Here is a 144,179-nt window from a genome sequence, read left to right as displayed (position 1 = left end):
TTGAGGATAGTCCGTTAAAGAGTTTAATGGGACTTGACTTCAACTTATTTAATTTCAAAGACAATAGTTGTTTTTTAGCAAATTAAATCGACTTCGATAAAATCAATAGTCGGATGGTTTAAGTTAATGAACCCCTAGATAGAACATTCAGTGGGAGATACTTGGGGTATATGATGCTTCATTTAAACCTCTTCACGTTTCTCCCTTTATGTTCACACCGTGAGATCTATCCTCGACCTCGAGGCACTTTGGGAGTATCCCCTAAAGGATGGTATTCTATGTTTTTAGATATAATTGATTTCTATAAATTTAAGTTTACTTTGGATTTCATTATTTGGATTACGCTCGTTTAGATGTAACTGTTGAGTAGAATTAATTTTGGCCTTAATTAGATTGATTTCTTTTAATTTTAGATTTTTGGAGTCAAGATTGAGATAATTGGGGAAGATAATTGATTTTAAATTTTTGGATTTTATTTTGATAAAAGATTTGTAATACTTGGAAAAAGTTTAAAAAGCTTTACTTCGGTTATATATAGGGGCCAAATAGATTATATATAGCGTCAAATATTTTTGAGATTTTTCTATTTATAATATTTTCTTTTATATGTATACATATTCCTACTTTTGTTGTCAAATTACACAAATTCTTTCTTATTGATTATTTTTTTAACCATATATGGGTTGGGGACCATTCTCAACCTTCAAGATTAGTAGTATAAGCACGATGCTAATTGGCTTATTTTGACTACATAAATTAATTTTACTTAAATTTATCTACATGTCTGAAATTTCAAATTTTCTTTTATACATATATCTCTAAGGGGGCGTTTGGGGCAAGTGTTATCATCAAAATATAATAAAAACTAACCTCCAATTAACTATAGTCAACACTATTTCAAAACCCATAATAAAACTAACCTCCAATTAGTTACAATCAACACTATTTCAAAACCCCAATTTGCTACAATATTTATTATTTATTGCCGTTTTTACTATTTTACATTCATCATTTTTTTAATTATTTGCTACAATGTTTACTATTTCTTTCTCAAACAAAAATGGTTTACATCTCAAACACATACTATTATAACCTAAACTAAAATAATCTATACCCCAAACAAAAACTATCATAATCCAACTATAATAATCTAAGACTATAATAACTAACTCATTGTCCAAACGCCTCCTAAATTGTTTGCATTCGTTTAGAATTTGGGGTAGGGTTTCACAATCTTTCACTGATATACAAATTAGCAAAATAATATCTTAGAATAAATTTGTATGTAGATTAGATAGAAAGTCAAAATGGCAAAGGGAGAAAAGGAAAACAAAGGAGAAATCCCATTCAGAATAAGAAATAAAGGGGTTAAAAAAGGCGAAAAATTAGGAAAATATACTATCATTCTTAAATTAGTTATGTGAATTGATGAAAATATATTAGAATTGATGAAATAAAATGAAAACGTAAATAATCTTTTTAAAATATGGATTCTGTAATTAATTACACAGTTTACAGTTTATTTCCATAAATGAAACCAATAAGTAAGTTTAATAATTAACGGCTGATTTGTTGTGTAAAGAATTTGATTATTAGACAGTACGGACGGCGCTAGTTTGCGTTGGTTGAGCTTGAGGTTGAGGTAATGGCGGATTTGGTAAAGCTTTCGAACGAAGTAATGGTGGAGATCATGTCACGGGTGCCGCCGGAGTCTTTGGCTCGATTCAAATGCGTCTCGAAATCCTGGTACGCTCTAATAAACGACCCTCAATTTTGCGGTTTTCTTCGAAACGAAAACGTTTTAGTGAAGCGTGTTGTGAAGAACAATGAGACTGGGAAGATGGAAACTAGATTCTCCTTCTTGAAATATCCTCTCAGAGGCGATGAAGATTCATCCATTGAGTTTGAGGATGTCCAACTTCCATGTTTTGTTGAGGACGAATATCCATATCTCTGCATCCATGGCCATTCTCAAGGCTTAGTTTGCCTCGTCTCCCATGGCAACAACCATATATTTCTCTATAACCCCACCACCGGAGAGATCCGCAAGCTCCCTGCCTCCATTCTTCACATTGAAACCGATTATTCCACCGAACAAGCTGTCTATTCCATCACCAATGCCGTCGGATTCGGGTAGGATCCCAAATCCAGGGATTTCAAGGTGGTTAGGGTTGTCGATTTCCTTTTCATACGACGACATGTTGGTTTTGCATAAATCCAAGTGGTTTAATTGTTATCTCAATACTTTTCTCCCTTCTAGAGTTGAAGTGTAGGATTTGAAGAAAGATAAATGGAGAAAAATTGAAACGTGTTTTTAAGATGCCTTCGTTTATGATGTATTATCAAGGATTCTATTATTGGTTGGCCTTATCTAAAGATGCAGTAAGAGCCGAAGTTATTCTATGTTTTGACATGAGCCAAGAGCCTTTCGGCCAAATTCCAGTGCCCGAAAGTTTCAGGAAGGAGGAAGGTTACGAAAGAAGTTTAGGGGTTTTGAATGAATCCATCGTTCTTTTTCATTGGTCTCTCTGTTTTATTCTTCATTTCATTCTTTCAATCAATATTTCAGCATGCACTAGAATGAATAACTCATGAAGTTCAAGAAGTATATAGAAAAATACTCTTAAGCTAAAAAAGAAATACACAAAAAATATGTTTTGCTTCTCTATTTTCCCTCTTTTTTCTCCATCTTTTCTTCAATACCCTTTAACTCCTTTTTTTTTTTTTTTTAATTATTATTATTATTAAATGTTTGGCATTTGTTTGTCTCAAATAAATCAATCGATCAAACTGCGCACTTTAGTTAAGGTATCTTAGAAGAAAAAGAATAATGAAATTATCAATGGATCTAAGGACTTAAATGTTTTAATAAGGTTGTACATTAATAGTTGATTACGTGTTAATAGCCAAATATGTATTTTTATTTGTTTGTTTATCATTTTGGTATGTTTTAGGGAGATATTTTGATTATGAGGTTTTGTGAGATTTTATGTTTTAACTTAATCCTTGTTTGGTAACTATTAGACCTCGTTTCGGAACTATTTTGTTTTTTGTTTTTGTTTTTTAAAATTAAGTCTATGAATACTATTTCCACCTCCAAATTTCTTCCTAATTTGTTATTTATTTTTTCCTAATAATTTAAAAAATCAAGCCATATTTTGAGAAAAAAAAGTAGTATTCAAAAAGTTGTTTTTATTCTTGGAATATGGATAAGAATTCAATTGTAGTACTTAAGAGAGATGCAAATTATTGTAAGGAAAACCAAACACAAAAAACGAAATAATAGTTACCAAATAGGGTCTTAGTTTTTAGTTTTTTGAAAATTACATTTATAGTCGTGCATTCTACCTCTAAATTTCTTGCATTGTTATATACTTTTATCAATATTTTAAAAAACCTAGCCAAAGTTTGAAAACTAAAAAATAGTTTTTAAAAACTTGTTTTTGTTTTTCAAATTTGGCAAAGAAATCAAGTCTTGCACTTAAGAAAATACAAACCATTGTAAGAAATTGAGAGAAAATAGACTGTAAAAACCAAGAACAAAAAATGAAATGGTTACCAAACATGACTTTAAAGTTTTATAGTTGTTATTTTTATTTCTAAGAAAGTTAGTGTAAGAATTGGAAAAATGATAAAAATGAGAGCATCTACGTGAAAAGAATGAAGATACCTATATAATTTATTTTAACATTGATTATTTTCAAACTCAAGAAAACTTCAAACAAATTGATTAAGATACTAATAGTATGCGCATTTTTAATTTTTTTTTTAAATTTTAGATTTATTTTTGCAATGAGGTATTATCAATTTTTGTTTACCTAATATATTTGATAGTACTGGAGTCCCTTGATTTATGCCCCTCAAGATGGTGTCTCTTTTGGATTCACCATTCTTGATTGGATCTCAATGTCTTTTTATTGGACCAAATACCCGTTTAGGCTTTATGGGATTTGATAGCATGTGGTTCCATCTCAAAACAATTAAAAATGAGAGGAGTAGCCTATTTATCTTTCAAAGAGTGTGAGGTCTCTTGACTTTTTCAATGTGTGATTTTCAACATACTAACACTAAGAATATTTTTATTTTTATATTTTCTATTTTATTTCTTAAGTTTAAGAGTATTTTTAAAACAAAATACTAACAGTTTTCACTCAAAATTGAGTTCTTTTTTTTTTAAAAAAAAAAAAATCTCTTTTTAAAAAGTCTATGAATTTAAACTTTTGAAAGTTGAATGTACTTTTGACCAAAAGTACAATATTGTTTAATGACATTTTGCCCAGGTACAATTTGTGAAAATCTTTCCAAATCTATTTGCAAAATTTAGGAAAAGGGTTCATATGTATAATTTTTGCTTTGGCTAAATTATAGAAAATAATATCCTTAAACTTTATGCTTTGTGTAGAAAACCCCTAAACTTTCAACAAAAAAAAATCAATAATACCCACTGTTAATTTTTTAATGGAATCATTAGTATTTGTTTAAAAGATACCCTTAAACTTCCAAAAGTTTCAATAGTACTTCTAAATTTTAGAAAAGTAAAAAATATTGTTGTCGTTGATATATGGACGAAAATAGTTAATACCTCATTTCAAAATTATTTGAACTTTCAAAATTATTTGAACTTTCAAAAGTTACACTAATATTCTTAACCCTAAAAAAAAGTTTAGAAATGCTCCTTTCGATAGTATAGTGGTAAATTTATTTGAAGTTATCTTGAGTTGAAAAATGGCTAATTAAAAAAAATACTCTCATTTTTTTTCCTATATTGATACTCCCATTCTCATTTAACCAATAATCACGGCAGGAAAAAAGATATATGATAATTTCGAAAAAAACGATATAATAGGTCTATTATAGAGTTTTATTCAAAAAAAAAAAAAAAGTCAAACTTATTATAGCATATTGTTACATGCTATTAAAAGTTTCCTTTGATAGCATTTTGTAAATGCTATAAATAATAGCTTCGAATATCACATGAACTTTGTTAAATGAATAATATATTTTTTAAAAAGCTATAAAAATACTTTTATAACAAAAATATATGGTTGTCATTTGTCTATAATAGTTTTTTTTTTAATTTTATTTTAAAGAATTTATTATAAATTTATTTGCAACTAGGATCATTTATATTTAATGAAAGCAATGATAAGCCTTGCAAACTTTTTATAGCTTTAATGAATGTTATTATTGCATATTTTAAATAACTTCTCAAATATGTTCATAATGCTATTATTGTATTTCATACATTGCACACATTATTAGTCAAATAAATAAATATACATAACCCACAAAATAAATATAATCAAAATGTATATATATAAATAAGCATTCATACAATACTCATATATCCTAACAAAAAAGAGATATAATAATAAGTACTATTGACTTGGAGATGAAACAAAACAAGAATTTTATAAATTACAAAATATGTCGATATAAAAAATCTAAAATAATTCCAACTTAGTTGTGCTTTGATCCAAACATCGCACACATTGATAGTCCTTCATCAACCTACAAAATATATTAAGTAATAAAAAGTTCAAGTAAAATTATATTAAAATAAAAAATAAAATAACCACTAGATATACGTACAAATTAAAACTTTGTTAGAAGGTCATAAAAGTGGATTACTCTTCTCTGTAGTTAGCCATTGTTCATAAGAACTCCACAATTGTGACAACGGTTGTGATTTCTATAATGATGTAAAGGAGGATTTGAGCCAAGAAAATTAATAATTCATTATGCTGTTGAATGTGCCTCAAAACACAACAGCTCAGCAGAAACAATAAACAAATCCATCAATCTAATCAAGTCAACTTATCAAAACTAAGAGAAAAAACTAATAACAACTAAATTCATTTGATAATATGCATAAACATAAACAAGAAACTTAGTCTAAATAGAGCACTTCAATTCATGCATATTCCTAATTTATAGAAAAATAAAAGCTACACATAAATTAAATCTATCGGTTTCAACCATTTGTGAAATAGAAAAGGCCTAATTAGAACCCTTGAACTCAAAACACATTTAAAATTTACATATCTCATAGTGATAAACAACCAAGACCTTGACTATGAGAAAGAAGATGAGATTTATGGTCTAGTTTGTGATTGTATTGCAAACCGGTGGAAAAGGAGACAATAGAGAGACAGAGAGAGGGAAATCGAGTCTGTGTCATGACTCTGAAACTGAAAGAGATAAAGGAAGTGACAAAAGATCATATACATAAATCTCGAAATGAGTTGACAACTCCACTTTTCACTTGAAAATCAATCACAATTAAACTGGCAGAAACATAAATGCAACTGTTTAATTGAAACAAAACCTATCATATAGAATGTCCGATAACTCAAAAAAAAAAAAAAAAATTGCTCAGAAATCTAATACGAGATTAATCTAGAAAAAACCCATAAATGATGGTAGAAGTAGAAAAAATAGCAATGAATGATAGTAGAATTAGAAGAATAGCAATGTCTGAAAATATGAAGTTCTTTTCATTTCTCTTTGTCAGCTTTTTGTAGTAGCTGCAGAGTATCTTTAAACTCCCGTTCAAATTTTTGGCAGCGAAAAACATATAAATTGATATGGTAGCAAGTAAACTAAAGGAAATTTATGTTCTAATGACAATAGGAAAGACACCAACAAGTCAAATAATGAAAAAGGAATCATGGAAACTATAGTTACATCATTATACATTTAATCTAAATTAAATAAAACTTTCAAACAGTGTATAAACAATTTAATCAAAATACCAAAGAATTGCAAAAAAAGAAAAGTAAAGTCCACAAACAAAACATTTTCTAACAACAATAAACATCACAAGGAAGAGAAGCATACCATGAATAATGGGAACAACGAACAAACCCACAAAAAAACTAATGAAATTGAACTAGAAACAGAAGATAATTATGGCACCCAAAGAGAGAAACACAAAGAAGACAAAGAAACTAGCCAAAAGACCATCGACCAAAATTCTTCATTATTGTGTAGCATCGATAAGTTTATTCAGTTTGTTGCTACTTGAATTGCACAAAGATTTCTAAGTCCTAGTTTCGTCAATTTATAGAAAAGTTAGTACCATTGAAGAAGTCAGAACCCAATATAAGCAGAATAGAAATTATTTTGGGACTTCATTAGACAAGATTTTCTCTTCTCTACCAACCCTGGAATAGAAATTATTTTGAAATATGTGAATTTTTAAAATAATTTGGATGGTATATTATTCATTTAAATTAATTCATTGATTGTTTTTTAATAATATTTTTAACAATAGCACACTTGGTTATCACATCCAATATTTATTCTAAATAAAAGTTTGAATATAAAATAAAATTTTTTAATAAGATTTTTTTAAAAGAAAAAACTATAACTAATTTTTTTACTACAACGTTAAGCAAAACAACTAATTTGATTTGTTCAATTTATTATATAGTACAACTTAAAACTATCTTTAAAATGTTTTTCAACTTAAATTGATCAACATAACTATACATACTCCATCATATAAATTTAATCTCTAGACTTTGTTCAGTCTGATACAATTGATACTATTAGATTTTGGGTTCTTTCTAAGAAATTCAATGTAAAAATCTAGAGAAAAACTTTAAAAGAGGTAATCACTCAAAGTCTATTAGAAAATAATAATAATGAAATACAATATTCTAAGTACAATAAGAGAGGCCGTTATATATTTTTACCAGAAAAAGAGACTTTTATAAATTGTATGAGATGAATAAGTTAAAAAAAGTTTCAAAAGTGAATTGTAATTTTTTATTGTAAAGTATAGATATTTTGGGATTTTTCTATTTATAAGAATTTTTCTTTCATGAAATTTTAATTGAAGGTAAAATCATAAATTTTGATTATAAATCTGTAATTTAATCTCTTCATCTTCTTAACTTTTTAATTTAAAAAAAAAAAAAAAAAACTTAAACCAACTTTCATTAAGAAATCATCATTCGTTATCGGGATTTAAATTAAGTTATTCGAAGGATAAAGTTCCATCATTTTTAAATTTAGAAATAAGAGAAGTAATTTCCACTCTTTAGTCCAATATTGTTAATATGTAGTTGTTAAGATGGTTTTTTTATTTAAAAAAAAACAAAACAAAACAAAAAAACAAAGTGCAACGATATATAGTTGTTGGAATTTTAGAAAGATTTGAAAATATTATTTAGTATGAGATTTGGAAAATATTACGAATTAATTAAACAAAATCAAAACGTGAGTAATCCTTTTTTAAAAAAATGGATTCTAGAATTAATTATATAATTTATTACCTTAAATGAAATCAACGAATAAGTTAAATTAACAACAAACGTTTGTTGCTGAGAGAATTTTGGGGAAAGGGAAAATAATTTGGGTTCTTGATTCATTTTTTTTTTTTTTTTTTTTTTTTTTTCAATAAAATGTTATAAAAAAACAATTAAAATATGTCTGTTATATTTATTTTCAAAAACTTGTCCATCAAACAAACCATAAAATAGCCTATTTTCAATAATAATAAATCGTAATTTTCTCTGTTTTCAAGTTTTGTTTTTATAAATTATGAAGACAGAATACACTTTTCAAAAAACACATTTATTAACTACAAAAATTACAAATTGAATATTAGAAATTTTGTCTTCAAAGTCGAGCTCTTTTATCAATTTTTAATAAGAAATTTTTCTTTTTATTGTAAGATATAAGGAAGATGAATATACTTTGTTGTTATCAACAATAATCCTACAAATTTGTAGGATATTCCTTTTGATAAAGGATTTCTTTTAATTTAACTTGATGAAAACCATTTACATTATTTTCTAGGAAAAAGTTATTTATTCTGTTATACATTTCTTCACTTGTATTTTAATGAATCAAAAAACTTTTCTGCCTCATGGATCGGTTTCTTCAGCAGTAAGTTATTGTTTTCTCGTTCAACCCTAGCCGGCAGCAGGGACAGCGTTTCTTTGCTGGTTTAACCTCAACCAACACAACATCGTCTTCCAAATGATGTAATGGTAAAGATTCTGTGGCGGATGCCGCCGGAGTCTGTCGCTCGATTCAAGTCTGTTTCAAAATCTTGGTACGTCCTAACTAACAATCCTAAATTTTGTGGTTTTCTTTAAAACCAAAACGTTTTACTAAAGCGTGTTGTGAAGAATTATGAGACTGAGAAGACTGGGAATTATGAGACGGTTCATCGATTGATGTTCAGAATATCCATTGTCCATGTTTTATTCCGGACGAATTTTCATATCTCCACATTCATGGCCATTCTCAAGGCTTAGTCTTCCTCTACTCTCAGGACCATATTTTTCTCTATAATCCCACCATCGGAGAGCTCCGCAAGCTCCTCTCCACTATTCTTACCATTCATTTCAATGATTCCACCGTACAAGGTGTCTATCCGATCATCAACTCCATCGGATTCGGGTATGATTCAAAATCCAGGGATTTCAAGGTGGTTAGGGTCATGGATGTACCCCTTTCGTTTGAGGATTTTTTGGATTTCTTGGATTTTGATCACCCTCGTTGTCCGATGTTCAATAATTTTCTCCCTTCCATAGTCAGTGTGTGATTTGAAGAAAGATAAAGGGAGAGAAGTCGAAACTCTTGTTCCTAGACGTGTTTTCCTAATGTGTTCGTTTCATTTGTTAATGTATACTTAGTCTATGTAGTTAGAGAGTCTTTAGGTTGGTTGAATCCTTTTCAGATCTATTTTTACTCCCTTTATACAGTATAAAAATATATTAATATTTTCAAATTGGTATCAGAGGCTAGGCTTAGCCTATGTTATCATACCATCAATAACCCCATGGTTCGTGCTTCATTCCGTCATCATGGTTTTCGTTTCCACCTACAGTTTTCGTCTGTGCTTCCGTTTGCGATTCAGCCATCCATTTTCATTCGCGCTTTCGTTCGCCATCGCATAGTCAGTCGCACTTCCGTCTGCCGCCACATCATTAGTCACTCTTCTGCGATTTTTAGTTTTAAGGAAGTAAAGCCAACTTTTTCTTGAGAGATCATATCTAAAAGATAGAGATACTTAGAGCCACTTAGGCTTGGAGTTGGGACGAGCCCCCCAAAGGTTATGTAGTCTAGGATTGCCTTTGTTCTATGTTGTGCTTTAGTGAAACTATGTCTTATAGCTTTGCCCATCACACAATACTGAACAAAATGTAAGCTGGTCATAAATACCCTTAGGTAAAATTCATGTTTAGATAGAACTTTCAGCCCCTTTGCACGGTTGTGAGATAGTTTTTTGTGCCAAATATCAGCCACTGTCGACTCATTAGTAGTTACTATATAGGTCCCTGTTTCCATTTCAACTCCTCTAACCACAAATAGGTCATTGACCTTTTCTCCAACAAGAACCACTTTAGAGTCTTTAATGACTTCAAAAGTACCCCTTTTCCTTTGTACTCACACCCAACTGAATCTAGTATTCCCAAAAATATCAAATTTCTCTTGAGAAGTGGCACATGTCTAACATTTCTTAGGAGTTTTACAGTCTCATCTTTCAATTTCAATGACACTGATCCAATCACTTCAATCTTGCAAGCTTGGTTGTTACTCATGTCTATCATTTCTCCATTAATCTCCTTGTAGGTGTTGAACCAAGGTCGCGTAGGAGTCATATGATAGTGCATCCGGAGTCCAAGATCCAATCATTTTTCCAAGGGGATTAATATGACTGGCCTTATCTTATGTTGAGGCAATTGCTTCAGAATATTCATAGGATCCTTCTACAATTAAAGCTTCAGGTTGTTTGTCCTTAGCTTCTTTCTCTTTCTCTTGATTTTTCCTCTTAAGAATGAAATAATTTTTTATTGGATGGCCTTTCTTCTTGCAATACTTGCATTTCAACTTCTGTTTAGGTTTGTTCTGATGAGAAATGTCCACGGGGTAGGGCGGGGACAGGGAAGGCTTCCTCGTCCTATCCCCACCCCCTATTTCATTCCCTATCCCACCAAATTTCTTGCATAAAATTTTATATATTAAATTGGTCATTTCCAATATATTTTTTATTTAAACACTCTAAAATTTTCTAATAAAAACAATAATATTTTATATGCAAAGATATAATTTAAATATTCAATCTCATAATTTTTGCAAATGAAAATTTAAATATTACAAGTCTAACCCTTCAATTTAAATATTATACCACTCATGAATTTGAGTTTGAGTTTATATAAACTCACAGTAATTCACATTTTATATATATATATATATATATATATATATATATATATATATATATATATAAGTGAATATAGATACATATCTTTCATTACTAAGAGGTAAACCCTATGATAAAGAAGATAAAAAATAATTGATATACGGAAGTATACGCTTTAGGTCAACATATATGTATGTCTTCTCACAAAGCACGAAGAGTAATTGATCAAATTCGTGGACGTTCCTACGAAGAAACAATGATGATACTCGAACTCATGCCTTATCAAGTATTTTATCCAATTTTAAAATTAGCTTATTCGGCAACAGCAAATGCTAGTCACAATATGGGTTTCAATGAAAGAGATTTAGTCATTAGTAAAGCAAAAGTAAATCAAGGTACCCTTCTTCCTTACCATGGCAAGTCTTTGTGAAAAAACTCTGATGAGAAGAAAAAAGAAGCCATTAAGAAACCCTCTTAACCCAACCCTAGACACTCTAAGATCCTTTTTCAAATCTCCTAGTCCTTATGGAAGAAAGGAAAAAGAATTTCACATTCTTCCTTTTGCTTTCGGGAAGGGAGGATTTAAAAAATCCTAGCATGAAAAAAAAAAGGCTAGAATGATACAATCCCTCCATCACCTCGAAATGAAAGAGGCGATCTCCTGGAAAAATCCATTAGATAATGAACTATTGGTTCTAAGCCATCTCTAGCGATAAATCAACAATCCAAAGTGTTTTTCTTGCATATTCTTGATAAATCAGAGTTTACATATAGATGTAGGAAGATCTGTTTGGGAAGTAAATAGCCTCTTTGACATCTTTCATTTGCAAATTCTCTATGTGAAAACACAGAGACAAAAGGCTGATCTTTGAATAGGAAAAAGAGTAGATCTGCAGGATCCCAAATGAATTGGCTTATTTGAAAAATCCTTATTCTTTAGAAGATCTATCCCGTGTCTAATACTGCACGGTTCCATTCTGCAAGAACTTCGAATCATTCTATTAAAGCTCATCTTCTTCATTATAAATGATCCACAAAAATAATATATATGCATATATTTATTTTCCATCGGGCCGTGGTAGGGAATCAGGGATAAGGAATGTAATCCCCTTCCCCATCCCCTTTTAGTCAAGAGGAGAAACTTCTCCTCGCTCCCTCCCTCATTCCCCGTCTAATTGGGGATTCCTTGCCTTTTTCGAGGCAAGTTCCCCTAGGGTTCTAGTCCCATGGGGTAAATGGACACCTCTAGTTCTAATTAGTATGTTTTGTTTTCCACCTTTAGAGTGGTTAGGCTTAGAATTACCTTTCATAAACAACCCTTCACCACTTGGCTGACCATTTTTCATAGATTGTAGCACAAGTTCCCTTGTTCTCAAGGCTGTGATGATGGCATCTGTGGTCATAGAATCTCTTCCATATTTCAAAGAATTCTTTACTTCATTGTAAGAATCTAGTAGGGAGTTAAAAAGTACATAGGTTTCATTATCATCACTCAATTTCTCCCCTGGGGCTTTGAATTCTAAAACAATCTTCTTGAATTCATCTAGATTGTCTGTGAGTGATTTAATTGAGACCATATTGAACGTGAAGAACTTTTTCCTTATGTACATCTTGTTTGGAAGATCCTTAGTGGCAAATAGACCTTTTAATTTAGTTTAAATCATGTAGGTTGTCTCTTGATCTACGACTTGCTTCAAACCGTTGTCACTAAGATTTATGACTAATGTACCATAAGTTACAAGCTCCTAATCTTCTCTTTTCTGTGTTTGGTAGAGTTAATAGATCTAAAAGAGTCTTGTGAGCCTTTGGCTGTCCCAAAATGGCTTTGATTTTGACCTTCCATAGGCCAAAATCATAATTTCCATCAAATTCTTCAACTTCAAACCTTGCTAATGCCGTGAATGATCTGATTTTGCTTTCTTGATAGTCTTTATGCTATGATACCAATTTTGCTTGGGTTAGGTTTCGTATGTGGAGATAAAACAACCACATGGCAACTGAGGAAAAAAACACGTGAAGGAGATTTCTTTTGAGTTTTCCAAATGAATTTCTTCTAATGTTAAGTCAGAATGAAAAACTCTTCCTCTCTCTACACTTTGGTTTTCTCTCTAACACTCTCAAAACTTCCAACTTTTGTCAATGGCGATTTTGCAAGAAAATTGAAGATTCACGCACATGCATTCAACGAAAGAAAAAAGAAGAAGAAGAGAAACACACCGATATACGTGCTTTGGCAAACAAAGGCCTACATCCATGAAGGCTTGTCCTTTCACTCTTGAAGACTACACAAGAAGATGAGTATTTTTCTCTATAGATTTCAAACCTTTCTCAGATTATGAACTCTCTATTTTGATTTAAAACTCAGATCTATTTATATATATTGATCGGTTACAAAAAAAAAAAAAAAAAATGTTTTAATAGACTATTGTAAAGAGAAAAAATAGGCAATGGAATCAATTTATTCTTCACTCCTTGTATACAAATTAAACCATTACTAGGTTTTATGGATGAAACATATATTTAGATATAGAAAATTAAAAAGTTGCACATTTAAATATGAGAATGGAAATATAGTAATATGAACATTTAAAATATAATTACACCATGTTAGTAAATTTGTATAAAATATAGTTATATTTCACCATGTGAAATATAGTTTACACCGTATTTGAAATATCTATTGCAGAACCGCCAAGGCCCACATGCATCAGCATGTTTGCCATGAAGAAACCTAGATTTTGCCATTTTCCAACGAGTAGTCTAAAAGTTGCTAGATACCATAATTTTTCCAAAAAATAGTGGGTTTTGATCTAACAATCGGCCAACCCAATCAAGGATTTTCTTAGAAAGTCGTCTCTTTTTTGTTGACATACTTTTTAAAACAACGATATTTCTCTAAATAGCTTAAAAATTATAATATTTGTTTATAATAAATTTAAAAAAAAAACTACGATATCGCAACAAAAAAAAAATCTAAAATTTCATCAGCGAACTTTAAAAATGTAGTCCTTAATTCTTTTAAAATAGATATATACGTTAAGGAGTGTACACTGGAGCCCACTAGAACAATTGAACAACAATAATGAATAACCCGCCAAAACTTAATTAATGAAAATAATTACTAAAATCTATTGTTGGACCGAAAGTACAAATAATAGAAGAAATTAGAGTTAATATTGAGAAACTATAACACCTAAATAATTAGGTTGGGAGGTATATGTCTCACAAGTCATTTGCGATATTTATATTGTACATATCTCTTTATATTAAACACCATTGTAGCGGATATTCTTTGATTATTTTCCCTCCAAGACACAACAATCTAATTGAAATGTTGTGTAGCTCAAATCACTACGTACTAAAAGGTTAAGCTCAAAGTTCTACAACTAAAAAGTAAAAACATCCGTCTTTTGACCAATTTCTCATAAAAAAGTGAATGAAGGATAATAAGAGATAAGGGTAAGAAAGGAATGATATTATGTATTATTCATATCATAATTTGAGAGAAAAGAAACACAAGGGTTTATAATAAAATTTAGATATATGTATTTAATATATAATAAATAACTTTTTTTTAATTAACAAATCTTCAACTACCTTTTTACATTTTAAAAAAACCTCCCTTTTATTTCAAATGAAACTCCAAATTTAAGCAAGGTTATTAAATATTTAAAAATATCACATCTATTAAACAATGAATGGTGTTAACAAGTGAGTAGTGAGATTAAAAACATCTTATCGATGAAAATAGATTGGTGCTAATATCATAGTGCTTTTTTTTTTTCTCAAGCTTCGTAATGCCCAACTAGGCTTAATCATAAAATTTACTTTTGAACTTTTTCTTTTTTTCTTTTAAACAAAAATCCTTCAATTGTTTTAAAGGTTTCAAAATTACCGTGGACTCTCCATAAATATTCTAAAAATATTATTATTTTTTTAATATCTTAGAGCTATCATTCGAGTAAAAACCTTTTAATATGTCACTACTACTAGAAATCTTTTGACATGTCACCACTAACCATTTCAAGTACAAGTTTCCATATAAAATTTTTATCGTGTGTTTGAGGCAAGAAGTAGAATTATGAACTTTGAAAAGTTATGCAATGAAGGGGTCACAATGTAAGAAGTTAATGAAAAAGTATTTAGTAATACAAATACTACCTCTATTGATTATTTGATACGTCAAAATGATTTATTATTTTTATTAAATATTTGTTGTGTGGACCTCACATAATTCTTAAAAGCTCCTTATGTGGCAAGTAATAAATGAAGGTAATATGGAAAATTTTTCATACTATATAGTACTAGAAATTTCCTCAAAGTTAATAGAACACATAATGATGTTTTTTAGTTGTGAGATTCCGAACTTCTTGAATAAATAATGACAAATAAGGAGTGGAGTTTCCTAACTCTTTAACTCCATAGATCAAAAGCCCCCTTCCCTCACAGATTTCTATTTCAAAGTAGTTTTTAATCTTACATGAAAGGTGAAAAATAATACTATTGTAACTTTTGAAAAACAAATATAGATACTTTGTTTAGGACAAGTATCAATTTATATCTATAAACTTTGAGCTTGTATCAATTAAAACTTTAAACTAATAATTTTATCAACTTAAACCTTGAACTTTCATAATTGTATCAATTTATACCCTACTTCAGATTTCATTAAACAAATATCATGTAAACTTATGATTGAGTAAGTTAAACTTCAAATTTCTTGCAAGCCAATCAATTTATACCTTTTATTATGATTACCTTTGAAAATCATCAGTGCATTGTGTCTCAAATGTATGTAGACTTCTTCAAATATAAATTTTATAAAATGGACGATTAAAGTAAATGAATGGAAGATTCTCAAAAGAAAAGTTGGCGAATATTTTAAATTGATTAAATTGATTCATTTATGAAAGTTTAGGAGTTTAATTGATATAATTATAAGTTTCACATGAGATTTTTCCAAACGAAACATCATGAAGAGTACAAATCAATATATTTACAAAAGTTTGGGGTTTAAATTGATATTTTTCCTATATTTTATAATTCGACCATTTGGGGTCACTTCCAAATCTATAATAAAAAAAGGCAAACTGATTAACAAGTGAAGGGTGATGCTTAATCCAAATGCATCTGGAAATTAAGTTTTTTATTGTTAACATTACCGTTATAGTTACCTTTATTGTTACTGTTCCAAAGAAAAAAGTATGAATTTTGGCACTTTTATTATTACTGTTACCATTACCATTTAATACTTTTGCTAGCACTTTACCTCTCAAATGGTTGGGGATGTACATGAGTTGGGTTGGGTTAGGTTAAAGGTGTTTTTGGGATCAACCCGAAGATTTGGGTTGGATGGGTTGGCAAACCAAATGGCCCAAATAAAGTCACCAACCCAACCTTTCAAAATTCGGGTTGGGTTGGGTTAGGTTGTTGGGTTATAACTTATTTTTCTTTTTAATTAAAATATGTAAATTTATATAACACATGACTAATAACTAAAATCTCAAAAAATTCAAATGCTAAACACCACTATGATATTTATTGTAAACTTTAAACAAAGAAAAATATCATAACAAAAAATCATAAATTAATTAAATTAACCCAACTCAATCCTTACATTTTAGGTTAGGTAGTATGGATTATTCGGATTGTCTGATTATTTGAACATCCCTACAAATGGTAATGGTAACAATAATGGAAACTAGTAAAAGTGACAAAAATTCAATTCTATGTAAATGTGATAGAAAAAAAAACAATCTAATTATGAAATTTAATAAGAATTACACCCATTTTTATTAGAAATTGGTAAACCTAGCCTAAGTTACCACTAATGTATCAAGTGAAGTGATTAGGCAAGTCTTAGCAATTTGAAATAGATAAAGGACTAAGGAGTAGAAAAGATATTTTCCCGAGGATAAACCAACAGCAATGGTCGTTATTAACGCTCGCGGCAACAAAATGGAAACCCACTTCATAATTTCTGCAACAATGGAGGGTTTGATTCTTAACAATCCAAAACCATCTTTATCCAAACCCTTTCTTCTCAAAACCCCTTTTCTGCACTATGTTTTCAGGCACCAAATCACTCCCCGGGCCGCCCAACTTCGCAGTTTCTGTGTCACTTGTAAGATTAAGGCATCGCAAGACAAGAAGCAGAAGAATGTCAGCAACAAGATTGTGCTCTCGGAAGCAGCGCCGCCGCTTGCGGAGGAGGAGAGTGATAACACTGGAAATGCTGAAGCCGAAGTCAAGGCTGGAAATGGGAGTGGGTTGGCGAAGCTGGTGAAGAGATTGCCCAAAAGGATTTTGGGGGCTTTGTCTAATTTGCCTTTGGCTATTGGTGAAATGTTCACCATCGCTGCCCTGATGGCTCTTGGTATCACCCATTTTTGTTGGTTTTCTTTTAAGTGCTTTCGAATTCGATTGGTGAATGGATGATGCCTTTGAAGAAATTTTGGATAAGATGAGAATTGAGATATTTTTTCTTTCTTATCCAGGCATTTTCAAAGCTCTTTCCCTTTGCTAGACCAAATGTTATTGTTATGCTTCTATGTATTCTGACTAGCATCTGGATTAAATGTGATTCTTAGGAGGAAAAAAGAATAGAAAAATACAAGACAATAACATTCCCGGTTAAAAATTACTTTCAGTCCCCTGAGGGTTTAATCTAAAAACTTTTTGGTTTTTGACAGTTTAGTCTTGTAGTTTCGAATATATAACAATTTAGTTCTTGAACTATAACATGTAGTAATTTAGTCTCTTTACTTTCGAATTTGTAACCATTTTATCCTACCCTGTAACAACTTAATCTTTGTAGTTTATTAATACATTTAATCTCTAATCAATGTATTGATCAACATGTGTAGAAATTAAATCATAGAGACTAAATTCTCGCCATAATTTTAGAACGAAAGTGTTCTTTTAACCCATTTTATAATGATAGACAGTCACCGTTTGAACGCTATTGGGTATATCAGGCTTCACCTGTTGGACATGTACAAATGATACTTATTAACGAAATCAGTCTGAACTTATCATGTTTGGCATTCTTTTCCAGGTACTGTCATTGATCAAGGCGAAGCCCCTGATTTCTATTTTCAGAAGTACCCTGAGGACAATCCTTTGTGGGGATTCTTCACTTGGAGATGGATTCTTACACTTGGGTTTGATCACATGTACTCATCTACCATTTTTCTAGGGATGTTAGCTCTCCTTGGGATCTCACTCATGGCATGCACTTACACAACCCAGATTCCTCTTGTCAAGGTTGCTAGAAGGTTGCAAAACACTTTCTTTCTTTCTCTGTCTCTAAAACACACATTCATACTCCTAGCTTTTTTGATATGACCATTCAACTTTTGTGTGCAGATGGAACTTTTTGCAATCTGGTGAAACTATTCGCAAGCTGGAATGTTCTGACATTTTACCCAGAGCATCAGTCCAAGATTTGGGGGTTATTCTAATGGGAGCAGGATATGAGGTTATAACTCAATATTTTTTCTTGTTTCTTATAGAATTGTTCAAGTCAAGTGCAAGAGGCATTTGCTTAAACAACAGAGATAGGGAGTTCTTCAAAACTCCTCCCTAGGAAATGCCTCAGTCAAGAACTGTGGTGTTTTTCTTTACTTGAAATCATGGAAAACAACTCACTAAGAATAAAACTCAGATCCTCCTCATGATAATTTGAGTGTTATTAAATGAGAAATACCTGATGCTATAGAAGCTAAATGGGGTCTCAAGATGCCACTTCTTATAGCAAGTTTCTTGTCTTCCTGTTGGTAGCTCCCTATGTGTGTAGCTGAAAGTGTAATACACTAAATAGTGCTAGAAACTGAGATTGAAGTTCTCTAAATGATATAACTCATCAATTCTGCAGGTGTTTATTAAAGGACCAACTTTATATGCCTTTAAGGGATTAGCTGGACGATTTGCACCAATTGGTGTACATTTGGCCATGCTTTTGATAATGGCTGGTGCAACCCTCAGTGCAACTGGGAGCTTCAGAGGTTCAGTTACAGTTCCACAGGGACTGAATTTCGTAGTTGGAGATGTTCTGAACCCGAGCGGATTTCTCTCCAAGCCAACTGAAGCTTTCAATACTGAAGTTCACGTCAACAAGTTCTACATGGACTACTACGACAGTGGAGAGGTAAGTCTGGATGAAGAAATCAATAATAATAAGAAAAGTGATATATATATAGTTACATTTCTGAAGAAAAAGAACTGGAGGAGGATTAAATGAAGACTTAATTTATCTGTTTGTTAATGAAAGCTTTAACATTGAGCGAGCGCACATTCACAGTTAGTCACCTCTATTAATGTTCAGAGTTTTCAACATCTAATTTTGCAGGTGAAACAGTTCCATAGTGATCTTTCTTTATTTGATCTTAATGGGAAAGAGGTGATGAGGAAGACAATTAGCGTGAATAATCCTTTACGGTATGGAGGCTTTACAATTTACCAAACCGATTGGGGATTTTCAGCTCTACAAATACTTAAGAATGATGAAGGACCTTTTAACTTGGCTGTGGCACCTCTAAAGATCAATGGAGACAAGAAGCTTTATGGGACTTTCTTACCAGTTGGCGATGTTGATTCACCAGATGTGAAGGGAATGTATGTCATTTCTTTTTGTACTCTTCTGGACTTGTGATGTTTCTACTTTCTTATACCACATGCCAAGCGAAAATACTGGAAACAAATGTACCAGTTCTGAGTTTTGGTACCTTTGTACAACTTGGCATGAAGTTTTTTGTGGCTATCCTTGTTATCTGTGCATGGTATTTTCATATTTCATATTCACTAGCACTCGTTTCTTCTCTCCATGATGTACTTTCAGATCAATGCTTGCTCGTGATCTTCAATCCATTGTCTTGTATGATCAGGAAGGAAAGTTTGTTGGGGTGCGACGTCCGAGCTCCAAGCTTCCTATTGACATCAACGGTATAAAAATCGAAATAGTTGATGCTATTGGCAGCACTGGACTGGAATTGAAGGTAACAACTCGGAAATGTTCAGTAGTTTTTAATCCAATGTCTCGAATCTGGAAAACTGGGAAATGTTCCATATGTCAATGATATTTCCATATTTCTGAGTAATTCAAGCCTTCTGTTTTTCCTTTTTCTCCAGACTGACCCAGGAGTACCCATTGTTTATGCTGGATTTGGTGCTCTAATGCTCACAACATGTGTCAGTTATCTATCTCATTCTCAGGTAAATGAGCTTTTCTTCAAACTGTCATGATGATAACTCATGCTGAAATGGTTTATTGAATATCAATGTTGTAAAAGGTAATTGAAGCTTATGCCTCCAATCCGAGTCACGTTGAGGCAAGGATCTAACTTTTAGCATTAATGCTTGCATCTTCTTTGAACCATGAGAGGCTTACGCCTCTAGAAGACTCACTAAGGCTTAAAGTCACTATGCCTCATGTAATGATTAGATAGTTTTAATTTGTCTCATTCTTCAAAAAAGTATAAAAGTTCGAGTTGTGACGATTTGAACTATCACTACTTTTACTACTATTGACTTTGAGAACATTGGAGACAAAGATTTATAGCACAAGTTAATTCTATGAATGATAATAATAGACATAAGACATGGGAACTCATTTCTCTTTATTATTTTCTCTACTGAAAGATATGGGCCATACAAGATGGAACGATAGTGATCATCGGAGGGAAAACGAACCGTGCAAAGGTCGAATTTCCAGAGGAGATGGATCGTTTACTTGATCGAGTTCCAGAAATCATTGAACCATCTCACTATGAGTTGAATAACAATGATGCCTAGTTCCTAAGACACAAGAATGGAACAAGCCAGCACTCAAGGGCAACAATCAATCAGTGTCCAACTTAACAACCAAGCACAGAATGGAGAGCCCCCCATAACTTCAAAATTTTGGCCTCAGAAGATCATTGTTGGTTTTCTTCTTTTTTATGTGTAAATATTTATAAATAGAGGATGGTTTTACCAATTTGTAATTCTTTCATCACCAGGACAACCATGTTCCAAGCCTTAAATAAATCATTGTTGTATATATCATAACACAGGATACTTGATTTATTCTTTTTTCAGGTAAAAAAAAAATGAAAGCATTGTTCTTATTTTAGAAAAGAATAAATTACAAGGTTAGTACTTTGAACTTTTATGTTTTGGTCTATTTTAATAGTTGAACTTAAAAAAAAATTTGAAGGTTAAAATGTCCAATTGATCTCTCAACTTTTAGTTTTGTGTCTGTTAGGTCTTTAACACAGTCTATTAGGTCTTTTAACTCATTTAAAATTTCTAAAAATTAATTGAATATAAATTTAAATTTTATGTTTAATGAGACAGTAATATTCCAATTTTGTGTCGTGTATCTCTATCAATTTTAAAAGGGGTTGAATAGAGCAATGAAATCTAAGATAAAAAATTGAAAAATAAATATTTATTGGACACAAAATATAAAGGCACTTTTTTTATGTTCATGAATCAAATATACATGTAGTTTAAGAATTAAATTTGTAAATTAACCTTTAAAAAAAGTAAAGTAGATGGTATGACTCTTTAGATCAAAACGACCTTCGTTTCTTGAATGGTAGTGAAGTATTAATGTGAGCTCAACCAAACAATTTTCAACTATATAGTGATGAGGTTCTTTCTTTTTTCTTTTTTTTTTTTAAAGTGAAAATTTGAACCTCCTCCATATCCTGAAACTGGTTTGGATAACTAATTAAACTATCCTCATATTTTAATTGTGAAAAAAAAAAAATATTCTAATATCTTTAAAACGACCCTTAAATAAGGACCACCCGTACAAATTTCCCTTTTATAATGTTCACTATTAAATGATAAGACTTTCTTTTATTACAATCTAAAGTAAATCTAAACCAACCTCAATAGATCAACTTTCGACATTGAATGGACATTATAATCATTCATATGAATGAAGTTTCTCTCAAATACGTTCGAATGTTAAAACCTGTTAAGCCTCTTTTATAGAAAAGGCATTTGAATAAGTAAGAAATTTTATTTTTAAAAAGAGTATAATTCGTTGGAAAACCATTTCTTTCTGCAAACAATTTCATGATGAAGAAATTCGGCACAAAATGAACGTAACATAATTTCATTTGGATTCCACAAAATTATCTTTTCCTTATATGGATCCCATTCTTGAAGCCACACAATAAATAACAGATCACCAACTCTCTCTGTTTCAATCAACATTTCCTCTGTAATTTGGGTGTGAATATGTGCTCTTCAGAGTCCAAACGATAAAATTACAGATACAATTCAACAGCGTTGAAGGTCGACATACTCGTTGAACTAATTGAACTATGCGATACATTTCTGTGTAGGACTAGGATCTTTACTACTGCACAACATTACTATTTTGATACAAGAGACTATATGATTTGAAGGGATGGTACCACATTTCAGTTACACATTTACAATCATACAACTCTTGTCTCTAATAAGTCAATTTGAACTACTAACCTATAAATTTATGCAAACTGCAAAGCTTCTTCGCGCTTAATGTCAAAGACTTTGATAAGAGCATCTTCGACGACCTGTTTGAAAGCAGACATGGTATGGTTTTGAAATTTGTTGCAGACAACAATTTGAACTAACAAGCATATAAGTCGAAGAGAAAGGCTAACCTTATCAGGGGTTGAGGCCCCGGATGTGACACCAATTGTGATTGGACCCTTGGGTAGCCAGTTCTCCTTTTCAACTAACTCCCCATGCTAAACATGAATTTGCAAGGATGGTGAAATTGTAAGTAATCAAGGAAAGAAAAGGTAGGGTTTATATTGCAATGGAATATTGAGAAGTGAACAAAGAAAGAGTCTGAATTTGAGACTAAAGGGGATTAGAGCTGAAATCTGTATGGTAACTTACATTCAGTTTGTAAGCTATTCTGTTTCCTGGACCTATTCTCTGCTCACTATCGATCCAGTAAGATGGAATTCCTCGCTCCTCCGCTATCTCTTGAAGATGAGAAGTATTACTGGAATTCCATCCACCAACAACTAACATGAGATCCAGTTTTCCCTCTACTAGCTTGTACATTGCATCTTGACGCTCCTGATAGAATATAACAGGTTAGAGCACATCAGTGACAACTAAAAGTTTATAAGATAAGCACACATTGGTTTGCAAAGTTAATAGAAACGTGACAGGAGCTGATAAAGATGGTTCCAAAGGATCAGAGTTTAATTGATAGTACCCCATGTGAGGACACATCTTTTTTTAAAAACCATTTTGAAATATGTTTATAAATTCCTTAATGCACGCACAAACTTGACAATGAAGAGTGGAAAGTAGAATACTAAACCACACTTTACTCCCTAAAATTCACATGCTAGACACCACAGCAAATCCGATGAGACTTACTTGAGTAGCATCGCATATTGTATTGAAACTGAGGAAGTGCTCGTTGACATTTTCCACTCCGTGCTTGCGCATCATAGTTCTTTCAACTAATTTACCTGATAAAGGTAAAATTTAAATAAACATGCTTGAAATTTCTAGGAAAAGCAACGAATGGTTTTTCAGCAGATTATTTACCAATCTCTTCTGTTTCTCCCTTGAGCATTGTGGTTTGATTTGCAATTCCGACCTTCAATAGGTCAATATCTGGGTCAAAACCTTCCGAGACTGCATTTTTGAATTTCTGCAGACCAGAAATTATTATCATTATAGCTGTGAAATGTGAATGATGTCAATATATAATGGTTAAGTAATGACAAAACCATACCTTCATAAACTCTTCTTTAGTTGAACTGGATCCATCAAGTTCACCTCCGAGAATATAGTCACACACATACATTGCCTGTATAAAGGCAAAAGTTTATTCGACAAATTAACATTATTCCTCACCCAGCAAAGGGTAGAATTACTGTAGTCAACAAAAAAGAAAAATGAAATGAAAGTACCTCTGCCATGTTCTTCACAATTATATATTTTCCTGCAAAGGATGCTGTTGCTACAGTTTCTTCATGAGCATATTTACCATGAATGATTGAAGTATAATCGCCTTTCTTGTGCTTGTCCACAACATTCCAAACCTTCAAATGTTATACAGACAACAACAGTAAATTGAGAGAATTTTTGTCAGAAGCAACATACATACTATTTATTGCAGTGTAGCATTATTGTCAGTATATCAGAACATACCTTTGAAACCCATGGGCAAGTTGTATCAACGATTTGCACCTTTTTTTCACTCAATGTCAACATCTCCTCCACTGCAGCCCCGAAGGCAGGCAAAATCACAACATCACCCTTGTCGACCACTTCAAACTGTTTCCTTCCTTCCTCGAGTGGAATGTTTTGGACTTCCATCTCCTCTAAGCGCTACATATAGAATTCAAAAATATTTATGTTATTTCATTCCTTCTTGTAATGAGGAATTAAGAACTGTGCGAAACGATGGCATGAAATTCAACAAACAAATAAGTTTATAAACTTTTGAACAGCCGTCATAATTTAGGATGTTCTCTTGTTTCAAAAAGATGGCAAGGCAAGGAAATCCAAAGTATAAGTGTGTTAAGGTTTCTAGGAAAAGAACTGCAAGCAGTAAAGATAAAATTGAAGACATATTGGTGCAAGACTTTTACTGCTTCCAAAAACTAGAAGATGATCAACAAGTCTATTCTACCCCATACACTATATGGAAACATTATTAGAATTTAGAAAAAAAACAAAAGATAAAAAGATAAAATATAGAATTCACAAAAATGAACTAAATTGTTCCCAAAGACTGGAAGGTCAAAAGTCTTCCTTCTTCGTAGTCAATTCACCAGACTGAAAACCACACACATGGGACCAGGACAGCAACTGGAATACTATCTTGCAAAATTTTCAAATCACAGTTCAGACGGATCTAAATGCATAGTTGGGAATGGAAATAAAATTCAAAACTAAAAACAGATTGCCTTTTTTGGCGATTAAGCTGGAGCATGTCATCATTAGATGAATGAAAGAGAGACATCAAAGCACAATAGTCAGGAATAAACTAGTAATGGAAAATTTGAACTTCCTCCACAAAATAAGATGCATGAATCAGTCAGAGAGAAAGGGGGAGATCCCAGAATGGGATAAAACAATCACATCTGATTGAAAGTAGAACAGATGCTAACAACTCGTTATTGGACGATAAAATATTACACAAAGCTTTAGATTTTTTTTTTTTTTTTTTTTAAAGACTCTCTGTTAAACAGAACACCAAAAGCATCATCAAGTTTACCAGAGTAAGCTTCATTTCTAGATTTAAAACAGAAAGAATCAGGCACTACATTAATCAATACCTTGTTAACAGTTGGATTGTGAATAATTTCATTGGTTAACCATATTTTCTCATCAGGGAATTGTTTTCTCGCTTCATAAGCAATCTGGACTGCTCGCTCAACTCCCCAACAAAATCCATATGCTTCCGCCAGTTTTACAGTAACATTTCCCCACGTATACTCAAATCCATTTTCTTTCAGAGTCTTTATGACATCACCTGAAATTCCAACATAGAATTAGAACACACAAGCATAGAATTAGAACACACAAGCTTCTTAACAAACTTCTTTTTCAGAAAAATAAGTTGAAAATTCAAGTGATAAGGCTTTTTCTCCTTCTTTTTATAACTTTTAATTTGGTTTATAGTCTTGAGAAGCCAAATCGGAAGACTGAAATTTTTCAGGAGTAGGTAATAGAATAATAGAATATTCTCTAGCTTTCCTCCACAAAATCGGTCATGCAAAAGAAAGAAAACAAAGAATTCAAAATCATTTTTCTAATTCCATCAGAAACCTAACAAATTCAAGACGATCGAGACTTACTCGTATACTCGCGATTCATGAGCGCCAGAGTCTCGTCCTTGTAACCAAACCCTCTGCGGTTGTAATTCTCGCTTTTCGTTAAGTTCCTCCGGAACACCTTGGCGTCAAAATCGGAGTCCACAGCCGCTGAAGAAGAAGAATCGCCGTCGCATCTCACGGACAAAGGCTTCCTGTACCGGACTGACCGAAGGGTGGCGAAATTCTCCGGCAAGAGCGCATCTGTACGAGTAGGAAGACGATAAAGTTGCATGGAGAACGCCATGGAAGAGAATAATCCGAGAGCTCAATTTCCACTCGCAAGCTCAGACAAATGGCCCCTTCTTCTTCCTGCTCCATTTATCTCCATTCAACCATGTCCTCACTCTGTCTTCTTCTTCTTTTTTCCTTTTTCTTTTTTCTTTTTTTTTTTCCCCTTAATTAATAAATTTACATTGGAAATTATTATTACAATATATATCTGTGCTGTCTTTTTTTTTTCTTTTGCATTTTTGGTTTAAAAAGAAAAATCCTAGTAATATTTAAATTGGTAAGAACTTAATTTTTAAACTTTATTTAAACATTTCTAATAGTTTAAAATTGAAAATAATTTAATGTGTACTTAAAGAACATTGGATAAAAATAATTAATTAATTAAAAAAAACTTCGTAAAGCTTTACAATATTTTTTTATAATGAAACTAAGTTCTCACACATATTAATCCTATGTTGATACTATTTAATATTGTTGGATGATAATTTCAAAAATTCTACTTATTTTATCACCATTTGAAATCTTAATCAAATTATAAAAGTTGAAATAATTTTTCTTTATTAGAAGAAAAATTGGAACAAATTTTCAAAACTTAGCATGAATTTTTTAAAAAACGCCCTTATAAAGTAAATAATTTTTTTTTTTAAATAGGGTTGGTAAGCTTTATTTTCCATAAAAAAAAAAAGATATTTGATACTTTACTTTTTTTTCTTTTTTTAATTTATATTGTTTTCTTACCATCTATCTATCTTTTAAGTTTTTAAATCTTTTTTTAATATATATATATTTGAATTCTAAGAAAAAAGTGAATGAACTATTTGTTTGTTCTTCTAAAATTTGGAAAAAACTATAAATGGAAGTAATGTTTACGAGGTTAATTTCATAAGAGTAGAGAAATAAAAATAATATAGTTATCAAATATGTCTTAAATCGATATTCATTTTAAAAATATATAAATTAAATTAAGAGAAGGAAAAAAATGATTAAAATGTTGTTTTGATATTTATACTTTATTTTTTTTTTTTATTTAATTTTTGCACTATCTCAAATGTTGAAATGAATCCATGTATTTTCAATAAATATTAATCAAAGTTGATATGGATAATTTATTATTAATTGTTTAGAAGAAAAGAAAATCTAATTTGTATTAACATTCTATTAAAATTTAAAAGTACTAAACCATCCAACCATTGATTTTTAATAATTTCATTCCATTGAAAATCTATTAATATTATTTGTAAAAATAGTTTTGGCTCTTAGTCAAGTAGAATAATTGGAACCTAATTCGAGGATCATAGGTGAAATTACGAAAAAGTTCATGCTTTTGTTCGGTTGGCTATTGCTTTTGTAACGCCATTTCTTACCTTACATACCATTTTTACCTCCATGGTCTTGAGTTTTGCACGCGCTTCTTTTAAACATGTTTGTTTATCAAGTTTTATCGTGAATTTTTAGAAAAATAATTTTATAATTATATATATATATATACACATGTAATTAAATTTTGGTTTAAATCCTATTTTGTTCCTTGAACTTTAAATCTTATTCTATTTTAGTCTACAAATTTTAAAAAACGTATGATTTAGTCCTTAAACTTTGAAATTTTGGTTATTTTAGTCCCTGCTGTTAAGATTCTATTAACTGTTTAACAAAATGAGGTGGGTATACTTTTATATGATTAGGCATTAGATGGTTTGATTAAGATCCCAAATAAGTTGATCAATTTTAGATTAAAAATTCTAAGGTTCTAATTTATTTTCTTGTAAATATCAATGCCCAACTCCTTCTCACTCATCTCTTCTCCTTCTTTTGGAGCTACTTTACCCTGGAGGTTGATTTTGAGGTGTACAAAGCGATGATGACAATAATAACGGAAAGAGATGGAACATTGCAATCAAGTCATGCAGAATTAGAGTTTGAGATGAAGACGACGATGAAATTACAACCGATTCACTAAAACAAAAATTTAATTAACTCAAACAAAATGTAAATTAGAATCTCTGTCACAATTCTAGTCGAAAGCTCACCCACCTCAATAGAAAATCAAGAAACTTATTGTACAAACATCATTGATTTTCCATTTTTTTTTCTTCAAAACTCAACTCTCTTGTGCCCCCAGTTTCGCATATTTTTCCTTTTTAAGAATACTATCTTTCTTTTTATTTCTTAAAATATATATATATATATATATATATATATATATATATATATATATATATTACCTCAATGAATCATAGACCAACATCCCAGGGGCTAAAAAGGTGAATAACCAAAATCAAACTAACTTTTGATTTACACTCTGATTGAAATTGAAACTCCACGTTCTATAGGGATAACTTATTTGGTAGTCTAAACATCTACATATATAATCTAGTTCACCATTCTATTAAAAAGTTCACAGAACCTTAACACTAGGGACCAAAATAGGCATTTTTTGAAAGATTATGGACTAAGATAGAATAAGATTCAAAATTCAAATACCAAAATAGGATTTAAACTTTAAATTTTATATCTGATGTGACTCTAAACTTTTAATTTTATGTCGTTTTAAGTCCGTGAATGTTGAAAAATAACATTAATCCTAGGACTTATAAGACATAAAATTGAAAATTTTGAAATTCCATTAGATATAAATTTGAAATTTGAGATTTTGTTATATATATATATATAATTTATTTTTAAGTTTGCGACCAAATGGAGACAAACCATAAAGTTTAGGGACTAAATTTTAATTTAAATTTAATCGATATTTCTTAATTTGAATATTTGTATCAACCCATCTAAAATTATACACATATATGTAAACTTGTACTCTCCTCAAATAAAATTCTGGATTCATATGTTAAATTATTAATGTATCCAAAAGTTTAACCTTATGTGCTACGATGAATTTAAATGCATCGATGCTTTTAACAATATTTAATTTTCTATCTTTTTCCTATTGAACTCTTTAATTTTCTATATTTTTCTTTTACATTTATTTTTATCTGTTTGATGTGTTGCACTAAATTACAATTCATATTTCTCTCTCTGCAATATATATTTTGAAAAGGATATGTATGTATGTATATAAAAGAACTAAAATGTTATCTAGAACATTTTATTTCTTTTTTGTTTTTTTTTTCCCTCTTTTGCAAAGGAACATTTTAATTTCTTCTATTTTCATGTATCGTTATAAAACGTTTATATTGTATCCAAGAAAATTAAAACATACAAAAAGCTAACACAATTATTTAAATAAATTTTGAACATCTTTTTAATTCTAGTTTAACCATCTATTTTGTAGAATACCAAATAATACTTACGCTTGCCAAGGTAAGCATAAGTAATTTAGTAGTTGTTGATTTTAAATTTTGGCTAAGGAAAAATGCACCTAACCTTCACGTGACATCAACGGTAAATTTGTAATTTAGGGAAGAGATAACTTGCAAAACAATGCCTAAGTCAATAAGAAAATTGTAGAATAAAGAAGTCAAAAGTTCTTGGTTACCTCATATAGAGCCATAAGGGTATATTTATAGGGGGAATGAGATAGAGTTTATCTTTCTTCTTTATGATAAAATCATATAGATTTTTCCTAATCCTAACAAGTTAGGATTAAATATGATTAAACAAATCTATTTTATATACTATTTCTCTTTCCTTATCTTATTAGAGATCTATATCGAGCAGAACGCATACAAGCCTACCAAGCCGACTGGCCTAACATTCTTGTCAGGTGCACTAGGGTTAAATCCCTCTAAGGCCTTGCTTATACGGGGTCTTTTGGCATTTTAAGCTCTCATTAAGGGCTCAATCTCGACCCAAACCGAGGTAAAACTGACCTAAATCTTTCTTGGACTTGCTCTTTTCATCCCTCTCTTACTCTCCTTTGATACTTTTGCCTTATAGGAATAAAGCATGCTCATACAATAATAAGAGGGTTTCAAGACATACCTTTGTAGAATCTCTTGAAACTCGAATTTAGCTGCAAATTTTCTCCAAATCTTCTTGTGAACCACCTCAAGGTCTTCCCTTCTATTCTCTTGGAACCTTAGATTGAGTTGTAGGACTCAAAATAAGCTTGAATAAAGGGAATTTGGAGAAGAAGCTCACTGCTGCACTTTTTTAAGAACACCTTCTTCAACTCAAGTTTTTCAACAAAAACTCAACTAATGCATGCCCAATTCTCAGCTCAATCTTCTTCATTTATTGCAAGACCATCATGCAAGGAAGAAAGCTATATGAAGAGCACCTCATGCTTGGAAGATTGAATCAAAAAATGGTGGAAAATGAGTGAGCTAGCTCAAGGTGATAGTGGAGTTCTCCCACTTTTCCATTTTGTGTTTTCCAATCTTTTCCAATTTTAAACTGATTTTCAAAATCAATTTTGATTTCAAAATTGAAAATTTTATTAATTTTATGAAATTAATTAATTAATTAATTTTTCAATAAAATTAATAATAAATAATTAATTAAATAATTTAATTAATTCTAATTAATTTAATATTAAATGTTAAATTAATTTTACACAAATTTCACCACATAAATCCCCATTCATGAATTTAATATTTAAATCATATTTAAATATTAATTGATTCTCCAATTTTGTTTAATTCTAAAATTAAACGTGTAATTATATCACATATAATTACTAATTCCCTTAATTTTAATTTGAACATTTCAAATTAACTTATCACGCTACTCTAAGGCTAATCTATTTATGAGCTAGTAGGTGGACCTCGTGGACCTACAGATCATGGGCTCTAACGACCCGAGATTAATTGGCTATACTCTTTACACTAAATTAACCCTCATTCATTAACTAATGGGTCACTCCACTAAAGCCCATAGTTGCACTCCCCTCACTGTAGATATATTATGTCTACTTGATATAACCATGATTAGTAAGTTAACCCTTCACAGGTTGTTCGTAATAACGGCTAGGTCAAATGTCTGTTTACCCCCGAGATTACCTCTTGTTCCTTAAGTCCCATTGATCCTCTAATGAACAATTAGTTTGTGATCCGATCAAGAAACCGAGTCCATCTCAGGCCAATGAGAGGGTGGGGCCCCTTGTTCAAGACCTGGAGTCAGCACTTAAGGGAACAACCTCGCTACTATCCCTGAAAGCGGATAGGAGTGAATTCCATCTTGCACCCTATGTCCCCAGCTTTCTACTTGTTTTTACCCCTGAAATGGAGGTTTATTGAGCCAGCACTGTTGAGTCAACCTCACCTAAGCAAATCTAAGGATAATCCCGAATAAACAGGAGTTTGTAGTTAGCTCAAGATTAAGTTCAAGTTATCTAGGTCATCACTTTGAAATAATCAATCTTAAACTGTAAACAATGTTATAAAGAAATAGTGACTTATAACTTGGTATGATCTTGTACAAACCCATTACACAGGACGCCCCTCACTCCTCATATCATAAATGTATGAATTAAGATCACATCATCTGTAGCACTTTACAATTCCTTGTAACAACTACAGAGTGGGCTGCATCCAATAGTGTTTCTAGAATAAAGCACTCAACCTTATTCATATACTATAGATCATTTTGACTATTTACTCGAACCTGATCACTTTTATATCTCCACATAAAGTTCAAGTACTCATGTAATAATCATGGATCTTTTAGTTTATTGGATTTATTTCTAAAACGAAATAAGCAATTCATATATTCAATAACAACTTATTGAATTTTCAGAATAAGTTTTATTGTTTACAAACCACGAGTTTTAGGACATAAAACACAATATGTCTTTGGTTCTCGAATCCACTCATAACATAGCCCCCACTCTCAAGTTAGGGTTCGTGGTTTTTCTAGCTATTCGTCATGGGTTTCAATTCTAAAATTTTATCTTGGGAGAACAATCTCCCCTTTAACTTCCATGCTACCCTGTCACGAAACTTAAATTCAAACTTTTTAGAGGTTGTTGGGCCTATCGAGCCATACCCTTTTAAGGTCCAACTGATTTTCCAACTCGGTTCTTCATCTTATGACGAAGTTATGTGCCAAATCGTGCTAGACCTACCCCAATATAGGCCTGACAACTGGTCATTGCTCTCCTTACCCAAGGTAGTGAAAGAACTGTGAGGTCTGTTACGGAAGCTAGATCGTCCCAATTCTCAATTTTACAAAAAAACTAAAAAAATATATAAAATCTAAATCATGCATTCTAAGAGGAATTTTACAATATGCTTTAAAACATTACAAATAAGAGAAAAAGAAATTTGGAGACTTACCTCTTGAAGACACAATTTTCACAAAAATTTCTCTTCTCCACTAACAATCTTCTAGCTCAAACTCTCAAACTAAGAACCGAAGAACAAGCAAGAAGAACATCACCATAAGTTGAACCTTCTGTATTCTCCTTTGGGTAGAGAATCAAACAAGAGGTGTGGGCTCTATTGGTTTTTGGGTGAGAGATAGTTTTCTTGAGAGGAAATCTGAGAGAGGAAGTTTTTCTGGAATATTGTTCTGTCATCTACCACTAGAATCCACAGAACGAAGAAGATGATATCTCTATCTTCAATTTTCACGTCCTTAGAGAGAAAATAGGGGGAAGAAGTTAGAAAATAACTCCCTCCATTTAAATTTCAAAAATTTTAAAAATAAATTAAAACCAATTTTGATTATATATATATATATAGACACATACATTAACCACCTTAATATATAACATATATATTATACTATATGTTATATCTAATATAACATATAATCTGTAGTTTATACTATATTAAATACAATATAACCTATAGTTTGAATTTTCTCAATAATTCATGGTATTTAATATAAATCAAATTTATATTAAATTTAATTATATGAATCCAATTCACATAATTAATATTTGAATCATATTCAAATATTTATTTCCTCTCAAATCAACTTTATATTATAATGTATCAAATACATTATATTAATTATATCACATGTAATTAATTTAAATCAATTATATCATATATAATTAATTCTCTCAATTAATTTGAACAATTCAAATTAATTCAAAATTAATTCTCAATAATCCCAGTTGAGCTGCAGATGGGACCTTATGAAACTGTAGATTGAAGCTTCAATGGTACTTGAATAATTAATTAAACTTCTTTAATTCAATTACTCAACATCCATTAATTGTCGGTCAGTCCACTAAAGACCGACAGTTGTACTCTTCACACTACAGATATATTTCTATGTCCATTGGATATAACCTGTTGATAGTGCGGTAACTCTTCACAAATTGCTCGTAAGTACAACTAGGCAAAAAATTGTCGTTTTGCCCCTATAGTTACATCTAACTCCTTAAGTACCACTGCTCCCTTTAATGAATAATAAGTTATAGTCCAACTATGACCGAACCCATCTCGGGCCAGAAGAGGGTTGAATGGATTGAAATTCCCCGCAAGGGAAGAAATCATATCTCAATTTTAATTTTATAGAACAATAATTAGAGGATGGAAACGCAGGATAAACAAAACTAATTAAACATGCTTTCTACTGTACAAGAAGAAGAAAAAGGGTTAGGATATCACATACCCGTTGAAGATCTATTCTTCACATTCCTTTCCACAACGCATCGTCTTCTCCCGATCTTAAGAACTAGACGTCCACGAACACAGGAACGGACACCACCAAGGAATCTTTCCCGTTATTCTCAGAGACGGGAACCGTGCAGAGTTCTAAGGTTGCACTCAACTTTGATAAGGGAGGAGGAGAGAGCTTGAGAGCTATTTCTAAGAAAACTATTTTCTGCAAAATCTCATTTTTCGCAGAGAGGATGAGAGGAAAAGAGAAGATTGAGAAAGTACACCTCACATCCTCTCTCTTTTTTTTTTAGTTTGTTGGGAGTTTGAGAACATAATGAGCCTTTAATTTTATTAAATTCAAATTAAAAATTTTGAATTTTAATAAACTAATATATATATATATATGTTGGGATTGATGCCCTAAAGTCTCGTGTCCTGTAGTTTGTAAATAGTTTGTACGAACGCTTGTGTTGTATAATATATGATATTTACTTCATATCTTATTTTATGCTCAGTTGCATGTTTTATTTGCTTTACCATAAACCAATAAACATAAAATCCTTGGTTATCAGTATGTAACTTAAGCATATATTTGGTGACATACAAGTGGATCATGTCTTGAGTCATAACTAAAATGGTCTGTAGTATATGGATATAGAAGGAAAACCTTATCCTAGTAACGTACAGATGCGACCCGCTTTGTGAAAGGTCACTAGTGTTGTGATTTTTCACAGATGATCTGATCCTGATCATTCGTGTAGGGGACATGCGAGTGGGGGCGTCCAATATAAAGAGTTTGTATAAGACCTGACCACGAAGTGTTAATATCTCGTCATATAATACCATTCATGACAGAGACTTCACTTCACTAGGATGACCATAGGTAACATGACCTCAATCCTGAGTAAGTTGGGAACTCCTACCATTGAGGGCGGTCCTTTGATTTATATGGGTACGGGTGGCTAGGTCGTCGATTCAAACCTACCATTTTGGGGATTCGTCTGATTTAGAAGCTGGGAACTCAGCTACACAAGATGGAATTCACTCCTTCCTCGAAGTAGGGGTAAGTAGATAGATAGCTACCTTAAGGGCTGATTTCAGGACTTGAACGATATAGCGCCACACACCTTCTTTTGGCCCGAGAGGTGTTCACACATAGTTGGACTATGTTATATTGTTCATTAGAGGAATCAGTGGTACTTAAGGAGTGAGATGCAACTACATGGGCAAAACGGTAAAATTGCCCAATTGTACTTACGAGCATCTGTAAAGGGTCATCGTACTCATGATTGGTTATATCCAATGGACACAGAAATATATCTGTGGTAAGAAGAGTTCAGCTGTTGGTCTTTAGTGGAATGTCTGACAGTTAACGAATGGTGGATCTCGTGGCTAAAGAGTTTAGTCAGTCATTCATGTATCTTGGAGCTTCGAGCCACTAGTCCATTAGGTCCCCTGGATAGCTTGGATAAAGTCGAGAATCGGTGTTTGGATCAGTTTGAAATGTTCAAATTGACAAGAGGGAGTTCGATTATATATGATATGATTGGATTGGTTAATTATATATGATATAATTGACTAAATGTATGAGATACATTATTTTGGAGGAATTTAGATATAAATATGATTTATATCAAGTAGAGGAGAAATTACTATAGTAGATATGTGATATCAAACTATAGGGTAAGAATATAATATGATTATATTCATTAATTATTAAATTGGTTAATTATATGATAATTGGCCTAAAACTTCTCTCGGACGTGCGTTAGTGGGAGCAGCCGAAGTTGGTTATTGTAACCGAAGAATAAAATGAAAATTTGTTTCATTTTGCAAAAGTTCGAAAAAGATCGCATCGGTGTGAAAACGTAACGATCGCGTAGCTTGAGAGCCTATACGATAGTCACTCATCGCCTAAACGATCGCATGCCAACGCCTAAACGATCACATGCTAGTTCCTAAACGATCGCTTAGCTTTCCTAAGTGATCACATAGTGTTTCGTATTTTCTAAACGATCATCTACCATTTACTAAACGATCGGTTAGTAAAACCTACACGATTGTGTAGCTTCTTCTAAATGATAAACACTTAGCTATACGGTAGCTCCTTTTCTCTCCCACTTGTTTTTCGTCTATACGATTTGTTCTTTCTCCAACCTCTACCAAATTCACCAAAGATCACTCTTTGGATTCTCACTCCGAGAATACCAAGGGCTCCATTTTGGTGGTATCGTCCCCGCTGATGTTCACTTGTTCGTGACTGTTCGTGCAGACGACCGTGCTGTTGCAGCCGTCTTGTTTGCTGGGCGATGGAGTACAGGTGGAGGTTCCTCTACTGCGTAAGGGTTCCAAACTTGAAGAGGGTCTTCAATTGGTATGAGAACTCTTTCCCTTGTATTTTAGTGTTCAAAGCATGTCTTTAATTAGTGTGAGTTTGCATAACTGTATGTTAGAATGTATATGTTGTATTTCGGTCACGATGAAATCGAAAAGATCCGAATGCACTCATGGATGCTCTTCGTTAAGAGTTCCTTCAATATATATATAACCTATAGTTTATATTATATCACATATAATATAATATATAGTTTTTATATAAATCACATTCATATAATTTAATATTTGAATCAAATTCAAATAACAACTCTCACATAATGATTCTTTCTCATAAATTTAATATGAATCATATTCACATTCAATTTTAACATATAGTTTTTATATGAATCATATTCATATAATTAATATTTGAATCATATTCAAACATTTACTTCTTTCATAAAACTATATAAGTTTAATATGAATCATATTCACACTAAATTTTAACATATAGATTTTATATGAATCATATTTATATAATTAATATTTGAATCATATTCAAATATTTACTTCTCTCGTAAAAATATATCAACATATATTATATTATATAATGTATCAATATACATTACTTAACTGTATCTTATACAATTAATTTTCTTTAATTAATTTGAACAATTCAAATTATACCAAAATTAATTTGATTCACATCAGTCCTCATTGAGCTAAAGAGGGGACCTTATGGGCCTATAGATTGAAGATCCAATGATACAAGATTAATTGATTAAACTCTTTTAATCAAATTAATCAACATTCATTAACTGTCGGTCATTCCACTAAAGACTAACAACTGAACTTTTCGCACTATAGATATATTTACATGTCCTTTGGATATAACCAATCAACAGTGTGTTGACCCTTCACAAATTGCTCGTAAGTACAGCTGGGTCAAATTATCATTTTACTTTTGTAATTACATCTAACTCCTTAAGTATCACTGATCCCTCTAATGAAACAATTAGTCATAGTCCAACTATGATTGAAGCCTCTCGAGCCAGGAGAGGGTGAGGCGTCTCATTGTTCTAGCCTCAGAATACACCCTTAAAGGAGAAATTTATCTTCTTACTTTAACTATAGAGAATGAATGAATCCCTTCTTGTGTAGCTGTGTTCACAGCTCCCCAATTAGACAAATCCTCAAAATGGTAGACTTATTAAGTCAGCGAATCTGACCACTCTCACCCATACAAATCAAAGGATCGCCCTCATAAGCAAGAGTTCACAACTCACTCATAATTAAGTTCAAGTCACCTATGGTCATCTTGATGAAACGTAAGTCTCTTCTAGCAACGGCGTTATAAAGAGGGACTTAACATTTCGTTGTCCAGTCTTTATACAAACTCTTTTGTATAAAATATCCTTACTCACATGTCTCTACAAGAATGATTAGGATTAGATCATTTGTAGTACTTTACAACAATAGTAATAACTACAAGTAGGTCATATCAGTAGTGTTACTAGGATAAGACACCCAACCTAATCCATCTACTACAGACCATTTAAGTTATCATTTAAACACGATCCACTTGTATGTCTCCACATATATGTTTAAGTTACATCAAATAACCTTGGATCTTAGGTTAAATATAAAATTAATCAACCATTGATTCAATTAACATAAAACTACGAGGCTTCAGGGCATACACTCCAACAATCTTCCACTTGCACTAAAGTCGGGGAAATATGAGCCGATGAGACATGTATCCTAGGCCATAAACTATACCCTACATGCTCTCTCACTTGCCCTAGCATACTAGAGACATGTCTCATAGTTCTAGACAATCTAGGCGATCCTCTCACATTTTAGCCTAGAGAATCCTTTTATATATTACAAACAGTTATGTCAATAAGAACCATTTATTCACCAACAAGATGTACTCACATTCCGTGTTTCCTTCCACTAGGTGCTTACATATGGTCTCCAATTTAATCCTTGAATCATGTTGTCGTATAAAGTAAATAGATTAAGTTATACTGAAATAGTTTTCAAATATCTCAAGACATCTTGAACATAAGCAAATTATTGTTTTACAAGCAAAATACTGTCTCTCAATCCAATAGACACCATCTAAGATAAAACATGGATTTCTCTAAATCCAATATGAAATAGTGTAACTCGTAAAAAATCAAATCTTAAACTATATACACTGAAGTTTCATTATTTGTAAGTTTTATTTTCACTCAATATCAGCCATCAAATTCCTCGATTAAACCAAACAATTGTATATTAAATGTTAATGAAGTCTCATGTGAAATTGATATCCATTCAACATTTGAGGTGTCTTAGGAAACATTTTCCTTAGATATATCAATGTCATTGTAGATTGGTACATTACCATTCCATCTTTAGCAATCACATCGAACATTAAATAACTACTTTGTAAATGTAAGATGCATGAGACAAATTAAACAACATGTCCTAAACATCTATATGTGGACTTTTAATATACAAAATTACTTCAAATCAACTATTTGAAATTGGTTGAACAGTCAAAACTTGTATATTGATTTTTACTTCATTCATAATGAGGAAATATCAATATAGAACAGATAAATATCCACGTTTCATTTTCTTGTCTATACAAGAATATTGTCATCGCTTAAAGTAATTGATTATGATACTATATAAAAAAAATTATTGAAATTGTATTGACGTTTTGAACTCCTTTTCATAAAAGAATGTATTCATTTATACATATCTCATATGCAATAATGAATGCACTAAGACTCTACTGTAAAACTAGGTAGAAAATTTACTGATAGTCTATTTTCATCCAATAGTTCTAGTGTGAGTTTTCACCTGATGCCAAGAGTCTTATTTTGAAGATCTATATCTCCAAATACTACACGTTCAAGCTTTCTTTTCGTAGACCCCTGCATATCTTATGAGATAACCCCATCAATGAAAGTCTACAAAAAACTTATTGAAATTAAGTACAATACTTCATCTCATAATTATGACTTTATTAGCTCTTGCCAACTTCTTTCGATACTTTTAATCTAGTATGACAGCTTTGACTTCCAATAAGTCATAGCGTAAGTTGAGTCACCACATGGCTTTCCCACTGCTGAAAGATTCATAAATGCTCTCCCAATACTGAAAGATTCATAAGTTGTCATTTTGTCATCTTATATGATAATAAAGACTTCAAGTAAGTCTTATCATAAAGGTTGAGTTATCTCATAACTCTCTCATTATCATGAAAAGATATCTGTTTGATAGTTAAAAATTGATGTTCTAATGAAACAAAAGGTTAACAACACTTGTTAATTATTACATGGTGTTACTTGAAATAAATTCATCAACACAGTCTACACCCTTTAACTTTTCAAATAAATCAGTATTTGTCACACAAACACGTCATTTTACTTTGGAAAGTCCAAAAGAATACGTAGGTATCTTTTGAACATTACTTTCAATAAGGGTTTGTTTTGATACAATTGTCTCGACTTACCCAAAACTTGAAATGTCAAAACAAGTTTTATAACACTTCCATGATACAATAATGTTTCGCAAACATGTTGGCAAAAATAACGTTCAAAACAATGCAATCTATATAACATTACCTTAATGAAGTCAGATATCAGTGTAATTTAAAAACGTTAGGACTCAGTTCAACAGAAAATTTAAAATGTACTAAGTTGAACAATGCCATATTTCTCCTGCAGAAAAATGTCACACAAATTATATTGAATGCTCTACGTGAGATCTCATCTCATCTTTGTAAATAGGCTTAGTACATCAAATATCCGGTACTAATTATGATCAGATCATAATGTCACAATACGTTTGCCTAAATGATTTAAACTTTAGTCTAATTTTTTTTTTTTTTTGAACATTTCAAAGAAAATAAGACATGAGTTGAATTGGAACAAGATACATTTATTCATAAATACTCATCAATCATATTAATGGATTATCTATGAATTCAGACTTATGCTTTCTAACATAGGACCACTTGGGTTAAAGAATGAAAGTCAAATATTGGCTAGATAACTTTATCTAATGAGGTTTAATGACATACCTACATGAGAAGCAAGACTTTTGATAGGTAAAAATAATTTAACTCTAACTCTTAGAGAATTACCCGTCCTGTCATTTCTAAAAACCAAAGTCATGTATCCTTCAAGAGAATAAAATTTGTCTTTATTTCCGAATTCATTAATCTTTATACTCTCACAGTTGAGTAGTAAATGTGTTAACCTTTAACACACAAAAATGCATATATCTAATGTTGAACATATGTTCAAAACAACTTTTGAAAACATGTCTAATTACCAAAACTATTCATACGTCATGAAATATTTTAGTAATTTTTCTTGGAGAAATTGAATGTCTCTCATAGTGATAAAAGCACCATATTCAGGATAAATTTACATTTTAATGCATAAAAATGCATTTAATTAAAGCTGAACATGTTTTCAAAATCGACTTTTGAAAAAAACATACCTTATCACTAACTATTCATACACTATAAAATATTTAGTAGTAAAGCTTGGAGAAGTGGAATTTCTCTTATGGTGATAAAAGCACCATATTCAACAAAATTAAATAACATTTAATGTCTCACACAACTTTAACTGAAATCAGCATCTTGTTGCCAATTAGTAGAACTATTCCTCTTATAAATATTTTCCAAGATTTACAATCTAATTGTAATGAAGAAAAATTAAGATAATGAATCGGTATTCAACTATCAAGATATGAATTTGTATTATTCACCATGAACTTAGTATATTAGATTTACTTGTTCCCATTTTTCTTCTTTTTGAGACATTTCCAAAATCTCTCAACAACTGACATCCCAAACTAATTAGGAAACTTTTTCCTTATTAGCTCTAGTCATTATAATTTCTTTGGAACCCCAATGATACTTAACTTTGTAGATCATTTAGCTTCCCATGACTCCAACATACAATATGTTTTGTCATGTTTTTATCTAGACACATCATATGTTATGCAGATAATTACAATAAGCTACCGCTGCAAAGTTTTATTCATGAACTCTTCATGAAATGGCAACAATTCTTTTGAAAAAATTTCCTAAATTAAAAAACAAAATGTAACGACCCGAGTTCAGGAGGGGTACATGAATGAACCGGTATCACATCCGAATGAGAGGGATCCTAAGGACATAAAAGTATGGTTAAGAAAGGCTTAAAAGAATTGAAAGTTACTACCTATACCAACAAGGTGCACCTTCCTTTTCGGTGGCTCAATCATAAGAACTTCAAAGTTAAGCATGCTTAGCTTGGAGCAATCCAATGTTAGGTGACCTCCTGGGAGTGCTCGATTGTTAGTTTATATAGTCTTGATTGTTTTGTTGAATTGATTCTTCATCATCTTAAGAAAGTGGTTGAATGCATTCACAGCCTCACTTTTTAACTTAAGAGGATAGATCCACAGATACTTGCTGAAGTGATCAATGAATGATATATAATATCGATAACCATTAGAGGATGGAATTGGTGCTGGACTCCACACATCAGAGTGAATAATATCAAAGGCAGCAGAGGCATGAGAATCCGATTTTGGGTAGGGAAGAGAATGAGGCTTGCCTAGTTGACAGGATTCATAAAACAAGTTTTTTTCATTAGTTTTTGTATGAACATTACGTCTCTTGAGTAAATAATGTAAATTTTTAGCTGACAGATGTCCTAAGCGCCTATGCCAAACAGTACATGACTCAACAACATTTATTTGAACTTTTCCATTCGTGACAAAGGCTGCCATGTTCTTATTTTTGTGCAGGTACTGAGGCAATCGTGGACTGCTATTCCTTACTATTTTGACGTTGTCTAATCGGTATAAGCAATCACTAAGCTCCCCTCTCAGAATTGTGAGTCTCATAGCCTTGTCCTTAACCAAACAATGATCACCATAAAATTCAAGAAAGAGTGAGTTATCTTGGGCAAGCTTAGAGACACTTAGTAAGTTCTTAGCTATGGTAGGAACACACAACACATTTTGAAGATAAAACTCATTTTGTCCATTAGATAAGCAAGAATCACCAGTATAAGTAATTTATAACTTGTCTCCATTACAATTGTTACTAAATCAGTACCTCCATATTCGGTTGGGTTGGCAATGTTGTTAGGATCAGTTGTCACATGATTTGTAGCACCACTATCTGTATACCGGGAGGAGTATCCAATAGTTTCGGGTGTGGCAACAAAAGGATTGTGTGAAGACAGAAATGCATTTGGATTAGTGTTTGGTGCAAACATACCAGAGTTTCCCGTCCTTGAGTAGTATTGGGAGTAAAATCTTTCTCAAAATAATGATAACAAATCACGGCAGTGTGTCCATATTTTTCACATACCTGGTAGATTGGACGATTGTTGACACAACCTCTTCCTCGTCCTCTATTGTTCATACCATTGTACTGATGGTTCTGACCCTGATGTCCACCATGCAAGATCCTCTTGACTGTGGCCGATTGAAGAATGGAAGTCCTTGAGATTTCAAGCCATTTGGTGTTTTATTGAATATAGCATTGACAGTGACAGGGTTGTTAAAGGAGCTACTGGCCTTCACAGAGTTTTGTTGCTTGAGTCTCTTTTCATACAAGAAAAGCTCGGATTGCATATCTAACCACGATGTACCTGGTTTTCCCTGAATACCGACCACAACAGGGTTGTAATCTTCATCTAGTCCCCGACGTACTTGGGATATTAGGGCTCGAGTTGTAACCAGACTGCTGGCTTGAGCTAGATTGTTCGAATGTGTTTTCATTAGGCTTAGATACTCACTCACCTTGAGATTTCCTTTTCTTGTTTGTTGAAATATTTGATGGAGATAATCTTCCTCAACTCTTGATTGTATACCGAACAGCTCTTGAATGGCTTGCCACGGGTCCTTGGCGTTATCAAAACCCATTAATTGAACTGCTACCTCTAGGGACATGGAGTTGTAGAGCCATCCAAGTAAGAGCTAATAAACTTGAATCCAGGCTTCATATTGAATGTTGATGCTTCGCTCAACAGTGGTGCCGACAAAGTCTTCCAAAATCGTTTGTGTGCTGACTCCAGAGGACGATGAAGAAATTTCAAGGGAGGGAAGAAACAAGGGTGGGCAAGGATTTGTACCTGATAAATGGCCTTCGAGCTTGTAACTGCGCAAGATGGGAAAATAAAGCATTTTCCACAGGAGATAATTCCCTCATTCTAATCTAGTGCTAGTGATTTGATTAAGAAGTTGATTGAGTGGTGGATGATTGAATCGAGCAGACTCAGGTTCTAAGAAGACTGCAGTGGAAAAGGCGTTGGCGTTGAGGCTCTGATACCAAGTCAAGATATTGGAGTAGATAGAGGTTTGAGGGAATACCTTTTTTGTATTAATTTTCCACACTTTACAGAGGGCTACATCAGCCCTATTTATGAACTCGATTTGCCATCATTGAGGGCAAAAAAGGAATACAAGAATCTGTAACAAATTGGAGAGAGAGAGGGAAAGAAAATAGACAGCCAATCAGAAAGAGAGAAAAATAACAGCCTCAACTAATCACACAATTTTGAATATAATTGTTTATTGTGACTTGGCAGCCGAGTTAGCTATCTCTGTGAGTTGGCAGCCACTGTCTTTTTGGCTTCTTCTTCCAGCTTGGATTTCTCTCTAACGCTCTCAAATGTCTTGACATCATGACTAGGGAACCGATCAATTCTACCGTCATCTAGAGTCTCCGCTCGCCACTTCGCGCACTACTGCTGCCTTTTGAAATTGTTGTCAGCTGTTTGTCGTTGCTGTCATTTAAAGCCACAAGCTGCTGATCGAAGCTTGACGCCTTCAATTGATTCTACCGCTCAGATGCACTCGCCATCTCTATTCAGAACCACTTGCCATAGCCATTCGAGGCCAATCATCATTGTTTTTCATAATCGTTCATTGTTTTTGCTCGCTGTTGGAGAAGTTGTCACATGTTACTCGTCACTTACATGGTTCGAAGCTTGCCACTTGTAACTCGCCATTGCTGCCGTCTGAGAATTGTTCGTCATCGCTTTGCTTGGAATTTCCTGTCATTGCCCATGGTTCTCTTCTGACGTGAAAGAGAAAAAGAGAAAAAGAAAGATAAAGAAAATGATGGAATTTTTAGGGTTTTTTTTGTTATCTTTCTAATTTTACCTTTTTTTCCTTTCCTATCTTATCTCTCTTTTTTTTCTTCTTCTTCTTTTTAAATCAAGCACCCAATCTCTATAAACTCTTTTTTTTCCTGGTACTATCTGAATTTCCTTTCCTTGAACTAGAGATATAGGGATCTAATTAGCCCACGACATCTTTTGGTTTTAATTGTGGGATCTAATTCATCCATAGGTTCCTTTGATTTTATTCATGGAGATTTAATTCACCCATGACTTTCACCTTCAAAACTTCTTCTTTAACATGATTGTGGAACCAAGTGATAAAATCCTTCATTTAGAAAGAGAGAGTTCTCCTCATTGATAGATTGTGGGAATCAAGTGGTTTGAAACCATCCTAGCATTCCTTTTTCTTTATTTTGCAAATATTGTTAATTTTGTATTAATAAATCATTCTCGTTTCCCATAAACAGTGTCAACTGTTGTTGCAAACTTTTGGCCAAGGGAAAATGCACCTGACCTTCACATGACATCATTGATAAATTTGTAGTTTAGAGAAGAGAGGACCTGCAAAACAAAACAAAAAAAAAAAGAATGAGCTCTGATGCCTAAGTCAATAAGAGAATTATAAAATAAAAAAGAAGTTAGAAGTTCTTAGTTACCTCGTATGGAGTCACAAGGGTATATTTATAGGGAGAATGAGATAGAGCCTTATCTTTTCCCTTTATGACAAGGATCATATGATCTTTCCTAATCCTAATAAACTATGGTTAAATATGATGAGATAAACCTATTTTGTCTACTATTTCTCTTTCCTTATCTTATTAGAGATCTACATCGGGCAGAATACGTGCAGGCCTTACTTAGGCCGAGGTCGATCGACCCAACATTCTTATTAGACGTGCTAGGGTTAAATCCCTCTAAGCCCTTGCTTATGCTGGGCCTTTTGGCATTTTGGGCTCTCATTAGTGGCTTGGTCTCGGCCCAAGTCGAGGCTAATCGGGCCCAAATCTTTCATGGATCTGTTGTTTTCATCCTTCTATTACTCTCCTTTGATACTTTTGCGTTTGGTTCTAGAATCCACCCATAACAATAATGATAGACACTTACTTCTTCTTTTGATGTTGGTGTTTAAATTCTCACATACATACAGACAAAAAGAACAAAGCTAATATATAATTTTTTTTATTTGGAAAAGACACTTTTGGTTCAGTCCTAGAATTAAAGGTAGAATACAACTCATATGTGTAAAATGTTAGTGGAGATTCGTTATGTGTAACGATTAAAATTAATAATTTGGCATATGGGATCAATTAAGGAATTATTTGTATTTTTTTTCAAGATCAAATAAATGAATTATTTGTCAACATAAGGAAATCTCCAGCGATTTACATTAATTCCATTTTAGTAAAGCTAATTACTAATATAATTAATGGCATAATTCGAAGGAAAGTATGGACATTTGACATTTTATGAACAAGGCATCTTTGACTTTTCAACCAATATCATAACAAACTTTGGCCACGACTTCCTTTAAATTCTTTCTTATTTTGCTTCGCACGTTACCTTATTAGTCAAATCACTCCATTAAAAATCCTTTTAATTTTGAATTTTCAATCCATGTTTTTTCCGTTTCATGTCAAATTTCTATTTCTTTTGATTTTTCTTTTTTAAGATCAACCACGGAAAGGTAGGAGATTGAATGGTCGATTTTGAAATAATAATTGATGTTTTTTTGTTACTAAATTACTTTTAGATTCACGTTTGGTATCAATGCTTCGTATATGAAGTAATGACTCACTTATTCCTCAAGAATATATCCAAAAAAAGTATTTTGGTTTGTATGAAACTGCAAAAAAAAAAAAAAAAAACACAATTTCAATCCACGATGGTAAGGTTGATTTCACTAATTTAACTCTTAACATGATCTTTCATGATCAAGTTAACTTTTCAATTCAAGTCATCTTGATTAAATCACTTAACAGGGTTGAAGTGGGAGGAGTCCATTGCTGCTCTTGAGTTTGAAGCTCGTTGATGAGATATGCTTCTCTTCTTTGTGGGTGGAATTAGATGCTGAGATAGTTGTGATGAAGTTACATTCATAATGTGTTTTGCCCTTTCCCTTTATGTTGAAATCTAAAATTTGTTGCTTAAGATTAGAATTGTGTGCCTTAGATTTGTCCTTGGGAACTTGTAATAAACTGACCCATAATCTGACAACCCATGCTTTTAGTATTATGTCTTCTTGTAGATACACTCATTCCTTTCCCTCTTGGCTTGTCCAACTTGTTGGGGATGAGTTAATTAAATGGAAGCCTTATTCTATTTTTCTTTTTTAAAAAGTAAACATATGTTTGAACTAAGTCAAACGTGAAATATTTTACTCAAATATCACTACAAAAAAAAAAAGATGATATCCCAATGCTAAATACAATTGTCAGCAATTCAATCGTCGAGAGATATACTATCTCTAGATGTCGTACAACAACCGTCAGGAGTTACTTATAATTCTTGGCATTGGTCACGTTTTGTCAGGAGTTATGCATAATTTTCGACGACATTTCCACTTCGTCAGGGGATACGCTTGGGCTTGACTTTACATATGGCCTAACTTTCGAGGGTATTTTATCTCGTTCAAAGTTTGGGTACTAATTCCTGATGATATATAGTACGCATCGGGGGTTAGTAACCTTAATAAGCGATCTAAAATATTCGATTCTACCTCTCCCCCCTTTGCTTCACTCTTAATCTCTTCTACTCTCCTTTCGTCCATCACTTAGAAATCGATTTGTGTCGAACGCCGTCGTGGAACGTTCTTCCATTGTCGAACGCCATCTTCAGAGCAGGTCGAACACCTTCTTCCGCCATTGAAAAAGATGATTTCTCACTATTGAATGTCTCCCTTCCATCCTCTGCCATCAAAGACCCTTCCGCTATTGAATGCCTACTTCAAGTAATCTCTCTCTATTTGAATCGAATTTCTGAGTTGTATGAACTGTTTTTTAGGTAATATTATTATAGATTCATAAATCATCTAATTTGGGCTTTGAGTTGAGGGGACCTTGGGGCTAGCTGTGATAATGAATCTCTTTTGGTTTGTAAGAAGCTATAGTTGAGTTGTGGATTGTGATTATGCATGATAAAATGTTTGCTTCTTTTAGTAGGAGTCAGTGTTGGTTTGAAAGATGAGTTTGATGAGTCTAGGTGAAATGTGCAATGTTGAGCACAATTTGACTTATCGATAAATTTAGTTGAAAAGAGCATCTATAAGTCTCTTATAATTCTATTCTTATTCCTATGAGCATATATAAGCCTCTAAAAGTTAACCACCATTCATTATTGATAACACATATTATAATTTATTTTAGATTACAAGTTGGGTCAGAAAAGGTTTATTTTTAAGGATGAATAAAGAATGGATAAAATTTAGAAATAAGTTGTCAGTCAAGTATGGAGTATCCCAATTTTTAGAAGTGACAAAGTTTCATGTTAATAATTTCAGATGAACAAGATGTCCATGCAAGGAACTGTATGAACTCAATGTGGAAGTCATTAGAGGGTGTGGAGCGACATCTATTAAATATATAAAATATCCCTACATATCGTGAATGGGTATATCATGGAGAGCCAGTCAACTTATCTAGAGGTTTTGAATATCATACAACTTATTCGTTACATAATGATGAAGAAACTAACATAGAGTGTAATGTTGGGTTGAGATTAGTTATACTTGTTTTGGAGTTCAATTTGGAATTTTTGGTTTGTTTGTGGAAGTTTATGAATTTTGAATGTTGTGTGGGATGGGTTGAGATTAGTTATCTTTTTTTTTTTTTTTTTGAGTTCAACTCGTAGTTTTTGTGTGTTTGTGGATGTTTAAGGTTGAGAATATGCAGTCTTGGAAGTGTGTTGATTTTCTTTCTTTTGTAGGCTTGTAAGATTCATCTTATGGCTTTTGTTTGTTTATGGAAGTTAATGAATTTTGAACGTTGTGTGGGATGAGTTAAGATTAGTTAACTTTCTTTGGAGTTCAACTTTGTGGTTTTTTTGTGTTTGTGGAGGTTTAAGATTGAGAATATTTAGTCTTGGAAGTGTGTTGATTTTCTTTGTTTTATAGGATTGTAGTATTAATCTTATGGCTTTTGTTCGTTTATGGAAGTTTATGAATTTTGAATGTTGTGTAGGTTGGGTTGAGATTAGTTTTCAAATGAGAGGTTGAGATTTCTTCTTACATTTAATCTTCATATATATATAATAATGTTCTCTAATTAATGTAATTGTAGGTAAACTACTATTTTGAAGCTGTTGTTTGGAGATGCTATTTGGAGATGTTGTTGGAGATATCGTATGGAGATGTTATTACACTTTCTTCTATGTATTCGTCAATACATATTTGTTTTGTAGGTCATCTTTGCCAACTTTTCTCTCTTTTGTGTAATAAAGAATATTATCGATTTTTTTTTTTTGTTTTTATTTATTTGTATGTGAATACATTTTTTTCTTTATACATTTGATTTGCTTAATAATGTTCTAAATTTTTAGGTTATTCATATCAAAATAAATAGATAAAAAGAATCTTGGATAGTATACTATTTTCCGACGAGGGTGTCCGGAGTTCTATTGTCTCCTAACGGCTACTCAATCATCGAAAGTTTGATTTCAGAAACTGAGTTTTCGAATCAAACTCTTAAACTCCCGACGACACTAACATCGTCGAGAGATTAGAGAACTCTTGCGGATGTATACATCCGTCAGGAATAAATAAACTCCCGACGTTATACATGAGGTGTTGGGAGTTGTCTTAACACTTGACGGTGTGTATACGTGCGTCAAGAGATGGTTTTCTGACAGATATGTCCCGACGCCTATTTAGTCATCGAAAGTTGATCTTTCGACGCGTTTTTTTACCATTTTTTGATAATACAGAGTGTCAGAAAAGGGACATTTTCTTGTAGTGTAGATGACTCTTGATTATAAACCATAGGAACTATTTGAAAAAGTACGAAAAGTATCAAATATTGGGAACCATTCGGAGAAGAATTAAAAATAGGAATAAATAGAAGTGAGAACCACTTAAATAGATGTTTCTTGATTACATGGTATAACTATAATAACGTTATGCATATTTAACGTGGGATCAAGGATTTCAACTTCAACACATACATTACTTAATAGTTTTCGTCCATTTTAATTCATTGTCGATACTCATTTTTACCAAAAGTTCTGTCTAATCTGTATTATCTTTAATTTTACTTAAGACATATTTATTATTTAAAACAAGACATTGATTGAAAAAAATTGGAATAGATACTCTCTCGTGTTTTTACCAGAATCAAAATTATCACGTCATTTATTTATTTTTTTCATATTTCTTTCGAGGGAATGATTTATGACTCCTCTTACTATAAGATACTTATTTAGCCGATATTTGAATCATATTCTATCCGAACATTTATGATCTATCCCATCATGTTTACTCGTACAACCAACGTTCAGAACTTTTGAATATCCAACCCCTATAAGCACATTTTCTACATTTTTCTTACTAGAATTGTTTCGAGTAATTATCTATTACAAAAGAAACTTTTTTTTTTCCTATTGTAATAAACTAGGAGTGAAAGTAGTCTTTGGAAGTGTTTACGGTTGATATATATGTTGATGCCAAATTTTGACCATAAAAAAATGTACCTAACCTCCACGTGACAGCAACAGTAAACTTGTAATTTGGGGAAGAGAGAATCTACAAAACAAAGAAAAATGACTCTGATGTCTAAGTCAGTAAGAAAACTAAATGATAGAGAAAAAGTCAGATGTTCTTAGATACCTCATATGGAGCCTTAATGTTCTATTTATAAAGGATTTGACGTATGATTTATTTTAATCCTACTAGAATTAAGATATGGATTTAACCCTATTAGGATTAGGAATCTTTTCCTAATCCCAAGCCAGCTAGATTAAATGATATCTTATATCGATTCTACTTTATTCTCTTAGGCTAAAATTCACCCATGACAACATATATATACAATATGTGAGGTAAGGAGATCAAATTTTAAGATTTTGATAATGATAGTACAAATTCATGCCAATTAAATTATGCTTATGATGACGATAAATTTCTATTTGCTAATAAGATAGTTACAACAGGTAATACTTTTAAGGATAATTAAGTGTAGCAATATTTTTAAAGAATTGCAAACATAGCAAGATCTATCATTGATAGACGCATACTAGTAATATGATCTATTATTGATAGACTCCTAGTAGCGATATAGTCTATCACTGATAGACTGCAAGAGTCGATCTAAATTTTATTATATTTATAAAAATTCTTACATTATGTTATATTTATTAATATTTTGGACTAAATTGATATATTTGCCATTATCCCTTTCTAATATAAACGATATCGTGAAAAATGTGCATGACCATAAAACAACCCGACCCGGCCGGCCCACCCCAACAACCAGACGGCCAATTGAAATGAGAACAATCAACATTTCAAACGGTCTGTCCACACGTGTTTCATGTGCAAATATTGATGCCATGAATAAATATCTACAAATATTATTGATGAAAAATATTAGATATTAGATTCAGATAAGCTTGTTACAAATCTTTACCTTCCATTTAAATAAGTGTTAGCAATTTCTTTTTTTAGCTTTTTATATGTTTTAGATTAAAAATTTTTCAAAGAAGTATTTTTTTTTATATGGGTTTAATAAAAAAGGCAAAATATAGGAGTATATAGTTGATATTTTAAGAAAATATGACATTATTGCTGGACTTTGGTTGCAATGAATAAGTTCTTTGAAGTTGGAGACCCTCTTTTTTCTTGGTTGATTTTGTGTATAACCTAACATAATTTTGTGCCAAGATTTAAGTTTTGTCATTTATTGAAATTATTGAGTTTTAGGAGATTTTTATGTCTTTTTTTTTTTTTTTTTTTTGGTAAAAATTGGTGTGTAAAATATAATGAAAGTAAAAAATATTTTAAAAAATAGGTTAAAATATCCTTTTTGTTCTTTATACTTTGAAGTTTGTTAAATTTTAGTCTTTGTATTTTCGATTGTCCAATTTTACTTTCAATAGATTTTAAGTCTAGTCCCTCGAAGTTAACTTTTACCAAAATTGATTAAATAATAATCATCATTTTCATCCAAAAAATACACCACATGTGAATATGTTTTCAAAATTTATAGTAAAAATGTTTATAGATAACAAAAGTTTTCTTTTTAAAAAAAAAAATTAAAATTATGGTATAACTAAATTTCTTGAAAATACAAAAACTAAAATTGGACAAATAAAAATATACCCAGACAAACAAACTTCAAGGTATAAAAATTAAAATTATCTTTTAACGTAAATATTACAATCTCTCTTTAAATTGAGGGGATTTTGTGTATATCTAATATAAAATTATTTTTCTTATATATGTTTTTAATTACCTATACTTTTAGAATTTGATCTACTTGATTTGGTAAATGAGTATTCTAGTTAATTGTATTATCTCAATTATTTGGATCGTTGTTTGATGGATCATAGTTCAAAACCTCTCCAAGTGTTTTTCTTTTTTAATGTGAAAAGCCTTAAAGCTATTTCCTAAATCTTATAAGGAACTAAATTATTATTTAACTAAATTCTAAAAAATATATTAGTCACATAATCAGTTTAGATTAATGCGAGATTTTCAAAAATAGAAAAATAAAGAAAACTATTTACACAAGTAAAATTTAATCTTCTTTGATAAAGATTAATAAAAACTGATAGAAGTTTATCGGTGTTTATGAGTGATAGAAACTGATAGAAGTCTATTAGTATCTATAAGTGATTTTTTTACTACTTTTGTAAATAGTTTACATTTTTTTTTCTATATGAGAACATTTTCCTATTTAAAATGTATTATTCTAATCAAAAAAGAAAAAAAAAACAAATCAATGGATGCAAAACTTGTCATAGCAATTTCAAATGATTTAAATAAGTTAGGGTCATTTTGCTATATATGAAAATTTTTTATAATAAGTTCTAAGATGAAATAACTTGATATTAGGACTTTTGAGGCAGAATTTCATAAGTAACAATATCAATAGTATATTTAAGGTCATATCTACCCTCAGCTCATTGAGTATCTTTATATCCTTCTCTATAGGCTTCATAATAGTCTATTTCAGCCAAATGCTTCAAAGTTTCCATAAGGTTCTTTTCGAACTAAGCTTCCCCGTCTCGACTTCGACCCGAGTCTTAGCCATCGTCATAACCCTTCTTGGCTTCATACCATTCCAGCCATTTCGGAGTTATCACTTGGCAAATACCTTTCTCTACCTTTGGCTCCAAATTTATCTCGTCTATACTATATCGTTAAACAAAAGTTTAGTAGTCATATGAATATATTTCAAATGACATAAAACATATATTATCGACAAAAGAATTAGAGGTGAATCCTTCCTAATATATATTATTAAACTAACAACAATAATAGTAGTAATAATAATAAGAAAGATTAGTTTATTTGAAAAAAGTTTATAGAGGATCTTTAAAAAAAATTTGGAGTTTAAAATGTGAGTGATTTTGAAATCAATAAAATCAATTTTATCACTCTTTAAAATCACATGAAAACATGTTTTTAATCACTCAAAATTAGTTTAATATATTTAATTTTTTAAATTTTTAAATGCAATTCATTTAATCAAAATTGGTTTCAAATTAGAAAAAAAAAATATGTTTCCTAATGACTTTAAAAATGATAAAAAGGATTTTAATCGGTCTAAAATCACTCCAAACATGCTCTAATTATAGTAATTTTAAACATTTGACAATGTAACTTGTAAATGTTACCTACACCATTTAAATTTATCGATGATATGAATTTATTCAATACAAATTTGAAAATTTATAGATTTAGTTCATTTTTTTAGTTCAATATAGAGTGAGAGATTCACGGTTATTTTTTTAACCCTTTTAGTCGTGTTTAATATAAAAAAATATATATATAATTTTTTATTATTCACGGTTATTTTTTAAGTATTTTTTAAAACAAAATTAATTTTAAAATAGTTTAAAAGTATAATAACTCTGTTAGGTTAATCTAAAATTATCATAAAAAAGAGAGAACTTAGAAAAAGAAGAATGTACATCACATACTTTGGAGTGGAAACCAAGCATGCATCCACTCATAACCCTAGAAAATAATAAAAGGTAAATTTTAATATCAATATTTATATAGAGAAATTTGACATTAAATTTACTAAGAAAAACTTCCTCAAGAAAAATGGGAAATTTATAAAGGAAAAACAAGGATGTTAATATGGTACATGGGCAAACCAAACAGAACAGCACAGCAATTGTGCCTTCACACCCATTTCCTTTCTACTTTGTATTCTCCACTTTGATTATTTTCCCAATAATTACCTCTTATACAAACAAAAATCCTACCAAAATAGGCTTTATATTTGAAGTTTATGAGATTAAAAGTTAACTTGTGTATCAAATATCTTCTTTAACATCTGTCTAATACATGTCTAACTTTCATTTTTTTTTATACTCTAACTTTTAAAATTACAGTAAATTCTTAAACTTTCGTTTGATAATCATTTCGTTTATTATTTTTTGTTTTTGAAAATTAAGTCCATTTCCTGTTCATTTCTTACATTGAATTCTAGACAAATTCCAAAAACAAAAACTACTTTTTTTAGATTTCAAATTTTGGCTTAATTTTTTAAACTATTAGTATAAAATAGGTAACAAGGAAAAAATTTGATTATGGAAGTAGTGTCTTTAAACTTAATTTTTTAAAAAAAATAAATCAAATAGTTACCAAATAAAACTTAAGCTTTCCATTTTGAGTGATTGAATAAGTCTTTATGCCTTTAATTTTATCTCAAACAATGTATTTGGCTCATTCAAATATTTTTTATAATTCACAACTTTTGGGACACAAAATTGAAGATCTAGTAATATTCTTTTAGACATAGTACAATATTCAGTTTTATGTCTATAAGATTGGATAATTTCAAAAATAAAAAACTAAATGATTATCTGATGAGACCATTATTTTTAGTTTTTTTTAATTAACAAATAACTTTGATCTCATCCCAACAGTGGGATTTATAGATAAAAAGTCGAAAGTTTAATAACTTATTAAATAGTTTTTAGGTCTAGAGACCTTTAACACATGAAATTAAAAATTTAGAAACCTATTGAATATCTTATAAAATTGAAACACGTGTCAGTTTGGGATAATTTAACCTATTTTATAGTTAGATATTAATTTATTTCCGAAGCTTGAAGCGTGTAGAGCCGCAGCATAATGGGAGTATGGTGGAACCAATGAGAGTCACAAATACTTTGGTTCCACACTTCTGTTCCTGTCCTACGTGGCCTCACCTTCACTCCCACAATATTCAACTTTCATTTTCAACCATAAGCACCACATCAATAAAATTAATTAAATTAAACCTTAAAATATTATTTTATTCAAATTCAATTTTTAGCTAATGTCATTTTATTGTTGATTTCTTTTTTTTTAAAAAAAAAAGGGTTATCTATTAACATCTTCATTATAAATTTTGAAAATATATTTACTTATTTTTGTGTTTCTTTAGATCAAAATATGGATTTCTTCTTTTCTTTCTTTCTTTCTTTTTTTTTTTAAATATTATGGATGGTTTAAATCTCTCTCACCATTTTTCTCTAACTATTGTCTCTTTATATCATATTATTTTAGTTTTATTTTATTTGATTCATCTACTATTATTTGGTTATAATATTTTTTTCACTATGGATTGTTGATACACTCTGTTTTATATTTTGTTTTATCATTTTTTTTCTTTTACTAATTTATGATATTTTATTTCTTTTGAAATCAAATGTAGAATTTATTTTTCTTTGGCATGGTTTCATATACGTTATGGATGGTTCAAATAAAAATTTGACTTTTTTCGTGAGTCTTACTTCTATTTTTATATTTCATTTTGTTTACTTTTTTTCTTTTACTCATTTGGTCATGTTTAATAGTACATTCTTATATGTTAGACCAAACATATAGAATTTATATATCTTTTGGCATGGTTCGATTTGCACTTTGGATGAGGTTTATGTCTCTTTTACGTAGATATTCTTTCGTTTTACTTTATGTATTTCTCTATTTTATTGTTTTTGTACTTTTTGTTTTTACTCATTTGGTCATATTTTGTTTATTTGGGACCAAATGTGAAATTTATGGTTCAATGTTGTCACTTAGGATTGTTCAAATTTTCTCATCCTTTCTCTTTTTTTGTTGTTTCTTTTATGTGTATTCCTTAGTTTCCTTTTGGTATATTATTTTATTTGCTTCACTACTATTACTTAGTACATTGGTGTGTTGATTTTGTACACTTTTTTTTTATTCCTGCTTTTTTAATCTATTTTTATGACACTATTTTTGTTAATTTTTTTAATTTGAAAGCCTAATTTTTTCTCTAAACATATTGACTTTTTTTTTTTAGTACAAACTGGGGTAGGGGAATTTGAATCATGAACCTCTTGGTCATTGGCACAATGCCAGATGAGCTAAGCTTTAGTTGGCACAAACTTTGAATCCAGTTTACGTGCAGCTCAAGTAATCTTCACGGGATAACCCGTCTGAACAGCATTCAACTAATCTCATCGAACAACCCGCCTGACCTTACAACTCGTAGGAATTGTAGATAGGTTCTAGATAGGTAGCCACCATGGGTTGACCTCTTGACCTCTTAGCCATTTATTGAGACTGTCTCTTTTTTACCCCTAAGTCAATTGATGATGATTATTAAGCCCGTGTTTAGTAACCATTATTTTTTGTTTTTGTTTCTGAAAATTAAGCCTAATTTATTCATTTTTCTTATAATGATTTGCATATTTATATATTACAATGGTTGAATTCTTAGCCAAATTCAAAAGAACAAAACAACTTTTTGAAAGTTGTTTTTTTAGTTCTCAACATTTGGTTTGGTTTTTTAAACCATCGGTGAAAAGTAAATAACAAATAAAAAAATTAAAAGTAGAAGTAGTGTCCATAAACTTAATTTTAAAAAACAAAATGATTGTTAAACGAAATCTAAATAACTATGTTAATAAAGTAAACTTATTTCCAAATTGAAAGCGGGGGAATGTAAAAGATAATCAAATTAAATTCTCTATTATAAGTCGAACTCCCCAATATTGAGCTTATAGACAAAGGCTTTAAAAAAGATTTCGTCTTGAAATCCCAGAAATTTTAGACATTGTCAATGATCTACAAGTTTTCAATAAACACCTATAAAATCAATTCAATACAAACACCTTTCTATACAAAAAATCTAAATTTTAAAAATTAAAAAAAAAAATGGCCCATGCAGGTCTCGAACCTGCGACCTTCGCGTTATTAGCACGACGCTCTAACCAACTGAGCTAATAGGCCAACTGCTCATAATTGGATTTTTTATTATATATTCTTTATTACACTGGTTCCAAATATAAAAATCAACTGTACTTGCAATAGGTGACACTTTTAGACCTAACAATTAAGCATCAAATAATTGTAAATATAATAAAATTTATCAATGATAAACTCTATCGCTAATATTTGCAAGTTAATAATTAAACATTAGATAATCAATCATAGAGTCTACACCTGGATCTAAATTTTGCTAAATTTGCAATTTTTTTTACATTATGTAATATCTATTAATATTTTGGATCTAATTGAAATGTCTCAAAGTCAAGAAGTTAAAATATCTCTTTTTGTTTGGTGTGTTTATCTTGTTATAATTTGAATCGTATACTTTCAACAAATCTTATTTGGTGTTCAACTTTGAGATTGTTAGTACAAACAAGCTGTACTAATTTTGAAAAATAGAATGAATTTATGTATATTTAATCTAGTTTGAAGTGTATATATAAACATACGCATATATATAACCATTCTTTGCTTAAAAAAATAATCTACATCTTTCTTTCGATGGAGGTGACAGCAAAAAAAAAAAAAAAAAAAAAAAAAAACATACTTTTAAGGATATACTTTTTTTATTATTAAAAAAGAAAGAAAGAAAAGAAAAAGAAAAGAAAAGGAAGCCTTCTTTTGATGCATGACTAAAATGAATTAAATTTGTATCGCCAACAGTAAAGTATACTCGACCAATTTAGACATATATCTTCGATCAAGAAGTTATAGCTTGATTTCTCCAACCCCAACTAAGTAATTTCGTGTAACCAAGCAGAGTCAAATTGTCACCATTGAAGCACGAAACTGTTCAAATATGAATGGCAATGTATAAAGCTATAAACAATTTAATTAGCAGATGAAAAAAGTAACAGTTTAATGGAACTATGATTGATTTTAATGTACAAATTCATTAAACAAAAATGGATACAATAAAACTACTTTCTAGCAATTCAGCTCATCAACGTTGGTTCTGAACATGTAATCTTCACCCTCTAGCTCGTCTTGAAGTAAACAGATCGATGGCATATCAGACCTCTCACCTTCACCTTTGTCGCCAGACAACCGCCTTCCCTGGTAACATTGATTTCATTATTAATTTTCATTTAACAATTCAGAAACAAAAGATATACATGAACTTTTGTTGCCATTGATGAAAGATGCATAATCAAGTCAAAGAATGACTAAACGTACTCATAACGACAAACCATCTCCCAAGAGTTTACAGATGAATTCTATCTGGAAAAAGGAACACTTTTGATCCACATAAAAACCCAAACTCGTGTTGTCGAGTCCAAATCTATGGTTCACAGGAGGAATCAAATCCATCTTGTCTAAATTACCGACTAGGCGCTATAAAAGGGATACTTGCATCCTAAAGTAAGGTTCATAATTTATAAGTCTATCAAACTGATGGTTTCCAGATCTTTGATAAGGCAATAGGGTCACTTTGAAACTAGAGGAAAACATAAATGCAGGGTGTTCGGAACAAGAACACCAAACTGATGTGAATGCTAGACATCTGGTGCATTTTTTCTGTGAGGAGAAAAGGTTACAAACAGCAATCAAGTTAATGTGTGTAACAAGAGTGAGTTCGAGTGATCTCGAGAAGCTTGGCCAGCCACTGATCTTCTTGTATTTTGGCCTAGAATGTAATAGAGTGAGTTTGGGTGATCTCGAACAGCTTTGTGGCTATTGTGCTTCTTGCCTTTGTGCAATAAACCAAATAGGTCATCTAGGGCATATCCTAAATCTAACAACCAGACCCAACACAAGCAATTGAAGGAAAAACATCTGTGCTAACCTTACGCAAGGTATAGAAGAAGTAGTGAAATCCGTCGCCAAAAGTACTGAACTCAAATGACCACGTAAACTCTGGAGCATTAAATAAGGGACGCCTAAAATGCGGCTGAAGAGGAAACAAATCATATTAGGAACGAGCAGTGTAAAAGCCAAGGATAATGAGTTCCAAGAATTTCATTCTAAAACCTGGCCAAATGTAATTGAGACAAAAATGCCATCTTTCTTCAAAACCCTATGAACACCTTTAAGCATTGCCATGACCTTTGCTCGTGTGGATGGTTGAGGATTCCATGGGTCACCACCGTCCACGAACAGAACATCCTTCCAAGTTACAAAAAGCAGACGAAATGACAAATTAATACAACAAATGCAAATTCCAATATCTAGAGGTAAAACGAAACCACAAGTTGAGTAGTTACCATGGTTCCTTTCTCGACAACGACATCAAAACACTCGTCACCAAAAGGCATGTCTAGCATGTCAGCTTCTAGCACCTTTATTTCTGACAAGAGAGGTGATAAGCGAGAATGAATGATGTGAAAAGAGGCACACAGTTTCTAATGTAAAGATGAACCTTTCCTTCTAACTTTATCTCTTTATACATTTTAGTTATGCACCGTAACTACTTGACACTAAAACAATTGACATCCAAAGATTTGTAAATCATTGAATTAGTTGTCAATAAAAATCAACGATGAGATATAAGGATCAACCATTGCATTTTAACTATAAAAACCACAATTATTCATTTGAAATTGTTCTATGGCTAGTTAACATGAGCATAGCTCAACTGATCAAGAAGTGAGAGGTTCGAATTTCCCACCTACATATTGTTCAAAACTAAAAAAATTGTTCTATAGCTACAAAACTAAAGGGGTTGTAAAATATAATTTAATCCGTGCAACCATCTGTCCATGTCCAAGGCAATTCTACCACGTTACATAAGATTTAGTTACATATATGATGGTAGAAAAATGTTCTTCTAGACTTGCAGTTCATATTTGATGTCAACCCATAAAAAGCAACAGAAAGAAGTAAGAATCTCACTAGAAGAGAACACATTCCACAGGGACTGGCATTTATGCCAAACAGAAGAAAAAGCTCAGAGCCCCACTTACTCAGGAAAGTGAATTTTCATTACAAAGAATAAAAGAAGACAGATGAACTAAATGCATCTTTTGATGATGACTACGAGCTCACCTTTCATACGCTTCAAATGTAAACGTTTATGCATCTTCTCAACGGCAACGGCAGACAAATCAATGCATGTTATATCAGTGATTCCATCGTTGTACAATTCCTCAGAAAGTTTCGAATTTCCACTACCCAATTCCAATATCTACAACGATAAAAACTAAATCCCATCACCAAGAAAGCAAGATTATTACAATGAAAGTTCATTCAACCAATTCAAAAAAATCGCAAAAAGGTTCGAAAACCAATCCATGATGACGTTCCAAGCTACCTGATAATGGCAGCCTGGTTAGTAAACATATATAATAAAAATATGCAGCAGAGAGAGAAGAGAGTACAGATGAATCGGGTTTGAGAAGAGGAAGTATGAGATGACGAAAATGAGAATAATCCTTAAACCACTCATAATGCTCTTCCTTAGAAAAACGCTCGTCCCTGAAACACGCACACCCATCATCAGAAACTTATGAAAATGAAATCAGAAGCAGACACGAAAGAGAAGAACAATCAGAGAAAATTTGACCAGTATTTAGGATCAAGGTAAACCAAAGCAGTTGCAGGAGCAACGCTTTCATTCTGTGCGGATTTGGTATTTTGATCCGTACCCATATGAACTCTCTAAAATGAAAATTGAAATCTGATATCCACTCCCCTGTTCGATTGCAAACGCAAATCAAGTGGAAATGGGTATAGACAAACCCTAAACCACTAATCTTCAATTGGGCCTTTCGTTGTTGGATGGCATACCAGTTCAAAGGGGCGTCCAGTGAAGTTTAATGGGCTTGCAGTCCAGAGAGAGAGATGACCAATTTTGCTTCATAGTTCATACCATGTGGAAATCGTAAAAGAAAATCTCATTTCTGATGAACACGTGAACGAAGAAGTTGAATGCTAATAGAACTTCATCATTGGATTATAACAGTAAAAACCCAAATCCAAATTTTCAAATGACTTTACATTTTAAGAATTAGAATCGATCACAACCCAATGGATTTCTTAAGATTTTTATCGAACATCATTGATTGACTTCTCTTCAGAGAAAAAGTAACGATATTTTGGAAAAACCCGACCAAAATGAAGCTAATCTCATCAAAATTGTAACTTTGATAGAAACTACAGCCAAAATAAACAACTTTGAAGTTGCAAAAGCACATTCAATAGTGTCGTCGTCCATGAAATCTGGACAGGAAAAAGGAACAAATGTTCTTCAGACACAAGGTTGGTAATTGGTATTATTACATAGGAAGATATATACTCTGGTAATATCACCCCTCATCAACTGTTTGTCTCTGTCCAGATTGTAACTAGCAGAAAACTGAAAGCTCTTTCTTTAAGATTTTCAAAGAGAGGGCGTTGGAGATGCTGGAGGCTTCAAATCCTCGTACCTGGTTTGATCGAAAAGAAAAAAATAAGAAAATATATCTGTTTACCTTTTACCATTTTTTAATCATTAACACATAATTCGCCTAAAGTTTTGGTGTTCAACCTCAATCAATGTGCTAAACAAAAACTACTCCTATCAGCTGGTTGAAGTTTTGTATAATATAACATGCAACATTTTCAGGAAAATCAACTAAGACGGTGATGTAGGGGCCTTATAGGGTTTTCCTTATTGGAGTATGCCTTCTAGCTAATATTTTATTATCACACTTTGTTATTCAGCTGGTTTCTAATTATCCAGCTCTGTTCATTAGCAAGGCAGCCTATATAAAAGGCTCCTCTTTGTACTCCCGACTTAAATACATATCCATTTTTTCAAGAATTCTCCCAGACTCTGTCTCTCTATCAGGCAGAAAAAAGAACTAGGAAGAAGCTTACATGGTAAAAGGTGACAGTGGTTGTTGCTTCTTCGGCTTGGGAAGATGTGAATCACTCTTTGAGTCTTCTGCCTCTGGAATCTGCAATGTGCTATTTGCGGCGGAGGTAGCAGGTTGAGGTGGACCGTTTGAGGGAGATGTTGAAGAAAATGATAGGGAAGGTGCACTAGGAGATGGTGATGTAGGAGGCTTTAAATCTTCATATCTGGAAGAAGTGATATGTACATCAGGCAATCAGTGGAAGTGCAAGATCAGTAAGAAGAACGAAGATACAAACTAATGAAATCAGAATGATAAAAAATCTTGTCATCCAGAGAGCAAATATAAGAATGGAACTCTATATCCCCTCATGACTTTGCATGTGGTTGTTGATTCTAATGTGAGCAGTTTAAACTAACTTGCAATGAGGTTCTTTCTTTTTTGGACAATAGAATTCCACTATGAAGTTCGTGAATATAAGACCCTTACGCTACATAAGGGGAGAGAGGTTTCAATGTCACTGCTTTTTCTGGAGCAGGTGCAGGTGTGGCATTTGCCTCGGCAATTTCAGTTAACGCCTCTACTGAACTAATTTGAGCACTAGATGAGACTCCATCAACAACATTTAAATCTATTTTCCCAACAGGTGCATCTGGAGTCGGAGATGTTGGAGGTTTTAAATCCTCATACCTGGAAGAAGAGACAATGTAAGATAAACTATCGAGGATAATATATCATTTTCACAGAACCTAGGGTCTAGGAAAATTCATGGACAGAGATAACATTCTTGTTGAAAAAATCAAAGTAGCTCTGATACTACTGTTGAGAAAATGAAATTGATGGAAAAAATAAAGGTTGCGGAAGCAAATCAATATCTCAATGTTATCTCAATGTTTGTTAAACAAAGAGAAGAACAATGAAAATGAGAGTGAAATTCAAACTTCTTATTGAAGCAGAAAAAAAATGGTGATGCACAAAATTGTAATACTCAAAATGTGGTACACAAATTTGATACTCTTAATACATGGTAGTTCACCCTTATATAGGACAAGGATGAACCTAATTGATACTACTATCTTACAATTTAAAACAACATTAAAAATAGAAACTAACAAAACATAAAGAAAACTTAAAATTGACAAAAAACTTAAATCTTAGATCTAACGTTAGACATCAAACTGAAAGTTAAATATAACAATAAATTTTCAGAACTTAAAATTTGAAATTTAATGAAGAAAAACCTCAAATCACAACATAGAATTCCACTATGAAGATCGTGAATATAAGACGCTTACGCTAAATAAGGGGAGAGAGGTTTCAATGTCACTGCTTTTTCTGGAGCAGGTGCAGGTGCAACATTTGCCTCGGCAATTTCAGTTGACGCCTCTACTGGACTAGTTTGACCACTAGATGAGACTCCATCAACAACATTTAAATCTATTTTCCCAACAGGTGCAACTGGAGTAGGAGATGTTGGAGGTTTTAAATCCTCATACCTGGAAGAAGACACAATGTAAGATAACTACCAAGGACAAGATATCATTTTCACTGAACCTAGGGTCTAGGAGAATTCATGGACAGAAATAACACAAACTTTCTTCAATGACTTGACATCTTTGGTGTAAATGACAAATCAGTCATAATAGGACACTTTAATCATATACATACTGGAGAAATAACCTACCAATTCAGACTTCATTTATCTTTCTTACTATCTTATTAGCTGTTAACATAGGCATTTGAGCATGATGCTTGAACATTTGCTCTGCATATGGAGAAAAGAAAAGTTCAAGAAATATAGACCAGCCTCTTCCACTTCCATATTGTCTTACGCAATGTAGGGTGATGATGACTGTTTTGTAACACTTGCTACAGCTGATTCCTTCTCCTTTGCGATGCTCAACTGTTCTGATGAAACAATTTGAGAGGGTGGCTGTTCTGTCACGTTTGCTTCAGCTGATTCCTTTTCTTTGGCAATGCTCGGCTTTTTTGATGATGGATCGACAGTTCGTGCAGCACCATATTCCTAGCACAGATCCAGCAAGTATCTAATTCCATGAAGTATTTGGGAGATCATTTGTGAATAGTAACACATTTTGGATTTCCTATCTAGTTAATTATAAAATATGCAAACAAATAAGGGGGTAAGATCAATTTGAAAAAACTGACAAAATAAGAGCAGTCAATTAGACTAGGCTCAGTTAGTGTTGGCTTTTTTTTAAGGAAAATAAGGATTGGTTTTAGACTTTTAGTCAGCAAGGAATTTGATTGGTCTACTTTTGTCTTTTTAAAAATAAATAAATAAATTTACGTAAGCTTGTTGATTCAGGTTTCTGAATAATCAGTTTGATAGGAATGCTATTAGGATAAAATTAGTTAGAAAAGTTGTTACGGAGATTTGTTAAACATAGAGTGAGTAGGAAAGGATGGAAGTAGAGAATTGTGTAGTGGCTTTAAGCTTAAATAAGAATACTCAAGAGAGGGAGAGTCACTATTATTTTAGACTTTTGGTCATCTCGTGGTTCTTTTAACTTTCATATTTCAATATTATTTCAGTTCTCTGGTTTCTATCACAGTTTCCCAATCAGACTCTTGTGATAAACTAACTGCAGCAGGAGGAGAACATAGGCATAACCTCCAAGATATATGAAGTAATCAGAAGGATAACTTTTAATAACTAATGTGTTGAGTTCAGATGTACAAGCAAACCTAAATATTCTTATGTAGATATGAAGCTGTTCTGCCAAAACTATTCTCTGCAGGTTATCATGAACTGTTAAAACTAAGAATATAAAATGAGTCTGTTTTAGAACCATGAAACATTGTATGAATTCTTCTGAGGAATTTCTTCTTCTTTTACATACAAAAATAACTGACCTCTGGGAACGCATTTGCAACTTTAGATGGTATTTTTTTAAGAAGATCCTCCAGGGGAGTCAATGGTGCCGTTGTCTCAGCAACTACTTCTAGCACTTTATAGTATGAAAGACCAGGATTTTTTGCTATGCATGCCATTAGCTCTGCAACCTGAAATGAAGGTATAGAAATTATCTTCTCTCTTTTTTTTTTCTTTTTGCCTTCAAGATTAAGCACAAGGTTCTGAAACCTAAAGTAGTTTCATAAAGAAAAGGTGAAGTACAAGTACAAATGTGAGTGGCAAACCACATATAGCAATGTTGACATTACATATCGGTAAAAGTCATGTGACTTAGCTCAAAGAGCCCAAAGTAAATTAACGATCCACCAAAATTTTTTTCTTCATTGGTTAGTTTATAAGAAAAGGTCATAATGTTGAGATTTGAGTGAAAATTTTATGTACATCTATAATATGCTAACAGTCAAATTCTTGAATTAATCTCATAGAGATTGACAACTTGTAAAGTATTGATAAGTGGATTCGGATTTGTGGTTTTGGTTTATATGCTAATCATCAAATACATGAAGAGTCTGTATCGCTTTTACTGTATATGCAGGTGATTCAAAATTTTTTGTTTTTGATTTTAAACCCTTCTAATTACTTTCTATGCAGTACCATCTTGCACAATAGAAATTGCACTCAGCTCTTGTTCTAAATGCTCGTTAAGAGAACTCGAGAATGAAATTTTGTATCCTGCCAATTAAATTGAAAATGTCAAAGATGGTGAATAATGGAGTCACCAGTCTCAATAGTAAAACAAAATTAGTTCAGTGATTGAGATGAAAGGGTTTCAAGATGCAGAAGTTACTTTAAAAGTTCATTTGAGTTTTGTGAGAATACATATCTTCAGGCAATTAGTGGCATCTATCAAAAACCAGCTAATAAAGAGAACAAAAAGGCTTATATTCTCATATAAAATTGGTCTTTCATAATTCTGTATTATTTGTAGATTCACTGATGCTGATAAAAATGTTATAAGAATTACAGCCATACAGAATTGAGATCATCTGTCACATCAAAATTTATAAATATACCTGAAGGTTTGACACTAGACCACCAAATAAAGTATCTTCTGGTGAAAGAGTAGTATTATGAGTTTCCTTGAAAGTATCTGTTGGCCTCTCCATGCCTCCAGGTCTCACTATCTGAAAAATATATTTTAAATAAATCAAACTGCTTAAACCCTACATTTTCCTAGCTCCATTTATTACTTTCTAAAAACACTTTTGGAATCCTAGTCAATTTTTAAAATCAACAATTTTTTAGGCCCCGTTTGATAGTCATTTGAGTTTTGGTTTTTAGTTTTTTAAAATTAAGCCTATTAACTTGTTCCACTTCTAAATTTCTTACTTTATTTTTACTTTTTACCAGTGTTTTCAAAAACTAAGCCAAATTTTGAAAATTACAAAAAGGTAGTTTTTAAAAAACTTTTTTTGTTTTTGGAATTTGACTAAGACTTCAACTCCTTTACTTGAAAAAGATGCAAATCATTTTAAGAAATTGAGAGGAAATAAGCCTAATTTTCAAAAACCAAAAACGAAAAACAAAATGGTTTCCTAACAGGGTCCTAAAAACATGGTCGGATGAGACTAGGAATTCAAAAACGTTTTTTTTAATGTAAATATATAAGCATGGTTTTTTAAAGAAGGAAACAACAAACAAAAGCATTATCAAACTGTCTCTAAGTCTTCACAATTATATACTGGTACAGCTACTAGTATTGCTAATGCTTACTGTATAAGGAAGACCACTTGCAATCAATGCTTCTTCTGCTTTCCTTTTCCATAATAGGACTCCCCAAAACAAACTTTAGAAGCAAGTAACCACGATTAGTTATTTAACATTAAAATTATAGGAGGAAAAAAATTCATCATTTGTGAAAGTTGAACTGTAATAAACAAAACAACAAAGTACAAATTATCGATCATTTAAGAAAAACTAATCCATGAACACTTACTTAAGAATGGCAGCAGGAAATCCGATCTTGTTGGTTCCCAAGGATGTAAGCAGAACAAAATGCTTTACTTTTGCAACAGTTGCTACATGTAGAAATTTTATCAATCTTATTTCCTTTTTAACCTCAAGAACTTTAAGGAGGCTAAATACGAGAGTTTTACAGCTGATGCATTGGAAGCTAGGAGAGGTCCACCAACAGAACAATACATCTTTATTAAGAACAGTAATAAAATAGAATCGAACCCAAGAATCACATACTCTAGACCATTTACACCAACATATGTGATTGGCATAGAATAGCTAGAAATATTGTTGTTATTTATGACAATAATAGATATTTCATACTACTTTAATCTTTGGATATTTGTCTACTATATTTAGATTTACTTGATAGCATTTATTCATCTAGGTTTCTTACTTGGTAACATTTTGATTTGACCTCGAGAAAAATACCCTTCCCGTACTGATTATATTATGATACCCAAACTTAAATATTTAACTGATTACTGAATTGTTGTGTTTCTCCCTTCAGTTTCCCTAATTCCGCTCACATTCTCTTATTTCTATCTTTCCCTTTCTTCATTTCTATGATTCTGTTTTCTCCTCTCTCATACATCTCTTACAGGATTAAATTTTCTTGCATCTTGGAAGGTATAGTTCTGATGAAGAGAACCATAGTATTCCTATTTCCGTTATGAGATATGTTTTAAGATTAAAAATAAATTTAAAAAATCACCCAAAAAGCATCTTCTTACCTGCTTCAACCAAGTTTTTGGTAGCCAGATAGTCAATTCGATAAGGTCCAGTGATATCAAAAATCTCCTTCTCACTTGCACCAATGCAGCAAATAACTATTGATGCATTCCCTATTGCAGATCCAATCTGATTTGGTTTCTCCAAGTCACATACCACAGTTTCAAGCTTTTCTACAGCTGGGCTAAAGACCAAAAACTATCTGTTATTTTCTTGGAAATTTTTTTGTTCAAGAATATCAAGTGTTCCCTTGACATTTTTGTCAAGTAGATACAAGACTGCTATGGGTATCAGGATGGGGTTTGGGGGGACTTTTGGCACTTGCATTACCTTCATCAAGCTTAATCCTTTTAACATTCTGCATATATATGAAGTTTTTTTTAATCAAAAACAAGCAGTTACTCAATAATGGTAGTGAAATGTTTTTATAAATAGTCAAATACTTTTACCTCAACTAGAGTTTCTGCTTTCTGAGAATTCCTTACACCGGCTCTTACGCGGAATCCAAGTTTCAAAAGCTCCCTGGTTAAGATTTCAAAGCTCTTTAGCATATAGCATGCAGGGATCAGCTGGAAAGATGAATTGCTCCAATACGAAGCAAGAGACTAAACTTACCTCACTGTTCTTGAACCAACTCTTCCCGTAGCACCAGCAACAAATACAAGATCCTCATCTTTCGAATCTTCCTTCTTTGAAATTGCGGGACCTGCCTCTGAGCTAAAATTGCTTGTGCCTTGTCAAAATCAAGAAATGTGAGCTACAAACTGGAAGGAAGAAGTAATGACCATCTGCTTGGATGATAATTGCAACATACAACTTCTGTGATTTGCAGATCTAAACTTTGAGGAAAGCTTAAACACCTCCATGATAGGTGAAATCTACTAATCAATGTTACATTAAAAAGTTGTAAGTTTCAACGAAATTGATAAGTATGAAATATATAGAATAAGTCATGTTTGTCAATTCCATTAAACTAACTATAAAATTTAACTTAAAAAGCATTGTTTGCAATTTCCACAAAATCAGGAGAATGTTCAAAATCATTGTTTTAAGTATGGATACGATTTTCATAATATCACAAACCATACAAAATAGTTTACCATTATATTAAAAGAAAAACTATAACGAAACTGCCATCTTGAAAATTAACAATGAAACAGGGACCAATTTTTCTTCTATCATTTTCAATATTTCTATCCATCTCTCCCAGCTATCCATTGGTGTCTACCTAAGTAAGCAAAGAATTACACTTGCAAGGCCAGTGGAGGTTACAAGAATATTCTGCAGATTGTCAATTGTTCTGCTAATATCATATAGCAGTAAACAAAAACCAAGCAGCAAGCTCATTAAAGATTCATACACTCACTTCAAATGCCTCCGAGAAGAATTCAGAACTGGAGCAAATATGAGTCATTTGAAGAAAGCCATGCATAGTGCCATCCTTTCTCAGAAATGGGATATCCAAATCGTTTTTCTATCTCTTTTCTTTTCTTGAAAAGATAACATTCATATCTTCACATATATGAAACTTACTCTACCTTGATCCAAAACCCATTTCTACTTCTACCAAAGAACTTCAACAGCAAACGCTCAAAATCGAAACAAACAAATCAAGCTTACAATGAGTTCAAAACAACCAGTAAATCAAATGTACCAGTCAACCCAAACACAGAAGAATCAATAAACCAAAACCAATAAGAACATTGAACCATACTCGAAGAAGCTTGAGCTCTGATGTGAAGAAATTTGAGCCTTCCAGCAAGCGGGTATGACTTCTTATTCGATAATTTCAGATGTAACAATGGCTTCTCTGAGAACCCAGTTCTAGATAAAGAGGAAGGCACTGTGGTTAAAGCCGGTGACCGCAGAGAACTGCAAGTACACTCCATTGAAGAGAATTTTTGTCCTGTTCAGTGCAACCCCAGAAATTTTGAAATGCTCAAATCATAAACTAATTTGAAGAAGAACAGATTTAGTAAATTGAATATGGCGCTAAATTAAAATTATAAATTGTTCTAAGGATGAGAAGTTACTAGTTCCTCAGCTTGGCGGCAATGGCATCGTCCACAATTCACAGCATGTGGATATGATGGGTCCCAAAGAAGGTTCCATTTGTAGTCTGTGAAGAACTTCAAGCACCCATTTGGATTTTCATCTATCCCCAACTTCATAAAGCACACCCAGCTAATAATTTCATAGCTTATGAGTCTTTAATGACATAAAAATTATATAAGAATATGTATCCATTAAGATTCATTTGTACCCTTAAATTTATTGATTTAAATTATGCTTCCTTTTTTGTTTTTTCCAAGGGTATGAATTTACATCACCTAAAAAAATCCTACCTTTTCGCAAGTGTATTAATTTACATCATCTAATTTTGTTTGAATGATATCGGATAAGATTTATTATTTTTTTAATAAACTTCTCATACTATTGTTTGAAAATTAATATCAGACTATTTATTAATTGGTTATTAAATTTTAAAGAGTTGTAAAGAAAAATAAGTTAATTTATTTACAAGTATAGTAAAATGTTGCTATCAAAAATAGCTTGCGATAAACATCTATTAATGTCAATGATAGATATAGTCTATAACTGATAGAAGTAAAAATAACTACCTAATTTTAAAAGGTATTCGATAGATTTTCAATTATGAGTAGTTGGGTTGAATTTAACATTAGGAACTTTTTTTAAAGAAAGGAAAGAATTTGACATTAGGAGATAAGGAACTTAATTATATATTTGGCCTTAAAAAAAATAGTGGTTACCTTTCCAATTTAATTCTCGGAAATTGAGTCTCTACCCTTACAAAAAAAAAAAATAATAAAAATAATAATAATAATAATAATAATAATAATAATAATAGTAATATAAAAGAAACTAATTATACGGAGCCATATACCGAACCTTCTCACATAAAGTGGAGGAGAACCAAAATGGCAATCCAAAAGAATCCCTAAAACCTTCTTTAGAGCCAAAAGAAGACCGATTTACAAAACTAATACAAATGTTACCAAAACCCACCGTCATAGGAGTAAGACGATGGTGCTATTCACCCCTCTGAGGATACCAAACGAAGGGAACGACCCAAGCGGCCTTAGACAAGGAGACAATCTCCTCAATCAAATGACTCAACTCAATCAGATCACAGTCCACACGATTGGCAGCATTAATATGCTCAAGGTTCTCAGATTCCACAAGCAAATGAGAAGAGAGACCAACACCATCACATAAAGGATATGTAAAGAGGCCCATATGAGAAGACCAACACCACCATAATTGAAGTTTTCTATATTTTAGGAAAATAAGATCTAGAGTTCTTCGGCCGACTAAGGCACGAAATTTTAGAGCCATAAAGTGGGTTTTGATGTAGAAAAGAGTTGAGAGTGTGAGGAAAATTCATTAGCGGTCGTTTCATGTCTAACCGAATTTATAACTTTAAATTATTATTAATCTCTTATGAATAAATGTTGTTGTCGTATTCTTCAGCCAGAGAAGAATAAACAAGTTGAACTTCACATAGGATTTAAACACGTGACACAAGAGCACCGTTCAATATTCACTGCCTCACTAACCACTCAACCAAAGATTGATTGTGTTAGTAGAAGTGAATAACTTGGTAAATATAAATAATCTCATTCAATTGAGGGACCCTTGCCCCATGTGTGATAAAATTAAGGTTATATTATAGTTAGTAGTGGTTGGAATTAGAAGGAAAAATAAGAAAATTATCTTAGAAAAAGAAACTAGAGTTTAGGTTGATTCGTACATGCCTCCAAAATGTTGGTGGGACGGACTAAAGGTAAACATAAAGTTTAAATATGTTGTAGTGATCAAAATTTTGGATAAATTGTAATTCATCTTTGAAATTTAAAATTGATACTTATATGGTAATCCCACAAGTTTATAAATTGGTTATTAATCGTTATAGCTAGATTAATATGTGCTAATGTGAATTAGATGAGATGAAATGATAATTGTATTTGATTACTTGGTAACTAAATTGAATTTTATAACAAAAGCAGACTTATCAGTAATCAGTCATCAAACAGGTTTGGTTTTCTATTTTTTTTAAATTAAAAAAAAGGCAAAAAAAACTTATTTAATAAGATTTCTCGAAAATGTTGTTAATTCTGTTTTAATCATAAAAGTCAATAGGAAATTTTGAATAAATAATGTGTGAAGAAAATTTTAAATAAAAAATTAAAAAAAATGGAATATAAAGCTTACTTAGAAAAGAAAATAATAATTTTCTTGAAATTATTAACAAAGAAGTGTTGCTTTCACTTGTTTTAGGAGAAATTTTGAACCAATTATAAATTGTCACGTCATTTATCAAATTAATAACGAAATTACAAATAATTAAATTTGAGACTAATTAAAGATTCACATGTGTCCCAAATTAAAATTGAAAACATAAATTGACAAATACACGTGTTTGCATGATGACTATTGATTGAACAAAATTATTTCGGTCCATTTTGATATTATTATTTGGGTGCCTAAAAATAGGTTTAGTTTAGTCCACAAATAGGACCCAAATCCAATTAATTGGGCCCAAGAGTTAGGTCTATGGAACAATCAAGCTCAAAAAGTCCACCAGAAAGTTTTATAAATAAAGGAATTCATCTCATTTGTGGAAGTCAGCAATTCTACACATCAGATAGCCTAGTGAAATTCTTTACCATAAAAAAACTCTGAAGCTCAAGTTCCGAAAATCCAAAATTTTTTCCAAAACTTCAACTTCAAGAACATCCACATGTCCCACTTCAACCTAAAAAACATCACATTAGAGAAATACTAGAGATCGAATCACATCCACATCAAATCCATAAAACACATTTTTCCAGAAATTTCATGTGAACAAATACATATTTGTAAGTGATTTTGAAACGGTTAAATTTATTTCAAAACACATTTTAATCACTTAAAATTTATTATAATTTTCCATTCTTAAATGCAATTTTCATATCATCAAAATTAATTTGGAATAATTAAAAATATGTTTCAATATGACTTTAACCATTTCAAAATCACTCCCAACAGTCTTTAGATGTCGTCTACCGTTGTTTCTGTTCCGATAAAGGTTAATAAGCAAATTCTTTACCTCTTTCTGAAGATTGAAGAGTAAAGTTTTTGTATGTTTTTTAACTAACAATACTTTCTTCCAACTTTTTTCCATGAATGCAGATAATTAGAACATCTATTATTGTATGGCATATGACAAGGTGAACCAAAACTTTTCTTTGCAGAGCAACTAATTATTGAAGAAGGTAAAAATTAGAATAATTAAAGACCTTTCAGAAAACACAACCCTCACACACGAGTGTGGGATTGAAACCGTTACCCGCTTCCATAGTTTACATCTGGTTTAGCCACAACTGAAGAAAATGGAACTTCAATTCTCTCTTTCACTATGCATCGAGCTTCCTCACCTTCCATCACAAGGAATTTACCGGGAGGACATTCGTTGTGTGATCCATTATTTCCAGCTGCAGACTGTCGAAAAACGTCGAAAACCTTCAAAGCAGCAACCTTCCCTATAAACTTTGGTCTAAAACCAGTCAAATGGAGTATGGATACTATGCCAACAATGGTAACCACTGATTTTGCAGCTATACTAATGAAAGGTCCCAATCCATTCTTCGAGTTCCAGGAATCAGATTTTGATTGTTTCCTTTCTGATTCGTGAAGTTCGTCTGTAGCTTTATTTGTTGTGGCGTCGATTAGCCCATTACTCACAGACTTGTGTCCAGACGGGAAGGGATGTAAGTAGCCATTACCAAGATGGCTTGGATATGGAGGAAGCATGAGATCCTGGTTGTGCTGCACTGTCTCACCAACAAAAACTGAAGCCTCGTGTATAACTTCCAAATCTCCTCCTTTGTACTTCTTCAGTTTATCCAGTAAAATCTTGCGGCTTTGTTCGATCTCGGAAAGGGCTACTTCTTTCTCATACCTTTGCCGTTGTTGTAAAGCCTGCAAATTACAAGATAAATGGAAGTATTAGAAGGTTGCTCTACGAAATAATATTCCCCCCAAGTCCATGCTACAAACGTTGTTGCACCGATACGGTAACTAGTATTTCTCTCAATTTCAGATTCATGTTGAAAATGGCTTCTAAAACAACAACCTGAAAGTAGAGACAACATGGAGTGCCAAAATTAAGAAATAAATTAACAGCTTCTTTTGTAGGTGTTTTAATTGATGTAACAATTTTTAGCCACCAGATTGATGGATGAATAAGAAAAGAAGTAATTCCTATCATGAATGAAAGAATTTTTAAAATCAGCAGAAACTGATTTTAACATTCACGAGTACATATTTTTAGCTCATAAATGGAGTTCTCTAGTTAACTTTGTAAATTACTATTTTCCTCTTCTTTTTTTATCCCTTATGTGAAACCAATTAAAGATCTTTCTTATTGGTTCCCATCGGTGTTTTGGCGGAGGGAAACCTATCCTCACTCTCCTACCTTTTGGATATTAATGTATAGTATCTTTTCTATATCTATGCATGGACAAACTCACCTATAAGTTAACAATTTACACTAGATTCAACTGTCAATTTGTCAGTAAAGGACTAGAATTCTGATAATTGGAAACACTTATCTACTAAACTAACGCAATTCGAAGAGAAAAAGATGGAATCCACCATATTGGGTGGTTCATACCACAACAAGAAATGATGCCCAGGAGAAATCTACGTCGAACAAGCTCACAGAGTTACAGCCACAGGGATAAGTGAATAGTACATCAGAACGAATAAAGTTTGGTAAATAACTGATACATACTCATCGAAACTTGAAAAAGCAATATCAATAAACATGCCAGTGAAGCTGGGCGTTAAAGGTTTCAACGACCCCACAAGTTGCATATCCTGAAGTACTAAAACCATCAGCTACAAGCCTATAACTGCCTGATACTAGTATTAGCAAATATATGAAATAAGATGTTCAAATTGAGGGAGATCATGCACCCCGTTCATATTTTACTCAGAGGTAGTGAGCGTGATGAGGCACTGACATATAATGCAAGCTTTCAGACTACTAGCATACATTTAGGAACATTTCAAATAGAAAAAACAGTTCCATAACTAAGGGTGTGTTTTGAATATATTTTTAAGTGTTTAATTTAAAAAATAAGTCATTTTGAAAGAAATTTAAGTGTTCGATAACCGCTCAAAATAGTTTTTCATGTATATTTTAATCAGATTTTATCAAAAGTGTTTAAATAAAAATGAATTTGTTGAAAAACACTTTTTTTTAAGTCAATCCAAACATACCCTAAAAAGATGGTAAAATGATTTCTATTCTCAATTTTTATGGACCGCGTAGTTGGCGTAGGTTATGCACCTTCGATCGATATCTCACAACAACTATTAGACCAACTACATTCAGTTGTCAGAAAACCATAATATTTTAATATTCTAAATAGCTTGCTATCATAGACTTTGAACTAGTACGTCAGAGTACCTTTTCTTCACATGCTCCAATAATCACTAGGCTAACTACATCAATTCTATGGGAGAACAGAGAATCCAAACATATTTATTGATCAACAGACTCAACCAGGTTGTTAAAGTGTTGGTATAATTGAAGTTTCCATAATCCATTAGCTAAGCTTTTGGTCAACCGGTGACTTAACATGGTATATTCAAACCCTTGCAATGGTATTTCCTCTCCAATTTTTTACAATATTGTGGGATAAGGGGATTGAACCTCAGGCTTCAAGATTTTGAGGTGTGCTCATACTGGCTATTTCCTCCTTAATTAATATTGATTTCCACTAGTAGGTTCCTCTACAAATTTCTAAGAATATTGATTTTCACGTTTAGTTTCTTCTACAAATTTCTAAGCCCACAAGTGAAGGAAAGTGCTAAAGTGTTTATAATATTAAATTTACTTGCTTTTGGGTCAAGGTCTACATCAATCATACAAGGCACAGAAATTTTCAACATTATCGGGGCGAAAACAAAAATGGCAAAGAAAAGCAACTAAATCGAAACAGAATCTTCAATCTTCATCCATGAAACAAGAATAGCAAAATCAAACCTGCAACGAAGAAAGCTGATTCTCAAGAGATTCAAGTGCATCACAGATGTTCAAAAGCCTCACCGCTTCCTCATCTTCCTCCACCTCCCCAGCACTCGCATCGGCCTCACTCCGGCGGGAAACAACAACGCCATTATTTTCATCCACAGAAAACCGATCATCCCGGGAAGTGACCGCGGAACTGGTGGTGGTAGCGGTGTTAACAGAGCTTCTAATCTTTAGCCTCAGCTCCGTGGCTCTTGCTAAAATTATAGCGGTGCTTTGTTGTTCCATCTTCCCCCAAACGGAACCCCCCTTGGAAAAGGGTTTTTGAGGAACAAAAATGGGGGATTAGGGTTTGTTGTGAAAGTGAAGATGAGATATGAAAATCGATGACAATGGAGAAAAGGGTCACACAGAACCGCCAAGCTATGAGAACTCTGTGGCGGGTGCTTCTTTGTTGGGATTCGAGTTTCGAGGCCAATTTTTTTGCTTCTCTCTCTTCACTTTCTTCACATATATTTTATATTATAATCAGAATTTGTTAAAAAGCAGTTAGGGTAGTTTATACTTTATAAGCATATAACACTTCAAATTTAAAGACTTTTTTTTTGTCAGCTAAAAGTAAGATAAACTTTTGGATTTGAGCGTTCTTACCGATTAAAGATTTCTCTAGTATTAGAGAGTATTATAATTTTTTTTGTTCCCACTATAAACTTTTCTTCGTATTAGTAGACTCCACTTTAATGTCAGTGGAATCCACTTAATTTTTAGAAGCACATTGATGTGACATACTATAAATAGAAGGATTTTTCCATACTCCCGTAATATAGAAATTTTCTCAAATAGTCTCACTCAAGTATTTTTCTAAAGGAATAACTATAGTGTGAACATAAATGAGCATATAACAATATCTTCATGATTGTAAATTTTTTTTTTTAATAAAGTCTAAACACAAAAGCATGTGAGATTATATGATCTGAAACTCAAATGTGTGAAATATGTCGTCCAATTCATATACAAGGACTGACTATGGTAATTTCATTGCCCGTCACCTCAGTTCATTCCACCCAACTTAATTCAATAAATTATTGCTTACTAAGGTTAATATTTAAAATTATAGGTGAAAGAATTGAACATTTTGTCGGTCTTTTTTTTCTCTTTTTTTCTTTTTTTAAAGTTCAATAAGTAATTATGGGAGTGAGAAACCAATCAAAGTATCAATTTTCAATATGTTAATAGATTATATATCGCTATAATCATTATATATTGAGTTTGACATGTTATTTTAAATTCAAATAATTAATTATGGAAATTACCACTACAATTCCCTCACATGCAAATATTACCTCTGCCATCATAACTCCTCCATTAATTTAAAATTAAGAGAGAGAAAAATCCAACTCAAATGGGTAAAATGAAATTTCAAAGTAAAAGTTTAACAAAAAGATTTACATAATATTATTTGCTAATTCTAATAGTTCAAGTTTATGGGGGTAAAGGAAACAACCAAATGGGCAAAAATGTATCCTCAGATGTATCAAATGGGAAACAACCAATTGGCAAGCTTCCTTTGAGCAGATAATTGTCAAAATCAATGAATGTCTCCAAAACTTGCAGCATTTTAATACATTACATCAACAAAAATAGACATCAGACAGGACATCTTAGGATGACAGTTGAATCATAACCTGCTACTCCTATTTTTTACCAATCAAATAGCTCAACTTTTTTGTCCAAAAATCACCATTTCTTTTCCTTTTGGATTCAACAGCATGAGCCTCTTCTTGGTTGGCCCTTCCTTTTCTTTACCAAAACTCTCCTCAACCACAAAGGCTATGGCTGTGATTCATCTGTCATTCCAAGCTGCAACCATATCAAATTACATAAATGGATATAGCCCTCAACCTAGGCATCCTTGTACGCCAACCCGATGTGTTGATGTAGCTCCAAGATCGAATCTCCCCCAACAAAAATACTTCGGATTCGCACCATCCGATTAGAAATCATTGACCAACTTGCGTATGAAACTATCAAGACAAGGATTGGCATGCCAATTCTTTGGGCAGCAGAAAGCTGAAGCTGAAGTTGTGAGGTATCCATCCAATACTCTTCCAAAACTTCTTTCGTTGCCGCTGCTGAATGTCTTTTATCCGCCTGTCGGACCTTAGACGCTCCACAATGTTCTCCAAATCTTCCAGGCACAAACCAGAATCCTTGGCAAAAGACTCCACAATCTTTGGGAGTAGAATTCTCTGCCCTTTGTGTGCCCTCAAATTTGAAAGGATGTAGTCTTCTTTTGCAACCTCCAGCTCCTCATTCACCCTCTTGGCCGTATAGATACGGACCTGCATAAAACGACAAGCAGCGAGTTCAAAACTAGGTTTGTTTGTATTGACTTCAATACTAGAATGTTTTAACATAGTTTGTGCCATTATCAGATGTTATCATACCGCTGGATCAGAATGACTCCCACAACATAGAGCAAAGTATAACCGAGGTTCGGGGTGGTTGATTGGAAAGGATTTCTGTGCATCAGTGACCTTAAATTTCGTTTTCGATGAGAGGAACAGGTGCAGCCACTAATCAAGCAACAAATCAGTCAGACATTGAATCTAGTGATATACACTGGTAACACAAATTTTGACATATCAAATTTTGACATAAACATAATTTTGAGATGATACGAACCTGTCCCAAACGAGGCAAACGACACCCAAGAATTGAGCTTTGTATCATGTCTACACTTATTATGTGGCCCCCAATATCGTATGCAGCCTGGAAAGTGCAACAGCTAAATGAAAGAAGTAATTGTAGAATTTTATTTTGGTTGATTTGAAGAATAGAAGCTATCCTCACCTTGAGTATCAAAGATATTCTCTTCAAACTATTTTTAGGGATCCCATATTGCAAATAAGCCTGTGGAACAAAGAATAACAAACATTTACTTGTAGTCTTTTTGATGTTATCAAAGGAAAAACACAGAGTTTGTGCTAAGTTTAGAACTTACATGCATTACCAGTGTATTGTGTACATTAATCCAAAACGCAAGCTTTTCGTCGTGTTTCATCACTTTGAGGTCGACTTCTTTGAGCCGAAAAATAAGAGACCTGCCAACAGTATATTGGAGATTTCAATAAACAATGAAGGATATGAAAGTCATGGAATAAGAAACAGATAGTTTCTTTGAATGAGGAATCACCTGAAACCTTGTAGCATTTGGTTGATATCTGAGTCCTTTCTTTCTCTAGAAATCCATTGCACCCTCAACATTGTGTGACTAAATTCTTCAGTGTAAAAAGGGTTCTCGAAATGCGAGTTGAACGACTTCTCGTAGTTCCTCATACTACCAAAGTCTTGTGAAGAAAGTTCATACACGGATGACAAAGGTGAGATTGGAGAAGGATTGTTGTGATTCATCAAAGGAGGTTCTGCAAGTTCAAGGTATATTGCAGAGATGGACTTGATCATCTCCTCAGAAAGCCAGTTAGGCGACTCATCTGCTCGATTAGATATACAGGCACCGAGATGCTCCCCAAGGCTCGTAGAATTCGGAGCATCAATTCGAGATTGCTGAAAAAACAATGTAAAATTCCCAAATGAGAAAGAGATGCATATTCTAAGTTCTACCTTGTCCAAGATGTATCAATATCAAGTTACCTCCAGCATTGATAATGGAAGGGAATGGAATGAATCTACTGCTTTAGCTGACAGAGGGTAGTTTCTAGATGAACTGAGCGATCTCTGCGACAGAGACGAATAGCTGCGATGTAAGAGTGACAGCTTCTCTGGTTCCTCAACTTCATTTCTTCCTTTTGATTGATTATGAGATAAAGTTTCCGGTGACACAATATGGCTGGAATTAATGAAAGAATGTTCTCCTTCGATTGCAATATGAGGTTCGGTATACGATTCGAGCCTATCATCCATGGTGGAAAAAGAGGATACATGTTGGTTGAAAGTTCGACGGTATAGCGACAGAAGATACTTTTCCAAATAAACAACTTCCAACTCCAAGACCGCTATTTGTTTAATCAGTGCCATCTCAGCCTGACATTGATGAGAACCAATAAGCCTATGGACATTTCATCTCAAGCATTTGATGAAACAACAAGGATGGATTCTCCAAGCATATGAGTATTCTCAAGGATAATCTCATACAACAGTACAAACAGATAAAATTACATATATGTATGGAAAGTTTGGTCATGAAGTTACCTTTGGGATTGAGTTTTCGGTAGCAGAGTGAAAAGCAGAGTGAAAAGAGAGAGGCTGAAAATTGATTGCTTTCTCCAAGGCATGGCGAGTGGCGAACTGACTTTGTAATTGTTCTTCGAGCTGTAGAATCTGCAGGAAAAAGAAAGCAGACAGCACGCTAAGGAGAATGTACAAGAATATCAGAAACCAGCCCAATGAGACTGAGAAGTTCAATTTAAAAACTTGGTTACATATCAAACAACTTTCAAAGATTGAATAGTTTTTAGTTACAAATCAAATGGCATTCCAAGGACTTAAAGCATTTCCTTTAAACACTAGGAATTAGTCTTTCTATCAAGTGTAAGCAAGAAAACTGTTTCATTTAAAAACATCACTTCTAAATAATGAACAATCCGGTTCAAACAACAAGTTCTATACACAGAGTAAAAGCTGTAGGAATATCGACAAATAACCCTGACCGACATAGAGGTTCGGTTTGAGATTGTGTTCGGTTTATATATCACAACAATACTTCTCAAAGATTTCATATTGCTAGGTTACATTACTAACTTATAAATGCTTAAAAGCATTTCAGAAACACACTTGGAATTTAGTCTCTAGATTAAAAGTGTTAGCAACAAGACCGTTTGGATCAAGAACACTACCCTAAATAATCCACAAACCGGACGCCCCACGAATCGCGTTCGTGATTGTAATGCTATTTTCTCATTAAACTCTCAATGGAAGAACTTCTATAAAAACAAAGGCATTACAACTTTACAAGCTTAGTATAATATCCACACAAATTTTTTCACCATACCTCCTGCTTCAAGGAAAGCTGAACATTTCCATCAGAAATTTGCTTTTTATTGCCCTTTTCCATTTCCTAAAACCAAAAGAAAAATCCGTAAAACACCTCTCCCTAGAACAGCAAAAAAGCATTACTATAGAAACTTTATAACATTCTAATAAACTTTCATCTCCAAAAAGTCAACCATGGCAGACAAGACAGACAGACAGAAACAAACATGATATTCAAATCATTGGACAGAAAAAACGAATGTTCTCACCATTTCTTGAAGGTAAGAAGCCTTTTTCAGATGAACATCAAAAAGAAGACTTCAGAAAAGGAAGAATTAGAAGATGGGGTTTTCTTTTCTCATTGCAACTAAAAAACAGGGAGAAGAAAATTTGGGGTAGAACAGAGAAAGATGAAGAAGAAGATGAATGGGAAATGGGATGATGGGGTTTTGTAAAAACTAAAAAGTTGGTGTTTTTTTAAGGAGTGATTACAGAGACAAAAATGGGTACTGAATCAATGTCAAAAACAAGCAGTGAAACAGTATTAAATGCAGGGGGACAGTGGCTCCAGATATGGACAAGTGCCAAAACAGAGAGGGGGAAAATTTTATAGAAGAAACAATCCAAAGAAAATTAATGCAAGAGAATGAACACTGTTGGCAAAGACCAGAAATGCAATGTGCTGGAGGGACACTCTTCATAGGACTGTCTATCAAATGGGTTTCCTTTGATTTATATAATTCAAATCAAAATATTAAAAAAAATGTTTTTCTCTTGCATAACGTAGCCTTTTCAAAAGTTGCACGTTTGAATCAAAATTAAATTTTCACTATGGTATGATATTATTTACTTTAAATATAATCTTCGTGATTTTTCTTTTGAAACTATCTAAAAGGTCTCCTACTAATAGAGATCATTGTTATCACTCATATAGTAATGATCACGTTCTTTCCTAATTAGGAGTTTGTTTGCACTTCTAAAAAGGAAATAGGAGCTTAGCGTTGACGTGAAATAGTGTGGTTGGTATTCGAGGCTCAATTTTCATTCCAAGTTATCATTACACCGTTTCGATTCACATTTTTTTCATCCAGTGTGTTAACGAATTTCTATTCTTTGAAATATTTATGAAAGGTTAAAGAGTAATGTCGCAACATTCAGAAGAACGGTGATATTTTACCTAAATAAAATAGAGTTATAAACAAAAGAGAAACAAGGTCTAGGAGTTCTTCTTTTTTTCTTTTTTTTTTCCTGTAGTAGAGGATGAGAATGATTAATTAATAGTCTTTTTGTTTTGGTTTTGATTTTCGAGGATAGATGGAAAATTATCTTTCCATGTCCTCTCACAGTGATTGGATAAGTTTGAAATATATTGTATAATGAAAGATAGATGAATGTATGTTATATCTATCTCTATGCAATCCGTTAAATATAATCATAAGTTGTCACATGATAAATTTTTCTCTTTTAAAAATCTATACCCTAAACTTTAATATGTCAGAATTTAGTCTATATACTTTAAAATTTGTGACAATTGAATCTGTCATAAAAATATTGTCAAGATTTAATCAAAATTCTACATATATAGATTTCATAAATTGATTAGGGTCCATACATGTTCATAATCTAAGACAATGACTAAATTATTACAGAATAAAGTTTGAACTTAATTTTTATGAAAATTTTCATGACTTGGTTTGAATTGTTATAATTAAAAAAAAAAACAGAAACGAAGTTATTGCATACTAAAGTCTAGAGACTAAGGCCCCTTTTGGTAATCATTTAGTTTTTTTTTAAAAAAAAAAAAATTAACTTATTTTATCCACATTTCTTACAATGATTTACATATTTCTTAAATACAATTGTTGAATTCTTAACCAAATTCCAGAAACAAAAACAATTTTTTGAAAGTTACTTTAGTTCTCAAAATTTGGCTTTGTTTTTTAAAACCATTGGTAGTAGACAACAAATGAAGAAATTTTGATGTGGGAGAAGTATCCATAGGCTTAATTTTCAAAAATAAAAATTAAAAACAAAATGATTACCAAATGGAACCTAAATTATTATAAATTAAAAAATATATATATATCTAAATTAATATTTTCACGAAAGTTCATGGACTAACAATATTTTTTAATTTTTAGTTTAAATTTATATTTCTTATAAACCTTGTTTTTGACCTAAATGTAGAGGGTATCAAATATCATTATTCATCTGAAATGGCAAAACAAAAAAGGGATGGGGATGAAGCATATGAGATCAAAAAATAGTACAAAATACATAAAAGGTATAAAAAAAAAAAAAAAAAAGGTTTTGTATGAATGGTCCCTTATCTTAGAAAGGCACATTACCTTTGATGCTTTTTGCATTGCATTAAAAGAAGAAAACTAGTTTGTGGGTTTTTTTTTTTTTTTTTCTCTTTCATATTTTTGGATGAAGTTGAAAGGAAAATCTCACAAGCAGCAAAATGACAGGATAAAAAAGAAACAGCAAAAGCTGACTTGGACAAATCATTCACATTGTTGTACATATATTATATACCTAATCAATTTTTGTTAGTAATGTAAAATACAAAAGCAAAAATGGACCTAGTTTGAGCTGGTTTTCTTTTTGCATTATTAGTAGTTTGTGCGTGTAGCAGCTCTCTTTTCCTTAAAAATCACCATAATTATATCATTTTGATAAAATATTAAAAATGCAGTTATTTCGCATATGAAAAGTTCAAGAAACGTCAAAGTGAATTTAGCTTAATGGTAATTGACGTAACCTTTCCTTCGATTTGGAGTTTTTCCACATTAATTCTATTGTTTCTAGTCTTATTACTTTTAAAAATATATATTATTTGTTAATTTTCTGCTTATTTTTAGAATAGTGGTAGGTTTTTTCTAACTATCATAATTCATAATACAATTATTATAGTATGATTATCTGAATTTGAACATATTTAATGTTTAAGATATAAATTACAAGTATAAATAAGGTGAATGGTTCAATCTTCCATTAAATAATTAAACATATATTTAAAAATGTTATAAGTTTGGTGAAGTTGGAGTTTGTATATATGTAAATAGGATGTATAAAGGAAGTGGGTTATAAAAAATTTAGCTTGTGTAACATATATTTGATTTTTTAGTTTATAAATTGTAAAAAAAATCAATATGTAATATAAAAAGGTAGATTTTAAGCTTGGATATAATTTCGAAAATTCAGCATATAAATCTCTTTAGGAGTTGATGTCCATTGACCTTTTCACATTTTTCATAGATTCAAGATCGAATATTAAAGATAAATTGATATTTTATTATATCGTAAAAAAACATGGATCATAAAAAAGAATAAGCAACAAAATATCATTTATATGGATACAATATAAATAATAAGTATTTAGCTTTTCTAAATCATAAAACGTTTATTAGTTTATTTATTTTATTTTACAATTTTGTTATAAATAAACATTGACATCGATATTTTCATAAAATTGAAACTCAACATTTCCATGACGTTATAAATAACGTGGATGGTAATAATAAGAACAATATAGGAAAATTTTTCAGAAATAAGTAGCATAGTTTTTTAAATTCGTTGAAATAGTTTTTCTCGGTCCTTCTTGTTCAAGATCAACGCCGAGCTTTGAATAAAAAAAACCCCGTTTCATCTTATATATAAACTATCAACTCTTTTGGAATTTATTGATGAAATTTTGTTCGAAATGGACACTAAGATCATGCTTTCTCGGTGTAATTTTGCGATGAACACTCAGATCCACATAATTTTTCCAAATATCATATAATCTTTCCAAATCTTATATCAACTGTTACCTATTTCCAATTTTTTTCCTATAATATTTCACAACTCTTAGATCAAATCTTACACCAAATTTATGTTTCCAGTAATTTCTAAATTGATTTACCAAAAATCAAAGAGATTAAGTAAGATTTTGGAAAATTATGTAGATTCCAGTCCTCATCCTGATCGAAATTTCACCGATAAAAGCTCAAAAGAACGGATAGTTTGGATATAATATAAAAAAGTTAACTTTTTATATAAATCGATCTCGATTGAGAAAGATCTAGAAAAAGTATTTTTCAAAAATTTTTGAAAGGAGTGCTAGCACTGAAAAGGTGAAACCTAAGACAAAATTATTTTTTACCATTTCACAACAATATATATGGAAAGAATGTGGCCAAGGCCTCAAAAAGAAACTGCACATTGAAAAGGAAAAAGAAAAAAGAAAAAAGATCCTCAGAAAGGGCTGAAAGTTGAAAGTAAAACACAACATGATTGACATGAAAAAAAGACTGATTTTCATTGTCTAATTAAGATTTTTATTATGGAAGAAATAAAAGAATTTTCTCAAAAAGAAAGAAAGAAAGATGTATGCTATGATAGCATAGGATTTCTTGGTGATATTTCTTCTCTCCTATTTATTTGTTTTTAATAAATTAAAAGAAAAAACTGCATTTAATAGTAGTTGTTATTTCTTTTCTATTAAATAAGAAAGAAGAAGAAACAAAATGTTTGGTAACTATTTTTTTTTATTCTTTAAAATTTTAAATTAAAATGTAAAATTTTCACTTTGAAAACCAGTTATTAAAATTATATATTTCATTTTTTTAATTGTGCATCTTATAAGTAAAAAGCGATACAAGAATATTTTTATTTATGTTGTGAGAAAAAATCTAAAAAGAAAAAAGAAAAATTTTCACACATAGAAAAAATGTCAAATTATTTACAAAAATACATATATAAAAAAACCATTAATAAATATTGATAGACTTCTATTAGCATCTATCACATAGTATCAACTATCCGTCTCTATTAAACAAGATCAAAATTTTCTATTTTGTGTAAATAGTTTCTCTTATTTTTCAATATTTAAAAAAAATAAGAAATTTTTTTTTTCAAAATCTCTACAATTTTTTTTTTAAAAAAAATCTTATAAATGAGAAATATGAAATCAAACTATTTACCAAGTGTTTCCATCTTTCTTAAAAAAAAAAAAAAAAAAAATGTTAGTTCAAAGTACTACTTTCATTTACTACAACCATTTACATCACAAAATCATTTATAATAAATGTGAGATATAGCCGCATTTATATTATAAAACAAAATTTATAATGGATACAAAATAGAGTATTATTATATGAATGTTAAAAAATATTTTTGGTTCTTGAGCTTTCATGAAAATAACAATGTACTTTCTAAACTTTAGTTTGTAACGATTTAATCTCTATCACAAAAAATATTATTATGATTTAATAAAATCTTTTACATATATATATTGATAAAATGATCGGGAATCAAATATATTCATAAACTATAAAGACCAAGTCATTACGTATTAAAAATGTATGTTTAAATTTGATGAAAATTTTCACAACATGAACTAAATCGTTATAAGTTGTGAAGTACAACGACTAAATTTTTACTTATTAAAGTTTAGAGATTAAATTGTTATAAATTTAAAAATATAATATAATAAATTATTATCAATTAAAGTTTATTAACTAAATTATTATTAAAAAAATCTTTAAAAAAAAAATTATTTCCGGTAAAAGTTTTCTTTGATCCTTCTGAGAATTGAGGATTGGGATTCGTTTCAGTTTCCAGGGGAAGTTGACTTCTAGAGAAAAGAGATTCACAGGATTTTGTTGGAGTTTGTACATATATTAGACACCATATGTGAAAATAAAATTAAAATATGTGGTCTAAAAATATAGAATAAATAATTTTAAATGTCGACGACTAATAAGAATATAAGTTCATTCGATTTTATCGATTTTGTGATAAATTAAAAAACAAATTAAACTAAATCGATGTCTAATAAAAGAAAACAAAATTAATATATCGATATTTTATTCGGTTCGATTCGATTTTGGGTTGATTCTCGATTATTGACATTGTTATCGAATTGATTTTCTTTTTTTTTATTTTCAAATTAAAATTGGGTATATATATATATATATTGAAATTGGACGTTTTTGTATATTTTTTTTTTTGACACTTTTTTAAATAAAAAACACACATGTTCGATAATAATTTTAGTTTTTTTTTTAAATAATAAATATACATGCAATATAATAAATAAAATATTAAAAGTACTTAATATTATAGCTTTTAAGGGTGTATATATACCCTCAATTCTATTTTGATTGCTTTTTCAAATAAAAAATCGATCTGACTCAATAATTATTTTATTTGCTCAAAATGAAAATCAAGATGTTTAATCTTATACTAAAAAAAGTTAAACCAAATCAGTTCGTTTAATTTAGTTTGGTTTTGCGATTTTTTCAGTTTTTTTGTTGCACAGTATATAATTTAGTGGTAATTGATACGTATGAACTAACTTAAAGTCGACAAAATTTGAATCTCTATACTTTGATATTCTGTTGTACTGAAAAAAATGGTCAATGTCAAGAAAATTATGGAAGTTTTAATTTTATATAAATATCGATTGATATTTTAAAAGAGGTTGCAAATATTAAAAAAATTAAAAAATAGAAATGAAAGTAAGAAAATAACATTTCACCCTTTTCAAATAAATTTAAGTTTCTTATTATTAGGATCACACTGCATTAGTGATATCTTATTTATATGGTAATATTTCATCGATAATTATATATATTGAAAATATTGTTCACCATTCATGTCGAAAATCTGATATACGGACGAAAATGTGTGTAAAAAATATTGCATTGTTCTTATTTAAGTTTGTGATGACATATATTGTTTGGTTCATTTCCTTTTCTCGTGATTGAAAAGATCACATTCTTATTTGATTATTTCCAAAAGAGGTTGGTATTTAGTCGTGTTAACATCAGTTAGGGTTGTCGCTTTTGTATATAATTCTTCCTTTAGCGTTATTTTTCTTTGAAAGAGAGTTCTAAAACAAAGATCATTGATGAACGGGTAAAAGCATGACGTATATTTTGTTATATGAGATTTTGCTATGATCGTTTAATTTAGACTAAGTTGTAATCTAAATATCTCCTAGAAGCATTTGAATCTTTGAGAGGCTTTTTGTTCTTTAGTCTGGAGGTGTTCTCTAGATTTTCTCGGTGGGAAACAAAGTATTTGGTGGAAGAGATTCCCACATTCTTGGTGGAAAACCTAAACTCTTCGTTTGAAGGGTTCTTACAAGAAAAGGAAAGATTGTGACTATGTTTGAGAGAGAGTCTCACTTTCATTGACAATCTAAGTTATTGTGTTTACTAAAAGCTACGTTATTCGTTAATCTTTGTAGAGGTTCTTTTCAACAGATAATTAGTATTAAATTGTAATTGCTTAACTTTATAGAGTCTCTTTCCTTTGGGTACGCTGGCCTTGAAACGTAATTGATATTGCATTGAACTAGATTACTAATCTTTGTGCCTTTATATTATTGTTTTATTATTTGTTCTACACATTGTAATTTATCTTGTTACAACGTAGTGTTTTATTCCTTTCATTGTTCCACGTAATAAAGATATTGGGTTTAAAAAAATAACATCAAATATAATTAATTATGGTGGCTTTCCATGATTAAAATATAAATTTAGTCCCTACAATTGAAGTATTATGATTATTTCGTTTCTTAATATAATAATTGTGGAATTGAGAATCAGACCTACCAACTTTAAAGAAAGGAGTTGCATGTCTTTTTAAGTCCACTTTGACAAATAACATTTACAAGTATTTTAATCCAAAACTGTCTATGTTTACATATTGTCGATACAATTAATAGAATGATAATAATATGATTAGTATTAAAATTTTGTTGCATATTAGATCATTGACTAAAAAAGTCCTTAAACTTTAAAAATGTCTAACAAATTTTGAACTTTTAGTTTTGTGTCTAATAGGTCCAAACAAAAAAAATCACAAACCAAATTTGCCACTAATTTTTTTTTGGGTTTAAAAAGAACTTTTTATCATAAAAGTAACAATTTAGTAGTTAAATTTTTATTAGTAACGATTTAGTCATACAATTTCAAATTTGTAATAATTTAGTGTCTAAACTTAATAAGTAAAAATTTAGTTCTTATACTTTAAAATTTTTAACAATTTACTCCCTATCATAAAATATTTCATCAAAATTAAGTGTCAACTTGTATCATATATTATGACTTAACCTAAATAATTTATAAATTATTTTTCATAATAGGGACTAAATCTTATTATTGATCTATGTGTGTAATTAATTTCACTAAATCTTAATGATATTTTTCATAGTAGGAACTAAATCATCGAAAAAAATTATAACGTATAGTGATCATTTTGTTAGTTATAAAAATCAAAGATTAAATTATTACAAATTTGAAAATGCATAGACTAATCCTTATTGATTAAAGTACATAGATTAAATTATTATTTTCACAAAAATCTAACGACCAAAATTATTTTTTAATCGATTATTTTTTACATCTATTTTTATATTGCATGAAGATGAAAAAAAAATCCCAAAGGAAAAAGAGAGTTATTAGTGGTAAATCCTAATATAATTTATTTAATAGATGGGTTGGGCAAAGACAAAAGTGTGAAACTTCGTAGCCAACCAAAACAAATTAGAAGTGTTTGGATCAATGATATCGAAATTACTTTAAAATTCTTAGTTTTTAACAAACAAATAGTTTTTTATTCCTTTGAAGAAGTCAACCACCAATTTATTTATTTATTTTTAATTTCACCCAAGAAACTGACAGACATGCTTGAAAACAATAAATCTTGTTGTCTTTTCTTTTTTTAAAAAAATGGTAAATTTTGTTTGATTGTATGCATATAATGAAAACAAAACATTCTCTATTGTAGACTAGATTTGTTATAAAATTAAAAATATATATATATAGATTAATTGCAAAAATTACTCTTAAAGTATAGTGGCTGTTATGGATGAAAAAATGAACATTTATTCAGTAAATATGAAAACTAACTTTAAAGTCATTAGTTAACTTATGGAGACCGACCCATAGGGTCAGCCATCAAGTCATAAATGGCTATATATGAAGGCCAACCTATAAGACCGATCAGAAAGTTGAGGAGGTTGATCCTATAAAGATAAAAATTATGTCTAACAGTTATATTTTTGCACATACTTGGGTCACTAGTGAAATAAATCCGACCATTCATAAAGGTTAATAACGACTTGATTAATTACCTAAAAAGTTAAATAGCGAATAATTATAACGAAACTCATTTCTATATAAACGAGAGGGATTGTGACATTTGAGGTATGCTGAAGCACATCATACACTCTCTGCTCTCTAGCTCTCTAAACCATCATTGACTTGATCATTGGAGTATTAGTGGCCAAGAACCACACCTGTGCGAGATTTTATTCTATTGTATGGGGCATTGATTCAATTTCTCCTGAGAATTACAAATTCTCATAGTTGGTACCAAACCTCGATATCAATAATGGTACTTGCAATTATATCATCAAACTTTCAATGATAAAAGTTGAGCTATCAAACTTTATACAGGCGTTAAAATAGAGCACTCAAACTTAAATAATTGTAGAAATTATAATAATTATATAAGTTTAAGGGTTTAATTTAATATTTATAATTTCTAGATAAATTTGATTTTTGATGGTCTATATGTGTAAGAAAATTCATTAAATCTTAATAATAATTTTAACGATAAGGACTAAATTGTCACAAATTATAAAATACAGTGATTAAAGTTCAAATACTAAACAGTTACAAAATTGAAAATATGTGAACTAAATCATTACCAATTAAATTTATGGACTAAATTGTTATTTTTATGAAAGTTTAGAGACTAAAAGTATTCTTTTATCATTTACCTCCTAATTTTAGCATGAAGCAACTAAAAAAAGAAAAGAAAAAGAGAGTCCAAACAAAGCAAATTAGAATTATTTGGATGGATGATATTTAGGGTCTCTTTGGAATAACTTAGCAAAAAATGGTTTTCAAAAATTCATTTTCATTTAAACATGTTTTATAAAAATTCTTTAAAATAAAACACACTTGTATTTGGAAAACATTTTTTTATCTCAAAAGTATTTCAACATACAAGTTTATTTGGCTTACTATATAATAATTTTTTTTTATTAATGTCAAATTACTATAAATAATTTTTTCGACAATGATGGTGGACAGAAGCGGTTGCCACGAGTGTTGGCTGGAAGTTGGCCGACGGAGTACATCAACGGTAGTGGCCTAAGGTTGGCTAGGAGAGATCATCGAAGATGGTGATCGGATGTTAGCCGATGGTGGTCGCCAGAGACGAGGGTTGAAAGTTGGTCAGTGGCGATCGCCAGATGTTGTGGTCAAAGTTTCTAATGGTGTTGGCTGGAGTTTCTCATACAAATTAAGAACAAATTAACCATTAAACATTCAAAAATCATTTTACTAAAAGTTGATTTCAAGTGTTTATCTTAAACCAATTTATTTTATAAACTCATTTTTCAAATTCTATTTTGATTAGTTGTTAAACACTTAATTTTTTTTTTCAAAATAACTTTTTTTTAATTTCTTAAATTAATTATTTGAAAAGGTAACAACCAAAGTCAAAGCTTTGTCAAAAGCAAGATGAGGAAGTGGAGCTATGGTATAAACGATAGTTTTCCCCATCTACTTTGATTCAAAAGAAAGGTGAAGGATTTTTTGACAACTAGCAAACGACTTTCTATCATAGTTGCAAGGGTTCCAAACCTTAATTACAACATGTCATACCAAAGGCTTCTTTCGGTTGGTTAAGTAAGGGGGCGTTCAATCTATGAGAGCACCCACCCTTAACTTATTTTAAAATTCTTAGTTTTAAGTTTTTAACAAACAACTAACTTTTTGTTTATTGGAAAAAGTCTACCCCATTTTTTTTAAAAAAAAAATAAATAAATAATCTCCCAAGAACTAATAGACATGCTCGAAAACAATAAATCTTGTTTTTTTGTTATTTTTTTAAAAATTGATTCATTTTGTTTGATAACATAATCTCTTTTCACTATCTATTGAGTGATAGATTACTATTTGTGTCTATCATGATACACATTGACATAAATAGTAATATTCGTGGTCTATTGCAGGTAGATGGTGAAATTTTGTTATATTTATAAATATTTTTGTTCATTTTCTTATATTTAAAAACAACTCTAAAAAAAACGTTAATAAAAATTAGAGGAATAGTTATTTATTTTTGTTTTTAAAATTTTCTAAGAATCAAAATATTTCTTTAAAAAAATATGGTAAAAACAAATCAAAAATCAAAAATCAAATTGATTATCTAAAGTACTAAATTAGTGCTTAAAAAGTTTCAATTTAACTGCAATTCGTTAATGAGTTTTAAATGGTTGATTAAACCCCCAGATTTTAGAGAGGAAAAAATCATTTAAAAGAATAAAAACCCAAATTTCTTGTCAATTTCTGAAAAATTCAACCTTTATAAAATTCATAAATTTATCGAACATACTTAGAGATCGATAATACAAATCAAATGTCAAGATATTTTTGATAGTACGAGTATTATGTGAGTAGAGGTATGATTATGTTGACAATTAATTATACATTTTTAAACTTTCTTTATATTTTTTTGTATTTTGTTTGTGTCTTAATTTCAAGCTATGAGGTCACATAATCTCCCTGTTTTTTTTTTTTAATATATTACATTTGAAAAAAAAAATTTATTTTCCAAATTCATTTTCAGAAATTGAGGGGGAAAACATGAAAATTCGGACCTAAACAAATTAGAAGTCTGAAATGGCAGTGTTTGAATTTCATAAAACAATAAAATTGAGATTGTTAATTAGATTCTAAGAAATAATGATATATATTTACTTCTTCTTCTTCTTCTTCTTCTTTTTTTTTCTCGAGAATTTCAGCCACCAACTTTTTTTTTTCCCAAGAAACAAACAGACATACTTGAATTTTTTTATTGGACAGAACACAAAGTCTATAGAAAAATCAGTGCAATGTGGAGTTAGCTAAACAAAGCTAACTTCAATAATTAAACCATTAACTAAGATGCCTTTTAATATCATTAAATTTCCATTGATCTTTTAAATTTATTGATTCTGCACAGTAATTAACATGCATTTTATTTGTTAAAATCACGAAGTTTCCTTCTCTCATCCTTTCCATTGTTATATTAAAAAAATTATCTTTTAACTCAAATCAATTTGAATTATTTACTTATTGATTTATCATTAAGAAACGTTTGTATAATTTGAATTATTTACTTATTGATTTATCATTAAGAAACGTTTGTTTTACCGATTTTGTCATGTGATTTTAGACTTACTTTTAATATTTTGAGTTATTTTTAAAATTATTTTTCTAATTTAAAATGTCACGAATTAAAAATCGGAAAATCAAACACACCCATTTTTAAGAATTCGGAGACCAAAATAATATATTTTAAGATCGCATGGATAAAATATACCTAATTTTTAAAATTGGAGAACTACAAAATCATTTTAAAATGTAATAAAACAAAACAAAACATTATCTAAGTAGACGTAGACTACTGTTTCGTAGACCACCTTAATTATTTTTTTAAGAAAAGCATCTTACAAAAAAAAGTTAAAAATCAATTAATTAAATATTATACCATTTGTATATATTTTGTTTGTTATTGAATTCTAGTCCCAATGTCAAAATTTATCAGCATGAATTATTTTAAGAGGTTGTTATATCAAGAAGGTTCTGATTTTGGTCAAAGGTTGAAATTTTATTTATTATTTATTTCTATTTTTTTTTATATATATATAGACAATGTTTGGATCTCTCATAACGATGACATTATCTATAATTCAATATTAAAATTCGAAGAACCATTTCTAAAAAAGAAAAATCAAAGAACCAAAAATTTCTCTTGATCGAGAAAGTACATCAATATAATACTTGAAAACCTTGTTATTAATTTGTTTGGATGAAAATCAAAGTAAGATTAAAATGATCTTTTTTTATATATATTTTAAATATAATTATTTTAGTTTTTAAATTTTTAAGAGATTTATTTTAGTTAATTATAGTCAAAATAAAATCATTAGTTTAATCACAACCTATGTTGATTCTATAAATAAAAAATAATCATTCAGATATTTATTTGATTATTTTGCCTCCTAAAACTTGATTACATATTTCATCTATGTGATTTGAATACATATCCAAATCACACATCATGTCTATACTTGAAACCAATTTGGAAGCCAAATTGTTTAAACCAAAATCAAAACAAAAGACTAAATTGTGTCTTTTTTTTTTCTTCAAGGTTTAGACAGATATTTACAAAAACTTTTAAAGGAAATGTGACGACTATAATATAAATGATAACTTGAAAATTTTGAGAATAAATACGATAAGTTAAGCCAAATTGAGTATGACTCAACTGATATAATGTTTGTATTCTTAACCTCGTGATCAGAGTTTCAATTTCAACAACCCATACTTTAATTTAATACATTTCCATTTTTTTTTATTTTTTTTTTTTAAAAAAACCATTAAAAAATTATGATACCTAAAACTAAAGAGAGTAAGAAATATTAATTTAAATAAAAAAGAACAAAAATAATATAAAAGATCACGCCCGGTGGGACTCGAACCCACAATCGCCTGATTAGAAGTCAGGCGCCTTATCCATTAGGCCACGAGCGCTTGCTGATGACAATAAAACAGATAAATAATATTATCTTTATACATATGGATTAAAGAATGCAAAAGCAAATGGCCCATGCAGGTTTCGAACCTGCGACCTTCGCGTTATTAGCACGACGCTCTAACCAACTGAGCTAATAGGCCATTCGATATTTTTTTACATTAATATTTTATATTTTCTTTAATTTTTCTCTTTTTAATCCATTCCAACTTCGGTTTAATCATCCTAAAGATCATTTGTTTGTTTGTTGGTTCGTTTTTTTTAATGAAGAAGGATCAAACTATTCTTGAATTATCATGATTATGTGATTTTTTTTTTGTTTTTATTTTTTTATTTCTTACTTCAAGGTGTGTTTGGTTTAATATTTCAAGATCGCATACAACAAAAGATAAATTAAGGAAAGCTCACAAATCGTATACATAGTTGAATTGGACATCACGAATCCAACAATAAGTAGAAAAGAGGTAAATTGATCATACCATGCCCCACGGCACTTGCTTGAGGCCATAAAGGCTTTTATGGATCAAGTAAATATGATAGAGACATGTTTTGTTAATGAAACCAATAAGTTAAGACATGTAGATAACTTCCTATAATTGACCATGAAGGAAGACATTTCTTACATCCATTTGATGTTATGGCCACTTGTAGGTAACAACGAGCATAAAAATGACACAGATGGTAGGCTTTTTAACAACGGGACTAAATGTCTCACCAAAATCAAACCCCTCAATTTATGATATCCTTTTGCTACTAAAAGAGTTTTGTAATGAGTAACTGACTCATCAGTATTATATTCTGTGTGAAAAATCCACTTACATCCAACCACATTCATGCACGGAGACTGGGGCACTAGTGACCAAGTGCATGCTCTGGAAAGGAATTAAACTCTTCTACCATTGCAAAATACCAATGAAAATATTTTGAAGCTTTAGTATAAGAAACTGGATCAAATGGAGAACTAGTGTAAGCATTAAAGCTTAATAGGAAATGTTTGAAAATTTCATAATTAGATCGAGTTTGCATTGAGTGAACATTAGTGGGAATTCAAGGGTCAGGCAAGGTAGGATTGATGAATGGTGCCTAGTTTGAGATGCAGCTCTCTAAGGATGAGGAAGTTTGTATGTGAATAAGAGTAGGTAAGGATTGAGAGGTAGTTGGGGAGTTGAACCGGTTATTCTAATACATCACAAATTGGCTAAAATGAACCATCGAGTAGTTATTCCTTCTGCATAACTTTAATTAATATATATTGAAAAATTAAACAGACCTCTCTTATTATTTATTTATTTATTTTTAAGTAGTAATTAACGTTAAAACTATTTCACATTGTATGACATTAAAAAGTGGGGAATCATGACCGTTAAAAGGAAGAAGAGAAGTAACGATTAAGATTGGGAACAAAAGTGCTTGAAAAAATGACTAAATTCGCATTGCGACAGTGTCTTTGGTACATAGAAAGAGAAAGGGAAACAATACAAAACTTGGCTCTCCAAAATGAAGTGCTACGTCTAAGGCTTTCAGATAGAGAATTATAGGAAAATCGGGATAGATTACCCAAAATAAAAGGCCAAATAAAATTTGACCTCAATTTGAAAACAAATGAAAAATGATTGCTTACATCATCCACTTGTCAAATTACCATTTTAACCCCTAATGAACTCTCTTCCACCTTATTCGTTTTCCAGCTTTTTTTTTTATCACGTTCTTCTTCTCTTCTTTCGTCTGTTTCTTCTTCTTCTCCTACGTTTTTATTCTTCTTCATTCTCCTAATTTTTTCTCTTATTTCTTTGTTTTGCAGTTTTTTTCCCAAATAAAAAAGTGCACTTATGTCTAATAAGAAACAAGAGGAAGGAGTGAGAAGCGAGAGTTAGAAGTTAGAGGAAGAATTTAAACGAAAGAAAAAAAACCGAAGAAAAAAATTTGTTGTACTGATTAGGAACAAGAAAAAGGAGCGAGAAGCATGAAGAAGAATCTGAATAAAGGAAAAAAAAATCAAAGAACAAAGTTATAGTCGCGTTTAATGATGAACAAAAGGAAGGAACGAGAAACGAGAGGAAAGAACGAGAATTTGTTTGAACGCCAGGCTTTTGCGTGCGGTTTGAGGACAATATGGTACTTTCACATGCGGCTGACATAGGTAAAGACTATTTTTCAAACAAATTTGAATCTTAGGTCAAATTTCATTTGGGTCATAAAAAAGAATCTTTTGTACAAAAACCCTAGAATTTACTACCTACAACACCCTTTTCGAATACCGTTTAAGCCCCATGAATCTTCGATTACTCATTTTCCTCCTCCATTTCAACTTAGAATTTTTATGGATTTCAATGTTAGATTTCTCTGTCTCCTCTGTTTGTTGTTCACTTTCTCGAGAATATATGGAGAAGTTAATGCTTGGTTGAATATTGATTCATGATTCTGCTCGATTCAATTATTTCTTTCATACAATTTTCACCAAAATGTGTGGTTTTCACATAGAAATATCCAAAAAATTTGTGGGGCTAGGGTCCCAAATGGAGCAGAGAATCCCTGAATACATGAAGAACGAGAGAGGGAGTGGAGAATTTTTTCTCTATTTACAATTCGAGGTCGGGGACGGAGAATACCGACCCTGACCCGCCCAGCCCTAACTTTTGTATATATATATATATATATATATTAATATTGTAGGCTTTGTTAGGATAATTATGGATGTTTAAATTATTTAAGTTTAAAACTTTATTATTTTAATTATTTAGATGTCTTAATATTTAATATGAGATGTTCTAGTTGTTGAGTTTTGATTTTTACAAATTATGAGAATTTAGTATTTTAATTATATATTTTCAAATTGCATGTGTATTATTGTTTTTATTAGTAAAATTGATAATATTTTATTTAAATCAAAATTGTATTGAAAAAGTTTAAGGAATTGTAAAAAAATATATATTTAAATGAAATAAAAAATTGTTAGAATAAAATAAAGACGGGAGAATTTTTTCCGTGGGAACTCGATCCCCGCAATGAAATTTGCAAGTAAGAGAATGGAATAGAAAGACAATTTTCCCAATTTCGCCCTATCATGTGGACATCTCTATTTTCATTCATTTTAAATACTCCAAATTTGTTGCGTTATTTGTTTTATATATCTATTGATTTTGCTTTGAGAATGAAATAGAATTCTATTATCCTTTCATTTGTGAAGGTGAGCTAATCAAAGCTATGGTTAGTTTTGTTTTGTTTTTTGTTTTTTTGTTTTTTTGTTTTTTTGTTTTTTTGTTATTTTTTGCGTGTGTAAGGAACCAACTCAACCCGCGAACCGAACCAAATCGAATCGGTTTGGGCCGGTTCGGTTTATATTATGCTATCGAACAAGTTCAACCGACCCAAATAGCCATTAGTTCATTTGGAATCGTCAAGTTCATCCATTCTCATAGGTCGAAGAAGGCGCTGTAATCGATTCTATTCGTAGGCGATATCTTAAGCTTGGTGGGTTTCTCTTTTCTATCTCCCTCCATTGCCATTTCGTTTTGTTTTTGATCGGGAATGTGCTTTCGATTTGCAGGTCTGCAACTTCATCGCGCTCCAAGGCCGAAATTGCCTTCAAGCTTGTCTCTGAGGTTCGATTCCATTCATCTTCTTCCGAATCCAACTTTCTGCCATATATCTTTTCTACATTTTTGTAATTTTGCTTTCTAGAGTTTTTTCCATGGCGATCAATTACTGTTTCTCTTGCATTTAATTTCTGTACTCAGGTACTACTTGTGAATCGCCCCCCCATGAATTCTATAAATGAAACTTTGTGTTCTTAAGTTTAATGCAAAATAATCAATTCTGAAGGATGAGAAATGTTAATGGGAATGAGGGATTGTTTGAATGTGTTTGTAGGGATATGGTTGTTTGAGTGATAATGTGAAGAGAAGGGAATTTGATTTGGATAGGAAGAAGTTTTGCCTGATTGCAACACAATCCCTTATAGGAATTTCAGCTCTGCTATAAACTTGAATGCCTTTAATGTATTAGAAGGTTTTCACAACAACATCACATCGGTTGATGATACCAAATGAAACCTTTTTAAGTGAGAACAAAAAATGTTGGGCCACAATTTTATGTGGACAATCAAGGTGCTTTTTCTTAATTTGTCATGTTTGATAGATAAAAGAGAACTAATGAATTACGTATGAGTGGTATAAAGTCATAGAATTCTTGTATGTTTTGCTAATATAACTTGATAAGTTTGCCTGTAGTTTTTATTTTTATTTTTTTTTCATAAACTTGTGTAGTAACAAAGTTGAAATATGTTTTCTAGTATCTATTTTATGAATAATCTGAATAGTCGGTTGTGTTCTGAAACTATATAACATCTCGTCACTGGTCTTCCTTTTTCCATTAAATATTTCATCGTTGCATTTTTTCCATTTTGGTAAATTATAACATGTATCAGATTGCTATGATTTTTATTATACTTTGAGCTAGGTAATATTTGTAAGTTCAAGGATTGAAACTTTACATTTATGTTATTTATGTAGTATGGTTCGTGTTTTCTTAGAGATTTTTTTTTCTTGAAGGAATCATCTGAACATTGTGTTGATTTTCATGGAACACACTTGTTGAAGTTGGAGCGGTTGTCTTAGTTTTCTTACTAGAGTTGAACTATCTATTCTCCTGATTGCTTTTTATGAAAAAGATAACTTTACTTACCAGATTAATGTGTTACTCCATTAGAGTCTAGCAATTTTGATGTTTTTGTATCGTTGGAGAATCACCGTTTGATGAAAATGACTAAAGCTTCCCTTGCTTCCCCTTTCTTTAATAGATTATGGCATCAACATCGGCAACTATTTTGTCAAATGGAGCAACTGCATCACTAAATACTAAACTCAACTCATTTTCCCAATCAAAGTCTGCTAGCTTAAAAATCAATTCACAAGAGACTCTTCAGAGCTTCTGTGGCCTCAAGGCAGCTTCATCTCTTCGTTGTGACCCAGAGTCATCTTTCCTTGGGAAACAGAGCAGTGCTGCTCTATGGCGCCATCTTGCTCCATCATCTCAAAGAGCAAACCAGAATGTATGCAAAAATCTTCAACCTCAAGCCTCTTACAAAGTTGCCGTTCTTGGAGCTGCAGGAGGAATAGGTCAGCCTCTGGCACTTCTCATCAAGATGTCGCCATTAGTTGCCACCCTTAACCTTTATGATATTGCAAATGTAAAGGGTGTTGCTGCTGATATTAGCCATTGCAACACCCCCTCAAAAGTTCAGGATTTCACTGGACCTTCTGAATTAGCCAATGCTTTAAAAGGTGTAGATGTTGTTGTCATACCTGCTGGGGTTCCGAGAAAGCCCGGTATGACTCGTGATGACCTCTTCAACATAAATGCTGGCATAGTGAAAAGTTTGGTGGAGGCAGTTGCTGATATTTGTCCTGATGCTTTCATTCATATCATTAGCAACCCTGTGAACTCAACTGTTCCAATCGCAGCAGAAGTTCTAAAGCAGAAGGGCGTGTATGATCCAAAGAAGCTTTTTGGGGTTACTACATTGGACGTTGTTCGGGCAAACACTTTCGTTGCTGAACAGAAGAACCTTAAACTGATCGACGTTGATGTCCCGGTTGTTGGGGGACATGCAGGAATAACAATTCTTCCTTTGCTATCAAAGACGAGACCTTCTGTGAGTTTTACAGATGAACAAATTCAAGAATTGACTGTGAGGATTCAAAATGCGGGAACCGAAGTCGTGGAAGCAAAGGCAGGGGCAGGATCTGCTACCCTTTCAATGGCATATGCTGCAGCAAGATTTGTGGAATCATCTCTTCGTGCTTTGGATGGAGACAGTGATGTATATGAGTGCACTTTTGTGGCGTCTGATCTAACTGAGCTTCCCTTCTTTGCATCGAGGGTTAAGCTCGGGAGGAAAGGAATTGAAGCCTTTGTAACGTCTGATCTCCAGGGTTTATCCGAGTACGAGCAGAAGGCTCTTGAAGCTCTAAAGCCAGAATTGAAGGCAAGCATTGAGAAGGGCATTGCTTTTTTACACAGAAGCAAGCCATGACTGCTTAAAACTTTGCTTTTTCGGAACATGCTTGAAGAGTGGCATTGAATCCCAAGAATCGGTTTGCGGCTTTTCTTTTTGTTCAGTAGGTTGTATGTATTCATTTTACCCCGTTTAATGGAGAACTTTTATTTGAGATATTAACAACTACTACCGTAGATTATCAAAAAAATGTAATTGTTTTAATAGGAGTTTGTAGTAATTGAAAATTTTGTAATAACACGGTTGCTACGACTTTGCACACCTTACCACAAGACACACTAAGGCCACATATTTTTATGACTATAATAACGTAATTCAGGTTTCATTTGATTATTTTGTGGTTATTTACTAATATTTTTATAATTATAATAAATTATGAATCCTCCAATGAAATCTGCAATCGATCAATGTAATTTGATTGAGGATTAAAAGGTGCTCAATTAGATTACGGTCACAAATGAGTTGGAGCTCACTATTTTTTAACGATTAAAGCGTGAGTTGGTAACATCTATATATTGGCTGTGATATTGATAAAAAAAAGATACAGTATAGATAAAGAAAATCCAAAAAAAATATCGATGTAAGGTTATTGAATTATTTCTTTCTTTCTTTATGTGTAAAGAAAATAAAAAAATATTCAAAATTTGCGATGTTATTTGCTATCGTATCGATAAAAAAATCCAAAAAATTCAAAATTTTGGAATGTTATTGGTTCGATAAAGGTATCAATAAGAAAATCCAAAATTTAGTAACACATTGATAAAAAAATCCCAATTAAGTAAACAACATCCATAGTAATTAAATTACGTTTACAAACTAGTTAAGTAAACACGTTCAAAATCAATCTAATTACCTTTATGATTGAGGTTCATTACAATTGATTCTTTAATGAAAATCCATTATATTTATATCACATTTCATTACAGTGATGTAAACGTAGTCTAAGATAATTTTTTTGGGTTAGTACCTAAAAGTTATACAAAATCATTTTGTTAGCGAAGTTCTTTAAGATCGTTCAACGTTCACTTTTACTTCTTTGTGTAGTACAACAAAGCTTTAGCCAATCAACCTTTCTCCTAGTTTACATCTTAATTTCTTATACAAGCTTTCGTGCTCCCTATTTGCAAAGCCCAATAAAAATAAATCTAAATTTATTTTTAGCAATACTTAAGTGTAACCTAGGCTGCATTTAGGGTTGGGCAAAATTTCTCGTAGGGTCGAGTCCCTGTACGGCCCTGCCCCAATCAGGGCGAAAAATCCCCGATTTGACCGGGGACCTCTTTAGGGTCCCCAAACCATGGACGGGGCAGGGATGAGGAGGGTATAGTTAGGACGGCAAGAAAAATTCAGCTTACAGACAAAAGGAAGGAAAGCACCAGAGGAAGAAGATGACGAAAAGGGGTGAATAATTTTTCCTTTCTTTTCTATATTATGTATTTGAATTTTTCTCTCTTAATAAATCTATATAAAGGGGTTCCCCTTTTATATACATATATGCCAAGTATGGACAAAAGAATAAATTGAATCAAATCTTTTCTTGCAGGTGAAGGACAACCGTTGCACCAGAATTTGTTAGGGAGAGAGAGTGTCCACGGTGGCATTGAGGTCAGCATCATTGTGGCACTTTGTCACCTGCTGAGTAATCTAATTTTATCCTTGTCATCCCCCCTCAAGCGAGAGGGTAATTCGGTTAGCCCGAGCTTGCTTCGAAGATATGAAAAACGGTCAAGAGGAAGAGCCTTGGTTAGGCAATCGGTTAGCTGCTCAGTGGAGGGAACATATCTAACATGTAGTTGATCTTGAAGAACTAGATCCCGAATGAAATGCACATCGATTTCAATGTGCTTAGTACGCGCGTGAAAGATTGGATTAACTGCTAAGGCACCAACGGCCATATTGTCACACCAGAGGACAGGAATATCAGTTGGAGGGAAACCAATTTTAGAGAGCAGATTTCTCACCCAGATGATCTCTGTGGCAGCGTGAGCTAGGGCTCTATACTCGGACTCGGTGCTTGATCTGGCCACAGTCATTTGCTTTTTGGAGGACCAGGAGATGAGTGTGGAGCCAAGGTATATGCAGTAGACGGCGGTCGACTTTCTGTCATCAAGACTAGAGACCCAGTCGGCATCCGAGTAGGCTGTAATGTTGAAGTGTGAGTCGGGTTTGATGGTGAGCCCATGATTAAGAGTCCCAGCTAGGTACCTAAGTACATGTTTAACTATCGACTAATGTACATTGGTAGGAGCTATAAGAAATTGGCTAAGTTTGTTGACAATGAAGGCTATGTCGAGTCTAGTGTTGGTGAGGTACTAAAGAGCACCAATTGTGCTTCAGCAGAGAAAAGGATCAGACAGAGGAGTGCCTATACTCAACGAAAGTAAAGTGCCAGGGACAACGGGAGTTAGACAAGGTTTCATGTTTTGGAGATTAAGTTTGGACAGAAGCTCGATGATATATTAGGCTTGATTAAGGTGAAGACCAGAGGATGTATAATTGATTTGAACACCAAGAAAATGGTTAAGTTGGCCTAGATCTTTGAGTGAGAATTGGTTATTGAAATGTGAAACAAGATGGTCTAGGTAAGCTGGATCACTACCAGTAAGTATTAGATCATCTACATACACCAGCAACATAGTGATAGTAGTGGAAGTGCGTATGTAGAAGAGAGAAGTGTCAAGAGAACTTACTGTGAACCCGGATAGACAAAGGAAGGCTTTTAGTTCATCATTCCAAGCCCGAAGAGCCTACTTGAGACCATAAATCGCTCTGTTGAGCTTGTAGATGTAGTGCGGGTGGGATTTGCTCTCAAATCCGGGGGGCTGGGACATATATACCGTTTCCTTCAGCGTGCCATTGAGAAAGGCATTGTTGAAATCAATTTGGCGAAGAGGCCAATGATTTGATACTGCTAGTGTAAGGACAATTCTGATAGTGGGGGCTTTAACAACTGGGCTGAATGTGTCAAAGTAATCAAAGCTAGGGTGTTGGTGGAAGCCTTTGGAAACAAGGCATGCCTTGTTCCTTTGAACAAAACCTTGAGCATCACGTTTCAGGCGGTAAACCCATTTGCAGCCTACAACAGTATGAGTAGAGGGAGGCGGCACTAGAGTCCATGTGTTGGTGCGGTGCAGGGTATCGAGTTCTTCAATCATTGAGCTCGCCATTGTGGAACAGTAAGAGCTTGGGAGACAGAGGTGGGTTCAATCTGAGAGAGATTAATGTTGAGTTCAGCAACCTAGGCCTTTGGCTTGAAGACCCCAGCCTTGCCTCTGGTGATCACAGGATGAGTGTTTATGAGAGGTTGGGTTGCATGGTGTAGGGGTTGCTGGGGTGAAGGCAGAGTTGAGGTTATCTGAGGTGACAGTGGAGTAGGATAAAGAGGTGTAGACGGGAGCAGAGGTGGTAATGTTGGAGCAGAGGGAGATGGTGAAGGGGAGGCTATGTAGGGTAGATTTAATCTTGAATGTGAAGGTGAAGTACTTGAGGTTGGGTCCGACATAGGTTGGATAGGTAAAGGCTGGCCTTGAGGATTGACAGTAGGTGAGTATTGGTCTGAGGGCGGGTAATCGACAGTGATGGGAGTTTGAGGGTGGGAGAATAGAGACTGGGGAAACCAGGTTGCGATTGGTGGAGCTGGAGGTGAGGAGACTTGAGATGGAGTGTTGCCAAAGCTTGTTTGAAATGGAAATTCATCTTCATTTAATATCACATGGCGAGATATAATTATTTTTCCATCATCTGTTAGGTAGCGGTACCCTTTGTATATTGGTGAGAGACCGAGGTAGACACACTTCTTACTATGAAGAGCAAACCTGTAGGTCTGATACGGCCTTAGGTGTGGATAACATGCACAACCAAAGACTCGAACAGAGGATAGGTCCAGTGTGTTATTAAGGAGAGCTTCCATTGAGCTCTTATCCTGAAGAATAGGAGAAGGAAAAGAGTTAAGGAACATTAGCGGTTTGGAAGGCATACCACCATAAGTGCAGAGGCATTTTGGCTTGTGCTAGAAGTTTGAGACCCGTTTCAACAATGTGGCAATGCTTGCGCTCAGCACGACCGTTCTGAGCCGAGGTGTAGGGACAGGAGACCTTGACTTGAATACCTAACTGATCACATATATAAGTGATGACTTTGAATTCACCACCTCTATCCATCTGTAGTGTGCAAAGAGTTTTGTTAAACTAAGTATGAACAAATGCCTGAAAATGTTGAAAGGCAGCTGCAGTATCACTTTTCTGTTTCAATGGATATAGCCAAGTAAATTTGCTAAAGTCATCGATGAACAACACATAATACCGTAAACCATCAGCTGATGGCATTGGAGCAGGCCCTTAAAGATCAGTGTGCACTAAGTCAGTGGAATTGGAGCAGACATACGCAGCAGAATAAGGATCTAATTACACTCTAATTGCTTTTAATTAAAAGAAAATTAGCATGCAATTGAAGGAAAAAAACAGTAAATTAAAATGGATAGCATACAACCTTTGAAACTCCCGAAAAATGCTTTTTCTCGCTGAATCTCGATTGGAACTCTTCCGGATCACCACTAGAGTTGACCTACTATCCTCTGGACTCAGAACCGGGTTGTGGGACCCGATGGATGATGAAAATCGAGAGAGAGAAAGAGATGGAAAAAGAAATGAAATTTTGGGTTAGGTTTGGGTTTTGAATTTGCTCCAAAGTAGTGACTTTTCCATCCCAAATTTAGAAAAAAAAATTTGAAAAAATGGCCAAAAGTTTTTAATCCAAATTCAAAGCCCATATTTATAGCAAAGAGTCATGTAAAAATTGCATGAAATCAATTCATAAAAACTCAACACCTAGAATCCACTATCTAAGTGGGCTTAATATCTCCACTATAAGCCAAAACCTAGCCCACTATTTTGTTAGTGGAATTATCCAACAAAAGTTTGGATTTTCCCACTAACTTTAGTCAAAGGGCAAAACAGTCATTTTGTCAAAGTCAAACTTTGATAAAAAAAGTCAACATTTTGACTTTTTATGATTTTTTCCGTGTTGACTAATTTTGAACTCCCGAGCATGAATCCACATTCATTTTCTCGAAATTCAAATCACATTTGAATATAAGGTCGGTCAAAGTTTGATTTTTCAAAGTCAAAAGTCAACTCTTTGACTTTTTACATCTTTGACTATTTCCATTACTTCCGAGCTTCCAAACATGAACGTATTCATATTCTTGATATTTAACTCACATTTAAATATTAAAGTTGTATCTCTAAACTGAAAAACCGACCACTATATCACACATATTTGTCGGTTTCTCTCTCTTCACCTAATTCGAACAATTCGAATTATTTTATCATACTGTTCTAAGTTTATTCCATATGAGCTAGTAGGGGAACCTAATGGACCTATAGATCAATGGCTCCAACGATCCGAGATTAGCTGGCTAAAACTCTTTTAGACGGAGTTAATCAACATTCGTTAACTAACGGGTCATTCCACTAGAGTCTCGTAGTTGCACTCCCCTCACTATAGATATATTTGTGTCGATTTGATATAACCATGATTAGTAAGCTAATCCTTCACAGGTTGTCCGTAATCTCGACTGGGTCATAAAAACGGTTTACCCCCAAGACTACATCTTGTTCCTTAAGTTCCACTCATCCTCTAATGAACAATTGGTTTAAGGTCCAACCTATAAACCGAACCCCTCTCGGGCCCAAGAGAAGGTGGGGCCCCTTGTTCAAGACCTAGATTCAGTACTAAAGGGAACAACCTATCTACTATCCCTATAACAGGTAAGAGTGAATTCCGTCTTGCACCCTATGTTCCCAACTATCCACCTGATTTTACCCCTGAAATGGGAGGCTTATTGGGCCAGCGATAATGAGCTGCCCTCACCTATGCAGATCTAAGGATAATTCCGAGTGAACAGGAGTTCATAGTTAGCTCAGGATTAAGATTAAGTTACCTAGGTCATCAATTATCGAAATAGTCAATTTTATACATAAAACGGCGTTTATAATGTAAAAAGTGACTATTTCATGGTTCAGTCTTATGTAAACTCTTTACATAGGATACCCCTACTTTCATGCTCCACATGAACCATTTAGGATCACATCGTTTGTACTAACTACAAAATGGGCCGCATCCATAATGTCCCCAGAATAAGGCGTCCAATCTTATTCATATACTATAGACCATTTTGGCTATATATTTGAACTTGATCCACATTTTATGTCACTACATAAAGTTCAAACTACATTAAATAGTCTCAGGACCTTAGTTTATTGGATTCAAGATTACAATTTCAATAACAATTTTATCGGAAAAAAAAAAAACAGAATATGTTTATTAATTTACAAACTACGAGTTTTAAAACATAAAATCCAACAAACTCCCACTTGGACTAAAACTTTTAGTGTAGTATCACAATGTTGAATTTAAATGAGAAACATATGAGTACAATAAACATATGAATACAATAAACTAGGGCATATACCCAAAAGTTCTTCCACTTGTCCTAGTTTACAAACTTCGTAGACCTAAACTCTGTAGGTGACCTTCAAACACTTTAGTTGTGAGGGCCTTTGTAAAAGGATCAACAATGTTTTGCTCAGAAGATATCTGGGTTACTACAACATCTCCACAATGTACAATCTCCCGGATCAGATGGTATTTGTGCTCTATATGCTTGCCACGCTTGTGGCTTCTTGGTTCTCTTGAATTTGTAACTGCACCACTATTATCACAATATAGGATGATAGGCAGATGCATATTTGAATCGAATCCAAAGTATATTTTGGCTGCCGCCAGGTTTAATGATTTGGTGGGATCCACAGATGTAGTGGCTAGTGAACTGCCTTTTCTTCTTCCATGAAGATTTAGTGCTCGGTTTAACTATTTCAAAAATCGAGAAGTTTGATTCAATCTTTGATTTCATCTGAAATCAAACAAAATCGAATCGTGGACACCTCAAAATTTTAAAACTCTTTTACATTGTATGAAATTTAAAAGTGGAGAATCAAGATCATTGAAAGAAAGAAGAGAAGTAATGTTTAAGATTTGGTGATGAAATAGCTTGAAAAATAAACTAGATTGTATTACGACTATGATACAGAAAGAATTCTACGATCCAAATTACCCTTTTCAAATATCCTTTTGAGCCCCATAAATATTCGAATAATCTCTTTACTCTTCCATTTCAAGCTAGAATTTTCTTGGGTTTCAAGGTTAGATTTCTCTCTCTCATTTGCTTGTTTTTCACTTTCTCGAGAATATGGAGACGTCGGTGTTGAGTTGAATGTTGATTCATTATTTAACTTGTTTCATTTGTTTCTTTTACACCCTTTATGTCAAAATGTGGGCTTTTTGCATATCCATTTGTTTATGTTTATTTCAAATACTCTGATCTAACTATTGCGTTATTTGGTTTGTATATTCATTTTTGGAAATTTAGGGTCTCTTTGATAGAGAATATGAAAACAGAAATTTGTAAACAAGGAATTCAATGAAAATAGAGTTGTATTTCATATTTTTAGATATGTGTTTGATAGCAGATTCAAAACAGGATTCTAGTTTAAATAATTTTTTTTTAAAATGTGATTGATATTATGTTTAAAAATCATAAAACTTGTTGAAGTTACATACTAAATATATCTTAACAATAAACTATTATTAATTTATTTATGAACATGTTTTATATTAATTTTTTTGTATAATTATTATTTTGTCATATGATATAATTTATAATACATTACATAATACATGTTTTACTTTTCAAAAAACGAATTAAGTTTATAATATGACATATTGCAGTTCTAAGTATTTTTATCTTTGTTTAATATAATTCTGCAGTCTAAATTTCAAAATTCAAAATCTGGATTCAACGAAAACACAAAAATATTGTTTTTCAGAATTTACACTATTTGGTTCATAGAATCCAAAAGCAGTTTTTAGAAATAGAATTTGAATTGTATGTCAAACGCAAATTTGTTGAACTCATCGAAAACATAAAATAGAATCTGGATTCTCTACCAAACAAGCTCTTAGTTATCTGTTGGGTTTTCAAATACTCCCATTTTTCCTGTGCTTTTTAGCTTATGGGGACATATATTTGTATTTGTTTCCTTTTTAGGTGTGAACATAAAATGTTGAGCCACAACTTTACATCGACCATCTATACGCTTTTTCTTAATTTGTTGTGTTTGGTATGTTGTGGTATTGAGTCTACTTGTTATACAAGCAAGAATTTTAAACTTGTGTTTTGCGAGTCCAATTGGGACTAATTTTTAGATTGGCCCATCTTGAAAGCCTTAGTTTTTGTTTTATTTTTTTTTTATGTGATATGAAGATGACCAAAGAAAAAAAGAGTGAAAAAAGAAGCAGAAAATTGGAGAGAAAGATAGTCGTTCAGTTTTTCAATGACAACTTCCACAAAGTTGTCGATTGTCTTTGAACCGTCGAATCGTACTGAAATTTGGTCAACCTGTTTGGGACATATAGGGTCTCGTTTTGAATGGTTGGATCGTAGTTTAGAGCTTTAGTTTGTCCCTAATATTTCCCGAACCAAATCTGTAAAACTGGGTGATTTTCATTCTTTTTATCTCTCGGGTAGTGAACCTTTGTTTAACTGATTTAGGTTCTTTTTCCCTCAATTTTATCATAATAAGAGAATGTGACAAGGGTGGACTTCTCATAAGTCTCGTAGTTTTTACTCTTCACATCAAATGAGGTTTTCACTGTGTATAATTTTGAGATTTATTGTTGTCCATTGTTGGTTGATTACAAACAATGGACAACAATATGTTACAAAGCTACGATATGTTTTCAAATACCTATTTTATGAATCATGTGGAAAGCCGGTTGTGGTTGGAAACTTTATCTACTTTCCATGCTATTGGGTTTTATTGTATTGGTCTTCCTTTTTCCATTAAATATTTCATCAAACTTAGTTCTTATTATTCTCCTAAATACAACCTCAAAACTTATCAACCATAATTTAGGTCATTCAACAAAGACTTTGACTTCGAATGACATTTTTCTCCTTTCAATTTTTGGGCTTAATTGTGGGTCCATGGGCCATCGTTACCAGGGCCCATAAACTTTTAAGCCCAACAATTGAAAGGGGAAAAAGTCCATGAACATTAGCAAATAGTGGATCATTAAATTTTGGGCAAATCCATACTTTTCTTTCGCTACTTACAACTTTTAATTTAACACATTTCCAAATGGTAAAATGTAAACTCAACTAATCTAGAGCCTTAATTTACACCATTTAGTCAAAGTGTTAGGTTTAACTTGATGATTGAAAGTATAAGGTCGAGTTGTCCAATCAATTAAAACATAGTTTAACTAGTTCAAGCTGAATTAAAATAAAAGATTTAAATTATACGATGATTATAAAAGATTCTTTTAAATTTTAAAATACATAAAGGATCATGAAAATCTAAAAAATAAAAAATGATGGATGGAGTAGAATTAGGGTGACCATTCAAATCGCAAAAATCAAATTGTTTCTAAAAACCGAACTGAAAACTTAGTGAAATCGAAAAATGCGGTTTGAAGAAATTTTGAAACTGAATTAATTCGGTTCGCTTCGATTTCACTTTCGAAACCCGAATTTGAAACCGAATTGAACCGTTTTTAACTTATATATATATATATATATATATATATATATATATATAGATAGATAGATAGATAGATAGATAGATAGATAGATAGAGTAAAACCGAATTTAAAACCGAACCGCTTTTAATTTAAAGAACAAAACCGAATTTAAAATCGAACCGAACCGTTTTTAATTAAAAAAAATATATAACATGGATTTTTAAAAAATGCTAAAACCGAATTTGAAATATGCAATTCGGTTTGATTTGAACCAATAAATCGATTCGGTTCGATTTCACATTTTAAAAAGTTCGATTCGATTCGATTTGACTATCAAACCGAACCGAATCGAACCGTTTCCATCCCTAAGTAGAATGTCAACTCATACAAAGACTAATAATGACACTAAGTCACATGTAAATCCAAGAAACAACAACTAGATCCAATTGTCTAAAAGATATTTGGATTTTGATGGAAACATCCCATTCAATGACAAAGTCCCAATTTATTTAGTAAATGAAAATGGTCAATGTTCATGCATTGATTGCAAAAAAGGATCGGAAGTTTGTTGGATATAAATGAAGAAAATTCTCTCTTTGAATTTTCTTATTTGGCTGGCATCTTTTGTTAGTATTTAATATCTTATCTTATGTTTGGTGTAAGATTCAATTGTAGTTTTTTTTAAAATATAGTAATTTTTTTTAGTACACACATTTATGAAATGAAGATTAAACTTTCAACTTCTAGAAACGATAATAAGGTTGATAAAAATCTCCACAGAATCGAGTCCTCGTAGGTACTCGTCCCGATCAAGATGGTAGGGATGGAGATCAAACCGGGGACACAAAATGAGTCTCCAATCAGAGACATGGAGGATATCCCCGTCCCAAATATTTTTTATTAATATTTTAAATATATATTACTTTTTATTATTTTTTAATATATATATATATATATATATATAATTAACTTTATATATATATGCTACTGTTTCTATTTTTTAATTTTTTTTAAAAAAAATTCATTTAAATAAATAAACCATAACAATATTAATATTTTATCTAAAATATTTACAATTTCAATATAAAGATCAAAATTTAATTGATTTTAAACAAATAAATAATTTAAAATTAAAATACAAACAGGAAAATTTTCTTTGTAGGGACTCGATTTCAAACGGGATTCTTCGACCTCGATCTCGACTCCCCAAAACGGAAAATGAGGCAGGGACAAGAATTACAAATTCTCATGCACTCTCATTCCCATCCCGTCCCGTTGTCAACCCTAGACGGAAGTCATGCCAATACCATTAAGTAAAGTTTACTTAAACTAAAAATTAGTAATTATTTATTAATTTCTTATATAAATTACGTGTTATCAATATTAAAGTTCGAGATTTGATTTTTGATTTGCATATTATTTAAGGGAAAAAAAACACTTTTGTCAATTTTGAGGTTGATGTCTCTCCTTACCAAGTTTTAATCATTTTCATTTTATTCTATTTTTTCAGGTTAGAGTCTGAAATAATACCAAATATTTATTTACTTCAAATTACACTTAATTACTCTAAAATACATTTGATACTATTTTAAAAGCTACAACACTGTTAAACTAAGTCGTAAATCTCGTATAAATCATTAGAGTTGATTTAAATATTTCACCCAAAATCTTTTTATTTCTCTAAGATTTATGATAGAATGACTAATAAAATAATATCAAAACCACTTTTCAATATCTTTTTGGTCCCTACGTAAATCGTTTTCTTTTGATTCTTAAGTTTCAAAGTACTACAACCTTTAAAATTTGAATTTCATTTCGATTTAGTCACTAGATTTTAAAATGGGTTTGAATTTTGTTTGAATTTGGTCTCTAGATTTCAAGATTTACACTTCTAACCTCAAATTTTCCCTAAATATTCACTTTCAATCTTTAGTGTTAGTATCTATATTAGTTTAGTTTTACTATTTTTTTTATAACTATTAAAATTAGTTTTAAATTTTCAGTTCATCATTATTTAAAATTAATTAATATTTATTAATGTAAAAGACTGAAAGTGGGTACTTAGTGTAAATTGAGGTTAAAAATATAAATCATGAAATCTAAGGACTAAATTGGAACAAAACTCAAATATCATGGGTAAATTGGTAACATTTTGAATTATATGGACTAAATTGAAATCAAACCCAAAATTCAAAAATTTAAAATATAATATTTTGAAACCTAAAAATCATATGAAAAATTAAATCCAAAATTTAGAGAATAAAAAGTTCCTAAGAGGGGAAAAAATATGATACTACCTAAATTTCATCATCTTTGAAATTAGAAGTAGAATTTAAATAATCATACTTTTTTAGTCTAACAACCATGTGGAATGAAAATTTGTATCTCTCATATTTTATCGATTATATATATTTCTCATATTAATTGTCACAGGGTTAATTTGAACTACATTTAAAGTAATTTTTTTTTATTAGATGAGGGAATCAAACATCTAATTTCGAAGTTGATTATATAAATATTATGCCACTTAAATTATATTTATTTTTAACCTAAAAATAATTCATTTAAAGTTGTATTTATATATGTTAATAATTTAATGCAAATGTTAGGAACACAATCAAAGATCTACGATATAAGAATCAAAATGAACTTTTTAATTCCCACATAATTGGGGCATATGGTTTCATCGGGTTGTGTCTTTCTTCTCAAATGATCTTTATTTTAGTTTTGTTGTTCGAATTGTACTTAAAAAAAAAACTTTTTAATTTGCCGAGAAATGAATATACATGTATTTTTTTCGAAATCTTTTTAAATATAAAAAAATATTTAAAAATATTTATACTTTATAACAAAAATTCTTAAAATACCAACACTTTTGGAACTTAGTGTTATTTTTTAGATTTTTCAATTTATAAGGATTTTCCTATTTTTTCTTTAAAAATAATAATACAAATTTATTTTAATTGCTAGGGGTGACTCAGACAGAAGACGTGGACAATAAGGTTGACCGATTAACACAATTGATGGGGTTGTCACGTTGTTTTAAAATAATTTATCCTTAATTTCCTTTGGAAATTAATTTAATACTTAATTAATTAACATTACATTATAGTGAGTTCTAAGGCATATTTGGAAAGTTTTAACAATTTTGCATAATTTAGAGTGCCTTTAGGATGGGTATTTTTGGTCACTGTTTAAATTATATTTAACTTCTTTTAACAAAAAAAAAAATGTTAATAATAAAATTCATTATTGGTTTCATTTTATATAAAAAACAGTACCTATTGCCATTCTATTGATGAAATTCAAAAATATAATCGTCTGGTATCATTTTTTAAATGAAAATTGTTATTACTATTTAAAATTTTACCATAAAAATAATATTTTGAAGAATAAAATTAAAGATTTATAAAAAAATATAAAGATTTGGATTAAATTTAGATATACAATGATTAAAAATGAATGGAACGGTACAAAATAATAATATTACTCAATCAAGAAGTGTTCAAAAGGACCAATATTCCGAAAATTATATGGGTAATGTTGGTTTATGAATTTATCTCACGTTAATTTAGATTATGAACTAAAATAATAAAAAATATTATTAAATTTAAAAGCACTATGGAATACATACATGTATATGTATATATATAGTTCTCACTCCATAGTTCTCTCTGTGGTTGGATTATAGTTATTTTTTTTTTAAAAAAAAAAACTAGTTGTAGATTATAGTTGTTAGATATATAATTAAATTTACTTCCATCCATTAGTTTAAATTTTTTGGTCAATCGATGATTTAATATGATATCAGAGTAGGTGATCCACAATCAATTTATTTTCACTTGTTGGATTTTTTATATATTTTAAATCTATAAGTAAGAGGAGGGTTAATCGGTGATTTAAGAATAATTATTTTCATATATATTTTCTATTAAATTATGGTAATTTAGAAGCCAATAAAGCTTTTTTGAAAAATGAAAGTTCAATTCCCCAATACTAGTGGTGAAGGTTATTATTATTACATTATGATAAAAGCCATGAATGTACATGTTGTAGGTGAATTTTGGCTGGACAAAATAAAATTCAAAATTAAGATAAGATAAAGTAAAATTAAGATTAAGATAAAATGAGATAAAATAAACTACTCAACTTCAATTTATATAGTGATTTTTTTTCTAAAGTGTAAAAAATGAGTCGTTGAAGAATAAATTATTAAAAATATATTAAAATTAAATAAAACTAAAACTAATATATGTATAAATAATTTTTTTTATAAGTAACAAAAAATATATATTTTAAAGTTAATAATAAATTCGAGTTGATTCGGGTTGGTTTGAGTTATACTAGATGAACCATGAACCAACTCAACTCATAAAATTTTCACTTATTTGAACTCAACCAACCCAAATGAGTTGATAACTCAACTCAAATCGCACGGGTTGGATTAGATTGATTGATTTTTTCGGGTCATTGGGTTTTTTGAACATCCCTGATTGAAAGTATGAAAGAGAACTGGATAAATATTATTAACTTGTAATCAATAGTTATTTGCGTGTGCGTCTATATATATATATATCGGGAGATTTGGAAAAATAGAAAAATAAGAGAAATTATTTATATAAAATAGTAAAAAATTTAATTTTCTTCGATAGAGTTTAATAGAATAGCCGTTGATAGAAGTCTATAAGTGTATCAATAATTTTTTTTTGCTATTTCTATAAATAGTTTGATATTTTTTATCGGTAAAAATTCTCTATTTTTTTTTTAATAAACATTCAACTATTATTAAAATATAGACACATTCTGGCAGCTTAATTGAGTAACATTTTCATTGAATTGATGAGAGAGAAAAGTTTGAGTCAGAAGAAAAAATTTGGAGAGGTAACTTTTAACTCAAAAGGAAGAGATATAATTAAATAAAGACAAAAAGAATTTTAAAATAAAAACCTTTAAAGAGAAATATACTTAGAAAAAGATACAAAAACTTGTAAGTGAAAAAAAGAAATAGGGAGGAAAATTTTGGAGATAAGAGAGAGAGAAATAAACAAAATGCCAAATAAACATTTTTTTTTTTAAAAAAAAAGGATGATGTAAGATATAAAGTCTTAGATCACTGAGTTTTTTAATCAATTGGTAATTTAAGATGGTATCAGAGTAGGTGATTCAGGAATGTCCTGTGTTCAAGCCACTGCAATATTATTGCCTCCCAAATTAAAATTCATTCCTGTTTAGGTCTTCTTCATATTTCAAGCTCATAAGTGAAGGATTGTAAATGATATAAAATCAAATTTATTACTATCTATCAGTTTAAGCTTTTTGGTCAATCGATGATGGTATCAAAGCAGGTGATCTAGGGATCTGTTGTGTTCAAGTCCCTGCAATGTTATTTTCTCTACATATTAAATTTATCTTTATCCATCAGCTTAAGCTTTTGGGTAAGAGAATGAGATTGATATATTTTTTATATATAAAAATATGAAATGAAAATGAGATTTAAAAACAAATTATTATTAAATATAATGTGTTGTTTTGTGTTAACTAAAAAAACAAGGTAATCAAACTTAAAAAAATCTTGCATGAAATAATCAAACTCTCATGGCATATTATTATTAACAAGTGCCTCTGGGATTTAATTAAAAAAGAAGTGGGATTAATTAATTAATTGATTTAAAACGATAATTACTACATTTTAAATGCTAATGCATATTAAAAAGTTCCGATACCATTTTTTTTTTCTTGTCTGTGTTTTTCAAGAGTTTTAAGAGTAACTTTAGTCACTATGTTGATAATATTGTATTTATATTTTTAAAATTAATTATACATATTAACCTTTCTTTTGCATGTAAGAATTAACCATTGTATTTATGTATGTAAACACTTTTATGAATTAATTAGTTATTAAAAATATAAGGTAATAAAAGGGAAAAATAAATACACATAATTTTAAATGTTTGATTTAAGTTGGATTTAGGAGTTTGAGCTTTCAAACTCGATATTTTAATCCTTAGAATTTGAGATAATCCTATCACTGTAGTTAGAAAAAAAAGATTTGAACTTTCAACCTCGACATTTTAATTTTTAGAATTTGAGATAATCCTATTATTGTACTAGGGAAAAAAAAAGATATTTGTTTATTGTTTGTGAAGGTGATGTGTTACCACATTAAGATGCTGAGTACAAAACTATTATTGTATGAAAGTTTTTCATATCTTTATTCATTGCTTCTTCTAGTGACTAAAGATATGTAACCTCTCCTTAAAGTGTAAGAGCTAGCTTCTTACAATTAAAAAGAAAATAAAAAGATAAAAATTAAGATTTGAAACTTTTCAAAGGGAGATGATTGAAGATAGAGGCCAAAAAAATATATATATTCTTTTTCTTAGATTAAATAATAAGGCGAGTTGTAAGCATACCAAAATAAGTTATAAAAAATTAGGCACATATCCACATAATATAAAATTTGCAAAAATAACGAAATCGGTTAGCCCAGTCCAATTAAATGAGACATTGAAACTGAAAAAGTCAATGATTGTATGAAATTTGATTGCTATGTATGATTGCATCTAATTTTTATTTGATGCCGATTGCTAAATGATTGCTAATGATACATATTGCTATTAGATTGTTGCTTGATTACTATCTAATACTAATTACCGATTATACCAATTACTATTTGATTTATATTTCACTCTCAATTACTTGAGTATTAGTTCTTCTTCTCTTTTACTTTTACGCATTTTACCCTTTTTAATACCTTATATTTTTTGTCAATTATTTAGTAATTTCTGATATTGCCATATGATTTCCTCGTGATTGTCATCTGATTACATTCTATTCTTCATCTCATATTTATATTGTCATTTGATTGACATTTGATTACCTCTATTTTTTGTCATTATATAAACTTCTACTGTATCATTATATTAGAAGCTTTAACAAATTACTTAATTTCGGTTATATTCAATGGGGATAGTAATCAAGATTTCAAAGTCTTTTTGTGATGGGGTGACATTAAAGAGTCAAAAGGGGAGAACAAAAGACCTTAACAAAAAGTCCTACGTTGGAAAATACTAAAATTTGTGTTAATGGTAATAAAATTCATGGGAATTGTATCTCACGCTTCGTTCAAATCCAACAAAATCAACACAATTTTTTCTTCCACAATCTACAATTTATGAAATTATTAAGGCAAAAGCGATTCACGGAAAATAAATAAATAAATAAATAAAGAAGAAAAAGAAGTTGGAAGAAGAAATCAACGATTGGTAATTTAGATGTAATGAATGAAAACTAGAAAAATGAAATTCTAAAATCAAAACCATATGTCAGAAAACGTCTTTGAAACGAAGTCCAACCATCGAAAAAATCCCTCCTCATCGGAGATGCTAATTTTTAATTATGTATAAATTTTCGAGATGCTAATCCACGAAAAACGATACGAGAAATTCGAAAGAAGCTGAAGCAGCGACTTTCGAAGTAACAGAAAGAAAGTCCGACCGTCCTACTTCCCTTCAAACTATTCTTAAGTAAAATAATATTAAACCAAAGCTACATCAGTTATTTCAACAAATTAATTATGTATAAAATTTTAATTTCAAACGTCCCTATTTATAGAGTTATTATCAATATTTTTAATTTTTGAGATTCGAACCAAGTTGAATTGGCTATAAATTTATTATAATTTCATTAGAGAGAAAAAAGAAAAGAAAAGAAAAGAAAAGAAAAGAAAATGGACCCACCAATTTTTTTGAAAATGGAAAAATTGGATAGGAATGTGAGAATTCCAACTTCCCGTCGACCCTTCCCTTCCCCACTAGACGGCTCTATCCCCTAAGCTAACCCATTATTAAATTATTAAATTCAATAGCCCACTTTAATTAAATTAAATTGAAAAAAATATAAGGAGACATCATGACATTTAATTATTTATTACAAAAAAAAACTAATCACAAGCAAGGATTATAAATTAATACCCTCCAGCTCCCACAAAACACCAATCATTTTATTTGTTCAATTTCATTACCCATGCTTTTAAATTTCCATTTTTGGTTATAATATATTAGAGGTGTTCGTGGGTTGGATTGAATTGGATTAAAGGACTTTTTAACTCAATCCAATTGTTCGAATTGTTATTTTCTTCAACTCAAATAACTCTTATTAAAAAATAAACTTAACCCAACCCAACCATTTAACATTTGAGTTTGATTGATTCGGGTTGATCGGGTTATTTTTGTTCTAAAAGAAAGTAAATTGCCAATATATAAAAATTTGATGTAATTATTTTTATATACTGAATTAAGATTAGCAACTCAATTTCAATTTATATAATAAATATTTTCTTTCCAAAGTGCTAAAAACTAGTTTTAAGAGTTGTTGGAGAATAAATGATTAAAAAAAACGAAGCTTAAATAAATATATGTATATATGATTGTATCTAAGTAAAAAAAATATACATCATAAAATTAATAATAAGTTCAGGTTGATTCATGTTTGGATCATTTTAAGTTCGGGTTGATTCATGTTTGGATCATTTTATGTGAACTCATGAACCAATCTAACCCACAATTTTTTTTATTTATTTGAACCTAACTCAACCCAAACGAGTTGATAACTAGCCACAACTGCATGGATTGGATTGATCGATTTTTTTGGGTCATCGAATTTTTTGAATACCCATATATCTTAAATTTAAACTTTCAATTAATATTTATGTGAAATTAAGTAAATGGATCTTTTTAAAAAAAATATTTACATTCTATAGCAAAAATTTTCAAAACTACTTTGTCCTTTTGAAAATTTTTGCTATAAAATATAATTATTTTTGGAATTTTTTTAATTAAATAATAATTATTATTCTTTTAGAAGATTATATTATAATATAATTATGCAAAAATTAAAATATAATATGAGAATATATTACCAAAATTTTTAAAACAATGCTAATAGACAATATAAAGTTTCTAAGGGATGTTTGACACGCAAGTTGAATTGCATTGAGTTGGTAATTATTATAAGAGGAGAGTCATTTGAAGAGTTGATGCGGGTTAGATTGGGTTGAGTTGAAAGGTTTTTTAGACCCAACTCAATTGTTCGGATTGTAAATCTCTTCTACCCAAATAACCTTTATTAAAAAAAAAAATGAACTCAATCCAGTTGGTTCAGGTTAATCGGATTATTTATTTAAAAGTTTATTCTAAAAAGAACAAAACATAAATATGTAAAAATATAATTTAATTATTTTTATATATTGAATTAAGATTAACCACTTAATTTCAATTTATATGGAGAAAATTTTCTTTTTAAAGTGCAAAGAAACTATTTTAAGAATTATTGAAGAATAAATTATTAAAAAATTGAAATTAAATAAAATTAAAATCAATATATGTACAAATAATTGTGTTATAAGTAAAAAAAATATATTTTAAAGTTAATAATAAATTCGGCTTATATTAGGTGAACCCATGGATAACCCAACCCAAACCCGGTTGGATTAAGTTGATCGATTTTTTCAGGTCATCGGAATTTTTAAACACTCTATAACAAGATGAAAAGTGTGAGTTAATACAAATAACGAAATAATAAATTCTTTTAATAATTGATGAATCAAACGTTTGAACTTTTCTTACCCACCCAATCCAACCCAACTTGAGGGGCAAAAGTCTAAGAAAAAACAATCAATAAACTGACAAAACGGAAGTACGTGATTAAAATTTGAATTTTAATCTTTATTTGTTTTTAACCTATACAACAATCCAGTACTGTCAAGTTTACAGAAACCTGGTGCAAGCGTTGACTATGATGAGGCTTTGCTCAACGATTTGACCTTAACGGACCAACCCAACGACGACTGAGTTCCCTCGACGGCGAACGTGTCGTACCGAAGGAAAAGTTCCACTAGAACTACTCTGGACACCAGCACCACCAGATCCCTCGCCGCGCACTGCTTATTCTCCGCTGTCGGCTCCTCCGTCTCCCGGCCGTTTGACCAGTAAACATACTTCAGAAGCTTCTCCCCTTTCTCTCCGACGAACCTGTCACCGATAAACTCCTCCGGATTCTCAAAAACCCTCGGATCTTTCGTAGCGATCGGCTGATACCCAAAAATCATTTCCCCTTTCTTGATCTTGAAAGCGGAATCATGGCTCTCGATCACAATGTCCTGTTTCGCCTTCGCGTATTGGTACGGCACCGGGGGGTCGATCCTCAGAACCTCATAGATGACGGACTTCAGCAGACTCATCTTCTCTAAGGCGCTGAATGTTACTCCTCCATCTTCCTTCACGGCGGCTCTGATTTCAACGGCGAGTTTACGGTGAAGCCCCTCGCCGGCAGATCCGACCCAGTTCAGTATAATCGGCAACAACACTTTCATTCCGGCGTATGCGTTGAATCCAGCTAGAAAAACTAAATTGTGACATGCTTTCTCTCTGTTTATCCCCTGTTTCTCTGCTTCGTCTAGAAATGAACCCGATGACTCGTAAAATGATTCGTAAAGCTTGCTGTAATACAACATTAATCAGTTTCTGATTCTGTCTCTAGAAAGTTTCTAATAATATAGGAAAGAAATTGATTTCAATTTTGGTTCATTTACCTGTAAGCGCTTCTGGCGAGTGCGAATGGTAAACGGAAGGTATGGATGATGATATCTTCAAAGCAGCTGAGAAATTTGGGTAAACCGAGGGTGGCTAACGGAGCGAGCTGCAAAGCGAGCCATCGATCGACCAAACCCGGTCCCTTGGAGCTCAAACTCTTATCTGGGCTCCGGTCGGAGAGCAATCGGAAAACGAAATCGAACGAGGCCGAATCACTGACTGGGTTGAAATCGGCGACTTTGTTCTTTTCCAATTCTCTGTCAAGCTTATTGAACATCTCCGATACGGAGCTTCGAAACAGAGGAATGAATTGGTGGTGACGAGAGGCAAGAAATTTGAGGAAGTGGCGTTTGAGAAGAGAGTGCTCTGTTTCGGAAGGGTCCAAAAAGGCACAAGTACGAATTCCGCCGGTGAAGGCGAGGGAGGGCATGTAAGTTCCGTCGAGAACGTTGCGTTTCTCGACTTTAGTGGTGTCGAAGAGGATAGGAAAACTGAGGGCGTCGAGAAGGACGATGACTTTGGAATTGGAAGAGATGAAGGGGCCCGGCGGCATGTTGGTACGAAACACAGTGGAATCATATTTAGCCATTCGGGTTCGGAAGAACTTTTCTCTGCCTTGGATGTAGAAGTAATCGTAGCGATCTTTGATCGGCCCAAAAATGGGGAAGCCATAGCTGCCGGGGATGGGTTTCAGAGGCAGGGGAATCAGTGGCTGTTCTGAGGAAGGAGATGAAGTCATTTTTTATGGGAGAGAGGAAAGTCTAAGGTTTAGAATATAAGAACAGAGTTTTAATGGATGATATTCAACAAGCATGTTTAAAGTTTTTTGTGTTGTCTGTGTCTTAAATTATTTCTAAGGTTTCATTGGACTTTGCATTCACATTCATATTTGGCAACGCGTCGTAAAAAAGACCCTTTTCCTCTAAATAAGTTTAAAACGCCCACTTTTTTCCTAATTAAGTTTCAAAATCCCCACAAATTTAAATAATCCCACTTTTACAATAACTAGTTCAAAAATACGTGCCTTCGATTTTGAAATAATGGAAGCGATAGAAATGAAGATTTTTTTTTTTTTTTTTTTTGGATTGAATCGAAAAACATATGATTTATTTGAAATAAAAGTTATATATTATAATTTATAAAGGACAGATAATAAAATATTAAAAAAAAATTATATTATATGCTCTTACAATTAAAAGAATGAAATAAAAGAAAATGGGTTAGATAAAAAATCTTGTTTCGTTTGAATTTTTTTTTCATTCATAAAATCACCCGAGAGAACTTCGAATAGTTTTTTTAGTTATATTTACATGCATTTAAAATGGGTTATTGATAAATGTTATATCTTATTAATATAAAAAAATAGAATTGTTTAGATACATAAATTTGTTTTCAAATTTTGAACATTCATAAAATGTAATAATAATGAAAAAATAAATTCATTAATTTGAATTCAATTGTTTGGGCAAAAATAAAAAAAATGAAAAAAATATACTACTACCAATTACTTGTTTGTTTCTCTAGATGAAACCTTTCCAAAAAGTAATAAACAGACTAATTAAATTTATAACTTGAAATTAGAAAATATAGGAATAAAGTAGTTTTTAATAAAGAAAATAAAAAGACAAACTGTTTTTTTATGGTTTTTTAACCATGAAATCTCGAAGAAAAAGCATATTGATTAAGAGATGTATATAAAAACAAAAGAAATTTCTTTAAAAAAATTTATTTGTTTAGATATAGAATCTATTTTCAGAATTAGATTTGGATATAGAATCTATTTTCAAGAATTGAACATTCAAAATGCGAAATAATAAACTTGGCACATATAAGTGTCCCAACTTCTAACCCAAATAAACGTATATTTTGAATTTGTAATACATAGTTGATGACAAAAGTGTACTACAAAAAGAGAAAATAAATAGATGAAATATCTTATACCATGATACAAACGGTTAAATCTTGAAAAAATATCTTGGGGGTTAAAGAGGGTCACACAAATATATATAAACCTATTCAACATTCCAAAATGTATATGAAAATAAAATAAATTTGTAAAATTGTTTAATTGTATATTTTAAAATGCCACAGAAAAACAAATCTAGAGACATCGTGATATTTTAAGTGGGGGCATACAATGTTTAAAAGAAAGAGAAAAAATAAAATAAAATACATGATATCGCTGTCAAATCATTTGAAAAAACTAGTAATTAAAAAGAGACACACATAATAATATTAAAAAAAAATTATTGGATGTTCCAAAATGTATATGAAAAAAAATTGTAAAATTGTTGATTATATTTGAAATTATATTTGAAGAAACAAAAATGTAGATGCATTATAATATTTAAAGAGATTACTAACAATACTTAAAAAAAGAAAAAAAAATGAAATACCTTATTTGGTAATATGTTTGTCACTATCAAATCTCTTATAATAAAAATCCTAGTGATTGAAGAGAGACATACAAAACAAATCTAAAAAAAAAAAAAAAATCATAGATGAAATACCTTATTTGATGATGTTACTGTTAAATTTCTTGAAAAAAAAAATCTCTAGTAATTAAAGAGAGACATACATTATACAAAAATACAAATTTATTGAGCAATTCAAAAAGTATATGAAAATTAAAAGAAATTGTAAAATTGTTGGTTGTATTTTGAAATTACGTCCCAAGAAACAAAAATGTAAACACATTATATTTAAAGAGATGACATATGATATATAAAAAAAGAAAAACAAACAAGATGACTTATTTGATGATACGTTTTGTCAAATCTCTTGAAATAAAAATCTTAATGATTAAAATGAGGAATACAGAACAAATCTAGAAAACAAAAGAAGCAATAGATGACAAACCTTATTTGATGATCATATGTTTCTTCTACCTTCCAAATGCAGAGGACGAGTGATTTTGTTATACGCTTCTTTTGTAGAAGAGATACTTGACTGAGAAGTTGTGTTTGTTGGAGAAAAAAATATGAAAAGTTATGTTTGTTGGAGGAAAAAATACATGCATTGCCAAAGGTTGAGGGTAAAATGAGGGACAAAATGGGGAGAAAAGATTCTCCCTCATTGCTCCTTTTAATATAATATAGACTAGTCAAGAAACACGTACAATGTACTGTGAAATCTTGTAGTTTAATTAAATTTTGTAAGAAATAATGGATTTATTGTAGGTAGCAAATAAATATTTTATATAGCTTTGTTTTAATTTTCATAATTTTTTTAAAAGTTAGGTAATTAAATAATTGAATTATTATAGTGTTTTCATATGATCACATCTTAGTTGCTTCATATGCACCAATAATTTAAATTTATATATTTAAATTTTGTTCTCCTTATTTTGAAAAAAAGAGATTGTTGCTACTTATATTTCATCATGTAGGAGTGAGATTAATATTGAAATTAAAATTGAGAAGACTAAATCAATTCTGCGAATCCCTGTTCCCTAATTAATCAAAACAATGTTTTCTTCAAATGAATTTTACTAGAGTGTATGTTAATATTTAAATACATTGCAATTACATAAAACACAAATTTAAAAAACGGGAGAAAAAATGAACAAACAAACATATATGATATTGTAGCAAATAAAAAAATCAAACAAAATAACCCAGAATCCATACAAGCTCACTTTCAAAGAACTCATAAAATTTATTTATCAAAATATCTAAAAAAAATCTTAGGATGAATGATGACTCCTTAAATCTCTACGAAATAAATTGGGATAAAGTTAATCAAAATACCCATGAAAACAGAGAGAAAAAAAAAATGAGGAAGAAAAAAATAATTCCATTACTAATCACCAATTTCCATTTTCTCCATGAAAGGAAAAAAATATATCTCATTAATGTTCACAAACATCATAGGTAACAACAACGAGAAGTTAAAAGAACAAATAATCAAAATTGAAATAGTTTTTTAAAAAAATTATCCGTGCAATACTTTAAAAAAGAAATTCATAAAATTTATTTATCAATATGATAAAGTTAATCAAAATGCAAAACAAACAACATAAAAACAAAATGAGAACAAAAAAAAAGAGTAGCATTTTCACTACTAATCACCATTTTCCATTGAACTAAAATTAAAGTTAACATAAAATTTTGAGAAATGAGTAAATCATCCATACTTTCAAACATAAAAGAAATTCAATTTCACTGTAAAAGGAAGCAACCACCATAAACAAAACAAGGAGACGTTGACAAACAAAATCGAAATAGTTTTTAAAAAATTTACTTAAAAAAAGAAATTCATAAAATTTATATATGGAAATAGGTAGGAAAAAATTGTAGATGAATGATGGTCCTTAAATCTCTACAACTCAAACAAAATAAATAAACTACTAAATCTAATCTCTCCAAAAAAAAAAAAAAAAAGAAAAACAAAAAATCTAAAACCCAAAATTAGACCAACAAACAAAAATAAAAAGGGATAAAGTCAATCAAAATACAAAATCAAGAAGAAAAAAAAAATAACAATTCCATCACTAATCACCATTTCCCATTTAACAAAAAAATATACTTACTTTCATATATTGACAAATGAAATTTCATCGTAAAAGGGAAAAAAAGTCTCTCATTGATAACTTTGACTACTAGACGTTAAAGAACAAAATCGAAATAATTATAAAAAAATTATCTTGCAAGACTTAATTTTTTTTTTATAAAATTCATACAACAAAATATATATTTTTAAAAAATGTAGGATGAATGACGACTCCTTAAATCTTTACAACTAAAACAAGTTAAATAAATCTCTAAATCAAATCTTTTCAAAACTTAAAAAAATTCCAAAACCCAAAATTATACAAACAAACAAAAATCAAACGAATAGATTAATCAAAATATATATGTAATGGATTATGATTATGATTATGAGAAATCTATTCGTTAGAAATATGTTTCTCATATCTCTATCCAATTTGATTTTTTATGTAATTCCTCAAAATCTATTCTTTATACAAACAAAAAAATAAGGTTAGAATCAAACGAATAGATTTCTCATATCTCTATCCAATTTGATTTTTATGTAATTGTAATGGATTAATAGATTCAGATATGAAAAGAATAGAAAAGAGAGATATGGAGGAAGGGCGAGAAATTTAGGGGAGAGGAGAAGATATGAATAGAGGAGAAAATTAGTAAGAAGTAAAATTGATCAAATCTTCCTAATTTGAAAAAACACAATTCTTTTTTTTTTTAGAATAAATGATATTATTATACAACAACAAAGAGGATCTCACAGCCCGGGATCAAGGCATAAAAGCAACAAAACAAACCACAAGTAAAGACAGGGCAACAAAATGCAAACAAAGGATAAAACCTGAACATAACCAAACATAAATGTACCCCCCAAAACACTAGGGAGAAAGTCAGAGAAAGAAACCAAAACCCACAACTAGAGACAACAACAAAACAGAGAGCAACAACAAGTTCAAAAAGAAGAAAAGCAACCGTAAACATGCTAGATAAGACCAAGAAGATCAACTCGCCAGGAAGCAGCATGAGCACAAACCGTAGAGACCATAAGGTGAAACAAAGTAGATACTGACCTCCATCGACCTCCATGCAGTCACCGATTACGCTCCTGCCAGATGTAGGAGATGGAAGCACACTAGAATACACGGAACAACTTACTATGCACCCCCTTACCCGACCCCACTCGGCACAACTAATTCAACTCGACATCCCAACCCGTCACCCAATGCAACGAACCCAATTGATGTAACACACCAGACCACACCTCTCTCCCAAACCCACACTCAAAAAATAAGTGATCTTGAGACTCTATACCTCCTCCACACAGAAGACACCCCCTTTGACAACACACCCCAGCTCCTCAACCAATCCCACGTACCCAACCTGTCCCTCACAGCTAACCATGCTCAAAAGAAGTGGCGCGGAATACCACCCCCACCCACAAAATACTAGCCCAACATACCCTAGGACGACGAGGACGCAAACTCTCCCGAGCACTACCGATAGTAAACCAACCACTAGCATCCGATTCCTAAACCCAATAATCCTCCCCCGGGTCTTAAACAACTTCCAAGACACTGTAGACCACCTCCAACCTCCCTCACCATCTAAGAACTCTGACAACCGCGCCTCCAAACTACTCACTGCATCATAAACCACTGTAGATCCATATGAATTCAAAATTGCACTCCTGGCAACCAAGGATCCCATCAAACAAAACAAGACCGTCCATCGTCGACCATCAAACGAACCATATGCTTGAATCTATCTCTACAACGCAAGATAGTCCTCAATCACCAAGACCTCCCAACCTCACTCCGAACAACCCATCTTTCTCCTTTTTGTTAATTTAATACAAGGTACGTCAGTAAACGTTCTTTACTTTTCTCAAGTTAATGAAGTAAGATAACAATTTAATTATATTCATTTTTTTTTGTGATTTTTACCTTCTTAAAAAGTGTATGCTACTTGAGATTTAGAAATTATATTAAAAATATTAATTATTAGCTTTTTTCTAAATCAAATACTACTACTACAAAAAAAAAGAAAATTCTTATAAATAAAAAAATATAAAAAAAATTTGTTGTAATTTTATAACTTTTGCTATAAAATGTAAATATTTTTAAATATTTTTTATATTTAATAAGGCCAGATTTTTTTATATGAAATATTTTAAATAGTCACATAAATGTTAAAATTATAATAATGAGAACTGTGGATAAAAAAAATTGTTTGAGGAAGTATATGTTTTCCATTTTGAATATAGCACAACATCAAAATGGTTGGTAAAAATATCTTTAACCATAAAATTTTATTTTATTTTTTTTTGCATAATTTTAACATATAAAATACAACCAATATTTGAAACACACAAAATAAAATAATAATTTATGTGTAGATAATAAAATACATCTACTAAAAATTTTATCGACAAAGAAAATATAGAATGATTTTAGAAGTGTGTAGAGCCCGAAAATTAACACAATTGGAGCAATCAAGAAGTAGACAATGAAAAAAGTTAAAGTATTTTAACAAATATCATTATATCCGAATACTTTAAATATTATTTATATCCTGTATCCACATAAAAATTAATATTTGCAATCATGTTAGAAAACAAATACATTTTAATACATAAAAAATTAAAGAAAAATGATAGATAGAGTACCTCTTTGTCCATAATAAATTTCTGAATTTTCAACGTTTCGTTTAAAGAAATAAGCATTATGAAAATTTGATAATTTATGTGTACTGACCAACATAATATGTAAATCATGAAAAGTAATATCAACTCAAATAGTTGTGTTCAAATAGAATCAAAAGATACATAGGAGTACGGGCTATTTAATTACTAAAATGTAAATTTATTTTGACATATGTCTTAATTTTTTTTATCGGGTTTGGTGACTAATAAGAAAAATGTATTTCTTCTTTTTACTGGTTGGATTTTTTTTGTTATGAAAATAAAAATGTAACAGTGATGATAGACTTGATGAAGGAAAATAAACTTTTTGCTTTATCAAGGAGAACCATCATTTTAGCCCAAGTTTGTAATTTGTATCAATCTTTTTACTTCTTTAGTGTTTTTTTTTCTCATTGTTAGTATCTTTTGGTTTTTTTGCTTTCTTTGGTTGGATTTTTTTAATTGATAAAATGTTATTTTAAGACTAATTATACTTTTATTTAATTAGCAAGAGGGATCTTAGAAATAATATAATTATTTATAAATCAAGATATGTGTAAAAACAAACTTAAATATTTAAAATAATTAGCATCGAAACTATTTAACTGTATTATGTAAATAGTTCAAAATAGAATAGTTTCAAGTTTTTTTTAATGTATTTTATATTGAGTTGATCTAATTTGTATTTTGTAAAAAATAATGATTATAAAATAAATTTACATAGTTCAATCGATAAATTTGTTATAAGTCAACATTCAAGTTTGTTTATAAGTTCGTACGAACCATACGTGTTCTGAAATTAGTTATTTGATAATGTTCATATCAAATAATATGGTTAATGAAATACGAACCATATTTGTATCTACGTATCAATTATAATGTGATAAAGACAATAGATCTTCACATATCTCTACAATAATAGAATGATATGATATTGTTTACTTTTGGTATAAATTCTCATGACTTTGCTTTTAGAACCATCTGAAAAGCCATTATACCAATGAAGATAATTGTCCTCATTTATATACTGATGATCATTCCCTTACCTAACAAATGTGGAATTTTATTCCACTCCTAACATAATAAGGATTAAAATTATGCCTTGATATTAATTATTAACACTTTAAGATATCATTATACTAGTTTATTAATAGGTGGTAAAGTTAGACAAACAAACAAAAATAAAAGGTGATAAAGTTAATAAAATATAAAATGAAGAAGAAAAAAGTAACAATTCCCTCACTAATCAACAATTTCCATTTAACTAAAAATATACTTATTTTCATATGTCGACAAATGAAATTTCATCGTAAAAGGAAAAAAAATTTCTCTTTGACTGTTCGCAACCACTATAAACAAAACAAAGAAACGTTAAAGAATAAAATCGAAATAGTTATAAAAAAATTTATCCTGCAAGACTTTAAAAAAGAAAATTCACAAAATTCATACATTGAAATATTTTTTTAAAAAATTGTAGGATGAATGATGACTACTTAAATCTCTACAACTAAAATAAGTTAAATAAACCTCTAAATCAAATCTTTCCAAAACTAAAAAAAATTCCAAAACCCAAAATTATACCAACAAACAAAAATCAAACGAAATGCCTATGAATATAGGGAAACAAAATGAGGAAGAAAAAAATAATAACAATTTGACCATTAATCACCAATTTTATTGAACTAAAAATGAAATCGAAATAAAATTTAGAAACATGAATAAATCACTAACCTTTGAGAAATCTTGAACATTGTTATGACTTTTAAAGAAGAAATTGAAGCAAACTAATTTTGTGAAACTTCTCTTTCTTAAAAAGTTGTTATCGTATTATAAAGAATTGATTATGCTTGAAAGAGTTTAAAATGAAGGGGCATGAAATTTAAAAAAGAAGTTAAGTGAAAAGCAAAATAGTGAGGTTGAAAAAATATTTTACGTAAAGAGGAAAAAATAAAATTAAGCAAAAAGGGGTAAAAGGGCAAAATCAAAATTCTATAAAGAAGTAAGAGCAAAATGAGGAGTTAAAGATTCTTTCTATTTAAAAAAAATAGTAGAGATGAATAGTTGGACCTTTAATATTAATATTGTTGTTTTGAAACTTATTAGAGAAATATTGTTGTTTTGGGATTTCGAGGCTAGAAGTCGAGGGTTGAGGATTCGACTAAAGTAGAGGTCGAACGTTGAGAACTCGAAAAATAAAGAAAAACTTGGAAACAATACGTAAATTAGGGTTGTCGAGGGTTGAAGTTTCGACATACATAAGTCGAAACTTCAACCCTCGACAAGGAAAAGGAAATTTCGTTAATTTTGTGATGAGGATCTCGATCTAGAAGGGAATCTCGCTAATTTTTTATATTAGGTTGTCGAAGGTTGAAGTTCTGGCATACATAAGTCGAAACTTCAACCCTCGACAAGGAAGATAAGTAGGTGAAGCAGATTTTAAGAGAGAGCGGATTGAAAGCGAGATTGTAGGAGAGAGCGAGGTGGAAAGCGAGATTGTAGAAGAGAGCGAGATTGAGAGAGCAAAATTGAAAGAGAGATTGTAGGAGAGAGCAAGATTGAGAGAGTGAGATTGAAAGCGAGATATAGGAGAGAGCGAGATTAAAAGCGAGATTGTAGGAGAGAGCAAGATTGAATGCTAGATTGTAGGAGAGAGCGAGATTGAGAGAGCGAGATTATGAGCGAGAGCGAGATTGAGTCTGCCACATAGATTAAACGGTCAACCAGTCAGCTGACGTGGTCTGCCACATGGAAATCGTCTTCACTTTATTTACTTTCCATAAGTCTGAAAAAGTGCATATATATCACCAAGCTGCCCCTGCTTCGATTCCCTGCATGCATTGACGTTATCCGATTCCTCTGCTACGATTCCATGCATTTATTGACGCATTCATGCCCCTCTGCCATAGCCTTAATGCCTTTTCAACTACCCTAAACCCGTGGGTCCAACACTCGACCTACATCCTTTTAAACCACCATCCTCTTCATTTTTCCTGAATCACTCCCTCGATAATTTTTGAAGACTCACTGCCCTTGATTTTGCTTACTCCTCTCCCCTTAATTTGCTTACTGCCCCTTCATAGCTCACTGCCCCCCACTACCTTCGAAAATAAGCCTTCGAAATCATCTTCCTCTCCTCCCATTTCCATTTCCATTTCTCTTCTTGTATTTCATTATATACAAATTATTCTCACACAACTATACTGGTTCGTTACTCTACTAAATTTTTATTTTTTAAGAATAATAATAAATTTTATTTTTGTTCTTATATCATTATTTTTTTTTTATAGTTTCTAGTTTTTTTTTAAAATTTTTTGTAATTGTTGTCAAATAACAAATAACAGGAAAAAAGGGTGAACGTTGTCACTTTGAAGGAAAAAAGAGAACTACCGTTGAATCTGTGAGTTAAACTTATGATATTTGAAAAGTTTAGTTTATTCTTATGATATTTGATTTATTTAGTATTAACTTTGATGTTTATAGTGTTAAAATGTTTAGTTTATTGTTATGTTTAAGAAGTTGATATTTATAGTTTAATACAAAATTATTGTGATAGTTAACAAGTTTAGTATAGTTTCAAAAGTTTAATATAGTTTGAAAATTTTAGTTTACTCATATGATATTTGATTTCTTTAGTATTAACTTTGATGTTTATAGTGTTAAAATGTTTAGTTTATTGTTATGTTTAAAAGTTGATATTTATAGTTTAATACAAAATTATTGTGATAGTTAACAAGTTTAGTATAGTTTCAAAAGTTTAATATAGTTTGAAAATTTTAGTTTATTCATATGAAAATTATTGTTGTTATGTTTATTGTGATAAGTTGATATTTTCTAGTATTAACTTTGAAAATATAGTTTAAAATTATTTGAAAAAGTTTAATTTAATTTAATTTTTTATATTTTATTAAATTTGAAAAAATAGTTTTAAAAAGTTTACCTCATTTTAATTTGAAAATTTTAATTTTTTATTATTTTTAAAAATAGTTATAAAAAGTTTAATTTATTGTTATGTTTAAAAATAGTTATAAAAAGTTTAATTTATTGTTATGTTTAAAAAGTTGATGTTCATAAAACTTAAAAAGTTTATGTTTATAAACTAAAAAATTTAATATTTTTTTTTAATATACTTCTTATAAAAAATATAACACAAAAATTTGATTTTTTTTTTAGAAAATAGCAGGCAAATGCTTGGGATTTTTATTGTTTACAAATGGTAATATGATTGATGATATTGATGGAGGTTAGTATGATCAACCACCAAGTGGGAGTTTTATCATAAATGTGTACAGTGGAATTATATTTAAACAATTCATTCAAATGGTTGGGATGTTACGTAGATACGGGAGCAAATCATCAAGATCAATAAGATATATGTCATTCCCTATTTCGAATGCACATGCTATGAACTTGATGTTCTCAATGGCAATGCTAGTGCCAAATGTAGTGCATTTGTATGTAAATGTAAATATGATAGGGGTGGATCTTGATACATCATTTAACCAGTTTGAAGATCCAACTCAATGTATCGATCCTGATCCGGAGTCAGTTGCATCGCCATATGACAATGAAGATATAGCGGTTAACAACCTGTACAGAGACTTCAGAACAGAAACGGATGACGAATTTGAAGAGTTGGATTTCGATGGTCGTGAACATGAGATGCTTTCAGATACATTCAATGATTTGGATATGAATGTATTGGATAGCATTCAGGAACATGACCCAATTGTAGCTCCTGTGGACATTGACATTATGCAATTGTATAAAGGAATGATTTGTCAAGACAAAGAAATGCTACAACACGCGGTCAAATGTTTTGCAATAAAGTGTCACGCACCATACGAGGTTGTTGAATCTACACCGATGATTTGGACAATTCGGTGTAAGAAGTGGGAGGAAGGTTGCAAGTGGAGACTTCGTGCAATAAAGAAAAAATCGCATGGCTTGTTTGAGATCACTAAGTATGATGAACAACATACATGTTTTTATTCAGAACTAAGTCAAAGTCACGTGCAATTGGATTCATCAATGATTGCACTGGAGTTCTGTGACGCCGTAAGAGAAAAACCATCTATCAGTATGGCACAACTGCAATCCGACATCAAATCAAAGTTTAGATATCATGTTCCTTACCATAGGGTATGGGAGGGAAAAAGAAAAGTGTTGGTTAAAGTGTTTGGTGATTGGGATGAGTCTTACAAATTGTTGCCCAGGTGGTTATATATGGTTAAGCAGACCAATCCCAGAACACGAGTAGAGTGGAGAGTTAAAGAAACGCTTACTGAAGGCCATGTTATCCTAACTTCTGTATTTTGGGCATTTGGTCCGTGTATAGAAGCTTTTAATAAATATCGGCCGATCATTCAGATAGATGGTACACACTTGTATGGCAAATATAGAGGAAAACTATTGATTGCTACATCAGTTGACTCGAACGACCATCTACTTTCACTTGCATTTGCCGTTGCTGATGAAGAGTTCGCAAACTCATGGGGATGGTTCCTGAAACACCTAAGAGAAATTGTAACACACAAAGAGATGTGTTTAATTTTCGATCGACATGCTGATATAATTGCTGCAGTGAACAACTCAGCAAATGGTTGGACGGGACCGAAATGTCACCATCATTTCTGCTTACGACATATCATCAACAACTTCAATAAAAAGTATAAATTTAATTCATTGAAAAATTATGTTTATCGTGTCGGGTGTTAGTTTCAAATTCGATGTTCAACAAAGCAATTGAAGATATCAAAGGAATAAATCGGAGCTGTCAGAGTTTTTTTGACAACATTAGTTTAGAGCAATGGACTCAAGCACATGATGGAGGATTTAGATATGGGTGGATGACGAAAAATCTATCAGAGTGCATAAATGAAGTCCTCAAAGGAGTTTAAATGTAGCCTATAAATGCTCTTGCTCAGATAACATTCTTCAAATGCGTGAATTATTTCGAGAAAAGAAGAGAAGAAATAAGGGATGCATTGGAGCGTCAAGAAATAAGTGATGTACGGTGACTGGTTAGAAGTTTGTCAACTGTACCTCCGTGCGACCCCACCTGCTGACAAGATTAAAGGATCAAGGTTAAGTTTAATATGGTTAGGAACAAAATTTCGTGAGTTCACAGATGATGTAGACGAGGAAACTGTCATAAGATATGCGTAAGCATATATACTACAAATGATGGGTGGAAGTCTGTTTTCAGATAAATCAAGTCATTTTGTTCACTTGATGTTCCTGCCACTGTTAGCTAATCTCCATGATGCGGGGCGGTATTCGTGGGGTGGAGCATGCTTGGCATGGTTGTATAGATAACTATGCAAAGCAACAAGACCTGAGGTTCGAGAGATAGCTGGGCCTTACATACTTTTGCAACTATAGGCTTGGGAGCGATTTCCAACAATGGCTCCACAGCTACATCATGTTAATGACGCTCAGTTAGTTGGACGAGCCTACGGTTTTCGGTATGTTGTTTTAATTCAATTTAATTTTTATATCACTGATCTAGTTAATTTAAATTCTAAATTATCAATTTAAAAATTTAGGTGGAGAGACAAATGTGTGACTAGGACAGCCACACATGTAGTCAACCAGTATAGATACATGTTTGATCTGCTTCAACTTGAACAGGTACATTACACTAAACCTAATTGATTTTATTCACATTTTTATTGTATTTGTCTTTAATATTCTCTAATATAATATTTTGTGTTTCAGGTTATTTGGGAGCCGTACAAAATTATTATGCATACTTTGCCTAATTTTTGTACGAATGGTCAAAACATATGGCGGACGATGAGTCCTCTTATATGTTTTCACATTGGTGAGTGGCATCTTCCTGACAGGGTGATGAGACAATTCGATTTTCAGTAGGATGCTCCATTTCCTTGTAATACTGAACCCGTACTGCATGATATTGACCTAAGGATTGGAGATTGGTCCGAAAAAGTTGCACATTTGGTAGAACGATGGCACTATCGTGCAAGGTTTATTGCAATGGAGGTTTCTCTTGAACAGTTTGACACAGATGCCACTCCAGAATATATTCATTGGTATAATAATATCACAAGGCGCTATGTCACTCGTCCGGGAGCAGCTGTGGGTCATCTGGTAAATGAATATTATCTAATTATTTTTAATTTAAATTTATTTTAAATATTGTCTAATTGTTTTATAATTCACATAGATTGAACAACAGTAGACTTCGTGAGGTTGCGAATGATCCGAACCAGGTTCTTGTTATATGTAGTGACAACTAAAGCTATATGGAGGAAATTCATTATATGTACGATATACCTATTGTTTCTCCATTAGCTCCTAGACATAGAGAACCTGTTCGGGAAGAGGAAGAGTTTGATGAGGTTGCACATAATGTGGAAGAGTTGTCCCCTATGATGCAGACGCAGAGTCAAACTGATTATGTTAGTCCGATGATGATGATGCCAGCATTTGGTTCAGGACATTATGACTTAGAGGCTGGTCCTTCATCTTCATACGTGCATGGACATGGTCGGGGTCATAGAGAGCATAATGAATATTTATTTTATGAAGCGGCTGCAGAGGTACCAGAGCAACATCAAGAAGAACCCGAGCAACCTCAAGTTCAAAGTCGACGACGACAACCAACTCGAAATTGACGACTTCCGCCTTGTGGGACACATTGATTTTTGTAATTATTTTTATATAAATGAGATATTTAATTTACAATTTTTTTAAATTTTTATGAGTTATTTTTTTTAATTTATTATTTTTAGAGTTTAAATAAAATAATAAAATATCTTTAGAAATTATTTTTATAAAAATGAAAAATTTAAAAAAAAGAAAGGAAGAAAGAAAGAAGAAGGTGAGATGTGTAATAATTAAAAAAGAAAAAAAGGGAAATTTGTACGGTATTCTCGCTCTCGCTCTCGCTCAAAATCTCGCTCTCTCGAACTTTCGCTCTCTCAAAATCTTGCTCTCTCTCATAATCTCGCTCTCGAATTTGATTGGGAAGTTCAGTGGCAAAAAGAAGGAGATTCATTAGCTCGTTATTTAGTCAGACTTACTGAGATGATAGAATCCGTAAAAATTATTCAACAAGCTTTGGAAGGAATTCCAGGGGGACCTTATGAAAATTTAGAAATACGATCTTTTGATAGAGGAAGATCTCTGGAATGATAATTAAACAGACTCAATAATAATGTTAGGAAGGGAAAGGTCGCGGGTTCAAAGTTCGACGTACAAATGAAAGGAAGGTCGAGGGTTGAAAATTCGATCTATCTAGGTCGAATTTTCAACCCTCGACTTATTTAAAAAAAAAAACAATATTTTTACAAATAATTTTAAAACAACAATATTTTCCTAAATAGTTTCTAAAAGGACAATATCCTTTTAATTTTCCCTGAATAGTTAGCCTAAAAAAATAAAAATAAAACCTCTATTAAAAATGTTAAAAATATATATATTTTTAAAAAAATCAAGGGACACGTAGCTCAAAGTACAAAGGCCCCAAGACTTTAAAATTTTTAATTAATTTAAAAGATTTATAAATTATAATTAATTAAATTTCATTATTTTTCAACATTATTAAAATTAGTCCTAAAATTTTGCTTTTTAATTATTTTAAGGTATGGAAATATTAAAATTATTATATATATAAAAAAAAAAAAAAAAAAAACAGATGTCTAATGTTTAATGTTCAAAAACCAAATGACATAAAAAACCAAATGACATTCTCCTACTAACCCTATGTATCTTTATACATATTGTCCATATATCCTACAATTACACTCTTAATTGCCGTTTGAATTGCAAATATTGTTTCATGGGTATGAATATTAGATGTCTAGAATTTAAATGTTTGGACTTTAAATGTCTGTGTTCGAATTTGCAGAATACTTAATGTTTAGAAATTAAGGACTCATTTGATAACGTTTCCATTTTCCGTTTCTTATTTTTAAGAAACTGATATGTTTTATAACCATTATTGTTTCTTGTTCCTAAAATTTGACAAACATTCCTAAAAATGAGGTCAAAATTGAGAAACTACAAGTGGTTTCTCTTGCTCTATTTCTATTTTGTTTAAGTTGTTCCTAAGTTGCATCTGGTGAGTAAGCATGTGCAATTCATTCCATAGTTTCATTGACTTGGGATCTCACTTGAGACCTTTTTATTTTACTTTATTTTCTTCCTTTTTTCTCTATTTTTATGTTTCTTTTATTTATATTTATTTTCTTCTCTCTTTCTTTTATATTTCTTTTTTCTCTATATTTTTTATATTTCTTTTATAATTATTTCTTTTCTTTTATTTATATTTATTTTTTTTTATAACTAAGTTAATTTAATTTTAAATTTTGAATTTTCAAGTATTCAGATTTATATATCATTTTTCTTTTCAAATTTCAAATTTTCAATACGGTTATTTTCAAATATAGGAAAATAAACCAAAATATTTACAAATATAGCAAATTTAATTTTGAATTTTGAATTTTAAAATATTTAGATTTATATATTATTTTGATTTTCAAATTTCAAATTTTCAATAGGGTTGTTTTCAAATATAGGAAAATAAACAAAATTTTTTATAAGTATAACAAATTTAATTGTGAATTTTTAATTTTCAAATATTTAGATTTATATATTACTTTGATTTTCAAATTTCAAATTTTCAATATATATTTTTATTTTTCTTATAATAATGAATGGACTATAAGAGACTATAACATTTCGTGGTCCGGTCTTATACAAACTCCTTTGTATAGGACATCCCCGCTCGCATGTCTCCACATGAATGATTAGGATAAGACCATCTGTAGCAAGTCACAATACTTGTAACTATTCTATAAAGCGGGCCGCATCTGTAGCGTTACCAGGATAAGGTATTCCTCCTATATCCATATGCTACAGACCATTTTGGTTATCACTTAAGGCATGAACCACCTGTATGTCTCCACAAACATGCTTAAGTTACAACGACAACCAGGGATCTTAGTTTATTGATTTGTGGTTAAGCAATTAAAAAATCCAATGTTTCATAGACAAAAGTAAAGAAAAATATCATATATTATTATATCACAAGCGTTTGTTCAATACAGTGTTTACAAACTACAGGACCCAATGAGAGTTTAGGGCATCATCCCTAACAATCTCCCATTTGTTCTAAAGCGAGTGGAGTGTAAAAACAACTAGTACAAAACAATAAACTAGGGCATTAAGGCCTGGTACAAAAATCTCCCACTTGCCCTAGTTTAGCCGCGAGCGGTCCGGTAGACCCATGCTCTGAAGGTGACTCCAAAAAACTTTAGTCGTGAGAGCCTTCGTAAATGGGTCAGCAATGTTGTGCTCCGAAGCGATCTTCGTGACTATCACATTCCCTCGATGCACTATCTCGCGGATGAGATGATACATCCACTCTATATGTTTACCGCGCTTGTGACTCCTAGGCTCCCTGAAGTTCGCCACAACACCACTATTGTCACAATAGAGGATGATGGGCCTAGACATATCTAGAACAACTTCCAGAGCAATCAAGAACTTCCTGAGCCAAACGGCCTCCTTAGCAGCTTCACAAGCCGCTACATACTCGGCCTCAATCGTGGAGTCGACGATGCACCCCTGCTTAGTACTTCGCCACACTACTGCTTCTTCGTTAAGAGTAAAAATTGACCCTGAAGTGGACTTCCTAGAGTCCTTATTAGTCTGAAAGTCAGAATCCGTGTATCCAGTAAGGATCAAATCCTTAGTTCCATATACGAGCATGTAGTACTTGAGCAACATCTTGTCAATGTATGATGCCTGAACGGCATATGGGACCCGTCTCATCTCCTCAACCTCTTGAGGAATCTTAGGACACATGTCCTTAGAAAAAGTAACTCCATGCCTGAACGGCAGTAGGCCTCTTTTGGAGTTCTGCTCGAGTACTTGAGCAACATCTTGTCAATGTATGATGCCTGAGACAGCGCTAGCACTTTGTTCGTCCAATCCTGAACGATGTGTATACCAAGAACAAACTGAGCCTCTCCCAAATCTTTCATTTGAATTGGGTCACTAGCTAGTTCTTAACTGCAGTCAGTAGTCCTACATCATTCTCAATGAGTAGGATATCGTCTACACACAACACTAGGAAAACTACTAAACTATTGATGATCTTCTTATAGACACAAGGCTCATTAACATTGTGGTCAAAGTTGTATGATTTGATTGCAATATCAAACTGAATGTTCCAAGATCAAGACACCTGTTTCAGCCCATAAATGGACCAATTCAGTTTGTAAATTTTTGCTCTTGACTTTGGGCAATGAATCCCTCGGGTTGCATCATATAAATGGTCTCCTCAAGATTACTATTCAGAAAGACAGTCTTAACGTCCATTTGCCATATATCATAATCATAATAAGCGAAAATGTATAGGAGGATGCGGATCGACTTCAACATGGCAATAGGCGGGAAAGTCTCCTCATAGTCAACTCCCTTCACCTGGGTACAACTCTTTGCCACAAGTTGAGCCTTGAAGGTTTGCACCTTCCCATCGGCACCCCGTTTCCGCTTGTAGATCCATTTACAACCTATAGGTCTGACCTCATCAGGTTGATCTACAAGATCCTACATTGAGTTGAAGTACATCGACTCCATCTCGAGATCCATTGCTTTGACCCATTCATCCCAATCAACATCCTCCATTGTCTTCTGATAAGACAACGGATCCTTAATGTCGCGTTCAGCTACCATAGCCAGGATTTCCGTGAAACCCATATAGCGAACAGTTGGGTTCGCAATCCTCTCATTGCGTCGAGGTTCTCTCAACTCGTGAGGTGGAACCAACCTACTAGATGAACTATCATCAACATTTCTTGCTGATGAAGCAGGCCTTTCAACAACTCTTGTTGAAGTTTTAGTAGTTTTGTTGGAAAGCTCACGTAACATGATCTTACTACGTGGACTGTGCTTTCTAATATGATCCTCCTCCAAGAAGGTAGTGTTCATAGAATAAGCACTATTTTCTGTCAGATCATAAAAGTAACCCCCTCATGTACCTTTGGGCTAGCCTACAAAGAGGCACAACCTTGACCGTGGTTCCAATTTCTTTGGATTAACCTCAAGCACATGTGCTGGACAACCTCATATGTGAAAGTGATGTAAACTAGCTTTACGCCCATTCTGCAACTTCAGAGATGTTCTTGTAACACTCTTGGAAGGAACATAGTTGAGTATATACACTACAGTCTCCACTGCACCCCAAAATGAGTGCGGTAAGGAAGCGTAACTCATTATCGACCGAACCATGTCCAACAAGGTTCTGTTTCTCCTCTCTGCTATACCATTCTGCTGAGGTGTACCCGACACTGAGAGTTGGAAAACGATTCCATGTTCTACCAAATAGTCCTGGAACCCCGAATCCAAAAACTCTCCACCTCGATCCGATTGAAGTGTCTTGATCGTTTATTCAATGCATTTTCAACTTCAGGCTTGAACTCTCTGAACTTTTCAAAGGGTTCAGACTTCCATTGCATCAAATAAACATACCCATACCTAGAGTAATCATCAGTAAAGGTGATGAAATACTCATAGTCTCCCCTGGCTTACATATTCAACGAACCACAGAGGTCACAATGCACTAACTCTCGAGGCTCTTTGGCTCGATAATCTTTTTCAGGAAAAGGTCTTTTAGTCATCTTACCCTTAAGGCAAGATTTGCACACCGGTAAAGAATTTTTCTCTAACTCACTTAGATGTCCATTCTTCACCAACCTCTTAATCCTATTGAGATTGATGTACCCTAATCGAAGGTGCCAAAGTTGGGTATTTTCTTTTGGAGAAACCTTTTGTCGTTTATTTTGAGTTACAAAAGATTTAAACATCTTTATGTTATGGAGGGAACTCTTTGCTAACAACCTTAGCACATACAAGTTATTTTCGAAATATGCTAAACAGGTTTCTACTCCATCTTTATGAATAAACACTTTATTCAATTGAAATTTAAGAGTATATTTACACCGTATCAAGCACTTAACATAAATTAAGTTCCCTTTCAACTCAGGAACTACATAAACATCATGTAAAACAATAAATTTCTTCTGTAAAGTCAACTGGACTTCTTTTACTACCATAGTTGAAATGACGTGACTGGTGCCTGCTCACATCGTCATCTCATTAGCCTTTAGTTGCCGCCAGGATCTAATCTGCTAAAAAGAAAAAACAAACATGATTAGTGGCCTCAGAGTCAATAATCCAGGCAGAATCATCATTTTCCACTAAACAAGTTTGCAAAACTAGTAAATCATATTTACCTTGTTTTGCTTTAGCCTTGGTCTTAGCCTTGGTTGCCTTCTTCTTCTTTAGCTAGCGAGGACAATTCCTCTTCTAGTGCCCATCCTAGTTGTAGTGGAAACACTTTCTCTTGTCAACCGGTGCTGAACGCCTACCCCGCTGGGCGACAGGCTGTGGGTTAGCAGGTGCCTTCCCCTTCCCCTTCCCCTTACCACCATTCTTCTTCTTCCACTTGGTAGTGTTAGAAGTAGAAGGTGTAGACTTTGTCCCTAAGGTTGAACCTCGATGGAACGTCTTTGAAGATGAAGCAACATTTTCCTCTCCTCCCCTTTTCTCCTTACTTTGCCGTAAGGATTGGAATGTCTGCAACTCATTGAGGAGAGTTGTAAGGGTATAGTCCACTTTGTTAAGAATCACATTGCTAACAAAGTGCATAAGCTATCCGACAACGAATGAAGGATAATGCTAACCTGGTTATCCTCATTAATACGTGACCCATTCATCTCTGCCATATTGAAGTGGACCATCATGTTAAGCACATGTTCACGAACAGAGGTGCCTTCCTCCATTTTGGAGTTGAAGATGCATTTAAGAGTCTCGTGCTTGAGCTGTCCAGACGGTTGTCCGAACATTCCCCATAGGGACTCCATGATCTCACGCGCCAAAACCATGGGCTCATGCTTCTTGGCCAAAACGTCGTAGACTAGCCAAGATATAGGCTCGGGCCTTCTCATTCACCCGTGTCCAATGTTCATAGGCCTCCTGAACATTTCGAGCGACGTTAGGAGGTGAAATAAGAGGACAATCCTCCGTAAGGATGATCATAAGATCATCGATTATAAGTATTGTTGTGATTGTGTGTTTCCAAGTAGAGTTAAAGTGGCGGTAGCCATAATAACGTTGCTGAAAATAGAACAAACTTAATAAGTCTATGCTTTAACCACATTTTAACACCAATTTTAATTTTAGCAAAATAGTTTCCAAGTACCCTAAAAGAAAAGACTTCTATTTCGCAATGATGCCTCAACGAGGCAGGACAAATGTCACCAGTGGGGTGATTAGATGCCTCTTCACTGGGATGAGACACTCTCAACCATTAGGCAGAAACAACTCTTGTAACTGCACCTAATAATCACCATTTGTTCGATCCAGAATCTCGCCCTAATAATCACCATTTGTTCTGCAGTTACAAGTGGGGTGATTAGATGCTCCTTCACTGGGATCACCATTTCGTTTTCGACCTTAGAATCTCGCCCTAATGTGCCCACCATAAGAAAAAAAAGCAGATTAGGACAAGAGACTAAAGCGACCTTATCCTATATGGGAGATCAGATAAAGAAACATGCAAAACTGCCATCCTATAGGGGGACACTCTCAGGGTGCCTCGAAGTGATGCACAAAAATTTTATCTAACCTAATGAGAGAGACCGTGGGATATGCTGTCGCACGTTCCGTTCCCACTTACTATGAACATTCTCTCCTTCCACCTTAATATTGGCCTACCCAAATACCATCCTTTAGGGAGACACTCCCAAGGTGCCACGAGGTCGATGATGGATCTCAAGGTTTGGACAATAAAGGGAGAAACGCGAAGAGGTTTAAATGAAGTATCATATACCCCAAGTACCTCCTACTGAATGTTCTATCTAAGGATTCATTAATTTAGATCATCCGGCTAATGATTTTAATCTAAGTCACTTTAATTTGCTAAAAAATAACTTTTTTCTTTGAAATTAAACAAGTTCGAGTAGTCAATTAAACTCTTTAATGGACTGTCCTCAAATTTACATGCATGCATCAAATCTATCTAATTCACCTTTCTAGGTAGGTTCCCAGGTAGGGGCGTTCTGTTTCCATCACCTTAAATACCCCAACCTAAACAGAACTAGCCTTAGACAAAAGGTCCTTTATAGATAGATTTGCTACACTTTTAATATTTTATTAGTCAATTTAATTCTATTAAACTGATTAAAATATTAAAACTTAGGTTACTAATCATATTAGAACCGTGATCTTAGGTCTATTTCCATCAAGTTTTAAAAGTCTTTTAAAACCATGATTCAAGACTAAGTTCGCATGTACGTCTTTCTCATAGATTTTAATTCTAATTTCCTTATAACTATTATAAAAGAAACAACTAAAACCATACACATTGACACATACTAGGTATTTGTAACACTTATAAATTTAACTTGTGTCATGATTCATGTAATGTTCATTCATTACTATATATAACTTTTATATACATGTAATGAACCAAGCAAACATGCTTCCATACACCCTTATGCTATAACACTTATAATATAAAGATGATGCATGCATAAATATAACTCTTATATTATATGATGCATGAGTATGCTCTTATGTAATTTAAATCATACTTCTCTAAATCATAACACTTACAATAAAGAGATGATGCATGACCAATGCATAACCTAAGGTGGGATTTCTTCTATATGGCATACCATATGACATATAAATAAACATACGTCCTATGTACATTCACTAAAAATTAATGGACCGGGATGAACCGCCTCAAAAAACCAGAAATAAATTCTATCTATTACATTTTCCATCGAGCAAATTGGTTCAAAGGCGAACCAGGTCTTGAACCACCCGTGCGAAGCTCCCTCATCGTTTAGTAAACATGGTCTGGTATATACGATCATTTAGTTACGATCGAGTACCATTTACAATGCGATGAAGCATGAGGTACCCGATCGTTTAGCACACAAGACATTAAACCGCGAGTCTAAACGATCATTTAGACGACGACGTTGCTGTGAAGCACGATCGTCTAGACAATCATATAACAAACGCTTAGTAACATTTTACTCCGCGATCATGTAGTCAAGAACTAAGCGATGAAATTTGCTGAACTACACGATCATCTAGTGTGCGTACGTCAACATTGCTCGAGTATCCGATACTCAACGGTCACTTACCCCATCATTTACACGACCCGACCAATACTTGGTCGTCTTCATCCTCGAGGAACAACAACCCCTTGCCTTGAAGCTTCATCACTAACGACTCACAGAGACTTAAACACATTGAATTTACAGACTCGCTAGCAAGTTAATATGCCCAAAAACGCAGAAACCCTTACTATTAACATTGAATGTAAAAGAAATCAAACAACCAGAGGCTTCATCCCAGAAAACTCCATTAATCCATATCTACAAAACTATTTAACTATTAAACAGAGTGCAAACATGCTTTACCTACCGAGAAAGTAAATGCTATTCTTTGCATCAATGAATTTGGAATTTCAGAACCTAGCTCTAAGACCAATTGAAGGAACTCTTATCAAAGAGCACCTCTGAGCGGAAGCAAGATCGTTCCAAACTCATTGTGACATACATACCGCATTCACAATCAAACATACTAGTTATGCATTTAACAATAAATTATGACATACTTTGAACTTTAACAACAAAGGAGCACGATACATACCAGTTGAAGAACTCTTCTTTACCTTTCAATCTCACTCTCGTCAAGGATGAAAATCTTGCCGTCGTTGAGATCGTTCAAGCTACCGTCCACCAAATCTCCATCTCGTCTACCCACGAACGGCCTCTTCACAAACAAGGCAGCAGGGAATAGACCACCACTCGAAACCCTCGATATTATCCGAGTGAGAATCCAGGAGGTGTGGGTTCTATTGGATTTTGTAGAGGGAAGGAGGAAGGAACGATCATTTACCACGACCAAGCAAGTGGGAGATATCGAAAGTCTATCGTATAGACGGATGCTTGGTTGTTTAGATAGAGCTATACGATTGTGTAGTAAACTGGGGATGATCATATAGACGATCTTTAGTAAAACACTCGAACGCGCGATCACTTAGAAAAAGCTAGACGATCGTTTAGGTAATTCTATGCGATCATTTAGGAAATGTGTGTGTGTACATG

At 31.6% G+C, this 144,179-nt stretch overlaps 8 protein-coding genes, 3 non-coding genes and 1 pseudogene across 15 annotated transcripts; 3 read left to right on the top strand and 9 right to left on the bottom strand.

Moving 5' to 3' along the window:
* The first annotated feature begins 1,642 nt into the window (after positions 1-1,642).
* On the top strand, positions 1,643-2,226 carry LOC120077339 (F-box/kelch-repeat protein At3g06240-like). The gene has a single exon (XM_039031221.2). The coding sequence runs from the start codon at positions 1,646-1,648 to the stop codon at positions 2,135-2,137; it is 492 nt and encodes a 163-aa protein (XP_038887149.1). The 5' UTR covers positions 1,643-1,645; the 3' UTR covers positions 2,138-2,226.
* Positions 2,227-16,468: 14,242 nt separating this feature from the next.
* LOC120078799 (cytochrome c biogenesis protein family) lies at positions 16,469-21,287 on the top strand. 2 transcript variants are annotated; one of them, XM_039033121.2, is made up of 8 exons: positions 16,469-17,540; positions 18,222-18,441; positions 18,533-18,644; positions 19,041-19,313; positions 19,515-19,780; positions 20,004-20,160; positions 20,294-20,377; positions 20,804-21,287. In XM_039033121.2, exons 1-8 carry the CDS (start codon positions 17,093-17,095, stop codon positions 20,954-20,956), a joined length of 1,713 nt encoding a protein of 570 aa, XP_038889049.1. In that variant the 5' UTR covers positions 16,469-17,092; the 3' UTR covers positions 20,957-21,287. The 2 variants fall into 2 exon arrangements, 1 of the variants encoding a protein (XP_038889049.1); XR_016529878.1 differs by having other exon boundaries at positions 17,048-17,540; positions 20,050-20,160.
* A 1,072-nt stretch (positions 21,288-22,359) lies between these two features.
* On the bottom strand, positions 22,360-26,647 carry HDR (4-hydroxy-3-methylbut-2-enyl diphosphate reductase). The gene is made up of 10 exons (XM_039032954.2): positions 25,981-26,647; positions 25,459-25,655; positions 24,326-24,505; positions 24,085-24,216; positions 23,907-23,981; positions 23,717-23,822; positions 23,543-23,637; positions 23,048-23,233; positions 22,807-22,893; positions 22,360-22,716 (listed from the first exon to the last, which is right to left on the bottom strand). The coding sequence occupies exons 1-10, from the start codon at positions 26,240-26,242 to the stop codon at positions 22,651-22,653; spliced, it is 1,386 nt and encodes a 461-aa protein (XP_038888882.1). The 5' UTR covers positions 26,243-26,647; the 3' UTR covers positions 22,360-22,650.
* Positions 26,648-56,526: 29,879 nt separating this feature from the next.
* Positions 56,527-56,600, bottom strand: TRNAI-AAU (transfer RNA isoleucine (anticodon AAU)). The gene has a single exon. It is a non-coding gene; the product is annotated as a tRNA-Ile (tRNA).
* Positions 56,601-57,429: 829 nt separating this feature from the next.
* LOC120077758 (S-adenosyl-L-methionine-dependent methyltransferases superfamily protein) lies at positions 57,430-60,338 on the bottom strand. Its single transcript, XM_039031761.2, has 7 exons — positions 60,142-60,338; positions 59,957-60,053; positions 59,625-59,763; positions 58,844-58,926; positions 58,611-58,745; positions 58,426-58,530; positions 57,430-57,695 (listed from the first exon to the last, which is right to left on the bottom strand). Exons 1-7 carry the CDS (start codon positions 60,225-60,227, stop codon positions 57,567-57,569), a joined length of 774 nt encoding a protein of 257 aa, XP_038887689.1. The 5' UTR covers positions 60,228-60,338; the 3' UTR covers positions 57,430-57,566.
* Positions 60,339-60,693: 355 nt separating this feature from the next.
* TIC62 (NAD(P)-binding Rossmann-fold superfamily protein) lies at positions 60,694-69,328 on the bottom strand. Of its 2 annotated transcripts, XM_039031759.2 has the most exons (15): positions 69,074-69,328; positions 68,755-68,946; positions 67,656-67,773; positions 67,490-67,562; positions 67,371-67,398; positions 67,043-67,219; positions 66,289-66,370; positions 66,066-66,138; positions 65,366-65,476; positions 64,292-64,441; positions 63,247-63,440; positions 62,710-62,910; positions 61,904-62,104; positions 61,437-61,640; positions 60,694-61,003 (listed from the first exon to the last, which is right to left on the bottom strand). In XM_039031759.2, exons 2-15 carry the CDS (start codon positions 68,927-68,929, stop codon positions 60,958-60,960), a joined length of 1,833 nt encoding a protein of 610 aa, XP_038887687.1. In that variant the 5' UTR covers positions 68,930-68,946; positions 69,074-69,328; the 3' UTR covers positions 60,694-60,957. The 2 variants fall into 2 exon arrangements, with proteins under 2 accessions (XP_038887687.1, XP_090170336.1); XM_090314210.1 differs by lacking the exon at positions 69,074-69,328 and having other exon boundaries at positions 68,755-69,066.
* A 2,848-nt stretch (positions 69,329-72,176) lies between these two features.
* LOC120078784 (plastid division protein PDV2-like) lies at positions 72,177-75,632 on the bottom strand. Its single transcript, XM_039033094.2, has 2 exons — positions 75,097-75,632; positions 72,177-73,022 (listed from the first exon to the last, which is right to left on the bottom strand). Exons 1-2 carry the CDS (start codon positions 75,367-75,369, stop codon positions 72,387-72,389), a joined length of 909 nt encoding a protein of 302 aa, XP_038889022.1. The 5' UTR covers positions 75,370-75,632; the 3' UTR covers positions 72,177-72,386.
* Positions 75,633-76,623: 991 nt separating this feature from the next.
* On the bottom strand, positions 76,624-80,774 carry LOC120078295 (ternary complex factor MIP1 leucine-zipper protein). 2 transcript variants are annotated; one of them, XM_039032530.2, is made up of 10 exons: positions 80,343-80,774; positions 80,093-80,158; positions 79,294-79,422; positions 78,736-79,125; positions 78,278-78,648; positions 78,086-78,185; positions 77,935-77,994; positions 77,767-77,853; positions 77,529-77,657; positions 76,624-77,423 (listed from the first exon to the last, which is right to left on the bottom strand). In XM_039032530.2, the coding sequence occupies exons 1-10, from the start codon at positions 80,343-80,345 to the stop codon at positions 77,109-77,111; spliced, it is 1,650 nt and encodes a 549-aa protein (XP_038888458.1). In that variant the 5' UTR covers positions 80,346-80,774; the 3' UTR covers positions 76,624-77,108. The 2 variants fall into 2 exon arrangements, with proteins under 2 accessions (XP_038888458.1, XP_038888459.1); XM_039032531.2 differs by having other exon boundaries at positions 76,965-77,423; positions 78,095-78,185.
* Positions 80,775-93,589: 12,815 nt separating this feature from the next.
* Positions 93,590-93,662, bottom strand: TRNAR-UCU (transfer RNA arginine (anticodon UCU)). The gene has a single exon. It is a non-coding gene; the product is annotated as a tRNA-Arg (tRNA).
* A 70-nt stretch (positions 93,663-93,732) lies between these two features.
* On the bottom strand, positions 93,733-93,806 carry TRNAI-AAU (transfer RNA isoleucine (anticodon AAU)). The gene has a single exon. It is a non-coding gene; the product is annotated as a tRNA-Ile (tRNA).
* A 3,224-nt stretch (positions 93,807-97,030) lies between these two features.
* Positions 97,031-99,945, top strand: LOC120077144 (malate dehydrogenase, chloroplastic pseudogene; annotated as a pseudogene). Its single transcript, XR_016529485.1, has 3 exons — positions 97,031-97,134; positions 97,211-97,265; positions 98,462-99,945. The product of XR_016529485.1 is annotated as a malate dehydrogenase, chloroplastic pseudogene (transcript).
* Positions 99,946-118,829: 18,884 nt separating this feature from the next.
* LOC120078612 (allene oxide synthase 3-like) lies at positions 118,830-120,807 on the bottom strand. The gene is made up of 2 exons (XM_039032898.2): positions 119,853-120,807; positions 118,830-119,760 (listed from the first exon to the last, which is right to left on the bottom strand). The coding sequence occupies exons 1-2, from the start codon at positions 120,590-120,592 to the stop codon at positions 119,055-119,057; spliced, it is 1,446 nt and encodes a 481-aa protein (XP_038888826.1). The 5' UTR covers positions 120,593-120,807; the 3' UTR covers positions 118,830-119,054.
* Positions 120,808-144,179: the final 23,372 nt, after the last annotated feature.

The sequence above is a fragment of the Benincasa hispida genome, chromosome 5 (genome assembly GCF_027475165.1).
Source record: "Benincasa hispida cultivar pf3 chromosome 5, pf3_genome.v1.1, whole genome shotgun sequence".
NCBI lineage: Eukaryota > Viridiplantae > Streptophyta > Magnoliopsida > Cucurbitales > Cucurbitaceae > Benincasa > Benincasa hispida.
This window is presented reverse-complemented; position numbering and strand designations above follow the sequence as displayed.

Coding starts and splice junctions, on each gene's coding strand:
- HDR (XM_039032954.2), bottom strand. CDS start 26,242: ATGGCGTTCTCCATGCAACTTTATCGTCTTCCTACTCGTACAGATGCG. Junction 24,217..24,325: donor CTTGCCCATGGGTTTCAAAG/GTATGTTCTGAT, acceptor TAACATTTGAAG/GTTTGGAATGTTGTGGACAA. Junction 22,894..23,047: donor GAATAGCTTACAAACTGAAT/GTAAGTTACCAT, acceptor ATTCATGTTTAG/CATGGGGAGTTAGTTGAAAA.
- LOC120077339 (XM_039031221.2), top strand. CDS start 1,646: ATGGCGGATTTGGTAAAGCTTTCGAACGAAGTAATGGTGGAGATCATG.
- LOC120078612 (XM_039032898.2), bottom strand. CDS start 120,592: ATGACTTCATCTCCTTCCTCAGAACAGCCACTGATTCCCCTGCCTCTG. Junction 119,761..119,852: donor CTCGCCAGAAGCGCTTACAG/GTAAATGAACCA, acceptor GTTGTATTACAG/CAAGCTTTACGAATCATTTT.
- TIC62 (XM_039031759.2), bottom strand. CDS start 68,929: ATGGAGTGTACTTGCAGTTCTCTGCGGTCACCGGCTTTAACCACAGTG. Junction 66,371..67,042: donor CAAAAACTTGGTTGAAGCAG/GTAAGAAGATGC, acceptor TTCTACATGTAG/CAACTGTTGCAAAAGTAAAG. Junction 63,441..64,291: donor TTGCAAATGCGTTCCCAGAG/GTCAGTTATTTT, acceptor GATCTGTGCTAG/GAATATGGTGCTGCACGAAC.
- LOC120078295 (XM_039032530.2), bottom strand. Junction 78,186..78,277: donor CAAATGCTACAAGGTTTCAG/GTGATTCCTCAT, acceptor TACTGTTGGCAG/GTCTCTTATTTTTCGGCTCA. Junction 77,854..77,934: donor GAATATCTTTGATACTCAAG/GTGAGGATAGCT, acceptor TGCACTTTCCAG/GCTGCATACGATATTGGGGG.
- LOC120077758 (XM_039031761.2), bottom strand. CDS start 60,227: ATGGGTACGGATCAAAATACCAAATCCGCACAGAATGAAAGCGTTGCT. Junction 59,764..59,956: donor TTCTCAAACCCGATTCATCT/GTACTCTCTTCT, acceptor TTATCGTTGTAG/ATATTGGAATTGGGTAGTGG. Junction 57,696..58,425: donor TCTTCTATACCTTGCGTAAG/GTTAGCACAGAT, acceptor CAATGTTACCAG/GGAAGGCGGTTGTCTGGCGA.
- LOC120078784 (XM_039033094.2), bottom strand. CDS start 75,369: ATGGAACAACAAAGCACCGCTATAATTTTAGCAAGAGCCACGGAGCTG. Junction 73,023..75,096: donor ATCAGCTTTCTTCGTTGCAG/GTTTGATTTTGC, acceptor TGTAATTTGCAG/GCTTTACAACAACGGCAAAG.
- LOC120078799 (XM_039033121.2), top strand. CDS start 17,093: ATGGTCGTTATTAACGCTCGCGGCAACAAAATGGAAACCCACTTCATA. Junction 18,645..19,040: donor TAATGGGAGCAGGATATGAG/GTTATAACTCAA, acceptor TCAATTCTGCAG/GTGTTTATTAAAGGACCAAC. Junction 20,378..20,803: donor GTTATCTATCTCATTCTCAG/GTAAATGAGCTT, acceptor CTCTACTGAAAG/ATATGGGCCATACAAGATGG.